A 117238-nucleotide genomic window follows, 5' to 3' on the forward strand; every position below is an offset into this window, starting at 1 on the left:
GAGTTTGAGAAGAGATCATTCTGGAGAAAATTTAGCATATTTTTGGAGTATAAGACGCACCTTGTTCCCTCAAAAAAGTGGCTGAAACTCTGGGTGTATCTTATACACTGAATACAGCATTTTTTTGCCTCCTGAAACCCCGCCCCCTTCACCAAAATGGCTGTGCAGAGCTTTTAGGAGGCTTTCAGAGAGCTCCTGGGGGCTGGGGAGGGAAGAAATGAGTAAAAAATGGGCTGTTTTTTGCTCAGTTTTGCCCCCCTAAGCCCCCAGGAATACTCTATAAGCATCCTAAAGGCTATGCATGCAATTCCTTTGACAAAAAATGGGCCTATTTTTGTGAAAAATGGGCCATTTTTGCTTGTTTTGGGGGGGGTACCCCCCAGGAGCACTCTGCAAGTCCCCTAAAGGGTATTCATGCCTTTTTGGGGAGAAAACGGGCCCATTTTCATGAACAACGGCCCGTTTCTGGGAGGTTTGCAGAGTGCAAAAACTTTTTTTTATTTGCCTCTTCAAAACCTTGGTGCATCTTATACTACGGTGCATCTTATACTCCAAAAATATGATATGTAGTCACTAAAATTGGCACCAACTTGATAGCACATAATCGTCAGTGGCAGATTAAGGCTTACTGGTGCCCAAAGCACTGACAAATCTTGGTGCCCCCTCCTTTGTACATACTGTACAAATCTTCATTGGTTTTTTTTTTCTTTCTCAACTTTGTGGTGCCCTCTTTGGGCCTGGTGCCCTAAGCACATGCTTAGTCTGCTTCATGGTTAATGCACCACTGATAATTGTCAATCAGTAAATCAAAATAATAATACAAAGGTCTGCTTCAGATTTATCCAAGCCGCAATCTATACAAGTTATGGATTCCCCAACACAGCCAACAAATGGTACAGTCTAGTCTAGTGCCTCTGATCTTTCTCGCTCCCGTTATTTTCTCAATTTCTGTTTGCCTAATCGTTTGTTGTATTTCCCAAGATTTCATTTTTTCAGAAGTTTTCTTCAGTGCATCAAGCGTGGAGATTTGTTTGTTTGTTTCCCCCCTCCCCCAGCTTTGCCTTTATTGTCTCTTTCTACGTAATATTTGTCTATTTTTTCCCATACACGCAGCCACCTCTTATCTTCCTTTGCCAGTATTTGTTAGACATTGCAGTCTGTCGCTTGTTCAGCTGCTGTGCTTTCAAATTATTCCTCATCTCTCTTTGTGTTCATTGTAACATTTGTGACACTTCTTTACACCTTCTGATGACTCATACCTCATTTGGTTCCCGTGCATGGGCAAATAACTGCAGAATGTTTCCCTGTGGACTATTGTTAGCTTTGGGAAGAAATACACACTCCTCTCTTTAACAGGTTTTCCTTTTTTTAATTGGGAGGCACAAGGCAGCTGTTCAGTGCAATATACAATATTACTGACTCAATAATAATTTTTGATCCCACATATGGGAAACATTGCACATTGGATGTAGTGCATTTATTCTGACAACACCTGCCATGGACTCTATAAACCTGTATAAATTAATCTTGGGTAGAGAACATGTCTTGCAATTTTTCCCCTGCTAGTTCTCATTTAGTCAAAAACAATTTGCTTTTGATTTTTTTTTAAAGTGAAAAGAATTACAGGGAAATTGTACAAGTACGGTATAATCATTAGGTGGCCACCCTGGTTGTCTCTGTGACAGTCTTGCCTTTAATTACACACTAGGAGCCAGCAGCCCTCCTGACTTTTCCCATTTCAGTACATTCCCAGCCTAATCTTCATGAAGAAAATCCTTCTGTGGTGCTTTCTGAGTCCTTTGCCTGCAGATTTGGACGAGTTTTTCAAAAGGCCACTTGTGTTTATTTGAGCAGATCTCGAAAAGGGCATTTTGGTTCGACAAGCTTAGATTGAAGCAGTCATCTGAAGCAGCAGCAGAGGCTCCTTCCCCACTGGAGTAAAACAGCTGGCATTTGAGCCTCAGGTTGGAGCAAGTGAATTTCTGAGCTGAGGTACTGTCTTAAATTGCCTCCTGCAATGATCTACATTAAGAGAATGCCTCAGCATGGGAAAGCACTGCTTTGCACAGCTCTTGTATTTATATCCTTCCTAAACTATTCATTTTTTCACTCCATCAGCATTTTCCAATTCCACTGTTCAAAGGATGTTTCTCCATCCCACGATTCCTTGCCTGAAATTTCATAACTTGAAGCTCTGTGTTTTCTCCACTTATAATAATGGCTAGATCCTTCCATGAAACATAGGGAATATTTTTTTGCTTATCACAGATTTTATTTCACTCGGTGTTAGTTTACTCATTTGAAGTTTGTGTTGTTTTGCGTATCACTTGAGCAAAAATGTGACTGGTAAACCAGTGGTTATAAATCTGATTTAAATGAGGAAACTCTTAGGCAAACCGGGAGGGGGGACGGGGGACGGACTGGACAGGGAGATTGAAATGATTTGTGTAGCATTGTTCATTTCTACTTACCTAGCAACTGCAGCATTTCTACGTACACCAACATGCTAAAGAATACAGTCTTGATAATGTTGATGTTTGATATAGTTAATAGCCTTGATAAAATTTGTAGACTGTTTCTCTTCTTTGGGCATTCTCTTCTACTACACTTACTAATAGCCATAGAAGTTCGAGCATAACTTGTCAATAGTTTTTCCTTCTATATTCTAATTCAGGGTCATCAAGCTCAATTTCATTGCTCTCTACATGGGGCTTCCCTTGAGATGCACTCGGAGACTACAGTTGGTCCAGAACGCGGCCGCGTGGGTGATTATGGGGAGGACTAGATACTCCCCTGTAACACCTCTCCTGCGCGAGCTGCACTGGCTTCCTGTGGACTACCGAGTGCGTTTCAAGGTTTTGATTATGATCTTTAAAGCGCTTCATGGCACAGGACCTAGTTACATGCAGGATCGCATCCTGCCCCACACATCCCTACGACCAATTCGCTCACACAGAGAGGGACTTCTCCGGGTGCCGTCCGCCAAACAGTGTCGGGAGGCGACACCCAGGAGCAGAGCCTTCTCTGTGATGGGCCCAGCCCTGTGGAATGACCTCCCCCGTGACATCAGGATTACTTCCGATCTCCGCTCCTTCCGTGTACAGTTGAAGACCCACCTCTTTCAATTATCTGGTCTGGCTCAACCGTAATTTTTCTTACTCCTCCTGACTGTCTTTTTAAATTTTAAATTTTAATTGTACATTGGGTTTCTTACAATTGGGGTATTTTAATGGTGATTTTTAACTGTCTAAATGTTGTAATTTGTTACCTCCTCCGTGCATGTGTGTCTTTGTATATATGTATGTTTATGTGTTTGTACACATGTTTTATGTTCTATATGCTCCATTGTACGCCGCCCCGAGTCCTGTCTGGAAAGGGAGCGACTAATAAATTCAAATTATTATTATTATTATTGAAGGCCATATCAGGGTTGTGTTTGACCTCAGGGGGACCAGGGTGGTGTGGCCAGCTCGACCTTACTCATGTTGGGGGTGCCTGTGGTGGCCCAAGTAGTCTTCCAATGAAAACTGGCTCCTGGGCTCCTTTTTGGGATGTAACAGCTTCCTGCAACCCTCTGCCAGCAAAAATGGAGCTTGGGAGGCCTCCTGAGTTCCGTTTTTGCTGGCAGAGGCAGCACAGACAGGTCTTTTGCTGTTTCTATGATGGCCCCATGGACCAGATCTAAGTACCCCATGGGCCAGACCCGGCCCCGGGCCTTGAGTTTCACACCCCTGTTCTAACTCATCTGGAATACTCCTGGTCCTCAAAAGAGATTTGATGTTCCACTGATGTTGGGGTGTTCATTGTTTTGCTTACAGCTAGTCCTCTTCAAATCCTCCCTGCTATCTTTCTGTTTCCAAGACGGAAGTAAATGTTCAGGAACTTCTCATTTGCCTTGTTCTTTTTCTACCTGCTTCTGTTGATATCTATAGTTTCTTGAAGATTTCTGTTCTTGCAAGGCTGAAGGACAGGGCAACATGCTAGCACCAGAACAACTTGTAATGGCAGAATCTTTATCCTCACTTCTCCATAGCTGAGGTTACCCTGCCCAATCTATGAAAACATTTGGGAGTGGAATGCTATTTATATGTTCAAAAGTGCATATGGAAATGAGTTTGCATGAGTGTCTATGTTTGCAGGCACACTGTTTACTTATTGGTTTGCATCGCATAAACCAAAGATCAGGCATTCTTATTCTGGATAATCAGTAGTAGATTGAAATGACCCAAGACTTAATTTGGAGCACTTCATAGACAGCAATATGTTTTTGTTTCAAAATATGGTAATGCAGATTTTCTGCTTTGGGGCTTATTTTGTTGAATGAAACACCATACTTGTACTACATCTGTCCATCCCACCTCCACTCCTGGTCATATAAGGTCAAATGAAAGTAGAGAAGAAGGTTCATACATCCCACAGAAAAGACTGGAGGCCGAATTAATCCTGCAGAAACAGCCTCATCTCTGACTGTAGTCCTGACCGAGGGATTCACCTCTAAAAAAAGAACTCATGATGTTGCATTCCTCATAGAAGCTGCCAATTCTTTCTGACATCAGCACATTCAGTCCTGATTTTGCTAATGCTTCATACACCATTAACCTCCTATGTCTGTGCAGTGGGCTGTTCAGAGGCTTCATTTTGATAAACATAGTTAATTGTGAGAGGTTTTTTCAGGCTACAAGAGCCTGAAAAAGCTACAAGAGATCTTTCACTTCTTGTCCCAGATAAATAAACAAACAAGCTAAATACTGGGTTTTAATCTTGACCGCGTAAAGCAGTGTGAAACTAGTAGTGTTGTGGTTCAATTCTTATAGAAATGATATTTTATCTTCATTTCCATTCAAAAGTCTTGAATTCATATGTAGTTTGCAATTAGGGTCAAAGGGGCTTTGGGCAAGAATATGTGCAATTTTATGGAGAGATTGCAATCACAAAGGATTGTGATTTGTTTGAAAAGAGTTGATTTGTTAAAGTAAAGAAGGGACTTTTTAATCATCTATGGTCAATGGTGGGATACGACTGGTACGCCTCGATACGGGCATACCGGTGCCTGCTGGGAGCACCAGGTACCGTTCCGGTACAGTACTCCGGAGGGTCCACCCGCCCACCCTTCTTACCTGTATTTGAGCCGATCGGGGCTTCCATGCAAGCGCATGGAGCATACGGCGCCTGTGGGATGCTCGGCCAAGCAGCGGGAATGTCGTAGAGCGTCGCATGCATGTGGTGGGCGCCCAGCCCCGTTGCACCATACCGGTTGCAACAGGATCCGGAACCCACCACTGTCTATGGTGGACATGTTATAAAGCAAAAAAAAAGGAGTATTATTCATATTTTAAGAAATAAAATTTTGAAAATGAAGATAAAGATGAAACCAGAAATTTTCCTTTTGGCCTAATAGAAAAAGACTTGCAGGAAAAAAATGGAACTTTGTACTATATATGCCAGGGGTGCCCAAACTTGGGAACTTTAAGACTTGTGGACTTCAACTCCTAGAATTCCCCAGCCAGCATGGCTGGCTGGGGAATTCTGGGAGTTGAAGTCCACAAGTCTTAAAGTTCCCAAGTTTGGACACCCCTGATATATGCTGACAGAAACAAGACTATTGTATGTACAAAAATGGAAGGACACTTGGATGAATGGTTGCATGGATGAATGGTTGCAGAAGTTGATGGAGTTGGCAGAAACGGCAAAATTGACTACGTTGATTAAAGAAAAGACTATAAATGCTTTTGCTTCCACATGGAGACAGCTTCTGTGCTTTGTGCTTGAAATGGAAAAGAATGAAACTTTGGTTTTGAGTTTTACCGATTAGACTGATACATCCTTATAGAAATGGCTAGTTTGAATTATTATGAAAATACAAAAAGTGGTGATTTGATGTTAATTCCCTTGTTTTACTGCAATAGAGAGAGTCAAAAGTCAATGCTTCTTTTTCTTAATCCTTCCTCACTTTTCTCCCCCCCCCCACACACACACATACACTTCTTCCTCATTGTTTTCCTATTTACTTTTGTATTGTGTATCTTATTTTATTTTATAATTCAATAAAAATCTTAACAAGAAAAAAAGTTGATTTGTTAATTTAACTTTCTTTTGTATTTGTTATTAAACCTCTGCTTTACCTTGATTTTTAAGGCTGTTGTGATAAAGTAGTTAGACTAAAGGCAAATTAGCAATTGATTTTTTGGGTGTAAAAACCCAATAATAACCTCTCATTTAGTTCTCACTTTGATTCACATTATGTTGACACAGGAATGGTACACAGGAACTGTAAATTGATTTATTTAATTTCTTTTCAATTTTTTTTCACAGAATATGTCTATTATTTATTGATGTATCTGATTTGATTTCACTGTCTTTTTAATCCTCTTTGTTTATGGGCAATTATTTTAGAATGGGTTAGTTAAAAGATGGAATAGAGTTTTCATCAATATATAATTGAAGTCATTTGGAGCACAGTTAGAGTTACGGGGGAAAGAACAGAAAAAATAAACCAAAGAGGAATCCCATTCCCTACGCACAGGTCAATAGCCTCATTATCTCCAAACAATTAAACAATATGAATGTTTTCATTTGATTTGCCTATCTAGCACTTTATGTTAATTAAGATGTATCTCTTGGTGGTAGGTTCTGGTTTCAAGAAGCCATTTGACCACAGAGCAGGACAACAATCCAGATGTTGCTGCATCAAGGGAGCAATTCACTCTCTACACTGACTGATCTCTTTGTTTTATAAACCATGTCTCCAAAAAGACCACCCCCTGGAAAACCTGGCTTTGCTACCTCTGCACCGACATCTGCAACATCCAGTCCTGCCACACAGTCTTTGTGGCTTCCGGTCTTTGTCTCCGTGTCACCCAGAAGAATCTCTTGTGGATTGCTATTTCCTGAACCCTCTGGAGAGAAAATCTTTCTCTATTGCTAGACTGATTAAAGAAACTCCCACCTGCTTGGATCTTCTGCCTCCTGGACTCATCTGCCTGCTCTACTTCCCCAGCTGTCCAGTCTCTACACTGACTGATCTCTCTGTTTTATAAACTATGTCTCCAAAAAGACCACCACCCGGAAAACCTGGCTTTGCTACCTCTGCACCGACATCTGCAACATCCAGTCCTGCCACACAGTCAAAGATTACAGAACTGATGCAACCTAAGAGTACAGAGATGGATTTGCAACAAATGCTCCAGCAACTCATACAGGGCCAGGAAGAAATTAAGAAACAATTAAAAGAAATGAAGGAAGAAATTAAAGAGAATCAAGTCCAAATTTATAAGAACTCACAGAGACTGGACCTTGTGGAGGGTGGGGTGGCGGAGGCGAGAGGGGGGGTAGAGGCTTTACAGAAGGGAAACAAAGAACTTGATATCCAACAAATGAAAACAGAGTTTGAGAGAATGTCCTTTTATCTTAGATTTCAAAATGTAATAGAAGCAGATGGGGAAAATATAAGGGACATTATGACTAATATTTTAGCTGAATACATACACAAAGATAAACAGCAGATGGAATGGGAGATAGATCTGGTCTATAGAGTGAATTCAGCATATGCCAGAACACACAATGGACCCAGGGAGGTTCATATTAAATTCCTTAGGAAAAGCACAAGAGATGAAATTCTGGGTGTACAAAGGGGGCAAACATTGACATATCATGACAGGGAGATAACCATCTTGAAGCAGATCCCCCAAAAAATTAGGGAGAAAAGAAAAAACTATTCGCAATTGGCGAATAAACTATACCAGAAGGGGGTGTGGTTTAGATGGTTGATGCCTGAAGGTATGCTGATATTCTGGGAGGAGACAAGAATCAGAATCAATACACCCATAGAGGCACAGGCCTTTATGGAAAAAAATAAAGCGAACCTAGAAAAAACAGAAGACACCACAATGGTCACACAGGACACGGGAGGGGCCGGAGCTCTGCCAGCGGGGGGGTGAAGGGGCAACACCAAGAAAGCTCAGATCACAAAAATGAATAAGAAAACCACAATGTTATAAACAGACCGAAAGTAATAATGAAATTATATCTAGACTATATATCATATCTATATAAACTGATTGAAAACTATTTTTTCTAGAATTAATATGCTGATTTTTTACGATTATGTATTAATGTTTAATATTTAGATATATCCTATGAGTTTGGAGGGAGGGGGCGTCTGCCACACTTGCAACTGCCAAAATTTGTAACCATTCCACTTACCCTTTTCCTTATAAATGTTTTAAAAAAACCAATAAAACTTTTTGGGGAAAAAAAAGGGAGCAATTCACTCAATCTGGAGATTGGAATGAAGACTCATATGCCCTGACTTTCACATTTCTCTCTCAACTCTTTCTTTTCTTTACAAAATTAAAAGCACTGGAGAAACCGTCTTCTGGCCTTAAATGTTCAGTTACTTTTTCTCTTTAAAATAACAAAACAAATGCTGAGCATGCTAACTCAATCAGTTGTAAACCTCTTGGTTAAGTCCTGATGGCTCAAGCTGAAACATCTTTTGGCTTCAAGTCATTTGACAACTAAAACTTAGTATAACTGATTCTGCAATGGCTGCTTGGTTGCAGAATCTGCTTCCTTGAAAGCACAATTTCCTTATTATTTTTTTCATTCAAACCAGTGGTGGGTTCAGGATGGTACGCCCCAGTATGGTGGTAGCTGGGAGCAGTGGCCACCGTCCAGAATGGTGGCTTGTTGGGCCCGCCTGCCTGCTTGCGTTCCTTACCGCTTTTTGAGGAAAACGGGCCAATTGCGCACACACGCACAGCATGTGGCACCTGTGCAACCTCCGGCAAGCAGCTGAGTGTCACTGGGCGGTGGTGTGCACATGCGTGTGCAGTGTGAGTGCCCAATGAGCACACCTGGCCCCGTCGCAGCGTACCGGTTGTGACAGGATCCGGAGCCCACTACTGATTCAAAAACTTCCTTTACTTTGAGGAAATAGCAGTCTGCTTGCTAGATCCTATTTTATATACACTACTTTGTGCACCATGTTCTCTTCTATCAACACAATACAAAAGTTAAATTGCATCTTTTAGCTTCATCATTGGCAGAAAAAAATACATATATAACTTCATTACTTTCCCAGTCTTGCATATAGTGAGATGCATGTTTACAAACTGGCTATGTTCAGACATTTTTCACCTGCTTACTGAATTGTCTCATTTTCTTGGCTTGCACAAGGCATTGAACCAGAAACTAATTGAAGATGCTGGGCTAATACAAGTTACTAAGCACAACAACTAGCTAAGATTAACACTAAACAAACTTAATAGAGTGAATGTAGTTGTTAAGACTTTAACTGACCTGGCTTAATATGTTGTTTGAATACAGTCATTTGGATCTACAGGTCTAATTCCATTCCATTTTGTAGCATGCAAGGATTAAACAAGTTTATAAAAATTGGATCAGATAAGTTTTGTGTTATTAGTACAAAACCTATCATGTATGCTTAAGGCACAACTCTACAATTCAGGTCAGAATAACAGCTTGATCCTGAACTACAATAAAGTAAAAATATAATAAAATATATTCAAAAACAATAATACAGTGGTTCTCAACCTGTGGGTCGGGACCTCTTTGGGGGTCGAATGACCCTTTCACATGGGTCGCCTAAGACCATAGGAAAACACATATTTTCGATGCTCTTAGGAACTGAGACACCAATTTTATGGTTGGGGGTCACCACAACATGAGGAACTGTATTAAAGGGTCGCGGCATTGGGAAGGTTGAGAACCACTGCAATAGTAGATTTTAAATAGCTTTTCACAACCCAATGAACATACCCAGTCTAAATGCCAGACGGTCTCTCATGCACATTTCAAGGAGATCTGGCAGGATATAAAAGACTATAACAAAATATCAACCTTGAGCACTGAACCGAACAATGGATCTCACTGTGCACTTCTATGACATAATTTTCAATTTCAAGTTCAATATGAAGCTGACCCTTTGACTTATTAAGAAGAGAAAGAGAGGGAGATAAAAAATGCATTTTAACTGCAAGAGCTGAAGTGAGTCCTCTGAAATGTTGTGATTTATAAGTATGGCCTATGACTGATTTACCAATGCCTCATGCTGCATTATCTGTAAAGGGAGCATCTGTTCAAATTTGACTGGCTGCTTTTGCAGTCGCTGGAGTTTGTGAACAAATAATCCTTCTCTGTGGATTATTTATTTTTATGTAATGTTCAGCTTTTTCATGGAAAGAATTGCTACAAAGGCATTTTCAAATAATTATGGGAATACCTATAAATATTTCTGAACTTCATCAAAGGTCTGCTATTAAAATTACTGGGTTGCGCTGCTCATTTTCTTTGTTTTCCAAGTAACATCTCTTTTCTGCTATAAAACCAAGGGATTTTTTTATCCCAAAGGTCAAATGCTTCATTGCTGTAGTTATTAAAATATTTACTCATAGTAGGATGAAGTTCAACTACCATTTATTTTGCCAATTTATTAAGAATTGATGTCGGAAGCTAATTTAGACCAAGTCAACACATACATGGATATATAATATCTTACTAGTTTCTTTCTTTTGTAGTTTTCTTTACAGAAAGAGTTGATTCACTAATGCTTAATTAGGACTCTAAAACATTTGGAATTCAATTAGAAAAAGATGTTTTGGAACCTGGGAAAAGATGGAGCCACCTTAAAATGGTGCAGACAGGTATTTGCAGAGCACCTTTTGATGACTGATTCCAAAGCAGTGCAAGTACTACTCAACAAAGTAAGATACAGCAATAAAGCTTCCCTAAATGCTTTAAGATAGCCTTCCCCAAGGGTATTCATATTCCAAGGACATGTTGGCTTTTGGAGAATACCAGGTTGGGATGATATCCATACTAGCAATATAAAGAAAACAGTCATACATTGCCAAGAAATTCTCCTTTTGAGCCCATTGGGGAAGGGAAGGGATAGAAAGGAAGAACTTTTGCCCCAATTTCAATATGGACAAAGGTACTTAACCAAACCTTGTAGATTCTTCTAGAAGTGCAGGAGGTAACCCTACCGTTATGATTTTAAATATTTTTGTATTAAATTATCTTTTAAGAACAATGCAGCCAAATGCTCATTGGATTAAAAAAAACATTTTTGAGGGAGAAAGGATAGGAAGAAATAACTCCTGCCTCCTTTCTTGCTATGTTGCATGAACAGAATTCACTCTTCAGCAGATTTATACCAAGACTTACCATCCTGTAAAATCTGTATCCACATCAGAGGTGGTATACTGCCAGTTCAGACCGGTTTGCCCAAACTGGTAATGGAAATCCACCTACCCGCCCCAGCTTTATAGTATCCCATTTAGGCCTTTTTTTAGCCAAAAGTGCATGCACGGAAGGCTGAGCTTACTCACATTTGTGAACTGGTAGAGAAGGTAAGTGAATACCACCCCAGATCCACATAATTAGTCTAATATGACTTGATTGAAGTTCTAAGATTTCATGTGATATAATGAGACAACATAGTAATTTCAGAAATGGTGAAAGGCTCAGCATGAATATTGTTTTCATGCACTGCATACCTATCTGGTAGAATATATGCCATACAAGAAATAAATCTGCAATTCCCAACACATAATTATACTGTTTTTCCTACTTTACTGAAGACAGAAAAAAAACTAACAAATCTTTACGTTTTTATGTGTGATATTTTTGAGTCTCAGAGTCTGAATCTGTTATATAAATTAAACTAAAAATACTCTCCCTCTTGTTCTTTCCCTCATAACCAAAAATGTAATGCTGTAATAAATCACACAGACGACTTACACAAAGTTGCTCAGATGAATCTTATGTCAATAACTGTTGCTCATCTTTTGCCACACAGAACTTTATGCATATGTGATTGGAAGCAGAGAATAGAAGTGCCACCGGTTCACACTAAGGACAGTCCATTTTTACACAGTATCACCCATTTTCATTACCCCATATTCACAGTGGATGCGTAAAAATGCCAATGCATGTTTGGTGGACTTCAAGAAAAAAATCAGTTCTTTGAATTACTGCAGGGGTGTCAAACTCAAGGCCCGGCGGCCAGATCCGACCTGTGGGGTGCTTAGAGCTGGACTGCTGTGGAAACAGAAAAGGACCACAGTGCCTCTGTCAGTAAAAAACGGCACTAGGGAGAGTTGAGAGCCCTCTCAGGCTCCTGCAGCCCTCTGCCAGCAAAAATGCAGCCTGGGGAGGCCTCCTGGGCTCCATTTTTACTGGCACAAGGCTGCAGAAGGCCATCACAGCCAAAAACGGAGCCTCAATGAGTGACATCAAGCTGGCCAGGCCCATCCCGGCCACCCCCAACCCAGCCAAAGCCCCCCCATCCACTCGAGGTCAAACACAACCCTGATGCGGCCCTCAATGAAGTCGAATTTGACACCCCTGAATTACAAGGGTCACTCATAATCAGTTGCATAATCATCCAAAATAACACAGGGAAAACATCATTAGAAAATCCAAATTTTCTTTTTGTTTTCTGAATGGGTAAAACAGTTAAGAACAGAAGAGAAAGCAAAATTAAATTCTGGCCATTGTTTTAACCCCTATAATCCCTATAAACCAATAATGAATGACTGCAGCAGGAGGAAGAAAAGAAAAAAGTTTCTTTTGGGAGTCAACCTTGATTCCCGTTGCTGAAGGCATCTACTTCAAGATAGCATCTTGCAAAGAAAGGCCTTCTACTTTAACACTTTGTATCCCCCACCTTTGAGGTTGCCATCTTGCTGGTTCTTTTATTTCATGGAAATATTTTGCATCTTGGAGGCCAATGAAGAACTGATGCAGTGCAGTTCTCCAATGTGGTGCTGAATAGCAGGAGGCTGCTCTGCATCAGTGAACCAAATCAAAAGGCATTTTGTGGAAGCCTTGATTGACATTTTGCCCAGGCCTGCAAAACAGTCACAAGACCAAAGCAACTCTCTCAAAAAGCAGTTAAGGAAGTCTTAGGAAAAGGTGGACATATCCTCCACAATGATTCTGTGTGACTCTCCTCCTCACTGTTGCCAAACATAGGCACAAATTTTGGCACTGTCCCAAGGACTAAGATGACAAGTGAAACAAATGGCAAATTTGCCACAAAATAGACAGATTTTTATCAAATAATTTGAAATTATATTCTCCCCGCAGCCGGAAAAAAAAAACTTACATGATTCACAGTCATGATCTTTCCTGAATTAAGTCATCTTTGCTGCCCACCTCAAAGGGAACAATGAGTCCAGGGGTGAAATCAACTTGCCTTCACTACCGGCTCGCAAATGTGAATGTGTGCACGTGCCTGCTTCCTTCACACGTGCCACCTCTGCGCACGCGCAGGACTTTCCACACATGCACAGAGCATTAAAAATGGGAAGTTATGACGTCCGGGTGGGTGGGTGGAGCCTCCCAGCATGGTTCACCCAAACTGGATTGAACTGGCTGAATTGCACCACTGAATGAGCCTCCAGAGCAATGGGAGAGGCTGTTCTACCAGAACCTCCCTGTTTGAATCATTAGAAGTCTCTGTCCTGCCATGAGGAAATATGTTACCTTTTCTTTCGTATATTAAGATGAGTGTCAAGAAGTGCTTACACACAGGTATCAAAATTTCAGACCTCCCTGCAATATATGATCAGCAATGGGGTCTCTCATAAATAACTTGTGTCTCTCAGTGTGATTTGTAGGTGAAAAATCTTGGCAACACTAAAATGTTCTTCTTTACCAAGAAAGTGTGAACTCTTCAGCAAATCCAGAGAGGACAAATACATTTTTAAGAAGTCCTAGTCTCAAATAGTTAGGATTTAGAAATTCAGCCATCTTTTGCACTGTTCTAAGCATCACCTCAATTAACAAAAAAGGAGACTAAGAGATGTTATTGCATGATCTTTTGAGTGATGCGGTGGCCTTGAAGTGAAGCTCTCACCTCATAATCCAGAGGCTGTGAGTTTGATCCTAGGTAGAGGCAGATATTTCTCTCTGTGTGCATGATGAGAATATAGCTGCTGAATATAACTCTGCATTGGCGACAGGAAGGGCATCTGGCCAGTAATCACTCAGATCCAGTCAGGTGCCCAGACTCCACCCCGCAAGGGATAATGGGGTCATTAAAAGATGATGATCCTTTGTCAGTCTTTTGATTATTGTTCCTAATAATATAAGGTCCACTTCTTGGATTGGATCAAAGGCCTATCTAAATCAATATTATGTTCCCTGTCCTGAGCCACATTCCCATGGGAAATTTATAAAGCAGACATGGCCCCAATACCATCACAGTTGTTTTCCAGTGATTAACAGTGAATACTATTAATAAAGACAACATTAGAAATAATATGCAGCAATTATCTGATCCACCATGAATCTTTCAACTAAAAATTTTGAGACCTGGACTATCTTGCAAACAAAATTTCTAAATAAGTAAAATCGGCATTTTTAAAATCTCTATTGATTTCCTTCAATTTCTATTTTAATGTTTAGCAGCTAACTCACTTAGAAATTTGCAAGAATAACATAGTGAAACTAAAATGTAACAAACTTTCAATTAAGATTTACTTTAAAACTCATCAGCCAATACAATTAAAAGCTACAGAAGCAGATAAATTTAATAACAGAACTAATACGGTACAATCCACTCCACTATTCATTAATAAATCCATAGGCACTAAACTAGGCTATAATGGACATAAAATTATTTTTACTCCTTGCTAAAAACCTGCTAATTTGTTGCTTCCTGCTCTGTTTTGGAGTATGACTGCCATTAAAGAAAATATTTTATTCTAATGTTGTTAGCAAGATTTCTTTTTTTCCAGTGTTGAACAAGGTCTGTTCTTGCAACAGTCCACTTAGATCTTAGTAAATTGTGATACTTTTCATTTCTGTTTTCAGGGATTATAGTTAATAAAAGCATCTGTGCTCTCAGTCTGGACTGTATTTTTAGGATTTTTAAAAATACTATAATGTATTACTTTCCAGTATTTTGTGGGGGGGGGGGTTACATAACCAGCCATATAATAGAAAGTTTCTTCAGCATTTCCAACAAAGTTCCATCCATATTTGTTGTTAGATACTGTAGGAAGTTATCACCCAGCCCTCTCCCAGAGAAATGAAATATCCTAGGAAATATTGAAATGGCAGAATATTACATTTCCCTGGATGTGAAAAGGAAGAAACATGTTTAAAGAGAAAATAGCTTTCTGCCCCCACCCACTTTGTCAATGGGCCATTAAGATGGCCCTTTACATAATAAAGAGTTCTCCCCTTCAGGTCCAGGGGGATGGGATTAAGGCATGATAATATTGGCCCTTTACCCAACTCGCCACATGGCATCTGAGAACTCAACCAAACTTGGATTCAAAACGCAGCCTAGAGAGTTGCCCCTGCATGGCCCCATGGGAGTCTGACAACCAATCAGAATACAAGCTCAAGATCAAAGGCCAGAAAGGGCATAAAACCAGGGACTCAGCATCTCAGTCCTTCCTTCTCTTCTTCTCCACCAACATTGAAGCATGTGGTCACCTTTTCTGTTCAGGACTCAAGCCATGTGGTCCTGTCCACCAATAAACCATCTTTCCAAGCAGCCTCCATGTTTCCGGTGTCTTTTTCCCCACTTGGAGCTGAACCCAGAAGGACATTTCTTCCAACAATACTTTGTTGATCTTGGCAATCACTGCCAGAGTTATATAGCATCTGTAAAACAGCAATTTGCCCTTACAGTAAATGATAACTTGAAGTAAATTCATTGATTTTTTTTCCTTTAGTTTTCCAATTTATTCAGTATGATTGCATCTTTGAAGTTTTGTACAAAACATAAGGCTGACAGGGAAAGTCAGAAAACATGCCTTTAAGATATCAAAAATTAAGTATTCACTGAAGAATACAGATACATACAAAGTAATATTATAACAATTCAAAAAGAAAAAAGAAACAAAAAAGAACATTAGAAACCACCAAGGCTAATGGCTCAATATTACAAGAATGTAGAAGAAGGACTGGTGGAAACGCAAATGAAGACAGTAAATGAAATCAAGAAGAGAAGCAACTTATAATTTAGGAGAAATTTCCTGACAGTTAGAAAAATTAATTAGTGGAACAGCTTGCCTCCAGAAGTTGTGAATGCCCAACACTAGAAGTCTTTAAGAAGATGTTGGATAGCCATTGGTCTGGAACAGTATAGGGTTTCCTGCCTAGGCTGCCTTGGACTAGAAGACCTCCAAGATCTCTTCCAACTCTGCTATTGTATTGCATTGCATTGCATTGCATTGCATTGTATTTTAATTTATTTTAATTTATTTTAATTTATTTTAATTTATTTTAATTTATTTTATTTTATTTTATTTTATTGTAAATTCAAATAACAGTAAAAAAGATATGGGAAGCAATATTATCCTTAATGTACAAAGGGAGTGACCCAAAGCAATCTTAATCATAGAGACAAATTTTGTTGTCAGTAGAGCTGATCTCCTCCTCCTTATTGTTTGAGCAACCTGAATAACTCTTTTGAACTATTAAGAACATGGTATTTGAATATAATTATTATAAAAAAGTGAATTCTAATGATTAAATTCTGACTATTCTGTCAGACTGCATCAATCTATGTAGTCGCTGGGAATCAAAAATGACTTGATGTCACATATCTGAAGTGGTGTTCCATTGGATCTACACAAGTATTTTGCAGCACCCAAAAAATAAACTTCTGGCAAGTAGCTTCATGAACATTTTTCCAACAAAATCTGGCATTTCCAAAACATTTAATAAAATGGAACCTGAGAAGTGCTAGGTTTCACAAGCACTTGAATTGTTTTCAAAAGCCAAGATGGGACGAGAATTGCTTTAAACAGGGCCAATTTATTCTTAAAATGGTTACGAATAGAGATAAGACTAACTGAGAATTGTTTCATTCAAGTTCTCATTAATACAAGTGTCATTATAAATGAGAGATAATTCTCTCCTGTTTATTTTTAGAAGACCAGAGAACATGCTGCAATAGTGACATCAAGTGGCTAAACAGAGAGCCCAGCTGCAGTTCTCCAAAAGGTTGCCTATAAATACCCACATTTTATTGCATTTCAACTGTAATAGAATAGCATTCAGCTTTAATAAAAACGTTTTATACTCCTGTTTTAAATTTGGTTGTGCTTCGTGGAGGAAAAAAGTAAACGCATTAAACGTCTTAAAGGTTTAATCCACCTATTTTAGGGCATTGCTTACTCCACCAAATAAGAAGATGGACTTAATAATTCTAAAAATTGCCATTTTGCTATTGTAATTTGGCAAGGTGAGTGTGGGAAAGGCATCATTGGCTACTTCCAAAGTATGGGTTGTCCTCAACTTGCAACTGTTCATTTAGTGACAATGGCACAGGAGTTACATACAGGTGAAACTCGAAAAATTAAAATATCGTGCAAAAGTTCATTTATTTCACTAATGCAACTTAAATGGTGAAACTAATATACGAGACAGACTCATTACATGCAAAGCAAGATAGTTCAAGCCATGATTTGTCATAATTGTGATGATTATGGCTTACAGCTCATGAAAACCCCAAATCCACAATCTCAGAAAATTAGAATATTACATGCAATCAATAAAGCAAGGATGTACATAGAACAATATCGGACCTCTGAAAAGTATAAGCATGCATATGTACTCAGTACTTAGTTTGGGCCCCTTTTGCAGCAATTACTGCCTCAATGCGGCGTGGCATGGAAGCAATCAGCATGTGGCACTGCTGAGGTGTTATGGAAGACCAGGATGCTTCAATAGCAGCCTTCAGATCTTCTGCATTGTTCGGTCTCATGTCTCTCATCGTTCTCTTGGCAATTCTCTATGGGGTTCAGTCAGGCAAGTTTGCTGGCCAATCAAGCACAGTAATCCCATGGTCATTGAACCACGTTTTGGTGCTTTTGGCAGTATGGGCAAGTGCCAAGTCCTGCTGGAAAATAGTCAGCATCCCCATAAAGCTCATCTGCGGAAGGAAGCATGAAGTGTTCCAAAATCTCCTGGTAGACGGCTGCATCGACCCTGGACTTAATGAAGCACAGTGGACCAACACCAGCAGATGACATAGCTCCCCAAATCAACACAGACTGTGGAAACTTCACACTGGACTTCAAGCATCTTGCAGTGTGTGCCTCTCCATTCTTCCTCCATACTCTGGGTCCTTGGTTTCCAAATGAGATGCAAAAGAGGACTTTGGACTACTGAGCAACAGACCAGATCTGTTTTTCTTTAGCCCAGGTAAGACGCTTCTGACGTTTGTTGTTCAGGAGTGGCTTAACAAAAGGAATATGATATTTGAAGCCCATGTCCAGGATCCGTCTGTTTGCAGTGGCTCTTGATGCACTGACTCCAGCCTCAGTCCACTCCTTGTGAAAGTCCCAACACTTTTGAATGGCCTTTTCCTGACAATCCTCTCCATGCTATGGTCATCCCTGCTGCTTGTGCACCTTTTTCTTCCACACTTTTCCTTTCCACATAACTTTCTATTAATGTGCATTGTGCAATGCAAAGTGCATTGATACAGCACTTTGGGAATATCCAACTTCTTTTACAATTACCTTTTGAGGCTTTCCCTCCTTACAGAGGTTGTCAATGATGGTTTTCTGCACAACTGTCAGGTCAGCAGTCTTACCCATGATTGTGATTCCTGCTGAACCAGACTGAGAAACCATTTAAAGGCTCAGGAACCCTTTGCAGGTGTCATGGCTTAATTAGTTGATTAGAGTGGGATACTTTGAGCCTAGAATATTGCACCTTTTCACAGTATTCTAATTTTCTGAGATTGTGGATTTGGGCTTTTCATGAGCTGTACGCCATAATCATCACAATTATGACAAATCACGGCTTGAACTATAAATGAACTTTTGCAAGATATTCTAATTTTTCGAGTTTCACCTGTATGCCATTGTCACTAAATGACCTGTTACAACGTTGTAAGTCACAATGTAATAAAGTTATAACAGCACTGGAAAAAGTGACTTTTGCCTGTGTTTTATACTTACGACCGTTGCAGTATCCCCATTTTGGTCATGTGATCAAAATTCAGCTGCTTGGCAACTAATTCTTATTTATGACTCATGTTTATGGCTGCAGTGTCCGAGGTTAATGTGATCACCTTTACAATCTTCTGACAAGCAAAATCTATGGGGAAGTCAGATTCACTTAGTGCTCATGTCACTAACTTAACAACTGCAGTGATTCATTTAACAACAGTGGCAAGAAAGGTCGTAAAAGGGGACAAAACTCTCTGAACTCATTTAGCAGCAAAAATGTGGGGCTCAATTTTGGTTATAAGTCAAGGACTATCAGTACATACAAACTGCTCTGTGTGTAAACCTGCTAATTTCAACCTTAAATAAATGGAACGTGCTGTAAATGCCAATGAGAGAGACAGCACATAGATTTTGACAACCAAAAGGCTGAAAATAAAGCAAAATAATAAGAGGCTGAAGAAGAGGAAGAAGAGGTATTGGAAGCAGCAACTTTCATAATATTTTATTATATTTTTAGAGGTAGATGGGCAATTTTTATTATATAATCCACTTAATAATGGAAGAATGCAACCATATTCTTGACTGCAAACTTAAATGCAATTAATGAACTGGCTAAAAAAAGCATCACCTGGGACAAGAGTTGTTAGTTTCAGTTATTTTTTTAAAAAAACCTGAAATAACTATAGAACAAAAGTGTTGTATACAACACAAACAGAAGAACTGAGGAAGGAAAGCGACTTTATTAGATGTCTATGTTATACCAACATGTTCAGATCATGATAGATAAATAATACAAGTGAGAATTGGATATCCAATTATTCCGTAATACGAATGGAATCCAGAATGGATCTTACTAATTGTAACTTGCATCTGAGACAATTTATATTCATAGAATACAGTCTAGAAAACTGTCTTGATTGTTGAGGAATGTCAAGAAGAAATGTGCCAGTGAATGAAGAGGTTCTATGATGCAGCCTAGACTAGACTAATTTCTATTAAGCATATTTTGAGTCTGTTAGTAATATTCCTTTTAAAATGTTATTCCTGGTATTATCGGGGAAAGAAAGAGAAAGTATTAAACACATTTGTTAGCTTATCTCCTCCAAGTTTCTTAGGACACTTAAGCAAGTTATCATCTCCCCATTAATCATGTTTATGTTTCCTGTCTTTTAACGCATATGGCATTTTATACCATATTAATTTAGATACGTGTAGAGAGGATTGTCATCAATGAAAACAAATTATACTGCTATACTACCACAAGATGGCAGTCAAGATATGCAAAATATATTGCTATAAGGTTTCTCCAGTCTGGTATAACAATCTTCCATAATTCCATAACCAATGGAATTGGTATAATCAATCGATTGCTAACTGGCAGATTACAGAAACTGAAATTCAACATATCTCAAAGCCCCAGATTTTGGGAAGCCAAGGCCAGCAAAGTTCACCGGTAATCTTATCCCTGTAGTGAAAGACCCAGAAACAGATGTACTGTTTTTTCTGATAGCATGTAAATAGATTAGGCAGGTGTGTAAACTTTTGTTCATAAACTCAAGGTCCATTTTTATTTTTGTCTTCTTGCTATTAAATAAACTATTTCATTTGTTTAAGGTAGTTTTCTTCTTACTCCTCTTCTCTTGCATGTGCATCAAGCTATAAAAACTATCCACCACTAGAATATAAATTTCAAGTGCAAATTCTGGACTCAGAGCCTGGACTCATTGGATGAAATATTGGAGGAGGGATCCTCTCTTCCCAAAAGAGTGCTAACAGCAATACTACTCAGCTGAACTCCCCAGAGCAAAACTTAGTTTCTTATAAAGTCTTCTCTTCTTTCCAAGTCCAGCATTTTCTCCATTCACTCATTTTCCTGTGGATGCAATTAAGAGGTGGATTCCTACCTGTTCAAACCAGTTCAGCCAATAGGTAGTAACTGGTTCTATTGGCAGCACCATAGGTGGTGCCATATTGTTTTTTTGCTTCTGTGCATGCGCAGAAGCTTTTTTTTTTTTTTTACCTACTGCACCTGAAGCGCGTCCCTGAGCGAACCAGAAGAAGCAGAAGCCACCCCTGGTGCAGTGCTGTGCTTGTTTAGGGTTTTGAGGCTTTTCAAGAGACTATTTTTGGTCATAGGTGAGGAAAGAGGTTGTTACCCTTCTGCTCTCCATGCTTGCAGGAAGCAATTTTGCACACTCTGTCGGGTTAAATCATAATTTATTTATTTCTATAAGCTTCCTTTCTAATCTTCAAACCCACAAATCACAAGTTAATTTTTCTCATTTGTGGAAAGTCCATAAGAGATTTCCAGTCACTAGTAAAGGCACCTGTTAATCTTTCACTAATCGAGCAAGTTAATTTTGCCATTTCTGCTAGTTCTGTCATCTTCAACAACCATTTCTCCAGCAATCCTCACAACTTCTCAGTGATATTATGGATAATAATTGGCCAAAGATTATTCAGGAAGGTTGATACCTTAGAAAAGATTAATCTTAGATTATCATGGTTCTGAGTCTATGCTCTAAATAATTATAATACTTTACCTTCATGCATATTTAAAAGTGTGAACTTTGCAAAATCCTATCGGTTTTCGTGTTCAATGTATGGAAGCAATTTTAGAAACGAAGGGGAAAATGATATTTTTCACCGACTTTTTCCAAGCCGTGGGAAATACCCAACTGTGGACATTTTTGATGCTATTACTAGAAGCAGAGCATGGGAGCGAGGGAAAGCATATTTCACAGTCCTGTCATCACTTTGAATTGGTTCCGTGAGATGGCTATTGCAAAACTTCTACCTGAATACATGATATGTCCTCACTCAGATTACGATAGAAGTAGTCAATGAAGTATTTCTCAATGACGCTTTTCTCTTTGATCATATTTGCTGGTAAGGGATGATGGAAGCTAATCCAACAGGGCACCGCATTGGGGAAGGATTGATTCCTATGAAGCAATCCATTTGAGGGAAGTCACCCCTCCTAGAAGAATGAAATATTTGACGAAATATTTAAAAAGCCAGGATATTATACTTTCCCTAAAAGAGAAATGGAAATCTTAAGGGAGACAGAAACTCAGAGCTTCAGCTCCCTGCCCCCAGCAGATATTTGGTGTCCATTAAGAAAGACTGGGCCAGCCTATCTACAAGACAAAAGACCTTGAGCTCCAGGATGATAGGATTATCCTACAGGGAAAAGGCATTCATGCACAATAGGAACTGCTCAACAAGCCCATTCATTGCATCAGCCCAAGCTTCAACCAAACTTAGACTCAGAAAATCTGCAAGGTTAGCTATGACCCCTACATCAGCCAACAGCTTGCACAGGAACCTAGGAAGCTCAAGGGCAAGGCCCAAGAGAGGGCGTAAATAACCCTCACTCTCCAGGTAGTAAGCTACCCAGGATCACACGTGCTTAGCAGGCATGAAATCCTCTTACCTTCACCACTGGTTGAGAACTGGGAGTGCGCACAGGGCTTCTGTGCATGTACAGAGCGTCCGTGATGATGTCTGGGTGGGTGGGCAGAGCCTCCCACCAATGCCACTACCAGTTCGCCCAAGCCAGGGCAAACAGGCAGAATGCCCCCTCTGGTGCTTAGCGGTTCTGCTTCACCATTAAACCATCTTTCCAATCAGCCTCCATGGTTCCAGTGTCTTTCTCCCCACTAGGAACTGAGCCCAGATGGATATTTCTTCCAACACATTCAATAGTGGTGTTTGAAATAAATTTGGGGAATCATGATTTACTTTTAAACTTTTTTTCTCTTTTAAATTAGGCTGATATAATCTTGGTATTGGTAAATTATACATGCAAACATATACATTATTTATTTAGTTACTTGTCTATCAAACTTCTACCCTGCTGAAATTGAATGGTATGTACATCTCACGCTGGGCGAGGCCAGGCAGCTGGGGCCAATTGTTCCCATTATGTTGCAGTCATAGTCAACAACTTCACCACACCTAATTTTCGCCATTTGAGGTAGCACCTCAAATGAGTTTATGACCAAGATTTTTATACATTAGTTCCTCAACGACCGAATAAGAAACTATAGGTTTGAATATCTAATAAGAAGGTAAGGTTAGATTAGACATACAGATCTTTTAGAAGTACTTTCCTTTGCTGAATTAAGAGTGTGACGTGACCGCACAACTTTGTTGGGTATTTGCTGTTCGCATGCCAGAACCTCTGACATCAAGCAAAGTGTTTTGTCAGGGTGGATCAACTTTTTTCTGAATCTTTAACATAGACCTATTTTCCTTCATTAAGTATATGGCAGCACTGAGATACTGTAGTTTACCATACCTTTGCAACAACATAAAGCACAGGTGAATCCTGGCTGATTTACATGTATCCAACAGACAGCAATACAGATTCCACATTCCAAATATAAAGACATTCAAAAATACTGTAGCATGAAGGCTGTGAAATTCACCTTGGAGTCATACCACATGTCAATGTTATTATCTCAGGTTTATCCTGTTAAACATTATCCCATTAAGTTTAACATCTGGAAAGGAAAGGAGATGCTGGCTGTTGAAGAATGGATTTTAAAAATGACTGAATTAGCAAAATTAACTGCCTTGATTAGAGATAATAGAATAGACCCCTTTATAATAGACGGGAAGCTGTTTGTGGACTTTCTATATGTTAAATACAATAACAGACAGTTCATGGGGATTTGAAGGCTAGTATAATATTTGGGCTAACCTGTTGTTGTTTTTTTAACATATATTAAGTGTTGGGTTGATTCATTTATTAGATAGAGACCTCCTCATTTGAAATATTTGTTTATATTTTTTTCTTGTTAAATAAGGATGAGAAAATTTATAACTATTTACGGACGATTATGTGAGAGGAGGAGAATTTATTAGGGTTTTTTTAATTTTTCTTTTCAGCATCCAGCCAGGGTAGATTTTGTTATATGTTTAATGTTGAATGTTTGGGTCATTTTTCTTTTTATGTACACATTTTTGTTGTTGTTACTGTTGGACAGTATATTTTTACTGTACTGATTTTCTGTTCTGCGTTTTATTCAAATTGATAAAACATAATAAACATATATATTTATTTATTTAGGGAATTTATATTGCCGCTTATTCACATATGGCGACTCAAGGCAGCTTACAGAATAAAAAACCCATGTAAAAACAATAAAACTAATAAAAGAAGAGTCATATAATAAATTAATATGTTAAAATCACACACACACCACCCCACGCCCAGCGACAGCGCCTCACATGGGCCATTCAATGGGTTCCATCCCCCTCTGGGTTCCCCAGGCCTGCTGGCAGAACCAGGTCTTCGGCACCTTTCAGAACAGTGGAAGAGTGGGGGCCATTCTAATCTCTGTGGGGATGTTCCAGAGAGAGGGAGCCACCACGGAGAAGGCCCTTCTTCTGAGTCTCACCAGGTGTATCTCCCTCAGGATGGGACCTGCAGCATTCCCTGCCTCTCCGCTCTGGTGGGTTGGGTAGATGTGACCAGCAAGAGGCGGTCCTTCAGATAACCTGGTCCCAAGCCATGAAAAGCTTTAAAGGTGACAATCAGCACCTTGAATTTCACCCAGAAGCAAATCGGCAGCCAATGCAGCTCCTGAAGGAGAGGTGATATATGTGCACACTGGGGACTGCACAAAACCATGCAGACCGCTGCATTTTGCACCAACCAGAACTTCCGGATACTCTTCAAGGACAGCCCCATGTAGAGCGTGCTGTAATAGTCGAGACAGGAAGTGACTACTAGGGCATAAGTGACTGTAGTAGGGATTGGTGATCCAGAAAAGGGCGGAACTGATACACAACCCATAGTTGCGCAAAGGCCCTCCTGGCCACAACTGCCACCTGTTCTTTGTGAGTCCAGGACAACCCCCAGATGATGCATAGGGTCTGTTTGGGGTAGTGCCACCCCATCCAAGACCAGAGGTGGCAATTCTTCCTAAGCCAACAAATCCCAAACACAGAGCCACTCAGTCTTGTCAGGTTTAGTATATACATATATACATGAATAGTAGTAGAAATAAAGAAGGCCTTTACATAGCAAATAAAAATGGACATCTCAAAAGTTCAGCACACCCCTAGATCATATTCATGATTCAATGAGGTTTTTCTCATGCACCCCCTCCCTCCGGGCAGTTCATTTTCTTTATTTATTTATACCTCAACTTTCCAACCGTTCATGCTTGTGGCAACTAACATGAAATTGGAAAGCCTTCTTTTAAAATTATAAACACAGATCATGTATCATAAAGACAATATTGATAACCAAACCACCACTTCCCTCTCCCTAAAAGATAAAGGTAAAGATTCTCCTGCACATGCATGCTAGTTGTTCCCATCTCTAGGGGGCAGTGCTCATCTCTGTTTCAAAGCCGAAGAGCCAGCGCTGTCTGAAGATGTCTCTGTGATCACGTGGCCGCATGACTAAATGCCGAGGGTGAACGTTACCTTCCCACTAAAGTGGTCCCTATTTTTCTACTTGCATTTTATGTGCTTTCGAACTGCTAAATTGGCAGAAGCTGGGACAAGTAACGGGAGCTCACTCCGTTACGCGGCGTTAGGGATTCGAACTGCCTTCCACAAATCATTTTAAATACCAAAAGGTCTTCCAGAAACAAAGCATTCCTTACTGGAAAACGAAGATAACACGGGTTTCTAACAGTCATATAGGAGACCTCTCTTGTTTTTCTATCAAACATGTTTCCCATGTGGTAGCCAGGCTGATAAAGGCCTCTCATCTAATATTTGAGAACAAAGTCTGTTCTTATAGGTCAGTGATGGCAAACCTTTTTTGGCTCGCGTGCCACAAGTGGGGGGGAGCACAGGGGGGTCGAGTGCGGGCGTGCCGCACCCATAATGCAACGTGCGACACCCCCCAGTGTGCATGCACGCACAACGCGCGACACCCTCCCCCATTTTTCCATGTTTTTTTCGCCCTCCCCAGGCTCCAGAGACTTTATAGGAGCCTGGGGAGGGCGAAAAGAGCCTCCCCCGACCCCCCCCCGAGGCCTTCCGGAGGCTTCAGGGACTGTCTGGAGGCTTCCCTGAAGCCTTCAGAGCACTTAAAACCACCCTCCGAGCAAACCGGAAGTGACTTCCGGGTTGCTCAGAGGGTCGTTTTAAGCGCTCCGAAGGCATCAGGGAAGCCTCGGACGGTCCCTGAAGCCTTCGGAACGCTTAAAACCACCCTCCGAGCAAACCGGAAGTGACTTCCGGGTTGCTCGGAGGGTGGTTTTAAGTGCTCCGAAGGCATCAGGGAAGCCTCAGACGGTCCCTGGAGCTTTCGGAACGCTTAAAACGACCCTCCGAGCAAACCGGAAGTGACTTCCGGGTTGCTCGGAGTGTCGTTTTAAGCGCTCCGAGGGCATCAGGGAAGCCTCGGACGGTCCCTGAAGCCTTCGGAACGGTTAAAACCACCCTCCGAGCAAACTTCCGGGTTGCTCGGAGGGTCGTTTTAAGCGCTCCGAGGGCATCAGGGAAGCCTCGGACGGCCCCTGAAGCCTTCGGAACGCTTAAAACCACCCTCCGAGCAAACCGGAAGTGACTTCCGGGTTGCTCGGAGTGTCGTTTTAAGTACTCCGAAGGCATCAGGGAAGCCTCGGACGGTCCCTGAAGCCTTTGGAACGCTTAAAACCACCCTCCGAGCAAACCGGAAGTGACTTCCGGGTTGCTCGGAGTGTCGTTTTAAGTGCTCCGAAGGCATCAGGGAAGCCTCGGACGGTCCCTGAAGCCTTCGGAACGCTTAAAACCACCCTCCGAGCAAACTTCCGGGTTGCTCGGAGGGTCGTTTTAAGCGCTCCGAGGGCATCAGGGAAGCCTCGGATGGCCCCTGAAGCCTTCGGAACGCTTAAAACCACCCTCCGAGCAAACCGGAAGTGACTTCCGGGTTGCTCGGAGTGTCGTTTTAAGTACTCCGAAGGCATCAGGGAAGCCTCGGACGGTCCCTGAAGCCTTTGGAACGCTTAAAACCACCCTCCGAGCAAACCGGAAGTGACTTCCGGGTTGCTCGGAGTGTCGTTTTAAGTGCTCCGAAGGCATCAGGGAAGCCTCGGACGGTCCCTGAAGCCTTCGGAACGCTTAAAACGACCCTCCGAGCAAACCGGAAGTCACTTCCGGTTTGCTCGGAGGGTGGTTTTAAACGTTCCGAAGGCTTCAGGGACGGTCCCTGAAGCCTCCGGGGGGGCGGGGGAGGCTCTTTTTGCCCTCCCCAGGCTCCTATAAAGCCTCTGGAGCCTGGGGAAGGCGAAAAATAGCTTTTAAAAGGGTGAACTCAGCTGGCCAGCGCGCGCATGCACGCTGGCCAGCTGACAGGGCAGCGCCTCACGTGCCCTGGCAAATGGCTCCGCGTGCCACTTGTGGCACGCGTGCCATAGGTTCGCCATCACGGTTATAGGTCATAATCAGAATTTTTATTGTGCTAAAGAACAGCTAGAAGACCTTCATGGACATAATCCACAAGTCAACAACTAGTCACAGAATCCTGGAAACTTTCTGAATATTCAAGTTATCTAATACTGTTTGATGGATAATCTAGTGTCTGCACCCCATTTTTAATTTCCATTTCCAATCATATTACAATTTTAGTAGCTAAATTTGGTGGTTTTTCTTCAAAATGAATGGCAACATAGAGCCAAATGCTCCCAATTCAACCAATGATTCCCCTTATCCCTTAAGCCAGGGGGGGGGGGAACTTGCATTGTCACATTGTTGTCACGTGATGTTATAGTGACTTTTTCCCCTTCTCTAAATGGGAGGGGGCATGGCCAGTGCATGACACATTCGGTCTGCAGGCCGCGAGTTTGCCACCTCTGACTTAAGCCCATGGACATCAAATTTGTTTCTTGATTCAATTTTGTCAATCATTTTGCCTTCTGGGATGTGGGAACAGGAAGCCAGGGCAATCAAAACATTCTCACCTTACCCTTAAAAACTTTCCAAGTCAGCTCAAATTTTGCAATTTCAGACTTTATTTATCAATGTAATAAGGGTGGGATTGAGAATGGATTGCCTCCAATGAATTGCTCTCCCCTCCAATCTGTATCCCATCCACTCTACCAATACGGGCTCGGGTAAAAAAAAGTGGCTCTGCCCCTTTTAGTGATGTCATTATGTCACTAGATGGACTCCTCTCTCTCTCTCTCCAGGCCAGGCAGTTCATTTGCAGCCTCTTCTCTCCAAAGTTAACCAGGCTGGTTTCTGACATCTTAAAAGCAAATCATGTGAAATGCAAGACTGTGCCACCGAGCCAGATTTTACTTGTAAATTAATTGGCTTTAAGGGGGAAAGGTAAAGTGAGAAAATCATTCTTCCTAATGAGTAACTGGTTTCAAAACCAACAGCACATTTAATAATTTACATTCCACTTTCCGTCTTCAGGAAGGAAGGTTGGTGCATGGACAGACAAGCATAAGCAATAACTGCAAACAAGAGGGAGGTATTGAAAGGCGGAGGGGAAACCCAGAGATCTGAAGACATACAGAAGAAAAGGCTGTGGGGGAGGAGGGGAGGAAAGGTTGTGGGGGAAAGGGAGGAGAGAAGAAGAGAGTGGAGGGAAACCGGTTCAACAGCTCCAGGAGAATAAGGTGTGATCAGGAAGCCTGGAATGACAGCGAGCAGGAAAAAGAAGAAAACAAGAAAAGGAATCAATGAGGAGTTCCAATCGATATTCATTGGACCTTTAAAAAAAAGTCTACACTTTATTTATTTCAATTCAATTAGAGTACTCCCTAAACTTCCATTCTTTCAGGGTGGCTGACAAGTAATCAATTAAATAAAATGTTTATTTGTCCAATTGTTCAATCGCCAAATGTTATGACAAATAGTGTCGTAGTAGCTTTAACGTACAAATGGTAATAAAACACTACAAGAGGAAATCCAGTTCCTCAATGCATTTAATCCACCCTTCTCCATCCCTTCCCCAACTGCTGGTTTCATTTTCACTACATTCAGGATCCGTTCAATGGGAATTTCCATGAAGTACTCCGCGTGGTTCCAACTGACCACGTGCAAAGCAATGTGTATAAAAAGGATGCAATTAAATCGTAAAGATAAAGATAAAGGTTTGCAGTTTGCACAGAGCTCCTTCCACCCTCCTCTCCAAAGCAGCTGCAGGATCTCTGGTTGGTCTTGCAATCTTCTGTAGAGCGGCTGAACTATTTCCTCCTTCCTGTTGACAACTAACTTACCCAGAAAGGAAGGAGGGGAAGTAAGGGAATTTCCCAGCCTGACTTCTGATTTGGCCTGACTTGTGTGTCCAATCTGAGAGGAGTTTATTTTTTTGCTTTAAAGCTGACCCAAAGCTGTGGCCAACAAAGGACTTTCCTTTTTTCATAAGCACTGCTTGGTGCCCTCCTCCAGGGCATTTCCACATTTAGCTTTAATAGCACAATAGCCTTTCTCAAACACAGAATTTCACAAAGGGTTCAAATTTATATCTTTATTAGCTATTTATTCTATCTTTCCGTTGGAAGATTGTGCAGAATATTCCTTCCACTTAACTTATTTTAGAGGAGTAATCAGTCTGTGAGAAAATTTTGGTGGTTCGCAGAAAAATTATTTGCATTTTTTATATTGAACTAAATCGGGGTCCTCAAACTAGGGCCGGATACATGCAATGAACATTTGTGTTGCTGCAGAGAGTCTCCCCCTTTAGGGTATTTTTTGTAGGCAGCAGAGGGGAGGCAGAAATTCCAACTTGGGGTTTGCTTTGGCCTCCTGGTGTGGGGCTTTGGCGAAGGCTGGAGGGAAGCGCCTCTGGTGGTGAAGAGCTGGAGGACCTTGTTCCAGTGAGACTGCATCTTGACCTGGAACTGGCTGATCATCTGTCTGCTGAGCCTCTAGGTGCCGGTACCTGGCCTTGCACTGCCGGACGTCTTCCCTCTGCTTGGAAAGCCTATGCTCGTAGTCCTCAGTGAGGTATTTCTACTGAGCCTCCTCCTGAGTCAGATCCGAGCCAAGCGTGGTGCGGACAGGCAGGGGAGTGAGCTGGAACCGGTTCTAAACAGCACGGTAGATTTGTGGAACCTCTTCTATAGAAGAGGTTAGAACTGGCAGGACCTGGCCACACCCACCCAGTCACATGAATGCCTAGCCACCGCCCCGAGCTGGTCATCAGGCAGATCATATTACTGATCCTCAGGATTTAAAATTATGAATTTAGTGGTCCCTGAGGTCCGAAAAGTTGGTTTTAGAAGGTCAATTGGGCTGAAAGAGAATAACTGGTACAAAGCCACCACTGATTTTTTTTTCAAGGCTCGGGCCTACCTTAAATTTATTTCTAGTTTTTTTTCTTCCTAGTCTTTCTAGTTCTAATCCATTATCCTCACCCTTGGCTACTTTTTAAGTCCATAAAGTACAAAATTAGAAACCAAGTTCTAGAAAATAGAACATGGTTTTACAAAACAGCATAGATCAGACTGCTTATAAGATCTAAGGCTGTTGTAAATAGCTAGGAAAATGCCAAATTTGATAAGGACATGTTCTGTCCCAAGCCTCTAATATATATTGATGCAGACTTGGCTGTCTGCCACAACTAAGGAGGGAGATAAGCAACCCCTTGGCTAGGAGCCCAGAAAATTATCTCTATGAAAACAAGGCTTGAACTCACGAAATTCTCCCAATCTTTCACTATGCCTGGATTAGTACTCTTGTTTCCTGCAAAATTCCTCTCCCATCGCCCCACCTATAAGGGACCAATCAGTAGCCACCTGTTCCTATTTCCTTCTGTGAGCCTTTTTCCAAAGCTGCTCCCTCCTCCACTCATCCTTAAGCATACCTACATCAGGGACAGCCTGCCTCTGTTCCTCCTCACTGCTCCCTGATTCAGAAGCCATCTGGTGGCCAACAGGCCTCTCTAGTCCCTGCTCTGACTCCGAACACCCCCCAGAGTCTTCCTCAGCCTCCGGGGCAGTCCCATAGTGTTCATTGCTGTCAGATTCCAGCAACAGCTCAGCCGGCCGCTGTTGGGCCACAACAGGACCTCTGACAGGAATTTCCCAAATACACGAAAGCAAATAGTTTCCAATTTTCATATGTGAAGAATGCCGACCAGTTGCTCTTTCCTTGGGAATTCCGACTGGGAATTACTTTCAATATTCAACAACTTGTTTCTAGGGCAAGAATGTCATAATGTTCTGTTTTTATAAATTATAGTAACTAATTGCCATATTAAAAAAAAGATTATTAAGACAGAATAATGTTCTCATGAAGCCAGCAAAACCAACAAGGGAGAATCAGCAGATATTGGGAAAACTATGAAGCCAGCATAAAGGGCAAGGAGTAGGGAACAAGGTTAGGCAACTGTATGTCCAATTTTATAGAATCACAGGGAGAGAGGGAGGGAGATAAATCAATGAGAGAGAGAGAGAGAGAGAGAGAGAGAGAGAGAGAGAGAGAGAGAGAGAGAGAGAGAGAGAGAGATCTTTGAAGACCTTTTATTACCAAACTAGGTAACATCATCAGTGTTTTGACGAGACTTCTCACTCTCTCAAGACCTACGGAATTATAGAAGAATTGAAAGAGAATTGCTTCTCAATTTTGAAAGTAATTTTTGATCATTAATATTGGTTTCCTCTATTAGATTTTTGCACCAAGTTATAAAGTATAGCTTTTTATTTTTTTACAAAACTTCAGCTTTTTCTTAAAAAGCTCCCTATCTCGGCATGTTTTCCATAAATTACCCTTCTCTGCTGGCTTCCACATGAGTAAAATGAACCCGAGGGAAGGACCAAAAACTTCTCCCTCTGCTTATTTGGAAATTAGGTTAGATTCTTTGATCTCGGTAAATATGGAGAAGTTCCTCTTTTCCCCAGAAAGGAACCAGATTATATCCTGTGCAAACCGTCAAAAATAATGACATTTTATTTCTTCTGCATTAATTAAACTTTATGATCACTTCCATTAATTGAGGCTTATACACTGAGGTAGGATAGGCTTGAATCACTAACAACCTAAGACAACAATTCATTTGCTTGTTGAGAATTGTCTTAATGTTATGTAAACATAGATTAAAGATTTTGTGGTTAGCTGATACGAAAGCAACCTAAAGGGGTGATCCTTCTTAGATAAACTCAAAATATTTATGTACATACTGTAAAAATAGCCAGACTGCCACATGACTGCAGCATAAAGCCTGGCCTATCACCTTTAGCCCAAATAAATCAGTATTTGCGGAGTTCAGATATATTTCTTCTTGCTTGCCTACACCTACAGGTAGTCCTTGACTTTGATTTAGTGACCGTTCAAATTTAGAACAGTTCTGAAAAAAAAGAGGCTGATGACTGTTTTGCACACTTAACATTATCGCCATGGTCACATGATCAAAATTCAGACACTTAGCAATTAGTCCATACTTGTGACGGTTGCAGTGTCCCTGGATCCTGGGATCAGCTTTTGCGACCGTCTGACAAGCAGCGTCAATGGGGAAATCAAATTCATTTAACAACCGTGTTACTAACTTGACAACAACATGCCTACCGTCCCTGTCCTAACAACCCCATTTATTTGTATCCATTTCATGTATTCATAATCTTGCATGTACTTATATCGATTATCTTACAAAACAATAGATCTATTTGACCAAACAAACAAATAAATAAACTATGGCAAGAAAGGTGGTAAAATAGGGCAAAATTCACTTAACAAATGTCTCCCTTAGTGACATATATTATGGGCTCAAATGTGGCTGTAAATTGAGGACTAAATCGAGGACCAGCTTGTATTATGGGATCACTGCTTTGTCCGTCCCAAAGCCTGATGATGAGTTGCCAGCCAAGGGTCTACTACTATTTATTTATTATTTATTTCATCAAGCATGAATTCGATAACAGGTATAAGTATAAACATGATTATGTACCAGACGTGGGTTGCTCCCAGTTCGGCCCAGATTGGGTGAACCGGTAGTAGTGGCAGCGGGAGAATCCGCCCACCTGCTCGGATGCTTCTGTGCCTGCGCATAAACTTATGTGCATGCGCATCGTGCGAGCACACCCAATAGTAAAAAAATTGGCAACCCACTACTGTTATGTATACATGAAATGAATACAAATACAAGGGAATATTAGGACAGGGACCGTATGCACGCCCCTTAAAGACCTCTTAGGAATGGGGTGAGGTCGACAGTAGACAGTCTAAGGTTAAAGTTTTAGGTGAACGATTCCGCCTTAAGTAACTAAGGGGAGGAGAACCGCCAACCCGCAGCGACAACAAGGAGGCGACTGACGGGGGCGGGCATTAGCCAGACTTTCCAGTCTGAGTTTGTGCTCTTCCGGAATACTGGAAGGAGTCAGAGGTTTTGGGAACGGAGCCGAGACACCGCCTTCCTCCCCGAGCACGTCTCTCTCCTCAGAGCTCTCCCAGTTGGGAGGAGTATCCAGTTCCCCGCGAGAAGAAGGTTTTAGGGCGCCATTGACGCGGGCATCGCCAGTTGCAGCGAGCTGGCTTTCTTGGGCGTCCCTCGCCCTCCGTGTTTTACTGCTCCTGCCCGAAACAGAGCAGTCCCAAGGGACCCGATTCGGCTTCCGAATCTTTCGAAAACCGAGGCCCGCGGTGCCCCGAGGTTCTCCTCCGCCCTTTTCGAAGGCGACGCCGTCCTGCGAATTCGCAAGACCGAAAGCGCAACACTTGCCTTCTGGCGCGAGGTTGGGTCACCTGTTCCGGGCGAAGAGAGTGGGAGAAGAAGCGTCAAAGAGGTGGGCGGGGAGGAAAGTTTTCGGGAAAGGAAAGCTGAGCGGCTGCTAAAAAAGAAGAGGAGAAAAAGTTCGCCTCGATCAGCCGGATTCCGGAGAAGAAGAGATGGCGGCCGAGAAAGGCCGGGTCGGGAATGATATTAGGGGCGGCTGGTAGGAAGTAGTAGGTTGGAGTTCAGGACGATTCGGATAAGCCGCCGCTGAAGAGCCAGTTAGAGCGCAGGATGTGATGCGAAGAAAAGAAGTTGGAAGCCAGTCGCTGAAGAACCGGCGCTTCTTGGCCGAGATTATCGGGAGTCGGTGGAAAAGGAAGATTCCGCCACTTCGCCACGCCGGGCATCGTTTGGGGCGCCTGGCCTGAATTCCCTCGCCAGGGGCGCGTTTCGGAGAACTTGCCCTAGTTTGATGGCCTCTGGCTGCAGCATGAGGACGAACAACGGAGGCCCCGACGGCGGGAGCAGTGCCAGTTGGTCGCCTTGCGACATTAGCTACACCCTGCCCATCATCTCTTCCAACAAGCTCCCGGACCAGCGCTTCGTCAGTCGCGGGGCCTACGGGACGGTGTCCTCCGCGCGTCACGCAGACTGGCGGATCCCGGTGGCTGTCAAGTCCCTGCAGGGGAGCCTGTTAGAAAGGTAACTCCTAGAGCTAGGTGTGAATATCTGCTGGGTGTTGCTAAAATGCCACGGTCATCAACCTTTCGGACTACTAAATTCATAATTTTAAATTTCCACTATATTGCACCACTAATACGATTTTTTAAAAAGATAAATCGTATTTGGTGCAATATAAAAAATGCAAACAATTTTTCTGCCAACTACCAAAACTTTCTCGTGGACCACCAGTGGTGCAAGGACCACCAGTTGGTGACTGCTGCTTTAAGCTATCCTCCTTTTCCTGCAAGACAGGCCATTTCTCCATTGCTTTTCCGAAAAGTGTTTTTTTTTTAAGTCATTCTCCTTTCCCCCCCCCAAAAAAAACCCCAAAAAACCCAAGTCTTATAATTGTTCCATGTATGCATTTCTCGGGGTAGCCCTATTTGGTGTTGTTATATGTGGCTCATATGGGATTATATACAGGTAGTCCTGGATTTAACAACAGTACATTTGGTGACTGAAGTTACAGTGGCACTGAAAAAGGTTACCTATGATCACTTTTCACACTTATGACTGTTGCAGTGTCCTGGGGTCATGTGATCACCACCTGCAACCTTCCGACAAGCAGGCTCACTTAACATCTGTGTTACTAATTTAACAACTGCAGTGATTCACTTAACAAATGTGGTGAGAAAAGTTGTAAAATGGGCCAAGACTCACTTAACAAATGTCTCACTTAATAGCATAAATTTTGGGCTCAATTGTGGTCGTAAGTTGAGGCCTTCCTGTACTTAGCCACGATAAGGCCTGCTTTTCTCCCACCAGTTCTTGCCATAGGAGAATATTTGTAGCTCGGGGTTGATATGAGGGCTCCTTGGTGCTCTCTGATCTTGCTTGTTTTCTTGCAGACGTGTCATTACCGAAACTAGGTAACATCATCAGTGCGCATGATGTTACCTAGTTTTTCTAGGTATGCAACAAAACAAGCAAGTTCAAAGAGCACCAAGGATTCCCCAGACTGGTAAATTCTGGTAAAGTTTCTTTTACTTTCTGTTTAGAAAGGGGAAAAAAAGAAATACTGCAGAGTTTTGGGAGTTTTGCCGAGCTGGTGGAGCGCAGGCAGGCGTCGTTGCTTCGCCAGGGGCAGGGCAAGACTGTACTTCCGGTTTTAGCGCCGGAAGGGAGCGCGCGAGCCAGGTGGAGCGCTGAAAGGGAGCGCGCGAGCCAGGTGGAGCGCTGAAAGGGAGCGCGCGAGCCAGGTGGAGCGCTGAAAGGGAGCGCGCGTGATCCGGTGCGATCCAGCAGGAACCCACCACTGACCTGCATACATCTAGGACACTTATACAGGTGTGTCACAGGTAATATTATGTGTTGGAAGGAAACTCCAGAATTTCAGTTGGCAGTTCATCTAAGTGAGCAATATAGAGCAATTGGGCATTGCACAAAATGGTCATTTGTATTACCTATTATTTTGGGGTTGTTAAAGGAGGAGATCAAATTCAGTTTATCTTTTCAATAAATCTAATATTAGCTGGTTCTTTGAGAATACAAGTAGTACTGAAACTGTTAGAAGATCCTGCCATATTTTAAAGAGATGGACTCTAAGTGTTGTATCAGGATTCAACCCCAGATATCTTAAATAACTCATTGTTTCAATGTTGAAATTAAACATTTCAAGTTCTTAGGCCATTTTGGGACACCATTGTTTTCAGTTTGCAGCTATCCAGTCTGGAATGATAAGGATCCCTTCATCTTCTTGTCTGCATAAGATTTAGTTTTTAGTTTCCAGATCATCCTTGTTGCTTTTCTCCAAATCTATTCCAGATTTCTTGAACTCTTTATGCAATGCAATACCAAAACTGAACACAGCATTCCTGCTGAAATCTGACCAAATAGAACAAAATGAAACAATTGCAGCTCATTATTTGGAACAATGTTTCTGTTTTTGCAGTCTAAAATTACCTTTGACATTTTTGCCGTCCTATCATCTCTGATACATTCAGTTTTAACGCTTGTTCCAAGATTTCCAGATTTACTCTTGCCAAGCCAGATACCTCCATCCCGTTTACATTTTGATTGCCTAGTTCCGTGATGGAGAACCTATGGCACATATGCCACAGGTGACATGCAGAGCTCTCTCTGCGGGCGCGCAAGCCATTGTCCCAGCTCAGCTCCATCGCGCATGCACGCGCTTCCCACTGGCCAGCTGGTTTTCAGGTCTCTGCCACGCGTGTGTAGGCACATGGGTGGGGGTGAGGGTCAAACGCACTTGCAGGGTGGTGGTGTGCATACGGGAGAGTCTCACGTGTGTGCGCAGTGGAGAGGAGTGCAGTGGAGTTGTGCGCATGTGCAGGGGTTGCACATGCATGCATGGGATGGAACGCATGCATTGGGGTCATTCCTGGGGGTGAAAGGGTCACGGCGGTCATGCATGCGTGAGAGGTCAGGGTACGCGGGGGGTCACATGTGTATTGCATTATGGGTGGTTTTGATATGTGATAACTAAAATGTTAGCCTTGTTTTGAATTTTATATATGTATTAGTTACCCCAGGCAGTTATGTTTCAATCTCAATATTAATAAGCTTTTCTTTACTTGAGTAAGACTGAACTTTGTGGTATTTAAGTCAGTGATCATTGATGAGGAATGACCATTGAGATGTGGTGGAATCTGGCAGTGAGCTATCAGAGACTGATATAGAGAAAAACATAAAGCGCTTTGAATGGTTGCTATTCAGGAAGTGGCCCAGGAGGGACCCTCCCTAATTTCTTCTCAGCATTCATAGTTTATAGTTATGGAAAGCATGCTTTAGTCCAGTGATGGCCAGCTGAGTTCACCCTTTTTTAAAGCCATTTTTCGCCCTCCCCAGGCTCCAGAGGCTTTATAGGAGCCTGGGGAGGGCAAAAAGAGCCTCCCGCGCCCTTCTGGAGGCTTCATGAGCTTCCCTGAAGCTCCAGAGTGCAAAAAACTGGCCCTATGGGCAAACCAGAAGTTCGGAAACGGACTTCCGGCTTGCTCGGAGGCTTCAGGGAAGCTTCCTGAAGGTCTAGCTCAGCTCCACTGCGCATACGCACATGCCTCACACATGCATGCATGTGGGTGGGGTCACATGTGCATGTGCATGGGTGGGGGGAGTGTGGTAGGATGTGTGGCGCCCCCCCCCCCGCTCCCTGTTTCAGGAGGCTTCAGGAAGGCCTGCTAGGCCCAAAACAGGGTATGGGGATGGTGATGTGGCATCTCCCTGTGGCCCTCTTTTGGTCCCAGGAGGCTTCAGTGAGGCCTGCTAGGTCCAAAATGGGGTGAGGGGGGTCTCGCGTATATACGGGGGAGCACGGGGGAAGCGGGGGGGATTGTGCATGTATTGCATTATGGGTGTGGGCACGCCACACTTTGGCACCTCAGGAGAAAAAGGTTAGTCATCACTGTTCTAGGGCATGGTGCCCATCTTCGTTTTCTACCTGAGGGAGCAAATGTTCTCTGAAGATGTTTCCATGATCATGTTGGTGGTACGCTGAGGTGCATAGGATGCTGTTTCCTAACACCAAAGGGGTAGCTATTCATCTATTTGAATTTGTATGCTTATGAATTGCTAGGTTGGCAGGAGATGGGGCCAGAGTGGAAGCTCTCCCCATAACACGGAACTGCCAACTTTCCAGTTCATGACTCAGAGTTTTAACTGCTAGGCCTCCGCAACCTGTAATATGCTATGGCATGACAATTAGCTGGATACAGAGCTGGCTGAAAAAATCATACTAAAAGAGCGCTTATATCAGACATGGGAAAGAAAGAACAACATGTGTAAACATTCAATTCAGTTTCTTTATTGCATATTCAGGTACAGACAAAATATTAATAGACTAAAGCAGCGATGCCGAACCTTTTTTGGCTCGCGTGCCATAAGTGGGGGGAGCACGGGGGGGGGTCGTTTGCAGGTGTGCCGCACCCATAATGCAATGCACGACCCCCCAGTGCACATGCGCGCACTACAGGCGCAACACACACACACACACACCCATTTTTGCATGCTTTTTTCGCCCTCTCCAGGCTCCGGAAGGTTTATAGGAGCATGGGGAGGGCGAAAACAGCTTTCTCTAGTTGTGGCATACATTATTACCAAATGTGTATGTTTGTTTAAAACATTTATATAGTCACCTGTATAACTTCTGTGTGGCCCTCAATAAAATCGTTTTTAAATCAAACTCAATTAAAACAAAAGTAAAAACAAAAACTGACGCCAGTCCATGGAAACATATTATCTAATCTCCCCAATGTGTTTGGGGGAGGGGGCAGCGAAATCAGGTCTTTAAGGCTTTATGGAAAAGTAAAAGGATGGAGGCTCGCCAGACTTCAGTGGGCCATAGAACAGGGGCTGCCAAGGAAATGGCCCACTTCCTATTCCCATTGATGCTCCCATTAGGATTCTCTAGCAATTCATAAAAAATGTTTTGTGATACCATTCACCTGACTCTCAGTATCCTAGGATATGATTCATCTGACTAACTAAAAAAAGGAGTCCCTGTATTACCTGTGTTACCTACATAATGTTCTTCATTAAGTAACCTTTCCAGCTCTATGGACCAGCGGTGTTGGTGAGTTAGGAAAGAGCTTATAAAAATGGAGCTTTGCGCACTCGCCTGGCCTGGCTCCCAAGGGGCCGCAGAGGAGGGGTTGAGGACCCCTGAGCTAGTACATTGAAATTCTCCTCCTCATTCTTTTTATTTGATCATAATTTGGAAGTCTTTCTTTTGTTCATAGCATCCTCTGCCAGTCTTAACTCCTTCTGAGCTGGAGATTTCATGACACCACATTTATGCTTTCAGACTTTCTGTAAACACTATTCCTTGAGAAGATGGCTCTCTCTTAAATGTGTCCTCTTTTGCTTTGAAATCTCCATTAATGTTTTTGCATATTTACTGAATATCATTTTGTTATCCTCCATTTCTTTCCAATTTTCTTTTTAGTATTAGGCTTGTACAGTTGCTTGGAAGAATGTCCCCAGTAATACGTACATTTCCGGATTATACATCTAAAAGTTCAGCAAGATGTGTTCATTTATGTTAAACTAGCTTGTGAAGTGTCCATTTTGAATGCTTTGCATAGCCTTATTTTATTTCTCACCTATCGTGGGCAACTTTTCCTATTTGTCATGGAATTCTATACATTGTTATTCTCAAAATCTCTGCTTTCAAAGTTAGAGATGCATTTCATTCAGGTTTAGTTTTCCTTGACATCAAGAATGCCAGCATTTCTCCATGTGCTTTTGCTACTTTCACTTCCTCTATTACAATTTACTTCTTGGTTCATATAAAGTCAGGCACTCCTGATAATTTTTTGTTTTCCTATGTGGCAGAACATAACTATCCAAAGTGTAGCATACCTGATCAATTCTCTAGTCAGAACACTTTCTAAAATACTAGCACATAAGGCAGACTAATTGGGAATTACCCATTTTCAAGGCATCTGGTAAAAATGCTAATATGTTAACTCACTGTCTACATTTCGAAATTGAGATGTGGAAGACTTCTACAAATATTGTCAGAATAGAACTACAGTTTTGAGAAGTAATATAATGTGCCTGTATTTGTAAAACTACTTCTCGTTAGTACAAGCAAATACAAAAAGGAAAAATTGGTATTGCTCCCGATTATATTGTTCAATTGCTATATAGACTTGCAGGAATATAAAGTAAAAAATGTAAGCCAAAAAAGACAGAGGAGGTTAAACAATCCCAGGCAGAGTCAGTGGGCTGACTGTGATTAGCAGTAAAGTGGAAAAAAAGCATTATGTAAAACAACATAAGGTTAAGGTCTGGAATCTTGACAAGATTCATTATATAGTATGATATATGTTTAAAATTTTTATTGTGTTCCATATTTATTTATGTCGAATCAGTGTAATCAGGGATGTTTCCCGTTCATTTAATGAACATAAACTTTCATTTGACTTCTTTCTACTATAATTTCCTTAACAAAAAAATTGAGATTCCTTGGCTTGTTTCTAAGCTGGCAAGGATATACATTCAAAGGCTAGTGGACTACAATAACCAAAAGTTCTCTGTAGCTAACTAGCTTATGCATCTGGATGAAAAAAGAAATGGGGCAAGGCTGGACATTGTGCAATGTAGAAAGAGTAGTAGACAATAAAATTGAATACCTGTTCCTGTATAGTACTAATATTTTTCTAAGTTATGAAATAGGTAGAATAATTAAAAAATTGGAAGGAATAATTCTTGCTCAATGCAAAATGGTACATTGTAATTAATATACAGTTCACCTGAAAATCCAGCTCCACTTTCCAAAGTTTAGATCAAGATGTGTGTGTGTGTGTGTGTGTGTTTTGTGTGTGTGTGTGTTTAACTATACTACAAGTGTTCATTTTTAATTCTATCATCAGCTGGTCTTTGTTTGTTTAATAAATAGAAGTATCACCACTTTTATTTTCTGTATTTCCCCTTGTTCAATTAGTAATTAACTGGAGAGACAATTTGGTATAGTGGTTAGGGCACCAAGCTAGAAAATAGGAATCCATGAAAACATCCACTTTAGGCATGAAATAATCTGGGTAACCTTGAGCCTTTCACTCTTTCTCAGCCCTAGAAAGAAGGCAATGGCAAACCACTTATGAAATCTTGCAGGGACTTCTATCTATATATATATAGTTCATGAATATACCACAGACAGTTTACTGAAGACTTCCTCTTGGGTAACTTCTCTGATTTTTAGAGGAAAAGGCCATTCTGCATTATCATATAAGACAGAGTCATGTTTCTATTAATAAGAAACATGAATTCTGCCTCCACAACATGAATCAAAGCACTTGTGGTGGCCTAGAGTTTTCTCACACTAACAGCAAAATATTTTGATTTAAAGAGATGGGAATAGAGCCAAGATATAACCAGTGTATGTGTACCTGGTTGCTAAGCACCATCAGGAAACAAATGTCAGACTGCCAGGTGTTAGGGGCAAATCACAGGCTACATGTGTTATGAAATAACTTGGTAACAAAAGAAAAATCACCAATGCATACAGTTTATGTTTCTTTATTTTAGTAGGTATCCAACTCTTTACTTCAAATTTATTGAAGGTAGACAGTAACATAATGATATTTTCCACAATAAAAACAAAAGTGATAGAATAAGAATTGAGTAATAAAAAAGAATAAGCCGAGTAAGAAAAGAATAAGAATTGAAAAAGAATAAATTCATTTAAAATCAATCCAGCACAATTGAAAAGATAAATATTTTCTTGGCTCTAACTCTCTTGGCCATCAGAAGGCTGGCAAGGTCTGACTTTTTCCTTATGTTTTAGAGGTGAGATGTTATGCTTTCCCATTCGCAAATTGCATGGTTCTCTGTGGAGATTTTGTTCTATATTTGGATTGTTTTAATTTTGGGCTAATTGTGGGTTTCTTTTATACAGATTTTTTTTTTTACGTACACTTAAAATGAGCAGCTTTATACATTTTCTAAATAAATAAAGCAGGAAAGAGATCACATGAGCAAATTCTGTCCAATTTAGGTACTGGGCAGGTTTAAGCAGTCTTTAATATAGCAGTGCAAATCCCTATATTAAGAATTGCATAAAGTAATTGTGAAAGTTTGCAAGTTCTCTTAATGCAGCATGTGGGGCAAAAGGTGGAGTTTTTTTATTGCAAGGTGAGAATATTTAAGTCTATAAATTTTGAAAAATAAATAAAAAAATAAATAAGTATTAAAATAAATACTTATAAATATTATACACACCCATACATACATGTACACACACATACATACTGTATACGTATATGATTTAATTAAAAATACAGTATGTAGGATTATTCCCATTAACTTATTTTTATTTTCAAAATTGCACTTTAGTGATAACTTTCGGAGATAGTTTAGGTGGCTGCATCTAGGACCATGATGGCAAACCTATGGCAAACATGCCACAGGTGGCACGCAGAGCCCTCTCTCTGGGTATGTGAGCTGACGCACCAACTCAGCTCCACCACGCATGCGCACACATCTCCCACCGGCCAGATGGTTTTTGGAGTCTCTGGCGTGCATACGCAGGGGGCAGGGCACATGTGGGAGTAGCATGCACGTGTATGGGGGGAGGATGATTGCAATCGTGGAGCATGGGAGGAGGCAGCGCTCCCAGGAGGCTGCAAAGACGCCTACTAGACCCAAAACAGGGCAGGTCATGCACTTGTGCAGGAGTAGCTTAGGTTGCATGTACAGGGGGTAGGGCATGTGGAGGGGGTCCCACGCACATTGCATTATGGGTGCAGGTGCATGCTCTTTTGGCGCGTGACAAAAAGGTTAGCAATCACTGATCTAGGCGTTGGGTCTACTGGTTTTGCAGTTTTAGGAAGATTATTTGCCTTCTGATAAATTATTAACAGCAAAGCTGTATTCTGAGAAACCTTTGTGAAGAAATCAAGGTCAACCATGTGTGTGACTCATGCATGCTTTTGTACCAAGCCTGTTGCAAAATGTACAAAAGGGGAACTCTATAGACATTTTCCAAACAGTGAGATATGGTTTTTGGGAGAGCAGATAATATATCTCTCCCTAAAGGAGAACTATTGCCTCCCTCTTGAAATGTGATTAGAAACAAAAATGTGGAAAATTGACAGCAGTTTCCTATATTGATTGGTATGTCAGTTTCTCCTGGTGTTGCTTGTTACTTTCTAATAAATCATATCTTTGCAGTTCCTAGGATTATATCTTTTGCATTAAACAAAGCCCAATTCCAATCCAAATCATTGGCTGATTGTTTCTTAGTTTCTTGTCTATAATTTTACATAATTTACCTAATTTCTTTACCTAATTCGTTTGCTTGTCAGAAGAATACACTTGGGAATGTATTTATCATACTTATATTTTCTCTAAATATATATGTATAAAAATTCCATTCTCACCCTCTATGAATGATATGTATCTTCCTCAATCTTGGGTCCTCTATGAAAGGTCTAAGGGTAGACCTTTGTTCTGCTCAGGATCTTAGCTGTCCCTAGCATTGCACTCTTTGGAGCAGAGAACACTATTGCTGTTCATGGAATCAGTTGGAGAAACTCTCCTAGTTTAGGAGTTATAGTTTCGAGTGTTCCTGCCATCACTGGAACTACTTTCTCCTTTACTTTCCATTTTCCACTTTCTTTTGCTCTCTACTTCCACCTTCAGATTTTGGTACTTCTTCAGCTTCTCGTACTTCTTGATTTTGCTGTAATTTGGCACTGCTCTATCACCACAGCCATCTTCTGATGAGTGGCTAGATAATACAGCATACATTGAAGTGCCACCTTTTATGCAGGATTCTTGGATTCAACTCCTGGCTGCTACCCTATCTTACCAGTGGGGGGTCCTTGGGCAAAGGCTCTCTAACGCTTCACTTGCCTACCTCAAATGTGTGACATGAACAAGAAGTGTCATTCCAGCTCAGACGTCGATTGGATAAGAAGATCTTTGATAGACGTTGGGGAATCCTACAATCTGTTGATAAAATCTGGGACATTGTCCAGATTTTTTTTCACACATACACACACAAACACATACACAGAGAGAGGGTGAGGGAAGAAAATAAGTGTAGTTTATTTGAAAGTAATCAAAATATCTGCTCATAGTTTATGTTTCTCCCCAAAAATTATCCAAACAGACATAGCTAATATAAAGCAGCTGTAAGAGATGACCAGGCTGAGGGAAAGATCAAATGTCATTAGTTTCCAGTCCATTTGCGCCTACAGGAGATCTAAGTCCAGCTGGTCAGGGGAAAAATTTCCCCCTGAACTAATGAGGTCTGGAATCGACGGCTTTTCCAAACAGCATATGCTCAAGAAGCGAAAACCCCAAAAAAAACCGAGAACATGTTCTAATGAAAACAAAATTTAATATGAAAATAGAAATAAAACAAATCTATCTAATTGTTATATTTTGGCAAGAACAAATGTTGTCCACCTTCTTCGGCAGACGAACAAAGATCAAAAGGAAAGAAGTCTCTGGAATGTGTGATGAGCAGGCGCAATACATCACTTGCTGATAAAGGCCTATGACCTGCGCAATAACTCTTTCAGCTCGAGTAGCAAACCAATTAACGCAGCCCACCTTGAATTCCATTGACTCTGCCGCCAATTTGCATTGACTGTTAGTAGTTCAGATTTTTGTAAAGAGCTTAAGCTTGCAATAAAACTTTACAGTCATTTGAACTGCCTGGATTTCCTAATTTCTTGTGCTTGGCACTAGCTATATTTCAGACTTCAGTTGAAAATAATCAAAGTTTCAGCCAAACAAGTTAATTTCTGGCTTGCAACAGTGCTAACATTAATTCATATGATGAAGACTTTACTTTTACTCTCACAATTTGGCTTTGGTTGATGAAATGTATAAAAAGAGTATACTACCCCTGTCAGATTCCTTCTTTTTTCTTTAACTTTACACTATAGTCTTTGCTCTGGTTGATATGAACATAACATTACATTTTGTAATATGTTATACCAGTCAGTGCTGTGGTTGGTTTCTGGCTTGGTAGTACATGCAAATGGAGACAATGAATAGATCATACTTTGCTGTATTACTTGAACATTAATTTTCAACCATGATTTATGATTAGGTACTATTAATAATGCACGTTAACAAGTTTATATGATATTATATGTTTTGTTTATGGTTCATTGATTTATTTCTAGTTTGTTTCTGCGTACTTCCCAAAGTTAAAATGATTAATCTGCAGAAATACCAGGAATTAATCAATGCACCATACGTACATTGCTTATCTGCGCAACTAATGCTGGCTTGTTCAACAAACAATTGTTAAGATAAGCGAGCAATGTATGGCTGTGAAAGTTGGTCCATAAGAAGGACTGAGCACCAAAGAATTGAGGCCTTTGAACTACGCTGCTGGAGAAGACTCCTGCGAGTCCCTTGGACTGCAAGGCGATCAAACTGGTCAGTTCTAGAGAAGAGCAACTCTGACTGCTCTTTAGAAGGCCATATTCTGAAGATGAAACTCAAATACTTTGGCCATCTAATGAGAAGGAAGGACTCATCGAGAAGAGCCTAATGCTGGAAAAGATTGAGGGTAAAAGAAAAATGGGACAACAGAGAATGAGGTGGCTGGATGGAGTCACCAAAGCAGTAGGCATGAGCATAAATGGACTCCAGAAGATGGTAGAGGACAGGAAGGCCTGGAGGAACGTTGTCCATGGGGTCGCGATGGGTTGGACACAACTTCGCAAGTAACAACAACAAAGTATAATATTTAAACAAATCCTCAGATTTGGAGTTATGGCAAAAGATGTCAAGAAATTTAAAACCAATCATGGGCTAAGTACAGTTAATAGGATAGGTATTTAAGGACAACTCTGGGATTAGATGAAGCAGATTTCATGCTCATACTGGCAGTTCTTAGCCGATCACTTTCTGCCAGTCCAGCTTCCCTCAAGTGGATGTGAAGATTAAATAAGTGATACAAGAATGACCAATAATTCTCTAATGAGCATCCATATTTAAAGATTATCTTGTTGTATCAGTGGGATTTGAATGAATATAGTGATGCTTGTAGGTATGCATACATCTGGTCCTCAACTTAAAATAGTTCATTTTTTACAATAGTTCATTTAATGACCATTCAAAATTATAATGACACTGAAAAAATAACTTAAGGTCATTTTTCACACTTATGACCATTGCAGCATTTCCAGAGTCATGGGATTTACATTGGATGCTTTGCAACTGACTCACGTTTATGATGGTTGCAGTGTCCTGGAGTCATGTGACCCCATTCTGCCACCTTCTGAAAAACAAAACCAATGGGAAAGCTCCATTCACTTAACAACTGTGTGATTACCTTAACAACTGCAATGGTTCACTTAACAACTGTGGCAAGAAAACTCGTAAACTGGGGCAGAACTCACTTAACAAGTTTCTCACTTAGCAACATAAATTTGGGGCTCAATTGTGACCGTAACTCAAGGACTACCTGTAGAATTATTTTTGCTGGTTGTAGGTTTCTTTTACATGAGTGAACATGCTACTGCAAGTTTTGTGATCCGATATGTCCTTCCTCAGCATCTTAAACATGGAACTTGTCTCAATCCTGAAATGCTTCAGGAAAAAATGGCCAAGAGAAGCAATTGATTGATGGAATAGTGGAACAAGTGCCTGCCTTTGTTTTTGGTTCTCTGGAGGGATGGGAGGGTCCCTTGCTTCAAGATTGAAAAAAAAGTGGGGGGGGGGTATTGGTCCAGAGTGCTACAAGGAGATTCAGTTCGTTGTAATGCACAGCATCAAAAAGAGTTCATCATCTTTGTGGCAGGCATGAAGCTAAATGCATGGGGACATAGTCTAAAAGAAAAGGCTTTCTCTCCACAAGCTTTAGTTTTGTTGTTGTGGCCAACCAAAATTTATAGATTCCATCTGAAAATAAGATGGGCATGCAAAATTAAAAGGTGTGTCTCATAAACTGGCTTCTTAAAGCATTTCAGAAACATCACCCTCCATAGTCTAGTCTCATGATAGCGAACCTATGGCATGCGTGCCACAGGTGGTGTGCATGCATGCGTGATGGTTGTGCATGCATGTGCTGGGCATGGGCATATGTAGGGTCACATGCATGCCTGGAGTCAGGGGAGTGTGGGGGATCGCATGCAGATGCACGGGGGAGTGCAAGGGGAGTCGTGTGCTCATGCGGAGGTCGTGCATGCATGCGTGGGGGGCAGAGGGGGTCACGCATGCATTGCATTGTGGCTTTTGGCACACAATGACAAAAAGGTTAGCCATCACTGGCCTAGTCTCTACTTATGGATTTCCCTTTGGGGGAATTATTTTTGTAAAAGATGCACAGTGCCTTTACCATTTTTAAAAGACATGATATCTTAACTAAGAAGTGCCATTTTAATACTTCCTTAATTTCAGTGTAAAATTCCTTTTTCGTTTTCCACAACTCTTTATCATAGTAACTATTTCCTAGCCTAACGTTCTTGCACTGTTCCAAATGTGTCCAACAGCACAGCCTTAACCTCTGGGATCTTTCAACCTAATGCATATGGTAATGCATATTTGTTACTGTTTTCTGAATTACCAAGCTCTAATCTTGAGGATTGTACTCTGCTTCCCTATTACATAATGGCACAACCTCACCTGTTTTGCAGAAAGATTGGCACAATTATGCCTAGACTGGAAAAAATTCAAACAACCAGTAGAAAGCAGCAAAGGTTATTTTCTTTGCTATATCTATTCATCATCTGAATTTTGCAGCTCAAATATGGTCACCCCATCAGGTGAATTGGAGACGTGAAACGACTATCTCAAGATAATTAGAATTTGGATGCCTTTATTAGAAGCAAAATTCTAATTCCCACAAAGAAGAGACACTTAGTTTTCATCACAGAAATGTACTCTTGTGTGTACGCTTCAGCATTATGTCAAATAAAACTAGTTATACCTAACTGGTTTTATGAGCATTAACATTTAGTTTGCTTAAAATCAAGGAAAAGGAAGAAACTGAATACTTTTCAACATGGGATTCATTTTATCAATGGCTAGCCAATAAAAGCAGAAGTTAAAAATGTGGAAATATAAGAGATGTGTTAATTTTATAAGGAAGGTTTATTAAAATGGATAAGCAAACATTATTATTACCATTGTGATACCAATATGATGAATACTATTGCAAATATTATAATTATTATCTCTCAAAATTATTTATATGCAGACAACACTGTTTATTTAGAAATGGAATTTTTTATATGTAATAAAACTTTTTAAAACATAAAAAAGCATTTATTTGCAACCTGCAGATTTGCAGGTTTGTTTTAATAAAACATACAGAAGTTGAGTAATTTATGGAAATACAAAAAAGAAGCTAACATTTTCAAACGGCCCTTTTATTCATGCCTAAAGTAGAAGCAGAAATCCATGCTATGATTTGGTGCCGGTTTAAAACTCTAAATTATCTTAATGTCTGAACCAACTTGCTAGGACTGATTTTAAGGTAAAAATGTATAAAGCTGTATGAAATATAGTTTGCTACATTCCACAGAAGGACTAGCAAAAGAAAAACTAGCCTCAAAATGGAAATCCTGGGAATAGAACTGAAAACCACTGTATATTTTGACTTCAGCAACTGGTGAAAGATGCAAAGAGAAAGGACACCATTAACTAAATTAATATGTAAACAAGCCTTTTATTCTTTTCCTTCAACCATGTCTTTCCACTATGTACATTTGAAGTCTATTAGCTGGAAGATAAGTAAATTTGACTATTGTTTTGCCATTTATTCTTGTAGTGAGCGAGACAGTCTCTTAAAAGAAGCTGAAATTTTACATCAGGCAAGATTCAGTTACATTCTACCAATTTTGGGAATTTGCAACGAACCTCAGTTTCTGGGTATTGTGACTGAATATATGCCTAATGGATCACTGAACCAACTTTTATATGAGGTAAGTATGCACAATTGTAGCAAGAGTTTACAGCTACATTATTAATTTTAAAATAAGGAAACTCTAACTCATACTTGCTGGAGAATTTTGGGAATTGAAGTGCACATGTTTTTTTTTTAGTTACTGAAGTTGAGAAACACTGAGTTAATTTAATGCATCAGAAAGAAGAGGAGTACATGTTCTGACCAGTGTTGTGTCTTAGTCCAGAAAGGGGCAATTTGAGAACAAGTTCCCCATCTTCATGCATTGATATGGAATGACAAGTGCTTTGAGAGAGTCTTTAAAAAGCTACTGAATATAGCCATTCTCCAGAACGTATACATTTTTCCTTTATTATATTCAAAATGTTGTCATAGATTGGGAATAAATATGAAATAGTTTTAGTTGTGTAATTAATTTTATTAATTTTTAATTGTGTAGTTTTAATTATTGTGTACATAAATAAACTCTCAGTAGATGGTAAAAGATAACAAAATCGAGGTCAATTCTTGGTGACTTAAGGAAGACTTCTTCAGGTTATCTTGACAATAGCAATAGTAAAAGCACTTAGAGTTATATACCGCTCCACAGTGTTTTACAGCATTTTCTGGTGGGTTTGCAGTGTCAATATATGCCTCAAACAAGTTGAGTCCTCGTTTTACTGATCTCAGAAAGATAGAAGGCTGAGTCAACCTTGAGCTATTCAGGATCAAACTTCTGACTATGGGCAGAATTTGCCTGCAATACTACGTTCTATCCGTAGTATCCCATTACATAGCTCATCTCATCCTGTCAATCAGGAAGAAGTTATGTTGAGATCAACTAAAGAATTCTGACCACTAAGGTCCAAAAAAGAGCCTTCTCTTTGTTGGCCTCAGCCTTTGGAACATTCTCCTTCTTCTCCGCCCACCCACCCCCGCTCCCCAAGGTGAGATAGACCCCGACTCTCCTGGCCTTTTGCAAAGGTTTGAAAACATGGCCTCCCAACAGCTGTGTTTAGTTAACTTTTAACATTTTAATCATCCTTGCCTCTTTCATAATTTATATCCTGTTTTTAGGTTTTAATATTGTATTTGTACTGTGAGGGAGATGGATGGTTTTAAAATTTGATAAATAAATACATAAGCCGGTAGATCAGCTAATTTCAAGATGCTCTTTCAACCATTTCAGTCTGTCTCTCTGTATTGCCATGTGTTGTGTTCTTTCTCTTTTCTAAATAGAAAAACATCTATCCCGACATTGCTTGGTCACTCAGGTATCGCATTTTGTATGAAATTGCTTTGGGAGTAAATTATCTTCACAACCTGAGTCCTCCACTCATGCACCATGATTTGAAGACCCAGAATATTTTACTTGACAGTGAGTTCCATGTTAAGGTAAGGCTGGGCTCTTCTACAGTGCAGAAGTGGAAAAATCAGGGATAGAGACATTAAATTACAGTACAGGACCATGTGCAGCCCTCCCGAGCTCTGTTTTCACTGGCAAGGGTTGCAGGAGGCCGTCACAGCCAGAAATGGAATTCGGGAGCCTGTTTTCGAGGGCAGAGGCAAACTCAAGGCCCGCAGATCCGATTCGGCCAATCCGGGTCACCCCAGCGGACTAGATCTAAGAAACAGTGAGGGACCGGATGGTCCCTCACTGTTTCTTAGATCTAGCCTGCTGGGGTGACCCAGAGTGGCCGAATCGGATCTGCGGGCCTTGAGTTTGACACCCCTGTTCTAGCCTATTCTACTGTTTAACAGCTCTTATCAGGAAATTCCTCCTAATACTCAGTGTGGGTTTCCTTTCTTTTAATTTTAACCTGTTAATCCTAGTCCTGTTGAATTTCAACAGAGATCAGTTTCCATCTTCTTTTCTACATACCATATTTTTAGAAGTTTGCACATTATTCAATTCCCTTTCAATTTTCTTATTCATTTGTGTGATTGATATACAGAAAAGCAATATTGTAGCTTAGTAGACAATTGCATTGCTCTTATTTATGTCTTAGAAGGGGAAGTAAAAATCGCCACTTACTAAATGAGAACTTTAAGAAGGCTGGTGGTGACCATGACTGTAATTTTATAACGTAAACATTGCTGTTGATAAATTTGAACTCTGCTCAAGGTTATTCTAATGACTTAAGAGTATGTCTAGAAAAGCAAGTGGCATGTGTACATGAGCAGACACACGTGAGTTGACAATTACCATCTTATCTAGTTTAACAAATTCTCACAAAAACTATTTTATGGTTTCATTCTTTAATCAGCCAGTCCCTTTTGTTTTCTGATCTGTCTAACCTTTTTGAAATAATTGTTGCAATTTTAAAGTTTTGTGAAAAAGAATAAGCTTCACTTCTTTTCAAAGCCTTTCTTTGATCAAAGTAGATATTTTTAATGGGCCTAAAACTTTGTGTCTCCGAGCTGAACATGGTGACCTGAGCTTCTTTTCCATCTTTCAGATTGCAGATTTTGGTTTGTCAAAGTGGCGCATGATATCCATGTCACTTTCAAAAGGGGATAAATCAATATCTGAGGGAGGGACCATCATTTACATACCACCCGAATGTTATAATAGCAGCAAAAACAGTTCAAGTGTAAAGCATGATATATACAGGTATAATATTCTATTATGGATTTTTGGAACAACGTGTGTTTATTTTTTAAAATATAAAATATTAAAAAATCAGCCATATTGGGCATTACAGATGCCATAAGTAAAATGCAGTGAGATTAAAGGCCAAAAATGTTGTATACTTTGATGTCTCAGTCTCGATAGAAATACTTTATACTTCTTTGTGGAGGTTAAGGTCAGCACGGTTTTTTTTATTAGGAAGATTTGTTTTAGTGGTGTTCCTAATCAGCTATGTATTGTTTGGGGTATATTTCTTTTCAATAGCAGTCAACAAACCAATGCACTTTTGCATCTGGTATTTGTCAGTCAGCTTAATTAATTTTTTTAAGTGCCTCTGGAGTCAATGTAAGGAATTGGTTTCTGTATGCAATTATGATGTTGCTGTCCAGTTATGTCTTGCATAATGCAAGTTTTTTCATGCATACCTAAGTTTTGAATAACACATACACATATGAATCTTATTGTGAAATTTGGTCACATAAATGTTAATTCAAATTCATTAATACTACCTTCTTGAAAGGAACATTTTAATCCTTTTCAGGTTACTTAAAGCAAGTCAAGCATTTTTAATTTAGTGAAAAGCTACCCTTCATAGAATTTTTACAGGGGTATTAACTAACTAGCAATGTAAGTCAAGGTATAGAGTTTACAGATTTCATTAAGGACTTTGGCTGTTCTAGTGCTTCGTGTGTGCACATTACCAACAAACAATGATACATATCCAAAGACTGCATTCAGCTATCACAATAAATTCTGATTTGCTGAAAGAACTGGTTTGTGTTCTCTCTCAATACAGCTTCCTGCATATGTTCAAAAATATTGCTTCCATTTAAATTTTAAAAAAACTTAATCCTGTGCATTGGATATAGGCTCATCTTAATCATGAATAAAGTCAGCTTCTGACTTTAAGATGCCCTCTCTTGTATGGAAGGAAGTTTTGCTCAATTTATACAAATAGGGGATGTATTCAGTAAAAAATAGATGTGAAATCTTCCAAAGTTTCCTTTATGGCTACATAAGAATAGAATTAGCATGGAAACCTAAAATGTACTCTATTTAATTTCTAGTAGGTCAGGGATATACTGATACAAGAATGAAATTGATATAATTAATATTTAGTAACATTTGAGAAAGTATCCTTGTATTTGTGTTAGGTCTATTTTATGTATTTATTTATTTATATAGACAAATGTTGTATATATAAAGAAATTACTGTCTTTTTAAGATACCAAAGGTATTTGTCCAAACTAGTCACTGAGAATATTTTAAATACTAATATTGTTGCTTTGCTGTTAGTTTGGGAAGTAGATTTCCCACAAAACAACAGTAACTGGGATATTTTCATTTTAGAAATTGAGATTTATTTATTTATTTATTTATTTTATTTCTTGGATTTCTAGACCGCCCCCTCTCCCAAAAAGGGACTATTATTATTTTGCCTCGGGGGAGAAAGAATGAACTAATTTTTAAAATACATACTAACATGCATTTTTGTTTGTAACAGTTATGCCATTATTATGTGGGAAGTGATGTCCAGAAAAAAACCATTCGAAGGTCAGATTTTTGACTATCTAATTCTGTTAAAGAATAGCTGAGTTAGAATAACCTATTAAAATGTAGATTATTTTACAACAGTATTTTTAAAGCCCATTGTTTCCGTTTTGTCTTAAGCTTGTCTGGTAATAAAATATCATGTATTACAGAATATTGGTAGGAAGGGCAGGATAATTATTTTGCATTTAAAATTTCTAAATTAGGTTTAGATCACAATATTATTTAAAATATGAATTTACTACATGCGTTTCAATTTCTAAAATTGGAAGAAATGCATATATATTTCTAACGTGTGTGTATTGACTTTTGCAGACGTTGTACATTACTTGCAAATTATGTTTAGCATGTCACAAGGGAAGCGTCCAGATGTTGGGGAAGAGACTTTGCCCCTTGATATTCCTTACCGAGAATTGATGGTGTCTTTAATGGAATCTGCTTGGGCACACAATCCAGAGGAAAGACCATCTTTTTCAAGTGAGTTTCTCTGTATGATAGATAACTCAGCAGTTCTGGCTACACTCTGCTGTTGTATATTTGTTGCACCCTCTGAAGTGCTTCTTTTGCTTCCATATCAACTCTATTGAGTTGACACTACTTGAACACAATGTTCAAGACTGTTCAATGGCTGGAAGCATCTCAAGTATTACTTGGGATTGCTTTATTTTTATATTAAAGTTAGTATAATTTGCATTGGCCTTTAAGCTTTATTTTACCATTATAAAAATAGGGCTACCTACTAGGTGGGTCTTTCCCATCATCACCACTTGGCCGGATTTAATGAGCAAAGATGCTTTGGAGCAGATGTGGTGTAGCACTAGTCAACAAGTTGTTAAAGCAACTATACTTTTTCCTGTAACCATATGGGCAGACTTTCAATTCCAAACATGCAAAAATACATGTTAAAGAATTGTGGCCCATTGTTTGATCCATGGCCAATGAAATTCTGAAGCACTTTTTCCCCTTAAAAATTAATCCTGTCCACCTAATAGGTAACCCTATATTTATTTTGTGATTCAATTGCAGTGGGACGTTTTGAGATTATCTACTGAAGGTTGCTCAGTCAAGCAAGTCTTCCTTGTGCTTTTTAAAACCCTCAGTGAGGATATGGTTACTCTTTTTCCCATTTTACAGCTGAATTGCAAAACTGAGACAGTTGCTAGACATGGAGGAATAAAAACAGTAATTCTCCAAGCATGTTAGCATGAGTGAATGACCTCTTCTTGAATCATTAAAGCAACTACTTCTTAGCAAGTCCCACGTAACTGCGGTCTCTACACAGCCCTGCTATGCAGAACTGACATAGAAAGTCTGTGGATAATTTTGTGATGCATACATTACTCTTGTAATACATGATGCACATATTACGTTTGTAAAATTGTTTAGTGCTTTAGAACAATCCAGATAGGAACACAACCATTCAATAATATTGGATACATTTGTACTAATCAGATCTCTGGTATTTGAATTCAGGAAGGCATTGATGTCACAACTAATACTATCTTATTATAGTCAATTTAAATTTAAATTTGAATAGGGTGAATACATAGAAAATAGTCTGGTTGCTTTCTCGGGTAGAGATAGTCCTTAACATGCATAATGGAGGCTGCTGATTACAGTGATATATCATATTGGTCATTTAAAAAGTCATTCATGTGACTTTTTTGCAGTGGTCATTAAGGAAAGTTTCTCTATGGGTGCAGTTTTGCCAAAATCTGGAAGCAAGTTCCAGTTTTCAGCAAAACCACGGTAAAATACAACTGCAAATAACACTACAATAATGGCCATAAATGCAAGCATGTTGTTGAATGCTCAAAATTCAATCATGCGACTAACTTTTACTTCAGATCCAGATCGTAAGTCCCTTTTTTGGGGTCGGTCATAACTTCAACAGTTGCAAAGCAGCTGGTTGTAAATTTAGGACTACTTATATTCATGTATTTTATATTGGCATACAAATCAGAAAAATTCTAAAGTGTCAGTATTCTAGACTTAGAAAAGCTAGAATAATATTTATATGAGTACTCTGTTTTTCTCACTTTTTATTTTTTCGCTATTTATGGCTTGAAAGATTGGCTTTCTTTGACAATTAAAAAAAAGTGGCAGATAATAAACACATGTTTTCATTGTATTAGGAAGGTTCTCACGCCCTTCAAGCATTCATCTGCATATGTGTAGGACTTCCAAATAGATGAAGAATGGATCCTTGGTTTACTTCCCTTTCCATTTTTCATGTATTTAGCTGAAGCAGAGGCTTTCTGCAATTGTATGAATAGAAATAGAGCTGTCTGTAGGATCTGGGCCCTTAGTTTTTTACACCCAGTGTGTAAAAACCTGTGCTTGAATGTAAAAACCTATGCTTGAAATACCTGTGCTTGAATGGAAGGGTTGCTTCTGTATTGTAGCCTGATCTCTATCCAATTTCAATAGAATGACTGAAAAGAGTGAAGTCTCAAGATCATTCTTCCCATGCTCTTACTCTGCAGCATACTATTTTACCTAAATATGTTTGTTGCATGCAACTTCTTAACCCTGATATTTCCTGGTTCCTGTTCTGGCTATCAGACAGCGCTCAGCTGACTATACATGCCAGTTATTCTGTTTTGAAATGCACTCAAAGTCATATCAGATAACACGTAGATTGTGATTTCATTCAATATTTCTTGTCTTTTTTTATTAAGAGGGAAAACACTGAAAGTCATTTTTTAAAATTATAACTTCAGATGCCTGAAATCTTAATCTTATTTTTGTTCAGTTTTGGCAAAAGTAAATAATAATAATTTGGTGAAAGATACTAAGATTTGAGGGATTTAAATCTCTTGCCAACTTTTTCTTTGTTTGAATAATCAACTTTTGAAATATGGCACGTTGAGCTGTTTCTGGAAAGTTTCGAAATCAAAAACATTTGATTTCTTAATTTCTATGTTAAGAGTCATCTTACTCTGAATCAGATATAAGCAAGGTTCATGTAATAATTTCAGTTTAGTATCTGAAGTAATGCATTATTACATTATAATATAGGTTTATAGAAAATACTTAATTTTAACCAGGATTAAGTGCTCATCGAAATAATAATTATGTGAAATAATGTTATAGTTCCAAACATGCAGTGCAATATTCCTATTCTTCGAAGAATATCCAAACAGAGTAAGCTTGAAGAAATGAAGGAAGAGAAAACAAGCTATAGCTGCCACTGTGATCAGCCAGTGCATTGCCTATGGAATGCCTTCATGTTGCCTCTAGGACTCCTTATATGAGGGAGATTCATTTTACCATATTTGTGATGTTGGAAGAAATGTCCTTCTGGGTTCAGTTCCAAGTGGGGAAAAAGACACTGGATTCATGGAAGTTGCTTGGAAAGAAGGTTTATTGATGATGGACAAGACCACATGGTTTGAGTCCTGGGGGGGAAATGGGGATCACGTGTCTTGAAGATCTTGAAGAAAAAGGGAAGAGATGCTGAAAGAGCCTGAGTTTTATACCCTCTCTTGGGCTCCGCCTTGGAGCTTCCTGTTCCTGTGTAGGAAATGGATTCTGATTGGTGGTCAGACTCCCAGCGGGTGGGGGGTCTTAGCTAACATTGTAGGCTGTCTGTCTCCCAGGCTTGGTTGACCTCTTGCTGGGTGATAATGTAGTGAAAGGGCTTTGGGATTCCTATTATGGCTCTGCCTGAAGGAAGTAGATGTTTCTTATGAGGAATAGACTGGCTCAGGCCTTAATGGCTCATTGACAAAGGTGGGGGAGGAGCTGAGTTTCTGCCTCCCTTTTAGGAAGAAATATTCTGCCCTTTTAATATTTCCTAAAATATTTCATTTTCTAGGAGAGGGATGGGTGCTAACTTCCTACAGTGAAAATCTCAAGATGATAATACAGTCCATACAGGTGGGGTCTGGCAAGTTATAGGTTCATCCTGTTCAATTTGACTGAGCTACTGGAGAGAGAGAGAGAGAGAGAGGGAGGGAGGGAGGGAGGGAGGGAGAGACAGAGAGAGACAGAGAGAGACAGAGACAGAGACACCAGGGTCATAACAAGGCTGGGATAGTAATTCTGTTAATACCAAATTTGGGTAAAGTTTGGTGAACCTGAAAGCAATGTTTCAAGCAGAATACACACACTGTTTATTTATATAACCTGTCAGCTCACAATATAAGAACAAGCAATAAGGTAAGCAAAATAATAAGATAAATAATAACTAAATAAATAAACAAAGCATTCAGTAAGAAAAATAAGCAAAATGGCAAAACTGAGTCACTGTTTAACACAAGAATATGTAACATACGGCAAACATATCTAATAAGGAATTCAATTCATCCTACCCTAAGGCCTGGGAGAACATAAAGACTTTCTGGAATCCAATCTCTTAGGGTAATTGTGTTAAAATATCAAACAACTAATAAACATTAATTGTTCCCTATCTGTTGGATGTAGTACTATCTAGTTTTACCCAGGAATAGTTGGTTTTTGACATCCTTCAAATTTGCCTTAGGGAGTATGCTTTAAAATATTTTTCAGGAATGTAATTTCCATAATTTAAACTTTCTGTTAAGAGACCTAATAGTGAGTATCTTTGTTTAGGGTGCTTAATAGATCTTGAATCTGTGATGAGGACCTTTGAAGAGATACCTATGCTTGAAGCAGTAATAGATTTAAAGAGGGCCAAAGTAAGTGTTCATATTATAATCTATTATGAATAGAAATTATTCCCAAAAAGAAAGTGGATATCCATGTATCTGAAGCTAGAATTCTCATACTGTTAATCGTATGCAGTTGTTCACTTGCCCAGTCTGAATTATGCTATATGGGACCATAAGACCATTGAGATATTTGTAATCAGAAAACTGCCCTGATCACAGATAGAACTGTAAGCAAGAGGTAACTGGACTAAGATGTTTCGCTTATCATTCAAGAAGATTCTTCAGTCCAGTTGCCTCTTGAAAAAGCACCTTTGGGACAACTATGACCCAAATGACTTAGAATCTTCATAGACATCCTTCATAGACGTCCATTTATTTATGTATTGTTTATTTTTGTTATTATATTTTAATATATTTATATAATATAAAAATTATAAATTATAGTTTGTTTATGTATTGCTGTGTTAAACAATAATAATCTTTGCAAGCAGTTGGCTGTAGGTGAGCACATGTCCCAAATTCTGCTGTGCCACATAGCCTTACTCAAATGCAGGACTCTTGGCTATTTTGTCTCATAATTTTGCTTCAATTTCATAGCAACATTTTGTTTTATGCCAATGTCTCTTTCAGGCACACTATGAATGGAGTTGTGTTCATTTGTCTAAGAAGATCTCCAGTGATGAATCAATATCTTTAAATATACCACTGAACACTAGTACAAAAGAGGTAAAATATTTTTTCTATTATTATCATAAAGGCCTTAATATGGTTAAACTGTTTTTTGCCAAAGATCAGTGATCAGTTTTTTAGAGAGTCAGAGAGAATACCTAAGATATGATGAGCTAGACAAGGAGCCCTTTGCCAATGATTAACATTCAGCGTTTCAGACCTATGTTGAGGTTCTTTCAGGGGAGAGCTAACAACTTTATACTATGCTAATCAAAGGGACACCTATAAATTAGCATATTCATAGACCTCCTCAAGGCAGGAGATAAACGCTGATAAATGGCAAATGCCCAACATGGATAGTTACTGATCCCTGCTTACCATACTATGATGTAGAGGGATGTCTCCTCCCTGTTTGAATGCCACCGAATAGAATAGGTTCCAGAAAGTGAAACTGGGATAATGCACAGAGAGGTGTCTTCAGACCACTGTTGTCCTTGAAATAAATAGATCTTCGAGCCCTTACAATTCAATATCATTTCAGAAATCATATAATATTTGCATGACTAGTTCATTCCTCCATCGAAGACACTGAGAGATACCTAACACGGAGGGTCATTTCAATTATCCAGGAACTGATACTCTCTGGCTGTTTGGAAAAGTTTTGGAAAATGCCTGTGTGGAAATTTCTGAACTTTGGAAGGGCTCATCCTTGAAAGATCAGATAGTCAAAAACACTTCCCCCCCCCTTTTTTTTCTTCTTCAGGAATGGAATGGGGAGAGAAACTTTAGACCATATCAAGTGGTGTTAGGCTGCCTCCTGCTGTGTTACCCGTCTAATTTGGGACAGATTATACAATGTGAATTTGCACCACATTTAAGATATAGCATCCTTCCTAGAGGTTTTTAAAAGAGGAAAAATGGTTTCTCTCACTAGCATTCATTCCCAGAGAAACACCACAGACATTTGGAGAAGAACAAATAACCCTGTAAAAAGGAGATACAATTTCATCATAGTCTTTGTTCATTTCATACTAGTGGATCAATCTTTAATTTGACCCTGCATTTGGTAAATATCCCTGTAGAACCAGAGAATAGGAATAATGAATTGATTTAATGGCAACAACGGGGGTAGAGAATCTATATAGTTATTAATGTTGGATTAGACCTGGAAGCCTTGGGTTCAAGTGCAGCATCAGCCATGGTAGTTTCCAGGTGACTTTAGGCTTGTTACATTCTCTTTGTGGGATGTTTCTTACAGAGTTGTCATTTATTAAAAAATATAAACATTATTTATTATTAATAAAATGACAAACAATAAAATAGGGCAGAACAAAGAGCAATGGGTGGAAACTATTTAAGGAGAGAAGCAACTTAGAACTGAGGAAAAATTTCCTGACAGTTAGAACAATTAATCAGTGGAACAGCTTGCCTCCAGAAGTTGTGAATGTCCCAACACTGGAAGCCTTTAAGAAGATGTTGGATAGCCATTTGTCTGAAGTGGTGTAGAGTTTCCTGCCTAGGCAGGGAGTTGGACTAGAAGACCTCTAAAGTCGCTTCCAATTCTGCTATTGTATTGTATTGTATTGTATATCATTGGTAATTTTTATGTGGAAATTTGAAAGCGAGTGACAATGCTGTTTTATTATGGGTCTCTGTGTGTGTCTCCTTATTTAAGGCAGCAAAAATGTCCCTTGATGAAGAGCTGTATGCATGAATTGTACAATGAATTTAGCTTTTGTTTACCACAAAAATCTTTGCACTACTTTTGTTGCATTCTAAATCAACCACAATATGGTTGAGGCAATTACTGATTGTGTGTGGTATTTATAACCAACAATTTTGATATTAATGCAAGGTTTTGAAATAGCTTTCCTGACACCCTCAGACAGATTAGATTGATGATTGATCATCAATTCTGAAAACTTTAGCCTACACAAATTTGAAAGCCATAAGAATGAGTAAAATTATTCTAGATACCCTCAGACTTCAACATAAGGTAGAATTAATGGTATTAACGGTACTATTGGTAACTCTGCAGCCCTATTGGGTTCATATTGCATAAGACAAGTATGCAGAGGAAAAAAATCCAAGATGTTTCATAAATGTGGAGCACATGTACTCAAGCCCTTATTTCGTATATTTCAGGAGTGTCCAGCCGGTGGGCCATATGAGGCGCTGGGCAGCTAGTATTGCAGCCCCAATATAATTTTAAAGATTAAAATAATCGCATGACGCTATACAGAATTTTATAGTAGATTTTTCTTTGTGTGTGTTTATTTTCATTACTGATATGTAAGTAGGATTTTAAATATATCTAGCATAATCACTAGTACATTTTGTGGTCATTGTACTTGTTTGCTAAATTTTACCAGTTGAAAAAATTAAACCAAAAATCTTTGTTCCATGTGATTCTGTTCTTTCCAGAATTCCTGTTCATCCCAAGATGATCAATCTTATCCGTCAAGTGTTCCCCACAATATATCAAAACCCTGCAACCTCCTTTCAGATGGTATGTCCTCTGTACACAATTGCAGTCTGATAATTGGCAAATTACATAATCCTCTTATGGATACCAGTAAAGGAGAATATTTGCAGCTCAGGGTTGAAATGAGGGGTCCTTGTGCTTTCTGAACATGGTTGTTTCCTTAAAGACATTTCATTATCCAAAGTAGGCAACGTTATCAGTGCTAGAGTCTTCAGACTAGCATTGATCATGTTACTTAGTTTGGTAATGAAACATCTGCAAGAAAAAAAAAACCAAGTTCAGAGTTCACCAAGGACCCCTCATCTCTTACGAACGCAGCATAATTAGATAGTGTCTCTCTGGTTCACAGAATGTTAATAATGGATTGGACCAAAACAGAGTTGAACCAATAGCATCCTATCCAGCGTAAGATTTTAGATTGAAAACTGGTACAAGTGGTCCTTGGATTATAACAGTTCATTTGGTGAACTTCAAAGTTATAATGTCATTGGAAAAAGTGACTTATGTCCGTTTTTCACACTTAAAACCTTTGCAGCATCCTAATTACATTAATTACATGCAAGTCATGTAATTAAAATTCTGGCACTGGGCAACTGACTCATATTTATGATGGTTGCAGTGTCCTGGAGTCATGCGATAACTTTTTGCAACCTTCTGAGAAGCAAAGTCAATGGGGAAACTACATTCACGTAACAATGGTATTACTATTTTAACACCTGCAGTGATTCGCTTAACAACTGTGACAAGAAAGGTCGTAAAATGGGGTGAAATTCACTTAACAAATGCCTCACTTAGCATCAGAAATGTTGGGTTCAATTGTGGTCATAAGTTGAGGACTATCTGTATTCTACAATAATCAGTGTTCTTTCTAAAGTATTATGTGGGTAGATATATATATATATTTCTACTGTATTGTTTTAAATAAAAATAAATTGTGTAATAAACAATAGATATCGTATTTTTCAGAATAGAAGACACACCTTTTGCCTCCAAAAGAGAGGTTGAAAATCTGGGTGTGTCTTATACACTTAATACAGCATTTTTGGCCTCCAGAAACCCCACCCCCTTCCCAAAAATGGATGTGCAAAGGGTTTGGGAGGCCTGCAAAGTATTCCTGGGGAGGGCAAAAATGAGTGGTTTTTGCTCATTTTTGCCCCTCCCCCCATCCCCCAGGAGCACTCTAGAAGCCTCCCAAAGTCTTTGCATGCCCTGTTTTTTGCAAAAAATGGACCGGTTTTTGCCCCCCACCCAGGAGCACTTTGCAAGCCTCACAAACTCTCCGCATGCCCCGTTTTTCACAAAAAATGAGGCATGCAGATAGTTTGGGAGGCCTGCAGAGTGCAAAAACTTTTTTTAAAAATGTATCTCTTCCAAATCTTGGTGTGTCTTATACTCTGGTGCGTCTTATACTCTGAAAAATACGATGACTTCTGATGTTATCCGTTGGGATAATGAAAGAAACAAAAAGGAAAACCCATCTACTGGTTGTGTTGCAGCCATTTGGTGTAGTGCAGCATGGCTGGGATGGTAGGTAAATGATGGAGTAGTTCTGGGTTTATTTCATGCTTTGTTTTTGTTTTTACTCTTTTTTACATTAAATTGATGAGATACTTTTCTTTTGTGATAGTTAAGGATGAACCGCACTCGCTGATCAGTTATGTTCCACACTCCCAGAGTACTCAGTCTTGCATATCTCAACAAAGTTCTTCATCTAACACAGATAGTTCTAATTCATCAAATTCCATGCCAGGCTTGCTACAGATAGCAGGAGCCAATCCAGGTATGCAGCCGAGAGTTTTGAATCCTACTCGCGATCAATTTGTTTTATTATATAACTGGATCGGATCTCTAGAAATAACATCATAATATTCACCAATGTGCATGCATTATTCTCTTTTGCATATTTGCGAGAGTTATTTTATGGGGGCATTTATAAAAAGAAAACTATTTTTTTTCCTGATAGCAATGTACAGGCCGTATATCACCAGGATTGATTTTCAGAGAGTAGTATACTGTAACTATTAATTATTTTATGGTTTAGCTCATACACAGTTTAAGAATGTAGAAGAAAATGGAAATTATGTAGAAGGTGGAACTTTTGAACAGAAGCTACATGTCACTGCGGAATTTGTGATTGTTTTAAACAATCGGAGTTATACCCAAAGGTACTTTTTCAGGAGTCAACTGGACTTTCTGGTTTTTCTTTGAAGACATTTTGCTTCTCATCCAAGAAGCTTCTAAAGCTCTTGAAAAACCACCTTTGGAACAACCATTACCTGGATGAATGAAAAATCTACATAGACATTTAGTTATGCACTTTGGAATGAGGATTATAATTAATGTTCTGATAGCTTGGTTTACAACATTAAATAACATTTAAAATGTGTTCCTTAAAATGGTATTTAGAACCAAATGAGTACAATAAAAATAAAGTGAACATCTAAAGGAAACTTAACCCATCAGGAAAAAATAGCCTTTGTATAATCTATGTTAGACAAAACATTTGAGGTACATGTGCAGAAGGCAGTTGATTCTAAAACGTGTGGACATATTTCATGTTGGAGATAACCACAAAGTGGGACATACTGACTTTTGAAACACACTATCTGCTTAATAACATTGAATAACTGTTGTGTATTAAGCTCTCCTGCCATAGACTTGCCTGCTAACTTCTCCTGCCATAGACCTACATTGGTCGCTTCTGATTGGCCAAGACGCACCAGCCAGCCGGCGGGAGAATCCAGCCACCTGATTGGTCAATCGCCTGACAGCTCGACTATAAAAGAGCTGTCAGCTGTCATTTGCTTGCTGTTTGCCTATCTGAGATTTGCCGTACTTCTGAGCTGTTTGTCACTGTTTAATAAAGATTGTGTTAGCTTCAACCTGCCTTGCCCCAGTCCCTGTCTGCCTCGTTCTCCCTACAGAGCAATAACAGTCTGCAAATGCTTTGGGTGACTCTAATATTTAGATAAAACAATAAGATATAAATGTTAGTTTAAAGTTTGGGATTTCCACACTGCAACAATGTGTGTTGCATGCCTTACCATCTTTCACCTTCAGATAATCATAACTGCCCATCATGTTTATCTAACAAAAGCAAAATCTGTTATGTCCAGATATGACAAAAAGTTAGATAACACAATTAAGGATCTGCTGAAGGAAGAGCTAGTATTTAGGAAATAATTAGAGAATGCAGCTTTTATTTTAATAAAAGTGAAAGAACATAGTTATCATACTAAAAAATTAGGAAAATGTGCTCTGTTCTCTTAAATTGCTTTGTGTAGTTTGATATTATTTTTATTTTAGTACTGAGTTAGATTTTGTTGTTGTTGTTTCTTTTCCTTCTCTATATTAGACTTTATATTGAGGACTATGCAGTCACAAGATTTTGCTGTAGCTCATGCTTGGATCCAAACTAAAAGAGAGAATATTGTCCATCAGATGACGGATACTTGCATTAACCAGTGTTTAGATGCCCTTGTCGCCAGGGATTTAATCATGAAAGAAGATTATGAACTCATTAACACCAAACCTACAAGGACCTCAAGAGTCAGGCAACTGCTTGATACTACTGACAGTCAAGGAGAAGACGTCGCTAGAATCATAGTACAAAAATTGAAAGATAACAAACAGATGGGACTTCAGCCTTACCCAGATATACCTCCTGTATCCAGGAGCACTTCTTTGCATCTATAAATGTCAGGACTTGCAATCTGGACTTCTATTTCTGAAGTATCTCTTTTATATTTCTGCTGCATGGTTCCAAACTGAAGGTCTTAGTTTGCTGGCTGAGGGGGACAGCATCTGGCAAATGGAAGTATTACACAATGTTCTTACCATTTTTAAAAATAACAACACACTTGAACTTTCCTTACTGAATAAATCTGTGTTTTGTGGAATTATTAAAAAGAAAATATAAATTATACAAAGAATATAAAATATTATAGGCAACTTAAAGGGCATCCTGTCTTTTGAAGCATTCTGTCAATCAAGTGTATCTTTAAATAGGGAAGGATTACTGGGTTAGTGAATTAGTAGAAATGTTCTAAAACACTACCCTTTATAAAGTATTTTATATGAATATGAACCACTTCTACATGAATTTGCTTGTCTTTAACCATGAGAGTTGTAGCAAACTATACATGCCCTATTTGGCTGTGCCAAACATTGACCAGACTTAATGAGACAAACCCCAGATGCATTTTGGAATGCATTCACTATTGTTTTGCAGCGTTGTAAAATGGGGAAAAAAACCCTGTAAGTTCTTGTTGAAAGGAACATGTTCTCTGTTCATGATCTTTAAAGAACATTTCAAGCCGAGATTTGCCTGGCCCAGGGCATAAGAACACTAATTCTCCCAAAGAGCAGAACCTGATGCAAATGAATTGTGCTGGAATTTAGAAAATATATATATATTGTTTTCATAGAGGCCCCATTGTTTATAGCTCAAATTGTTCATGAATACTTTGCTAAGATGGAAAGCAATCCATGTTCAGTGTACCTTAACACAAAAGTAGGTGTGGTAAGGTGGATATAACAACCACTTCTGCGTCAAGAAGAAACACTTTTAAAAAAATATATTTTATTGTTTTATATCATTTATTTCCTTTCTCGGTAGACACCTGTGCTCTCTAAGAAGAAACACTTTAAAGATACTGAGGAACTGGGAGGTATGAACGAGGTTTTACCTCATAATCCCTCCTCTTTATAAAATGAAGTTGTGTTCCATACTCTAATTCTGTTTAAGTATGAGAGGGGTAGACAATGTCATATTCTGAAAAGGGGAAAGGATTCTTCCAAGTAATCCACTTATTTGGTAAATGGCACAAGGATGGGTTATAGTATAAAATAGGTACGAATCATATAGAATCAGTCTGGTGTAGTGATCTAGATGTCGGACTACAAAACAGGAGAGTGGCTCTCTAGTTGTAGTTGCGCCTTGGGCATGGAGCCAACTGAGTGACCTTGAGTCAGTAACTCTCAGCCCTGGGAAAGAGAGAGTGGCAATCCACTTCGGAATTCCTGCCAATAAAACTACAGGGATCTGTCCAGGCAGTGGCTAGGAATCAAGTCTGACTCAAAGGAATGCCAAAAAATTTCATACAATTAATTCCTGATTTACTATCTATCATCATTTATATGAACAAATGCCTTTGAAGCTCTTTTCTTATCCAGTTAAGCCACTGAGGATTCTGCTGAATATAGTTTGGTGGAATAGAGGAGCTATGGCAGAAGAGAGACTACATAATGTTCTTTAGTAACCAAATAAGGTTTTTTTTTTTAATTTATAGAATCTTAATTCACGCGTGACTGGTAGGATTCAAATGTGGTTCCTCATACAAATGCAAACTGTGGCTAAAGGATGAACTAAATGATTCCAGCTCCATAATTCTATTTCTAGAAGGTCCTTGGTTCAGATACTTGCTAAAGTTAAAGATTATTAAACGGTGTTAGGAAGAGAAAAACATCTCAATTTCATCTGATTGATTGATTATGCACCATCAAGTCATTATTGGCTTTTGGTGACCATATTGGTCATTTTTTTTCAAATTCTCCCTAACCTGGTCCTTTAGGTCTTCCAATGATATATTTATCTCCATTGTAATTTAGTCCATCCACCTTACTGCTGGTTGTCCTCTTTTTTCTTTCCACCTTTCCCAGTGTTAAGAGCCTTCTCTAGAGCAGTGTTTCTCAAACTTGGCGACTTTAAGTCCTGTGGACTTCAACTCCCAGAATCCCCCAGCCAGCTGGCTGGGGGATTCTGGGAGTTGAAGTCCACAGGACTTAAAGTCGCCAAGTTTGAGAAACACTGCTCTAGAGAGTCAGGTCCTTACTTAGTAAAGATTTGTGCCTTGAGTGAAAATTCTGGGCTGTTTTGCTTGATGATCCTCCCAACCCCCACCCTGCCTTGGTCGTCCATTGTATTCTCAGGAGTCGTTTCCTATATCAGAGTTCAAAAGCATCAATCAGTACCTTGTTTCTTCATTCCTTATTATCTACAAAATGGGAGACAATCCTGGTCCACTTGACAAGAATTTTGTAAGAATCCTTGAGAACACATATGGGATATTTTCCTAAATGCATCGCTGTACAACTTGAGGCTCTAAGGCAGTGATGGCGAACCTTTTCGGCACCAAAAAGAGAGTACATGTGCTCGCGTTTGTTGGGTCTGCCACACAGAAGAGGAGCTGCCCAGGGGGCGTGCCCGTGCCGGAAAACAAACTTCCGGTTTCCACCCTGTGCATGCGCACCGGCAGGCTAGACTTCCAGTTACTGGCACGCACAATGATCAGCTGGCTGGTGCGCATGCTCATGCTGGAAAATGGAAAACCAGCTTTTCCCATGTCCGGCGCTGTTGCACTCACGGTCAGCTGATCGTCGCATGTGCATGCGTGCCAGAAACCCAGAAGAGGAACGGGCAACGCTGTGTGCGCCAGGCAACATGTCTCTGCATGCCACTTTGGGCACGCATGCCATAGGTTCACCATCACGGCTCTAAGCTTTCATGTACTCCACTAAAGTCTAAGATGCAGCTCCCAGTATCCCTTCAAAATTAATGAATATACATGGAGTGATAAGCAGTATTTAATTTAATTTTATTACATTTATATTAAAAGATTTTTTCCCTAACTTCTGACAAATTTTCATGTACAGCCTTAAGTTTTACCCTTACGAATGTTGACTTTTGATGCATTATATTTGTACCTTATTTGACATCTCACATTTAACTTTCAGCTAATGCCTGCTTTCTGCTTATGAAGATAAGATTTTGTCATCTACTTGGTTACACCCTTCGTTTAACTAATCTATTCATTTCCCCCTAAATTGGGAAAAGCTCTTCAATTGTTTGGGCGTAGTTGCTGAAGGCACTGCTATTTGATTGAGCCTGGTATTTTCTGCATGTCAACCATATATGCTGGATTGCTGAGATATTCCTCCCTTGAATACTGTTATCATCTAAAAGTGGCCACAGTTATTTCTGCTACTTTCTTTACCAATTATTTCCCCCTGTTATTCACAGAGTACATAAGCTGTCATTGGCAAATGTGACTAGAGCATATGTTATTTGTCAGCCAATGAAACCCAGGCACTTGCCCTCTGAAAAACATTTGAGATAAAGGATCTGATCCAATAAGTCATTACTACCAATGGAGCTCTCTAGTTTCATATAACAAGGTGGAAACTAATCAAGGAGAAAACCAACCTAGACCTAAAGAGAAATTTCCTGAAAGTGAGAACAATTAATCAGTGGAACAACTTTCCTCCAGAACCTATGGGTGCTCCAACATTGGAGGTTTTTAAGAAGAGACTGGACAACCGTTTTCCTGAAATGGCATAAGGGTTCCTGCTTGAGTAGGCAAATGAACTAGAAGACCTCCAAAGGTACCTTCTAACTCTGTTATTCAGTTCTGTTATATAAGCATGTCAACAAATTCCTTGATACAAGGGTGTACCAAACCAGGCTGAAATTTTTTCAGTCGGGCAGGCCTACCGATATGAACTTTAGCACTAGTATTTTGTTACAGAATCAGAGCACAGAGAGGAGTCAAATAAGGTAATGGTAATAGGTGTAATGTCAGTGTCAAACGCTTTGTGTTAAGTGCCAAGAAGACGTCAAATACAAATATATTTACAGCTGGACATATTTGTGGCTTGTCAAAGTTTACAGTTTTAAAAATTTCTTAACTATTGGCCTATTTTGGAAGAAAGAAGCCAGCAATTATTTCTGAAGTATATTTTTAGCTTAGCTTAGGAGAGTAGAATAATCTTTACAAGCAGAGGACCAGCCAACTCCAGGTAATTCTTCACTTACAACAGTTCATTTAGGGACCATTCAAAGTTACGATGCTGAAAAAAGGGACTTATGACTATTTCTCACAGTTACAACCTTTGTAACATTTCCCAGGATCATGTGATCAAAATTCAGAGGCTTTGCAACTGGTTCCTATTTATGACCTTGACTGAGTCCAGGGTTGTGTGATCCCCTTTTGACAAGCAAAGTCAATGGGGAAGCCAAATGCAATTCACAACTGTTACTAATTTAGCAACTGCAGTGATTCACTTAACAAATGTGGCAAGTCGTATAAAATGGGGCAAAAGTCACTTAACAAATGTTTCTCATAATAACAAAAATAATGGCTTCAATTGAGTTATAAGTTGAGGAGTATCCGTACCGGGAGGCAGAAGCTGGTTCAAATACAGGTAGTTCTTGACTTACAAAAGTTCCTTTAGTGACTGTTACAAAGTTACAACGGCACTGAAAAAAGTTACTTATGACCATTTATGACACTTAAGGACTTATTGCAGTATCCCCATGATCATGTGATCCAATTTCAAACGCTTGACAACTGGATTATATTTATGAAGGTTGAAGTACTCCGGGATCATGTGATAATCTTTTGCAACCTCCTAACAAGAAAGTCAATGCGGGAGACAGATTCACTAACTTAACAACTGTAGTGATTTGCTTAACTGCAAGAGAAGTTGTAAAATGGAACAAAACGCACTTAACAAGTGTTTCACTTAGCACCATAAATTTTGGGTTCGATTGTGGTCTAAGCCGAGAATTACCTGTAATGCACTAAACAGTCTTGATGGTGAAGCTTTATTGTCCATTGTATGTCATAAGGGAAAGTCATCCTCTGATTGGGTAAAGAGTATAACGAGAAAATTACAAGCTAGGACTGAACCATTGTTCAAAGCAGAGAATTACAACAGCTAAAATGGGATCAGAAAGATCAAGCTTTGAAACCTGCATCCTGTATGGTATTTATCAAAGGAAGAAAGTGGTTACACTTTGAACCACCAGTTACAGTTATGCAGTTCTCTGGCTTGTTACTCTTGTTACAAGACTTTCATAGCTGAAGTTTTGCAGAAGAAGAAAGTCTTAATCTGGACTGAAACAATTTCCCCCAGAGGAAATAGCCAAAACCAAACACTGCCTTGGTTGCAGTGTTTTGATCCAGCATGTCACTTCATTGCTTATGTTAATTTCTATCCACATTAAAATGTGATTTTTTGTAAAAAAAATAAAGCATGTCTATGCTAAGTTTACAACCCCTGCTTGCTTTTGTATTTTTGATTACTCAGAAGCATTGCACATGTGACTATATGCACATATGCATGCACATTATAGTATGCACTGACTATACTGTAATACAGGAAGATTTAGAGGACTAGCAGTCTGTCATCTGCAGATTTTTGTGACCTAAACGGAAAGTAGGTGTTTTGTTTTTAGGAGAAAGTTGCTCTTTCTCCTTTTGCTCTACTCTAAAATGGAAAGTGGGAGCATCAAGATTTCTGCAACGTGGAAAATTCGGAGTACTGGAGTGTGGATAGAAAAGTGTCTGTGCACAGCTCTACTTAATCCTGCATTCACCAGGAGCTGAGGGAGTTTGTCCTCTTAAGTTGGTGGACATGAAGCCATCCTACTTTCAGAGTAAAAAGTTCTGCAAATTCTAGGATGCGTTATTGAATAACAGAATTGAAAGAATCTTGGAAATCATTATCCTGCAGAAAAAAAAGAAGCAATGCCTAATATCATCTGGCTTTTCATTCCCTCTTTCTTATTTATTGCTGTCTTAAAATAGCACAACCATTATAGAAGGAATAGAATTTCTCAGAACTGGAAATAGCTTCGCAGTAGTAAGCCCTCTCAAATTATAATTTTGCAATTGGTGGCAAAACAAAAAACTCACAGGTTTGTTTTTCGTGGATATAAACATTTTGTCATGACTTGTAATTTCCTGACAGAATTTTTGTAGCTAAGCAACCTGAATATTTAGTATAAAAAGCTGGAGACTGTAAAGAGCGCAATTACGTAAGCATTGGATAAACCTTGGAAATTCTGCTTTTCAATGTTGTTCAGAATTCACCCCTCTGATTAGTGTACCCTAGAATTATATGATAGGAAGGGACCTTGGAAATCTAGTCCAATCCCCTTTCCTGACTGCAATCCTCAGACCATTCAAAAACATGATTGCTTGAAACCTTCTGTGCTTCCAGGAGGTAGAGCCTCCACTGTTTAATAGCTCTCAATGTTACAAAAAGGATTCTTCCTTATTTCAAGCTTAGATCGACCTCTTTAAAGTGTCCACCTGTAGATATACTCACATCCAATGACGGCTGTTTCAGTATTGGAAGATGGCTATCATGCCTGCTCATAGCCTTCTCATCTTTAGGCTAAGCATGCCTGGTTCTTTTGCAGTTCAATTTACAACCACAATAGATTCATAGTTTAGTGGTGCGGTTGTTAAACGAGACATCGAGTGATCCCAACTTGTGACCTTCCTTGCCGGCTTCCCCACTGACTTTGCTTGTTGAAAGCTGGCTGGGAAGATTTCAAATGGCAATTAGTAAACCAGGAGTGGGTTCTGGCTTCTTCTACTGCCAGTTCACTCAGGGATGCGCTTCGGACACGCATGTGACTCAGGGATGCGCAGTAGTAGCATGCGCAGAAGCAAAAACCAAGATGGTGGCGCCTATATAATATAACTGATTCAGGGGCATGACCGGCCAAGGGCTTGAGGTTGACTCAGCTTCTATCCTTCTGAGGTTGGGGAAATGAGGACAGAGATTGTTGGAGGCAATATGCTGACATTGCAAATTTCTCAGAGAGTGCTGTAAAAGCACTATGGAGCAGTATATAAGTATAAGTGCTATTGCTATTGCTTTTGTGCTGACCAAAAATGGATGTAGTAGGTGCAGTCTAACCATTGAAACAATGTTCTTGGCATTATATCTCTGCTGATCCTGCTCAAGATCATGCTGGCTCTTTTGGTAGCTGAAGCACACTATTGACTTATGCTTAATATTTGATCTACCAGGGCATCCAGATTCTTCTCATCAGTGTTAGTCCTAAGCCACATACTTCCTGTACCTGTGCATCTGTGTTTTGGCTGGTTTTTCCTACCTAGAACATAATCTTATATTTCTTGCCATTCAACTGTGCATATTGTGGAATAGACGCCAATATTCAGGTCTATGAAAAGTCTTTTGAACCTTGAACCTTTGTGGGAAACAGAAGCACCAAAGCTTCTTACATCCAAATATTTACTTTTCAAATGCATTCTTCTAGGGCTAGTAACTATTTAAAAATCCCAAGCAATTAGGGTATATATGGAAGGAGTGGGAAGGGAGGGAGAAGAACTGGAGAAAGCAAGAGCTAGGAATATAACTAGCAGATGCTGGGAATAAAAACAAGGGAGGGCCTGACTGACTTAGGTCATATCCCCATGGCTACCCTGCTTCCAGTTGCTCTTTGACTTTAGGGACACAAATGCATTCCTTGACTCTGGCTGGTTTGTTTTGACTGTCTCACAGTTTTCCAGCATTCATTAACTTCTTAAACTGCAGCTCACAAGACACTCCACAGGGACTGTTTTTCTACTCAGCTTCTTTGGCTGTCGTGTACTTTGCTTCATTCCGGCCTCTGGATGCCAACAAGCACGCTCTAAATAAAGAGACTATATGACTGTGAAGAACATCAAGTCAGTGGATGTGCGGTAAGTCTTTTCCTTACATGATGGGGTTGTTTTGAATTAATTTGAAAGCATCTTCAAATGGCGTTTAAAGGGTGATCTCTACACACACCTGGGGACATTGGGATGAAGCTAGGAAGAATTAATTCCATGAGAAATGAAGACAGGTGATCAATATTTGGATACCAGCAAGACTAATATTAATCAGCTATGGGTACCAGATACAAAAGGAGACCCACTCCATAATCTTGCACATTACTCCTCCTAACCTTATGTAAAATTGCTGACTGCATTTTTCACCAAAAAAAAAGAGAGCAGGAATAGGTAATCTGGTACACTCAAAATATTCTGGATTGCAACTCACACAGTTCCTTCTCACTGGGTACAGTACTGGAGGGCATTTTAGTCCCAAAAATACCAGGCTGCTTCCTCTTCAATAAGGCACGTTCGTTGGGAAAATGAAACAGCGACTACTCCATCATCACTACAACAGCTAGAATCTTTCCGACCTTCAAATCATGGTTGAAGCAATTTAACGTGTTCCTAATTTTCCCTTCTCCCTTGTTTGGACTCAGCACTGTTTAGATCAGGGGTGTCCAAATTTGGGAACTTTAAGACTTGTGGACTTCAACTCCCAGAATTCCCCAGCCAGCCATGCTGGAGTTGAAGTCCACAAGTCTTAAAGTTCCCAAGTTTGGACACCCCTGGTTTAGATATATGAACTGGGTGGTAGAAATGAAGCAAGAGTTAACAAGTAGGGGAGGGGAAATAACCAGTAAGTACAATCAAACGCCTGTTATAAGGTGGGAATTATGGAACAGGATGAAGGAAACCTGGGTATATAATCTTTGATGTGAAATGCTTCAGTGGCATTGTGAATGAGAATACAGGTCCACATGCTAGTCATTCTGATCAGTCACCTCAGTGCTTTGTCAGCTACTCTCCTGCTGTGCAAATAAATAGTCCTGGAAAATGGGGCCAAGGGACTAAATGGAAAGGAATATGCCAACAATGGCCCAAATTTGCCAATGGTGCTGGGCAGATTCCAGCCACTGATCAAATAATCAACCACATTATTGACAAAACATTCCATGTCATACTCACAGCCTAAAGAAGGAATCAACTAAAGTTAAATTTAAGTTGCTTCCACTGTTAACTGGTGTTGAAATAGAATCATTATAGGAACCTAGTGGAGCATTTTTGCACTATAGTTAGGAGCATGGGAGGAAAAACCCTAATAATTCTACAAAAATGCTGTTTCAGACCCTGGCTGTATAAATGGATCACAACCATAACATCCCAGGAATCTCACTAACCAACAAATCCTCTGTGCCTTTTTATACATCCAGTACTAATAGAGCTAAATGCCTTTATTATCCAAACTAAATAACATCCTCAATGCTAGATATAACTCTTTCTATCTGCTTCTCTCTATTTTTTTCATTTCCATAGAGTATTAAAAGAAAACCATTACCTGCACAATTCTAAAAGAACCTGATGTCCTATGTCTAAAAAAACATCTAGGTATATTTTTCTAAGGCTTCATTTCTGTTTTATCAAAAGCTAGTGTGTAATATATATTTCTTGACTACTGGGTTTTACTGTTGATTGTCAATCCTAAAAAGTAAAAAGCTATTCACCACTTCAGTACCTTAATTGTCAATTCTAAAGTGATTGTTTTACCTGTTGGTATTAAAAAGAGTTAACATTCCACTATATTCTATGTTTGTTTGGAATAAACTGCACATTTGTGTCCAGTTCTGGTAAATGTATTTAAGAAAGATTCAAAGAAAGACAATGAAGATCATGAATCTAGGAACCGGAAACTTAGTTTTACAAGGAGCAATGAGGAAATTAGATGTTTGGTCCTGAGAAAAGAGGCAGGATATGATATCATTTTTGAAATATCTAAACAAAGAAGATTAATAATCAGTCTTTATAACAGAGTTCAAGACAGAGTTAATAGACTGCTTGGGAAAAAAATCCTAAAAATAAATATAGTTGAACAGAGTAGTAAAATCAAGTACTGGGTACATAACAGTTTTCATAATAGGTATAATATGTAGAGATCACAAACCAGATGTCTATCACAGCCTCAAACTATAAAGCTGCCAACAAACTGGGATGAACTTAGGATGAACTTTTATTTTTCTCTTTGGATTCAGAAAATTAGACATTCAGGTAAACTCTTTGAAGTTGTATGAAGATTTCTTTACACAGGTACGTTTCCCTGAAATTAGCACAGAAATGAAGAAGGCAAACAGAACCTTTACTCATTGCCAATTCCACTTCTATTTTAAAGGGGTTTATCTATGTAAATACAGAGATACAGCTGACCAAAAATAGCCATTCTTTGAGTTAAAAATGCTGTAAATTACATCTTTGTGGATTCCCACTGAAATCAATAGAGATATTCCAACTGCACTGGAATGTACTCACTTTGATTGTGGCATTATACCGAGAATACAGCAGCAACCTTCCTATTACGCATTTTATTTATTTTATTTATTCAATTTCTAAAGCTTCCTACCTAAAGTTCAATGACTCTGGGTGGCTGACATTTAAAACAACAATATCTAAAAAACCAAAACTTGAAGCAATCATACAAAACAGGGGTCTCCAATCCCAGTCTGTGGACTGGCATCGGCACATAGCATGCCAGAAACCAGGCAGCGCAAAAAAGTGAAGCCCCAGTCCACAGATGCAGGCAGCACATGACACCATGTCCCCTCCAGTCAATGGAAAAACCTCTCTCTGTGAAACCAGTTCCTGGTGCCCCAAAAGTTGGAGGCCACTGATTTAAAACATTAAAACCATTACAAATAATCCAGCTCAGTCAGCAGGAGTGCACAGTATTTCAAGAACAGTGCAATTCTTGAATGGGCTCCACAACACTCACTGATCCCTAGGCCAAATAACAAAACCAGAACTTCAAGTCCTTCCAGAAAGCCAACAAGGTCAGGGCCAGCCTGATCTCAGGGGGAATTATATTCCATAGGACAAGTGCAGCAGCAGAACCTCCCCTCCCCCGGTCTCATCAGATGATACTTTCTAATGGATGGAACCCACAATAAAGACCTGGTAGAATAGGTGGATGTCACTGAGGAGAGGCAGTCACTCAAATAACCCAGTCCTTGTTTCAGTTATTACTTACTTGCCTGAATTTTATCCCTATTTTCTGTGTGTTTCTGCTTCTATGCTTATGCATTCTCCTGTATCTGTGTCCAACACCTGCTATTAAGCATTAAGCAATGAGTCTGGGAGTCATTTTAGGCTGTTTTGTCCTGTCTGGGTAATCACTACGCTCAGGAATGTTTTTAGTAAATTTAAATCCTATAGACACAGTGTAAACACCTGTGTCTCAGTAAAGCACATAGAACATTTGCCTAGATTTCATTTGTTTTGCATAATGATCAGTTAGTCATGGAACTAACCCAGAATGATTTTTTTGGAATCAGAATGTTATACATCCATTGTAATATCTTCCACTGTGATCCCTGACTTATTATGTCATGAGATTGGTTTACTGTTGATTTTTTCTTCTGGCTTGGCTGATTTTGACTCTGAATTAGTGACTCATGATTGAATTCCTTTCTGCTCATACTTCCATCTAGACTTCGTTCTACTCCTTGCTCGTAAAACAAGTTAGTTTATGTTTACACCGTCTTTAACATTTATTTTCAAACCTGAGTAAATTACCCAAAATTGGATAAAAGTGATTTTTCTTTGGGTAATGATACATGAACCCATCAGCCAATCACAGCAGGGATATTTAAATAAGGGATTTCTGATAAGTGGTAAAAAGGACTTTCTGATAAGTAGTTTAGGGGTATGAAGGAAAAAGCTTTAGGAAGCACTGTTGTATAAAATATTTAAAATCACCCATTTTATACTGCAAGGAACAACTAAAAATCCTACGAATGTGGAGCCGATTCCTGATTACAAAAACCAGTCTCTGGTCTCTGTTAAAATGAGCTCACATCCTGTTGAATTCTTTTATGTTTAGCAAGTACAGTACATTTGTGAGATATTCTGATCATAACAGGAGTCTAGTAGCCCCCTTTCAGCATTTTTTCACGAGCCTTATGACTTATAATGAAATTTAGTAGTCTGAAAAGGGGCTACCAGACTCCATTTGTTGTGTTCTACATTCCTAGGATTCTTTTTTGGCTACCACAGATGGACACAGCTCTCCTGCGATATCTACAGCACACTAAAGCTTGGCTGTAACATCAACAGTTACGGCTCATTAGTACACTTGAGCTGTTTAGTGGAAGAGAGTTTATTTTATCGGTTGTTGTTGCAGCGACTCATTGTGGATTTCCTGCTCAAATAGCCGCACAGAGAAGGGGGAAGAGAAAGAGCGAAGAGGCTATTCATATTCATATCAGTTTCCACTCTGCATCGGGCAGCTGTTTGCTCTGTTGCTTATTTAGAGTGAGATCACCATTCCATTTCTGAAGTTACAGCAGCTTTCCCTCTAAAGTAAGGAAGATATCGTTCATGGGTGAGATTACTCCTTTTTACCCTTACTGACTAATTTCAGGTAGGAATGACTTTTCCTTATGATATTTTCATTCGTTAGAAAGGGGCCATTGAGAGGGTAAAGCAAGGGGAGAGGATCTTGTTGTCCAAATTACATTTTAAAAAAAAGTTCATTGGGAAATATACTTTCTTAACTAGCCCTTTCGAGATACTTGGGACTACAGCTTCCATCATACCCTGTCAGTATGTGTTGTAGTCCTATGGATCTGGTAAGTGCCAAGTTAGAGAAAGTGAAACAGAGGAACTTTGAAACTTTGTACATAGGCAGAAGCATGGTGTGTGACACTAGGAAACATTAGGACACTGCATTTGAAATTGCATCATCCATTCAAACACTTCCCTTACAGCTTATTTTTCATCAAACTCGACATATTGTATATTGTATACTGAGGTCTGCTTCAGCTGATTTTTCAGTACTATATTTGATCTCATACATGGTTTAGCATAGCTATTTTTTCTACCCATTAATTATTCACCAACTATGGTAGTAAAGGCATTTCCATTATATGATACATTATTTAAGTATTTTATTTCATTTGTATACATAGGCATCTCGTCTAAGTGAAATGTCAAAAGTAACAAACCCCTAACTGATGATTTACCTCTATTTATTTCTGAAGATATTGCTTTAAGTAGGCAAGAGGGGGTAAACTCAAATGAACTTTGCATAGGTTTCATTGCCAATTTATAATAGACACAATGAGCAAGCTAAAAAATATTTATAGATACACTGCTGTGAATTCGAACAAGTGCTTTGTTTTAGATGAAAAATCTTAGGGCAATATATGCTATCTCTTAGGAAAGTTTTCCTAAGGTTAATATTTGTTTTGAAAGTAATGTTTTGATGAAAACCATAACAGCCAGGCGGTTTAGAATTGTAAATCTATTTAACTGTCCCATGAGCTCATCCAGTACTGTAAAAGTAGATAAACAAATGCTCCTCTGATGTAATTCTCACAGTTCGTTGCCACTGGACATACTGTTCAAGGCTTAGAGGAGTTGAACTCCAAAATGGATAAAGATCTACTTCTAGTCTACATATTCTCTTTCTGTACACCAACAGTAAGCAATATCAACTTCACCAGACCAGAGGCAGAGAAGAGAAAGGAGTCTCTGGCCAGGGGAATGAAAGAAGAAAAAGAACCAAAGAGATAAGAGAAGACAGAATTTAAACTGAGTTCTCGTTCACTATCATTACTGAAGTAGTAACGATAGTGAAAAGTGGAAGATCAAGGTAGAGTCACAGACATGTGATACCCTAAATATGAACAAAATTATTATATTGTTTTTTGTGGACTGCAGTCCCTTCACAAGAAAGGATTCTTTTCTTTATTCAACAAAAAATCTATATAGATGCTGTTATGAAGAATAAGATTATTAATATTATGTAACTTCATCCACAACATAAATCCATTTCCCTTGGTCTTACTTTTTTCAATTTTTCTTCTACCACAATTATTTTTAAAATAATTTCTTTTGCAATTTAGAACAGTGACATGCAGCCCAGGGAGGCAGGGGAGGCAGAGCCTCAACGCTCTCATCATGAAAAAAAAATCTCCCCTTTTCTCTTTCGTCTCTTTCTTGCGCATGCAAGCAAAATACCCCAGGATCACGGTGGCGGGGACAGCAACTCCTTCCACTGTGCTGCGGAGAAGAGCCACAGGAAGGAGGGGAATGGGACCACGTGTGCAGGAGGCATCCTTCATGTTGGCTCAGGAAGGAAGGGAATGGGACCATGTGTGCAGGAGGCTCCTCAGCGCCAGCCTCAGATCAGCGCAGCCGCGGTCCCCTTCATGTTGACTCAGGAAGGAGGGGAATGGGACCACGTGTGCAGGGGAAGGGGACCACGGCTCGCACTGATTTGAGGCTGGCACTGAGGACGCTCCTCAGTACCAGCCTCAGATCAGCGCAGCCGCAGTCCCCTTCATGTTGGCTCAGGAAGGAGGAGAATGGGGCCACATGTGCAGGGGAAGGGGACCGCGGCTCGCGCTGATCTGAGGCTGGCGCTGAGGAGCCTCCTGCACATGTGGTCCCATTCTCCTCCTTCCTGAGCCAACATGAAGGGCTGCCTCCTGCACACATGGTCCCATTACCCTCCTTCCTGTGGCTCTTCTCCGCAGCGCAGCGGAAGGAGTTGCTGTCCCCGCCACCGTGATCCTGGGGTATTTTGCTTGCACGCTTGCAAAGATCAAAGTTGTCACAGTCGTCCCTTCATGATGATAATTTTATGACATCACCAGCCTACCAGCTCTAAACCTCACCGCACGTCACTGATTTAGAATCATGCTGTATATTTACTGAGGTAATAATTACAGAATGCAAAGTAATACTAAAGGGAGGTTTAACTGTAATACAGTTACACCAAATGATATTGCTAGTTCACATTATAAACATTTTGTGAATGAAAAAAATTGCTATTGGTTTAAGCTTTTAATGTTCATTTAGAAAAGACTCTTCACAATTTTGGACAGATCATTCTGCCCCAGTTTATTCTCATCATCTCTCTTCATCAAGCTACCCATCAAATTAGCACAGTACATCATCACCATCACTAAATAATTTGATTTTCTTACTTTTCTCCTATGCGCCCCCCCCCCGTCTCCCCAAGACTGAAGAATATAATCTAATGGGCTCAAGAACTATACATCTGATTTTTATTGTGCTGCTTAATTTTGGGGGATGTTTGTCATGAAAAAATGAACAAAGTAATAGGCCTACAAAAGATCGATTCATACATTTCAATAGGCTTTTTGGCTGTTTTTGTAGTAATAAGGTAATAATTCTGATAAACAATAACCTGACTTGAAAGAAAGTATCCCACCACATTTTTTAACACTAGATTTTAAAGAATTATCTGAATTTTCTTTGAATCCAAATGTATGGAAAATGACATGCAAACAAGGGAAAGGAAAAGTTTTGTGCAGACTTTTCCCCTAATATATACTTTCCCTAAGCAGAGAGCAAATCCTATACTCACTCACATTGATGATGTTACCTAGTTGGTTAATGAAATGTCTGCAAGCTTCAGTTGAACCCTGAGCAATATATATTCTCTTCTATTGATTTACCCTAATTGCATTTTTTTTTAAAAAAATGGTAGATGCATTGCAAAATTTGGAATCAGGAGAAATGTGGGGAATAATTAGAATGTTATTAGTTTTAAAATGTGTTATGTTTATGTTCAAATATGAATTGAACAAATTTATCCCCCATCCCTGCCGACAGTCAACCTGGATTGACATCTCTATGCATAACTTTAGCTTCATTCTTCCAGGATCTTTAATATCTTGGTTTCTTCATTTTAGAGGAAATCTGAGAAGGTCTATGTTGATTCTTAGCTATTTTTTTTTGTCATTAAGGCATTCAAGAGTAGAGTTATTGCTGCCAATCAAATTTAGAGTTAATCTCTGTATTGTGGAGCTTGTTTGTTGTAATACACTAATATCAAAATAAATAAAGAGATTACAGTTTCATACCATGGGTTACTTGTGGCAGGCTAGAAATTTTGGCTATTAATTTGAGATAACATAGCTGAGCTCACATTTTAAGTCACATTAGTCACTTATTTTAATCATGATTTCTCAACAAGCTTCATTGACTTTATTCACAAAAGATGCTAAACCAAGTCACATTGTGGGTTATTATAAGAATCCAATTATAATCTCTTGGGTCAAAGGAAAGCTGGAATGCATAAAGTACGACATGCATGAATTAGAAAATGTTTATGGGCCAGCAATATTCATGCTCAATATGAAAAAAAAAGCTGGGACAACTGAGGTTATTCAGTGTTTTCATTGGCTGAAAGAAGATACTTTATGTTGTGCACTAGGAAGAGAAGTGGAGGAAGTGGAGATTAACTCCAAGGCCATGCTTATTAGTTCAGTTATTTCATTTATTTATCTCATTTAGAAACCACCCATATCCCTCACACAACAACTCTAATTGGTGTACAAATAGACATTAAAATTATATATAAATATTATAATAAAAGTTCAGGTTTCCCCCGCATATGCATGCTAGTCGTTTCCAGCTCTGGGGAGGGACTAGATATAGGTCTAGGGATGTGGTGGCTCAGTGGCTAAGACACTGAGCTTGTCAATCAGAAAGGTCAGCAATTTGGTGGTTCGAATCCCTAGCATAACAGAGTGAGCTCCATTACTTGTCCCAGCTTCTGCCAACCTAGCAATTCAAACGCATGTAAAAATGCAACTAGAAAAATAGGAACCACCTTTGGTGGGAAGGTAACAGTATTATGTGCACCTTGAGCATTTAGTCATGCTGGCCACATGACCACAGAGATGTCTTCGTATAGCATTGGCTCTTCAGCTTTGAAACGGAGATGAGCACTGCCCCTAGAGTTGGGAACAACTAGCACATATGTGCAAAGGCCACCTTTATTTTTACCTATTGTAATAAAAACAATAATAAGAATAAAATAATATTATATGGCTGCCTCAAGTGGCTGAAACTGGGAAGTTGGAAGACAGATTTGAGGAGATAATTTTTGATGCTCTAGAACCGGGATGGCGAACCTATGGCATGTGTGCCACAGGTAGCATGAGGAACTATTTGCCAGGGGACGTGAGGCGTTGCCCTGTCAGCTGGCCAGTGCGCATGTGCGTGCTGGCCAGCTGAGTTCAGCCTTTTTTAAAGCCATTTTTCACCTTCCCCAGGCTCCAGAGGCTTTACAGACACTTGGGGAGGGTGAAAAGAGCCTCCCCCCCCCGGAGGCCACCTGGAGGCTTCAGGAGCTTCCCTGAAGCCTCCATAGCGCAAAAAACCTATGGGCAATCTGGAAGTTCAGGAATGGACTTTCGGTTTGCTCGTAGGGTCGGTTTAAGCCTTCCGGAGGCTTCAGGGACCTTCAGGAGGCTTCCCTGAAGCCTCCGGAGGACTAAAAATGACCCTACGAGCAAACTGGAAGTCACTTCTGGTTTGCTCGTAGGGTAGGTTTAAGCCCTCCAGAGGCTTCAGGGAAGCCTCCTGAAGATCTCTGAAGCCTCCCGAGGGCCTCCAGGGGGCGGGGAAGGCTGTTTTTGCCTCCTCAGGCTTCTATAAGGCTTCTGGAGCCTGGAGAGGGCGAAAAAAGCATGCAAAAAGGGGGGGGATGCCTCTCATGCATGCATGCGCACTGGGGGGGTCACACATTGCATTATGGGTGCGACACACCTGTGCACGATACCCTGCGCTCCCCCCCCCTTATGGCACGTGAGTGAAAAAAGGTTCGCCATCACTGCTCTAGAATCTGATCAGGTTTACTCAGATGTTATAACAAAAAGAAACACAATTTTTTCTTCTTAGTGTTTTACTACAAGTGCAGGGTATGTTTTTTTTTCCAGATTAACCAAGTGTTGATCCATCGGATGCATAGGAATTGACTGACTGACCTATTACTCAAGCCTGGCATTGTGAGCTAAGAAAAAGTGACTTCCAATTGCACTGACATTCTATATTTTGTTTGACGGCTTTAAGTGGCTTCTATGTCTCATATCTCCTAATTCCAAATCATGTGGGTTGCCTGAAAGACAGTGACTGGTCAAAATTTTCCAGGGATTGTCCCTGATCCATTTTACCAACACTGAAACAAATCAATTATCCCACTAGTACTATTCTGCATGTAGTAATGCAAGGAATACTATATTAGCCTTCAAAAAATATTGAGTCAAATCTTGGATAGTTCCTTTTATGGTTTCAACATACAATGGTCTCAAAAGAAAGTTCTTCAAATTAAGTTTCCATGTGCATTATACAAAGTACAGATAGTTCTCAACTTTCAACAGTTCATTTAATGCCTGTTCAAAATTACAACAGAACTGACTTATGAGCATTTTTCACACTTATGACCATTGCAGCATCCCAATGGTCACAGGATTTATATTTGGATGCTTGACAACTGGTTCATATTTATGACGATTGCAATGTCTTGGGTCATGTGATCACCTTTTGCAACCTTCTGACAAGCAAAGTCAATGGGGAATCCGGATTCACTTAACAACATCTGTTATTAAATTAACAACTGCAGTGATTCACTTAACAAATCTGGCAAGAAAAATTGTAAAATGGGACAAAACTCACTTAACAAATTTCTCACTTAGCAACATAAATTCTGGGCTCAATTGTGGTCGTAAGTCAAAGACTACCTATAATAGCTAAACTTTATGTGGTGCCTATCACTGCTTAAGCTTCTAGTAATAATTAATCCCAGTAATACTATATACTATGTATTTACTAGTATTTTATATTTCCAACCAAAGCCATTAAATGTTTGTTTTTACCTAGAAAAGGTAAAATCAGTGTTTCAAAGTATACATCATAATTTTATTATGAAGTCCTATCTGCAAACCAAGTTCTGTAGCTTCTCTAATCATGAATTTTAGATTTAATGTTTTCTTTCTTCTCCTGTCCTTCTATCCAAGCAAAGCACTCTTACTTTATAAACTAAGTGTATTGCAGGTGTACCAGCAATGAGGGGCAGTTATGTGTAGGAAAAATCCTAGAGTACCAGAAGTTTTAGCCTTAGACTTGAGTGAAAACGTGATGGCGTTCTGTGAAAGCCTATGGAAATGAACAAATAATTCACTTGAACGCAGCCATTTTTTAATTACAAAAGTTTTGAATAGGTTTCTGGATGATGGTGGTGATTATTACGGTATTACTCAACTAACATATTCAATGCCTTGAACATATTTGAAAACTCGTGGCCTACAGACATCAGAAATGAACCTCCATGGAATTAAAGTGTTATAGTATAACTATTCCTTGTTTCCGCATTTTTCTCCCCAGACAAAACATTCTCTCGTTCTTATTTCCAGGTAATGATTTACTGAAGATGACGAGTCCGTGGAAAACGTGTTGCAATAAAAAACATAAACCCAAGAATGAATTACACGAGTTGGACTCAGTGGCAGAGAACAAGAAGGAAAAAATGCAAATGAAACAAGAAATCACCTTGCTTAACGGCATTTCTCTAATTGTAGGGAACATGATTGGATCAGGAATATTTGTATCACCCAAGGGTGTGCTGATGTACAGTGGCTCATATGGACTTGCACTTCTGCTCTGGGCCATTGGTGGGGTCTTCTCTTTGTTTGGAGCATTATGTTATGCTGAACTGGGGACATCCATACTTAAATCAGGAGCAAGCTATGCCTATATTCTAGAAGCTTTTGGAGGATTTATTGCATTTATCAGACTATGGTCTTCCTTGTTGATCATTGAACCTACCACTCAGGCAGTCATAGCGATTACTTTTGCTAATTATATTGTGCAGCCAATATTTCCATTTTGTGAACCACCCTATGGAGCAGTTAGGTTGATTGCAGCAGCCTGTATCTGTAAGTAAAATTTTACTTGGTCATTGCAATAATTTGTCATATAGTATCCTGTTTCCCTGAAAATAAGACCTCCCTGGATAATAAGCCAAATCAGGCTTTTGAGCGCATGTGCTCAAATAAGCCCTCCTCAAAAATATTGCAACACAGCAGCAGCCATCCATGAGGTGATCACGCTTGCCACCTCCTGCACCTCAAAAATAATAAAACCTCCCTGAAAATAAGGCCAAGTGCTTATTTCAGGGGTCAAAAGAAAATAAGACCCTGTCTTATTTTGGGGGAAACACAGTACAGTTTTAGAATGTAATACATTTTATTCATTTACTGGAACAACAGTGAGCCAAATAAATTCCAGACTCTGCCATTTTATCAGAAGAACTTTCTAAATTCTTATTAGCTCAGTAGTCTTGCTTTGAAGATTTCAAAGGCATTGGCTAATCTAGTAAATCGCCAATTACATGATTATTTAGAGTGGGCAAGATCCAAAATACATAGGCCAACTATTTAGCACCATGTGGGAGAGTTAAATTTGCTGCCCTGGAATATGAACCAATATTTCATGTTAGAAATTATCAAGTAGTATCATAATGGAGCAACTGTATCTAAAACTAATTTGAGTCTACCTCCTTTGTCCTTTAACCCAACATTATAACCTTGCACATGTGATCTAGCACATGCTGGCTGAGGAATTCTGGGAGTTGAAGTCCACAATTCATAAAGTTGTCAAGGTTGGAGACCCCTGATTTAGATGATGGCGATCTGGTGGCTTGCAGCTATTTTGAGTAGCAAATTCACAATTCACTATTATTGACCTTGCATCTAAAAATGGTCATTCGAATACAACAAAACCAGCATACCTACACCCGTGAAAATCTACGAAAACATATATATATATATATATATATATATATATATATATATATATATATATATATATATATATATATATATATATATATATATATATATATATATATATATATATATATATTCAGCACATAACTGAATATATATATATTCAGCACATAACTGAAACTGAACATCTTTTCACTTTCTCAATACCCCTGTAATATCATTTACACTTCTGCTCTTTAAAAATGGGAACTTGAAATAAAACAGAAAGGTTTGCCAAGGCCATATAAGTTAAATATCTGAGGAAATAATTCAAAAAATTGTGCAATCATTCCAGGGTTTACTGACAATTGTAGCGCTGTGTGATTTATTTCTCTGAAAGTATGTGCAGTATTGTAACAAATCCTCACAATTTGTCGTAATCAGCCCGATGGCAAAATAAGAACATGTTTAGGATGGCATTTCTTCATAGTTTACTCATGTGATCTGATTGACAGATTCTTTCCATCCTAAAACCGGAGAATCTGGTTAAACTTGCTCAGAAATTATACCATTATCCATCAAATATACCGTAAATCATATTTCCTTTAAAGAATAGCTTATGTTGTTCCAGTTATTTTGGTTTCTGCCTGCCACTGAAGGGATATGGAGAAAAGAGATAAGACTCATTTTTATCTATATGCTGCTTGAAAATTTGTTTTTGGTCAGCATTGGGCGCTCACCTTTGCAGCTAGTCCTTGTTTAGCAACTGCCTCTTTAAGTGATTGTTCACAGTTATGATGGTGATGAAAAAGTAACTTTATGACCAATCCCTGCACTTACAATCTTCAAAGGTCTATAAAGCAAAAAAAAAAAAAAAAAGCTGAAATATGGTCATAGATACAATTGTAATTTTATTTAGCAACACCTTCACTTAACAACTGAGTTACTGATCCCAAATATGGTCACTAAACAAGGACTACCTGTAGTTTTTTAATATATTCACTTACACTTTCAAAAAACAAAACAGCCAGGCTGTTCAAAGAGATATCTCAAATAGCTTTTGTATTCTAATTAATTTCTAACAAATTTGTCAGAATTTTGTATTCTAACAAAGTTTATTTATTACGTTTGTTTCCTATTTTTTTATAAGGTTCCTTGACTTTTATTAATTGTGTCAATGTGAAGTGGGGAACCCGGGTACAGGATCTTTTCACATATGCAAAAGTGATGGCTCTTATCATGGTCATAGCTGTGGGCCTTTATAAAGTTAGTCAAGGTAAGAATGAACTTACTGTTATAAATATGGCAAAGTAAATAGCAGATAGAGGTAAACATTGATTTTAAATCAAATTTTACTTTTTGGCTCTATGGTGTGTGTCTGTTTGACATGATCTATTCCTCTGATGCAGGAAAAAAAACATTGTGATCCATCTGTAGCAATTTGTAGGGTCATGAACGTCTGGGCACCTTGTTTCCATACAACTCTTGTTTTCCAATATATACAATTTTCTGAATAACTTCCTATTGGACATGCAGATCTGTGGTGGCAGCTGAATAAATTATATTATATAATTATTCCGATGGCTGTAGACCAGGAAACACCAAAATAATTCCATTTTTAAGGCTGGATAAAACAACCTTTATTGGCATGCCATTCTTCTGGAAATCCACTTTTTTAAGTTATTCAAAATCTTAGTCATTATACACCTTTAACCATATTCTGCCAGAAGATAATTACTAGAGCAGATAATTACTGAGCAATCCAGATGCAAGTTTTATTTTATATTTTATAACAGGGAGCTGCTCTGAGTTCATTTTTCTTTTTAAATGTAATGGGAGCAAACTAAAGAAAATTCTTGGGAGGACATGTCATCTAGCGGTGGGTTGCTCCAGTTTGGCCTGGTTAAGCTTGAACCGGTAGTAGTGGTGGCGGAAGGCCCCGCCCACCTGCCCGGACGTTTCTGCGCATGCATGAGCGCGTGGACGAGTGCACCCAAACCGGTAGTAAAAATATTTGGAACCCAACACTGATTTCATCATATAGAACTTGCTTCCAAGCGGTGTATCTTTGCTCACATAACTAAATAATGATCTTTTGTGATTTTTCTCCTCTGATGCCAGAAAGCTGGTATGAACAGACTTGCTTCCCAGAAGGGTAAAAAGAACATACCATCAATATAACCTGCTACAAATTAAGTTATGGAAAGGGAAAATGTTACCATGATTTTTGTGCAGTGAATATTTCAGTTCTGCTCCATTTTTACCCGAATACGTGCAAAGTACCTATATGCCTAAATGTAAACAAAACCTGAAACTTCTGGTGTTTCCACAGGAAAAACTGACAACCTCAAGGAACCATTTGAAGGTTCCACAACAAATGCAGGCTTTGTTGCCCTTGCTCTTTATTCTGCCCTCTTTTCCTACTCTGGATGGGATACATTGAATTTTGTCACTGAAGAAATGAAAAACCCAGAAAGGTACATGTTTGTTCTGGATAAATATAGCTCCTCCTCCTCTTTTTGCACCTGACATGATTTTTTACATATCCGTATATGTAAGGTCAGTAATATAGCAAGATACTTTTCTATACAAATCGCTGTATTAGTATTTGCTTTATTCCTTTGAATTCATCTTTAATTCAGGTGCATTTAACGTATTCTGTTTGCTTGTTTGTTTTTCTTTCTTTCTTCAGAAACCTTCCACTTTCCATTGCAATATCAATGCCTGTAGTGACTATTATTTACTTGCTGACCAATGTGGCCTACTATGTCGTGTTGGACATGACTGCTCTCTTAGCAAGTGATGCCGTGGCTGTGGTATGTTGTGCATTATAGATTGTTGGGTGCATCTGATGGGCAGCCTTCCCCAAGCTCAGGAAATCTAGATGTATTGAATTGCAATAGTGGTGGGTTCCAGATCCCCTTCCAACCGGTACGGTTGGAACGGGTCCGGCATCTCACGTACACGCAAGCAGCGTGCACGTGCATCTTACCACTTCCGCGAGCCTCCGCAATGCTCCAGCTGCTCAGCGGAGCGTTGCGCAGGTGCTGTATGTGCCATGCGTGTGCGCAGAAGTGCTGAAGACGTAAAAGACTGGTAAGGAGCCTGGGAGGGCGGGTGGGACCTCCTGGGTACCGTACCATACTGCTACCCGGTGCTCTTGGCAAGGTCCGGTATGCCCGTACTGGAGCATACCACCTGCAACCCACCACTGAATTGCAACTCGTAGAGTTTCAGTGCATCTGGAGAACGGCAGGTTGAAGAAGGCTGACCTGAGTTATAAACACATTCTTACCACTTGCCTTTTATGCAGTCCAAACGCAAGGTGTCTTTCATCAAAATAACAAAAATAGTGCTGTGATATTGTACCACAATGCCATCCCTTTGGGACCTGTGCCTGATGTCACAAGGCACATACAAAAGCGCAGGATGAAATGGCACAGCATTGTTTTCATCAGATGTTACAGGTGCTTCTGATCCAAACTTCTCATGTGTTCAAATTCCCTTGTAGAATTTCCCACTGCAATGTGAAATCTATGTTGGGTAGGGACAGCATGTGACAAAATTAACTCTTTGCTTATTTTAAATCTTAGTAGTCTTTTAGATTTTTAGCATCAGAAATATACATCAGGCTTAGTATTACCTCATTTTCTTAGATGTTTTTTCACAAGAAGCAATGTTTGAAGTAGAAAACCTCGAACTCTGGGAAAGCCAGATAATTTAATTTTTCAGTACCACTAGAACAAGATGATTAAATAGATAGATAGATGATAGATAGATAGATAGATAGATAGATAGATAGATAGATAGATAGATAGATAGATAGATAGATAGATGATATAGATATAGATATAGGTCCTTGGAGACAGGAGAGGTATTGCAATTTTTAAGGGTGCAAAATGCAAGCAAAAATCACTCGGTACACAAACCATTATTTTCATGTAAACTCAACACACACACACACACACACCCCATGGTCTAAAATATTACAAGCAAAATGCAATCATTTTGCTAATGTATTTTAGGTTGTGTTGGATGATCAGAGCTGCATGAAATTCATTGGTTGCCTGCTTTTTAAAGATTTATGAGATGGCAATTTATGGATATAGCAATGCCTCCTTGTTTTCAAGTGATGGAATTTATTATGAGTATAATTCTAAACTAAAATTGTAGATTGTATATATGGAAATGAGACATATTTGCATATATTTTGCAATCTTTGAAGCTTGAGAGTTTAGAAACAAAATTAGACATTTTTATCAGTGATTAAGGGACAAAAATAGAGATAGATAAATTAGAACATGTAGAAGAGCAATAGTTAAGAACTAAGGATCTGGGAATGAGATAGGAAGCTGTTAGAAATTATTATTAAGCAACATTATCACTGCATTTCGAATATAACCTTTTGATTATGAATGACCAAGGGTGAGTCTTACTTTTAGAGTTATTATTCTGAAGGAACAACCCATGTTTTGGAAGCTATCAAATGATCTTCTTTGGGAATACTTTGACCCTTGTGTTACTTTACTTAGAGCAGTAAGTTCCATGGACCTTAAACAGAGGACATAAATAGAAGGAGACACAGGACTCCTTTCCCATGAATTGTTGTTTCTCATCCAACACTCGAATCCAATGTTGATTCAAAAACATCTCTTTCGAATCACAGCATGGTCAACCTGACCTGCGAACAGTGGAATACTGGTAGAAAGCAGAATAAAAATATTAACTCTATATCAAGAATCATCATTAGTTGTTGCCAATAGATTCCCACTGGGTTCCATAAGCTTGGTTCATTTTTATGTATATTATTACAGAGATATTAAATAATAAATTATCTTATTTACAAAATAATTAAAATTTAGAGCTGACGTGTTGCAAAAAAAAAAATCAATAGTATCATTGTCATCCTAAGAATGATTCTGGCTTCCACATAAGACCCATAAGTATACTTATAAAATGATTGGTGTGCTGTATAGAAGTTTGACTATCCATCTGTCCAGGACAACCATAACAGCAGTAGAACGATAGTAATCTTCCTCAAGGGTTGGAGGAACTGCACTCTCTCTGATTTGTGTTTTGTCAATGGATGTTTTATTATTGGTCACAATCACACTTGAAGACAACTTTCTATTTAACAGGTATGACTAGTTTGTCAGAATACCTAATTATTATTCAGGGAAAGCTTTTATTTAACGAGGTAGAACCATATTATGTTTTCTACAATATACATAATGCACATAAGTACTCAGTATTGTTGATTTTCTCCTTCCTTTGTTTTCACTCACAGTAAGTTGATTATTGAGGGCTCCTTGGTGCTCTCTGAGCTTGGTTGTTTTCTTGCAGATGTTTCAATACCCAAACTAAGTAAAATCATCAGTGCACTGATTACATTATGTAGTTTAGGTAATGAAACATCTATAAGAAAACAATCAAGCTCTGAGATCAGCAAGGACCCTTCATTTCAACCCTGAGCTACAAATATTCTCCTTTATAAGTTGATCAGTCTTTCCTGTACCATATACAGTAAACACATATTTTATGGAACTGTTAGAAACGCATCTTTAACCTTGTCACCTCTAGACACTACAATTCCCAGGCAATATAAAGAGAAGACTTTATTTCAGAGGTGGGTTCCTGCCAGTTCTAACCTCTTCTATAGAAGAGGTTCCACAAATCTACCATGCCATTTAGAACAGGTTCCAACTCTCTCCCCCCGTCTGCACCATGTGAGCACCTGCCGCTCAGTGATTGGCTGGCTCCCCAATCACCCCACCCGCCTCTAAGAGTCCTATCTAAACCTTAAAGTCTTAAAGCTGTCAAGTTTGAACATCCTTGGGGGTTTTTTTCTAAAGGGCTAGGGGTGCAAGGGTCTTGTAACTTGACAGCTTTAAGACTTGCATGCTTCAAATGCCAGAGTTTCTGAGTCAACATTTTGGTTGCTAAGCAAGAGCGCTCTTAAGTGAGTTTCACAACATTTTACAAGTTGGCCATGCCCACCCAGTCACATGGCTGCAAAGCCACTCCCACTTGGTCACATGGCTGGCAAGCCACTCCCACTCCAGTCACATGGCCAGCAAGCCACTCTCACAAAGCAGGCCACACCTACAGAAGAGGTTCTAAAAAAATTTGAAACCCACCACTGTTTTATTTACAATGTAGTTTGGAATTCTTGACCATGTAGTTTCAACACTTCAGGAGAGCACCATGTTAGGAAAGTTTGCTGTGAAACAAATAAGGGTAAAGATCATCCTGTCATGGATGGCATCATCCAGGCAAGGTGCTCATCTCTGTTTCTTGGCCGAGGTAGCCAGTGTTATCCAAAGACATCTTCCATGGTCACGTGGCCAATATGGCTATATGTCAAAGGTTCATAGAATGCTATTACTTTCCCACCAAAGTGGTACCTATTAATCTACTCGCATTGGTATGCTTTCAGACTGCTAGTAGGTAGGAGCAAATAAGATAGATGATTCTTTCTCTACCTACAGGAATTTTGGGACTTTACAAAATTCTCATATGATTATAAAAAAAATCTTATCAAATCACGATAATTCTTTTCTGGCTTATTGTCTTTTATTACTTCATCACTACAAATCTAGTTATCCATGTTAGATACCAAAATTCAGAAGCTATGTCAAGCTGTTGGTATTGTCAGAATTCACTGAGTATAATTTTATGCTAGAAATTAAATTTTCATGCAGTCAATTTCCCTGACACAGGAAAACTAGATGAATGAATCTTTTCTTCTTTGTTTTTCTATTGCAGACATTTGGTAATGAAGCTCTTAGCCACGCTAAATGGATCATCCCTATTGCAGTGGCAATGTCTTGTTATGGAGGATTAAACTCATCAATTATTGCAGCTTCAAGGTATGAGACACTAGGAAATGGGTACTGGGTTGATAAGTCAGTAGCCAATTCTTAATAAACAGCATAAAGAGCTTTTTAAAATTCTCCCTCAGACTTTTTAGGAAAAGAAACTGGGGGGATCTTTTCTTGAATTTTCCCAGGAGAAAGAGTTTTCCAGCAACCTATAAAGGGTAGCACATGCACTCAAAAGCCTGATTGGGCTTATTATCTGGGGAGGTTTTATTTTTGGAGAAACAGGATATTAAGTGAAATTTATTTTGTTATCACTCTTTTTCTCTTAAGAGACTCTTAAGAGACTACTCTTCCTCATTCCTTGTCCTCAAACCATCAGACACCAATATGGTAGCAAAATTCAATCTCATTTTAGGAAAGGCCTGTTACAAGGATCAGGTGTCATCTCTTTAATAATTCCATCATCCCCAACTTTGTATGCAACAGCCATGCTAGCTAAGATTTGTGGAAGTTGAAGACCAATATATTTGTTGGGGAATATTGGGTTGAGGAGTCGTAATTTCAGGATACCACAGAAATTTACTGTCAGCCCAGAAGTTTATGGTGATGTGTGCCTTTAATGTGCTTTCTGCTCATTTATTAATTCCTGAAAATGGCTCAAGAAGCAACCATGTGTTTTCTTTGAACAAGACAGCTAAAAGCTGTTCCTTTTTAAAATATATCTATGAACTAAAACTGTTTTTTCTTTCTTTTGGTTCCCTCTAGTGTCCAACTTTTAAAGTCCCTTTGAAATCCTGTCTTTAAAAAGACAATAACAAGGATACTTCTAATTAATTCCAAAATCTTATTTCAAATCCACCAGACCCTTAGTAGATTTGTAACTTTCCAAAATCAAGGTTCTAATCATCCTTTCGCTATTTATTCCAAAAGGGAAAAATGGTTTTTAAATTTACATTGAAAATTTATTTTGCTAAGAATTGAATGGAATTTGCCTGGTGCTATAAAACTTGTCATCCAACTGTTCCTAATAGCTGAAAAGCAATTAACAAGCAATTTCTGAAAATGACTAGAAAAGGGAGTATCCAAACCCAGTGCCCTTTTGAAGGCACCAACCATGGTTTGAGCAAGTCCTTTGTATCCTGATCAGATAGTGCTGTCTTACAAATTCTTCACAATCAGCAATTGTCCGGAGCACTTGTGGAAAATCTCAAGTCCTCTCCTCTTTCAGAGAGCAATTACAAAGAGCCAGTCTTTTTGCTGGTTCTTCATTCCAGCATGGAGGTCAGCTCCACTTTTAACAGAGCTGTGCCACTTCTTTCTTAGAAGTCCCAAACTGTTTTCTGAAGAGTAGAGGAGCTGTTCAGAAACTTGTATTATGCACCAATTTTATATTACGTGATTAAGAGAAATGTTTCCTGAAGGATTTCACTCTTCTACATAATGTAGATGTTAGGGTTCTAAATACCATGCAGAAATAAATCATTGTCCAAGGCAAAACATCCTTAATGGTGCAATTTATTCCACAGGCATGTTAGTACAGCTATGGAAATTTCAACTCTGGAAGTACATTCTCTAAGTTCAACCAGTTGAAAGTTCATGATCTCTCCCCACACCCACAAATCCATCACATGTTCCAATCATCATCTTCCACGCTGGCATGTACACCCATCTTCTTCCGGCCAGGTGTCGAGATGCGAAGACAAAAGATGACCTTGGCTTCTACAAAAGAATGTCAACAATCCATTCTACAATCCTACTCCTTTCTATTCCCCCCTCCCAACTACTACACTAATGAAACAGCATAGAAAATTATAAGAAAGTGTGGCAGGCCAAAGATCCTAAAAAGAATATAATTACAGGCCTGACAGGCGGCCTCTCCTCAAAAGAAAAACGTTTCCTGCAAAGAGAATAACATAAAAGTTAACATAACAAAATTAACCACCTCTTCTCCACCCAGGGGAACCCCTTGACTTCTCGGAAAACTTCCCATTGAATTGCTTTACTAACTTCTCTACTTTTAGGTTCCCACTGTTCACCCAATTAGCTTCAGACCAAGGGTAACCCTTCCAATGCACTAAGTACTGTAAGCAACCCCTATTCAGCCTGAAATCTACAATTTTTTCCACCTCAGATTGTGTTTCCCCTTCCATCACTAAAGGAGGAGATTGAGCTTGGGTGGATGCTCTTCTGTTAGACCCAATTACTGGTTTCAACAAACTACAATGAAATTATGGGTCAATTTCCCCTAGACTTCTGGGTAGACTGAGTTGAACTGTAACTGAGTTAACTATCTTCACTATTGGGAATGGACCTAGAAATTTTGGACCCAATTCCTTGCTAAGCATTTCTAATCTTATGTATTTGGTAGATACAAAAACATTGTCCCCCACACGGTAGGGGTTTAGGAATGAGCGACGTTGATCATCTTGCTTCTGGTAGGCTTCTGCCGCAACTGCTAGAGCCTTCTTCGTATTCTCCCATCCTTTCTTTAGCACGTCCATCCATTCACTCAAAGACATGAAAGAAGGAGGTTCTCTAGGCAACTCAGGCATGGCAACAACTCCCATGCCACTGGTAATCTGGAAACCCGCTAATCCTCTGCTGCTGTGGACCGCATCGTTGTACGCCACTTCGGCGAAGGGTAGCAAGTCCGACCAATTGTCGTGCTGATAGTCCACAAAACACCTGATGTATTGTTCCACCACCGCATTGGCTCCCTCTGCTGCACCGTTCATGCTGGGATGAACCTCTGAGCTCAGTTCTTGTGTGGACCCAATAGATCTCAGGACCTCTCTCCAGAACTTGGCTATGAACTGGACTCCGCGGTCTGAAATGATCTTCTTGGGTACTCCATGCAGGCGATAAATGTGTTTCACAACCATTTTCGCTAATTCATTTGCGGATGGCAATCCTGAGCAAGCAATGAAGTGTGCCTGCTTAGAAACCAAATCAATAACCGTCCAAATTACTTTATGCCCACTGCTGTCTGGGAGTTCCATGATGAAGTCCATTGCGACCTCTTCCCAAGGCCGTTTCGGGCTCTCTGCTGCAGGTGCTGTAGGTTCTGGGCTCTTGGATTCAATCATCCACGGCTGGCCTTGTTCCTCCTCCGAGGCCTCCCCCTTGGTAGGACTCTTCATCACCTGAAGTTGGGGGTTCTCTTCCAGAGGTTGGTTGGGCATTTCCCCCTCCGAGGCCTCCCCCTTAGTTGGACTCTTTGTCACCTTCAGTTGGGGATCCTCCTCCGGAGATTGTTTGGCCTTTTCCTCTTCCAAGGCCTCCCTCTTGGTAGGACACTTTGTCACTTTAAGTTGGGGATCCTCTTCCAGAGGTTGTTGGCCCAGATGACTTTTCTGTGCAGGCATCTGGGGCCCTCTCTTAACCACCGTGGCAATTGGTACACACATTTGTTCTTCGGCAATTCCCCCCTCCGAGGCCTCCCCCTTAGTTGGACTCTTTGTCACCTTAAGTTGGGGATCCTCCTCCGGAGATTGTCTGCCCTTTTCCTCTTCCGAGGCCTCCCCCTTGGTAGGACACTTCCTCACCTTAAGTTGGGGATCCTCTTCCAGAGGTTGTTGGCCCAGATGACTCTTCTGTGGTGGCATCTGGGACCCTCTCTTTACCGCCGTGGTGGTTGGTGCGCACGTTTGTGGCATTGGGGCTGGAGCCAAACACTCTGACGCTCTGTGGCCAAGTTGACAACAATGGTGGCATTTAATTGGCCCCCACGAGGAATGGAACCTAGTTACATCTCTAAACTCAGGAACCGTTTCATCACACTGCCTTGCTCTCCAACTTGCAGCTGCCCCCTTGGTAAACCCTTCTTCCATGGTGGAGATTGCTTCTCTGTAGGAAGGGGGAGTAAGAATCTTTTGGGGCATTGCAGATGCACCTTGTTCCGCTTCCCATCTTGCAGGCCTGGCTTTGGTAATCCCTTCTTCCATGTTGGTGATTGCTACTCTGTAGGAAGGTGGGGTAAGAACCACTTGGGGCCTTACAGGCGCACAATTTCCCGCCATCCATCCCGCAGGCCTCCCTTTGATAATACCTTCTTCCATGGAGATTTCTTCTCTGTAGGAAGGTCTGGTAAGAACCTTTTGGGGCCTTGCAGGGGAGACTGGAACCGGTGGGGAGGTCAATCCCTCGGTTGGCCACTGCCCAGCTTTCTGCCATGGTGCCATCTGCTGAGGGAGGGCAGGTGCCCACTGGCATCCCTCCCATCCATGACCTGGGGTTAAGACCCATCCCGGGGTTGCCTGCTTCACAGGTTGCAGCTCAACCAATGATGGCTGGCTAGGGGGTTTTACGTGCCAAGGACCCTCCTGCTGGCTTGGAGGAGTTATGGGCCAAGTAGGTGCCCTTTGCTGGCTTGGATGAGTTATGGGCCAAGTAGGTGCCCTCTGCTGGCTTGGAGCATTTCCCCATGCTGATGGCAAAGGAGTTTGTAAGTAGCATCTTTTCCATCCAAGTCCTGGGAGGAAAGCCCAATTTACTGCCCAATTTGCTTCATTTACTGGTTGCAGCCCCATTTGTGGTGGCTTGCAAGTGACAGATGCTGGAAAAATTCCTTCTTCCTGCCTCCTTTGAAATTCCCATTTTGAAAGGGAATCTCTCTCCCATCTAGTTGCAGGGTGATATGCCATTTCATTTATTGCCGTCTGGAAGGAGCCCAAACCTCCGTTCTAAGGGTGTTTTTTTTTCCAATCTTGCTTCTAAGCTGGGGGGGAAGGAGGGGGAGCATGCACTCACAATTTTGCTGAAGAAGTCCGTCTGAGATTTCCTTCGTCTTGTCGCGTCTCCTCCTGCATTCCTCCAGATGCAATTAAACTGGAAACAGCATTCCATTGCCTTTGAAGTTCCGTACTCCTCTTCTTATCACCAAAAGCTTCTCATTAATTCTTCGCTGATATTTACGCTGTCTCGGTCAGCATTGAGAATGCCGAGACCTCATCACCAGATCTTTCATCACCAGCCCTTCCCCCTTGATAGGGGGAGGGAGCTAGTGAAAAAATTTTAAAGTAGAGAGTTGAAATAATGTTAGGGTTCTAAATACCATGCAGAAATAAATCATTGTCCAAGGCAAAACATCCTTAATGGTGCAATTTATTCCACAGGCATGTTAGTACAGCTATGGAAATTTCAACTCTGGAAGTACATTCTCTAAGTTCAACCAGTTGAAAGTTCATGATCTCTCCCCACACCCACAAATCCATCACATGTTCCAATCATCATCTTCCACGCTGGCATGTACACCCATCTTCTTCCGGCCAGGTGTCGAGATGCGAAGACAAAAGATGACCTTGGCTTCTACAAAAGAATGTCAACAATCCATTCTACAATCCTACTCCTTTCTATTCCCCCCTCCCAACTACTACACTAATGAAACAGCATAGAAAATTATAAGAAAGTGTGGCAGGCCAAAGATCCTAAAAAGAATATAATTACAGGCCTGACAGTAGAACTATCTTGACTATAAGAATGGGGTCTTGAGACATTTATCCTGAGATTCAATAGATGGTTACAAGATTTTTTTTAGCAATGGCACTGCAGGTCAGCTTCCCAAAGAAGTTCCAATTTACTAGTTTTGATAGTGGCAATTTCATAGTTTATTTACATAAATAATATCTTATTCTCCACTGTGTCTTTGTCTAATTCTGGGAATATGCCTTATTGGTAATGTATACATAATGTTAACAAACATTTATACATGATTAATTTCATAATGGAATTACAAAGGGCAGTTCCCTATGGATGGTGTGGAGACTGCATTGCTTTGCACTTCACCACAAGGAGCACAGCAGGGGATAAAATGTTGGACATAATCCACGAAAATCCAGTTTCAAAACTCTGTAGTCAATTAAAAAAATAGATAACTTTGCATCAATCATTTGTACTCAGTCTAGTTCATTTTGCAAACAAATGTAAAGATGTTCTACTCTGAATTATCTGAAGAACAAAATTAAAATTATAAATTATTATAAATGGGGAGGGTGAGGAAGTATCTATGTTATGTTATGATTTAAATCAATATTATTGCGAATGTATAGAATTACACACTAATACTTTTTTTCTACTTCTGATAGACTTTTTTATGTTGGCGCTAGAGAAGGACATCTCCCTGATAGCCTGAGCTTAATTCATATAAAATGTTTCACCCCTGTTCCTGCTCTTGTTTTTAATGTAAGTAATGATAAAGCAGAAAAAAAGAAAGCTTTCCTTATTTTGAAACCTAGATTGGTATATTTATTTCTTGTGAACTGAGGCAAACAATTGATTTTCACAAACTGAACAAATAGGCCTTGTTCAAGCAGTCACAATGGTACCCAGTTCATGTATGTTTTGAAAACTGATTGGATTTAGTAGTATATTTTTGAGGTTACAAGACTTTTAGTCAAATTATTCTGATACTATTTTGTAAGAAATAACCATCAGTAACAACAAAAATAAAGAAACTTCCCAAATGTAACTCTATAGCAGTTGGTTGGGAATTGGGACAACATATTTTCCTTCCTTGGCAAGTTTAAGGGCAACTAGCACAAAAATAAGCCTCCAATTGCTACACTTTATTTGGTTAAAGTTGCTAGTAATGGAGAGACTAAATTGAGGAACTGTAACGCATCAGTTGACACAAACCAGTGCTTAAGTATCATTTAGAGCAGGCTGGGAAATTCTGGAAGTTGAAGTCTACACATCTTAAAGTTGTGAACTTGGTTGTTGAAAGTTGAAAACACTGATTTAGAGCATACATTTATTTTTCCCTCTATCTTTACACTTCATTCTTTCTCTTTTATCTCCTGATAGGGTTTGATGACTTTGGTTTATCTTCTTGTGGAAGATGTCTTTCTCCTGATAAATTACTACTGTTTCAGCTATTGGTTCTTTGTCGGACTATCCATTGCAGGATTAATATATTTAAGGCTTATTCAGCCAGATAGACCAAGGCCCATTAAAGTAAGTACATAAGAGAATTAAAGCTTAAAATTGTAACCATTAGTATATAGTTCTAGTTTTTATATTAAGCCTTTGTGGAGAATTCCATTTATGAAACCACTTACTTTTTGCTTATGGGGCTGCAAACAGGTGGCAAAAATGCATACATTCACTGGGTGGCAACAAAGAACTAGCGTTTTCTGAATGTTTTAAGTGTCAGGTAGTCGTGCCTAGATTTTTGAAGTTCTGATGTGGTAACCCAATTAGGAGTCCTTTAATTTGAGACGCAAACAAAATATTTCTGATATCTAATTTTTATCTGTTAAATTGGCTTCTGGATTAAAGTGAAGATCAATGTCCTTGTTACTGTTGTTTCCGAGAATTTCAAACCATGCACTAAGAAATATTATTTGTCACGGGTATAATTTTATTCTGGGATATGAAACACAATCATAGAAAAGCTTATTTGAAATTGTGAGAGTTATGGTAATGGGAACATTTCTAAGAAGCACTTACTTTAACTTGGAATTATCTTTTTTTTTTGCAGCTCAGTCTCTTCTTTCCCATTGTATATTGCATATGCACAATTTTCCTTGTTATAGTGCCTCTTTATAGTGATACAATCAATTCTGTTATTGGAATTGGCATTGCACTCTCTGGGATTCCCGCTTACTTTTTGGGAGTTTATTTACCAGTAGAAAAGAGACCTCGGTATCTTCATTGGCTTTCTGGTAAGAAACTATGTAGTTTATTTGCAATTTTGCAAATTTATATCATCCATACGCTATATTAAAGATTAAAAGGGATGGAGTAATTTTAACATGGATCAAACGACAAGCGATTAGCTTGCATTTATTTTAACTCTTATCCATCTAATGATAGTGGTATCTCTTTTAGAGAGCAAAATAGTCAGAATGGTGACTTCAACCATGCAGTTGGAAGTCCACGTGCTTTGACTGACTATCACAATAGCTTTATGTCTATGAAGATTCTCAATCATCCAGATCATGGTTCTCCCAAAAGTGCTTTTCAAAAGGCAATTGAAGTTCTTAGTTTTTTCCTTAAAAACATTTGGCTTCTCATCCAAGAATTTTCTTCAGTTTGGGACACAATAGCTTTACGTTTTGACACCTCCAGCCAGATATCCCTGCATGACGGAGTCAACCATCCAAGGTCCTAGAACCACATACATCCTTCCGCACAAAACTTTGCACATAATTCCTCAGAATAGTTCCATTAATTTATAACTTCTAATAAGACGGAAGAAAAAAAATGAAATCTGGGAATAATTTTTTCAACTGTATTTGGTTAATTTAACTGTAGCTAAAATTTAATGTGAATAAAATTAAATTTGGGTCTTCATCTTTTGTCTTCACCTTGCCCTGTTTTTTAAAAAATTTAAATTAATGCAGTCCTCCTCATTCTATTTCTCCTTTAGCGTCCCAAAATTCTTGTATCCCTATCTCATATCTAATGTCAATTGGTTGATCACCAATTCATTATAAAAAGCAGGGTTACCATGCCAATGAAGACTTTTACATCATAAGAAATTCTGGTAATGCTGACGTAATTATTAGTTTTATAATATGGTGGCTTTATTTTTTATCTTGCAGCTACCACTACACAGTATGTTCAGAAGTTATTCTGTTGCTGTCTGACAGACATAGACCTTGAAACAGAGAAACCGGATATCAAAGCAAAGTAGATTATTTTGGACAATCCCTACACTTTGCACATCCAAACAGCTGGAAATACTCCTTTCTATTGTAGAACAAACCAAGAAATGTATGACTGTATTGTGTAACATTTTGCTGTATTTTCCCCCCAGACTATTTTACTTTATCCACCTTTTCTTTGTTATCGATTTAAGGGATTTCTTAATATTCCCATATAATATGTATAACATGGATTGTTATTTTTAAAAATAAGCAGTCTGCAGACTGCCAAAACAAGCAGTCAAAGCAAGTGCTAGGGATTTAGAATTTCCCAGAAAAATGACATAGATACCAACCTAATAGGAAGGAAAATTCAAAATAATGGCAGGAAGACAAAACTAAAGATATCAAATTTCAGGTTCATCCTTGAAAATTCTAAGGCATTTTCTTTTAAGGATAGAAGGTGTCCAATTTATTTGGTGGATGAATATAATTAGTCTGTATCGGTGGAGTTCATCTTGTGTCACTGAGTCAAATCCATGAAGGGTATAGACATTGTATATCTTTCTACTGGTGCCTAATGTTTAGGCTCAATATTGAAACATCAAATGTTACTGTCACTGTTATATCATAGTCTGTCTTTTCTCCTGGGAAATTAATGTATTATGGAAAAAATACTGGATAATTAGTAAAGAACCTTGCTGTTAGCAGCATCTTTAGAAGAGGAATGAGAGCTGTTGACGCATCAGGAATTCTATTAGTGATTCTGTAAATAACAGTTATGACACCAGTACCAGACTGTCAGTGAGAACTATGTATGCCACACTATCACATTTTCTTCTACATCTTCAATTTTCTGTAATATTGTAAAATACTGTTTGCATTAATCAACATTTTTATTTTCACTCAGTCCAAATGTTTTATATATATTTTTTTAAAATGCATGCTGTATTGATAGGTGACTGTCAAACTTACTTCAGTTTTGAATAAACCTGAGTTTTAAATAACTGCTTTGTGTGCCAGTGTATACATAACTGAAGAATCATAATTCTCATAATTTATGAGTGTATAAAGCTTTTCTGGAACAGAACTAAAATGAATTTAATGCCAAAGATCCCCTATAAAATTGTGCATCTAAAATTTATACAGGATTTTTTGTTCAACATATGCTAATTTATAAAATATCGCATTCTGCTGGACTTAAAATATGTTTTATTCTTACCTTCTCCAGACCACTAAAATAGGGAAATTGTATCTTAATTCACTTTTTAGATAAACTAATGAAAATGGTGCTGTGAGATTGACTCAGGATCATTGGTTCTAAATCCTCAAACATAGAATATTGTATGGTGTATCTAGATAAATAAATGTGTTCTTTATCAAACATCAAATATTGTACAATGGGAGATCTCTTAGTATTAGTAATATTGCTGAAAAGTTCATTTGTTGCAAGATTCATATTAAGGTTATGGGAACACTGAGTAATTTTTGAGAAATGGGTGTAATGTTTTCTTTGTAATAAAGGAAAAGTAGCCTTCTGGGAAGAAATGATAGACCAAATTTGGCAGATAAAACCATATACAGAATGGTCCTATGATAACAAATTTGCCACACATTATATGATGGAACAGAAAAGTTATTTTATTTGCAATAAAGGGATTTCAGAAAAGGCTTATGTGCAAATGTCTATATATATTTGCACAGTAATAGAATTCTGATTGCATATTGCTACTCTGATAGATCATTGTTTTTGTCCATAGGTATATCTGTATAAATCTGATTTCTGATTCCTGTTTAGTAGTAACAGTGATTCATGTGTTATATTCAAAAATGGAAATGTATCCCCTTGGGTTTGTTCTGTGTTAGTGTTAGATACGACCATGAAGACCCAAATTAAAATTTACAATTGGTAATAGTGAGCTACGTCAACCGAGAATATTGCGTAAGGGTAAAATTAGGAATACCTTGAATGTTGTCTTTCCCCAGAACAGAAGCAACTATAGAGAAGATGCACTTCCTAGGTCCCACTAAATAGGAACGTTTAAGGGAAAGCATCAGGATTATGTCTACATCCAACCTGGTGGGACAGGTATATACCCTCAGGGCAGGTACTGTAGTATATGAGAGCAAACCCCACCCCTTTTAGCACTGATTATGTTATCTAGTTGTAATGAAATATCTGCAAGAAAACAGCTAAGCTCCGGGAGCATCATGGACCCCAAAAATGTGTAGGTATATTCCACCATGTTTACAGATTTTGATATAATGTCTTCTGACTAAAGACTTCCAGGTTTTGCAGAGAAAGAATGGGCTAAAATAACTACTCACCTAGAATTATTATATTAGATTTTTATTTTACATTTTATCTGTGTGTATGTTTGTATGTGTAGAGAGAGAGGCATAGCATGCGAAATTGGTACCTAGATTGCAACTGTGGTGTGCAGGAACCAGCTGGTTTGCAAGATTGGTAGTTTTTAGCTATATCCATAATTTTGCTTCTCAACAGGACATAAAGAGCTTTGCAGGGTTATATAGAGTGAACAGTTAATCAGAGATCAATTGTCAGGGAACTGGAACAATGTCAGTGTTAAAACCTTCTTGCCCAACTGCTCCAATCCAAATAATACCAACAATTGTTTGATCTTTCTATTGTTATTGAATGAAGGCAGCCATGGATGAAGCGAGAAAATGTGGTGGAAGGAATTTGTTTATAGAATGAGGATGCTCAATTCTACTTTCAGCCCAGACTGTTTCATGTAAAGGGCGATTTGTTCAGCTGCTTTTTAAACAATAATAACAGTTCAATAAAACAATTTCACCATAAGACAAATATGCCATTATCTGACCCACCTTCCCATCGATACATTTGTGTTGCTGAGATTTTATTGTTGAAAAAATTGTCCAAATGTAATCTTTAGCCTGAAGGCTCATCTGTACAATTCAAAATGGTAAATTAGAGAAGTCTGTCAAAATATCATTATATAGTAATTATTCTAGCCATGAATTAGTGCAGGATATACATGGAAGCACCTAGAAAAGCAGAGATACCAGGCCACAAAAAGGGGGTATGATATGTAGGAATAAATATTGTACAATATAAACATTTAATATATCTTATCAAAATAGGGAAGATAAATCAATGTACTTGCTGTTCAGCGGTTCACTACTGATAAGCAACTTCACCCTCTTTTCCTTTCCCTTATAGTCTTATTTCCTTCAATAAAATGTAGAGTGGAAAAGAGAAGAAGCTTCTGAAGAAGACACTTTTCTAACAGAGGAATGTCCTTTGACAGACTCCAAGTAAGGGGCAAGGCCGTAAAAAAAAAAAAAATGGCCGCACTATCGCAAACACCTGAATCAAAACAAGCTTTTTTAGGTTATTCAGATATTCATTTGATTAAACTCCAAATACAAACAATCTCATAGAGGCAGTGATGTTATTAGAGCATTCCTTCTTGGGCACCTCTCTGCTCAGAGAGAACTTACTCTCCAAATGCCAAAAGAACCCCATTCACATATATGAAAGGTATTACTAGTAGATTTGCAAGGAAAAGGGTATTTTAAAATCATCATCTTCACCACCACCACCACCACCTTGATGGCATTCACAGACAAAAAAATCTTTGATTCGTGTCCTTGGCTGTAAAATAACATAATAATCAAGAGAGTATCTTCTAAAAGAGCTCTGCCAACTGGATATGAGTATTCTATATTGCAGTTTTCTGTTGCAGTAGAAGATACAGCAAGTGGCATATGCAATTTAAAATATTTTTTTAAAGGAAATACAATTTACTTTATATTGCAATAGGAAACCACAGAAAAATAAGCATTTTTTAATGGTATCTTCATTTGAAATTCTGTTCTTTTAAAACAAATGAAACAAGTTGTGGATTGAAATGAATCCCTTTAATTAAATAATAATAATTTCAAGTGCAATGAATTTTTGTGTTTTTATTTTTTTAAGTTATTAGATTTGTATGGCACCCATTTCACAAGAGCATGATTCTGGGCGGCTTACAGTTAATAGATTCAGTTTTTAAAGAACATTATGCTACCATGAATTATAAAGAATGGACTGTATATTTAATTCAACACTAACAGTAGATCAGATTCAAGTTTTTTATATACTTTTGAAATGTTTCCACAAACATTAATACTTTAACTCCTATTGCTTTGTCTTTTGCATTCATTGCGATATAAACATTAACACAGAGGAATTTACTGAACACAGCATAACTGACAGGAATTTGCATGGCAAACTAAAATGTTGCTGCTTGTTTAAAGCATTAGGAAAGACACAATCAGATTCTAAAGCTAATAATCCTTTTGCACATGTGCCAGGAAATTAAACACAGAAGAGATTTTTAGAAGAAAAGATAAACCGTATTATAATGTATAGTGGAACATTTTGTCACTAGACGAGGACTTAAATTCGCATGACTTATTTTATCATTCTAAATATAGTCTGATAAAAGTAGACACATAGGCACAACATATTAGATATTGGATACTTAATTTTCCAAAATCGCATAGAGGATGAATTTTTTGAAATGTCCACTCAGTAAAAACCATAACAATTTAAAATTTTAATTCCAACACTTCTCAGAATACAGTATAGCATAATCCAAATAGAACGGAAAAATATACCAGCAGATCCAAACTACTATAATCATAGTGTGTGTTAAATTGAATTACAATTTAATAACATCTGGAAGGACCACAACCTGAAGGACAGCTAGAAGCTCTATCATTTCTTATATTAGTTTAAATAAACCTAGGACCCAACAATCTTTGTTAATGAAATGTTGAATACTGTAATTTTTGCAGTAAGCACAACCTATTTTGATTTGTGCTAAGATAAGCAATGTCAAAACTCCTAAGGTCACCCAAAGTTTCAGTATTTAAAATGATTAGCTTTTATTCAATGAAATATAATATATAGTCTCAAGTATAAGGTATGCAAAACATTAGGTTTTGAACCATTTCAAGTGTATAATTTGAAACAATGTCCTGCCTTGAGCATGAAATTAAAATGTACTGTAGTGTGGGTTGATTCAAGCATTTTGGAATTGTCTAGACTTTGAATTGCCCACAAACCAATTGTATTTCCTGCAGTAGAAGTTGCCATTCATGTTTGATAATGGAAAGGAAAATTTATTCCCATTTCCTTAAGAAAATAATACATTTGGGATATCCCCATTTTGAGAAATGCAGAAAAAGCTTTTTTTTTAAAAAAAAACTATGCGATTTGGATCAGAAATATTAAATATATTAATAAAGATTAAATATGAAAAATACTTAAAGATTCTTAAATGAAGAATCTAAGATTCTTAAATTATTATTGGAGGAAGTTTTGAATACTTTGAGAGACAACTGAAAAATATTATGATGGAGACAGGCACAGCGGGTCATTTGCAAGGAAAGTGGAATGAAGAGTTGGAATATCTTGTTTTAACTGAAACAACTTTACCAAATTTCCTTTTAAGTAGGAGATCAACACATAAACCCAACCAAAAAGGCCAAAATATAGTATGGTATTTTCCTAACTGTTTTATCAAGTGTTTTGGTGTTTCTAAATTCTGATTCAAAAACTGCGCTGCAAGGGAGAAAAACGAAGCTCCTCCATTGCATTGGTTGTTTGATCAAGCCCGCGTTTGTTTGGAGGGCTGGGTAGAGGAAACAGGCATAATGGTGCAGCTTCGTTTCCCTACTTCCATTTCTTTTTCTTTCGCCATCGGGCGCAGTATAGTAGAGAGAAGCATCCGAGGGAGGATGGGGGGGAGGATGCTGCGGCTGACGCTATTTTTAAAGGCACATTTGGTAAAGGACGGGGAGACTCAGACCTGCGGCTCACTCCCAAGAAGAAGCCCTGCAATAATTCTGAGGCACTTTGCTTAAAGGGAGGGAGGGAGGGAGGGAGAGGCGACGCCCGGCTGATCCCCCTAAGCGTCGTCTTACGTCCCCCCCCCATCCGACACTTTCTCTCCGCTCCCCCCCCTCCCGCCGCCGCCGCCGCCTGCCTGGTCCAAACGAGGCTCCGCCCCCGTCCTCAGGCACAGCGCCGCTCGCGAGGCGAAATGCGAGGGGGAGGAGGCAGCGGCAACCAACAGCGGCCCCCAGCGAGGCGGCAGAAGAAAGGAAGGAGGCGGAGGCGGCGGCAACCGCAGCGGCTGCCGCCGCATCTCCATCTCTCGACGTCCTCTTCCTTCAGTCCCTCATGACGGTGTGGTGCTGCCGCTGCTCCTTAACCAGCCGCTTCAGGTAAGCTACTCGAGCCTCGTTTGCCGAGCGTAACGCCCGGCTACATACCGGCTTCCACGCTCTCTTCCTCTCCCGCAACTGAGGGGCATCCAGCACCCGGCCCGTTAGGCCGGCATTAGGAAACCCTAACGAAATTAAACACTTGCCGCCGCCGCCGCCAGATGTGAGGCGAGAGAAGGCGAGAGAGCATCCCGGCGGAGGCCGGCCGCGCACGAGGTGGTGGGGATGGGGGAGGTATGGCCGGCTGAGGCGGAGAGGCGCGGGCCTCGGCTGCACGCGCTCGGAAACGCCGCCTTTCCGACTAGCGGAAATGTACATCGGTGTGCGTGTTGTGTGTGTTGTCTATCGATTGAAAATGTATAAGACTAAATCGTGTGAATCGTGTTTCATTCTGTCACTTCCCTCTTCTCGGCCCGCGTAGGAGTGTAAGGTATATGTTTAGAAATTTATGGTTCGAAGCTAAATACTCGAATGCCTTTTTTAAAAAAAATAGTTCTCCCTCAAATGGGTTTGGGGGGGGGAGTAAGAAAAGAGCCAGAGTCAATTAGTGAAATTGCACCCCCTCCCTTCTCTTTGTTGTGGATCCAGGCGCAAGGTGTATTGTTTATTTAAAAGACCCCAAAAAATCCTGTAGGGATTACTTCGATAGTTGTTGAGAAGTACAGTTTGGTATTTACTAATTTTAAAAATGACCATCAACCAACCTGTTTCAAGATTAAAATCTCAACAATCTGTCACCCCTACTGTTGTTATGTTTCTTGGGAGGGGGGGGGGATAACTTGCATATGCATGTGGCTAAAATACTATATTTACAAATCAGCATGAGTTAAAGAAGTATATACAGGGAAGGATGTTTTATAATACTGATTTGTTTCATTTTCTTTTAAATAGAAATTACAGTAGTCCAGAAACTGAAGGATGCTTTTTGAATTCCTTAGTGCAGTATTTTGGTGACAATCTTGGGACCAATGCTAAAACTATGCCATTACTACAAGAAAGTACACTACCCGTGGACCCAACGTTGACTTTGCCTATAGTAATAATCGGTGAGTTATTCCCAAATACATTTCATGCTTATAGCTCATAGTGGATTTCCATTATTAAATTATATAGTCAATCAATATAGTTAATCAATTTGATTTATGTGTATCCTTGTTAGCTCATAAACCTAATCTGACATATAATTATCAAGTGGCATTGAAAAAGATTTTGTAACTGAAATAATTTTTTGCCAGCATATATACTTTGTCTGCAAAGTATATTGCGTATAATTCTGGCGATCATAATACAAAAAAGTTGCTGAGGCCCTAGAAAGAATACAGAGAAGTGTAACAAAGATGATAAAGAATCTGAAAGCTAAATCTTACGATGCACAATTGAGGAAACTCAATTGAGAGAAAAGGATTGCTGGAATATGATGATTATCTTCCAGCTGTCACAGAGAAGAGGAGATTGACTTCTTGTCCAAAGCACCAGAGGTCAGGACAAGAAGTAATGGATGGAAGCTTGTTAAGGAGAGATCCAACCTAGAACTCAAAGCTACTTTTTCAAAGGCAAGAACTGTTGAGAAATTGAAAAAGGAAATTTTCAAGGAAAAACAAAGAAAGTCCATTTGCCTTTGAAAAACACCTTTGGGGAAATCATGTCCTGGATGATTAAGAATCTCGATAGACATCCAACCTAGAAGAAAGGAGAAATTTTCTGATAATGAGAATAATTAATCAACGGAATAGCTTGGGTTGGGGATGCTCCGTCATTGAGGTTTGTGAAAAAAGACGGATGGTATAAATTCTTCTGCCTTGAGCAGGGGGGTTGTGCTAGAAGACCTTTGAAGTCCTTTCCAGCCCTATGATTCTATATCCTACCCCTTAGCCTCATTACCTTTTGAATTGTATCTGTAAAATAGTAAGATTATGGGCAATATTGATATGTAATACTTTTTTAAACATCTACAAAGATTCCAAAGCAGATTTTAAGAATTTTAAAAACAAAAATATTTTTATCCATGTAGTTGAACTCAGCCAATTAATTCCCTTTTTAGATTTTAAAAATCTGCTTTATAGTGCAGAATTTGGAATGAATGTGAGACAAATGTGTAAGTATTTTTTCCATTCAACACTTCTTCATTTCAGATCATCCCTCCATATCCACTTTCTGCCCTGCTGGCTTTAGGTACAAATAATCCTCATTTAGTGACCAGTGTTGGGACCAGTTATTTATTTTTAAGTAAAACAGTTAAAACAGTTGCTAAGGGGAAAGTCACAAGATTGTGACTGTGTTTACAGTTTACTTCCGTTTCCTTTTCCCAGCCACTCCCCTGCCCTTTGAAATGTTCACCTCATCTTTGGGGTAATTAGCAGAAAGGGAATTAATGTTTGCATTTACATTCATTCAAGAGGAAGGGATTACTAGAGAGTAAGTAGGCACACAATGAAGAATACAGAAAGGAATGTAGTAGTGCCAGCTGTGTCCCTCTTTGGTCTCTTGTCATCTCTTCCTCTCCAATCTCTCCATTCTGCGAGGAGAGAAGGAGAAAAAGGGTCAGGAATAAAAGGGATTGCCTGAAGAGATTGCTTATTTAAATCTCTCCACTCTGAAAGGGGGGAAATTAAAAAAGAAATGGGTCAGACATGTACTGACTGATTGTAATGGTGAACTCTTTGGATTTTTGTATTTGTTTTTAGTTGCCTTCTTTCATGAGAAGTTGTATATCTGAACAATACTTCCAAGATCCTTCTTGCAAATGATGCTTAAGAAAATTTAGTATATCTCCATTAATATGGAACAAAAGTTTTTTGAATTGTCAATAATTTGATGAATGTCAAATATCATTATTAATTAGTAAAGTTAAAACTGTTATAAAACTTGATACCGGGTGGGACTTCTAGGGGAGTCATAGTGAACTGAAGACACCTCCATGAAAGCAGAGCTGACAATTGTGGCAAAGACCAAAGTACTGGTAAGTAAATGGATTCTTCAGAACCTCTCTGAAGGAGAAGACGGAAGATTGCCTATATGTGCTATTAATAGGTGTGAGAAGACTAATGGTAGATATCTCCTGTGAATTTAAGCACCAAAAGACTAAGAGATTAGCCATCTTGCTTGCAATCACTGTAGAGCTTTTTAAAGGATACTAAATTCACAAGCCTCACTTTCTAATCACTTTTTGAAATTGCTTATTAACCCATCTTAAAGAGACCTTCATAATAACTAGTTTGAAATACCTCTTTATAGGTAGCTGTTGACATTTAGTGGTTGGTCAAAGTTACAACAAACCTATCTGGATAATAGTTTCAACCCAGACTTGAAGTTTTATCCCCCCTCCCCCCGGTCATGTAACTGAACTTCAGGCACTCAACAACTGGGCCACATTTTTGCAGTGTCCTCAGTCATGTGGCCATATTTTATGACAACTTTTCAGAAAACCAACATTTACTTGTTTTCAGAAAAAATACAGTATAGCGAACCATTGATTTCCTTAAGGCATTCACTTAACGATCATCAAAAAGTTGCCAAATTGGGTGTATCACATGAATGACCCCGTTTTACAACTGTCATAACTTAGGACCATGATGGACAGGCTTCACTAGGGTCATAAGTCAAGAAATACATCTAAGGGTAAAGAGTATTTACATTTGTCTATAGTATATACAGATAAAATTTGATTCCTGGTGTGACACAATGTAATTTTCTTGCCAACAAGATGGAAGCTGTTTTTCATTACCATCTTGGTTTTGTTTATGTTTTTTTAATTTCAATCGTTTACACTTTTTCTTTTTTGCTGATTCGAATTAAGCTGATCTGCTCTTTCTTACTTTTCAAGATCATCTAGGAAATGAGATTAGTTAGATTACTAATTAGTTCCAATTACTTATTAATTATTTAATACAAAATAATAAAAATAATTTGTTATATACTTCACTTGTATATTTTCCTAATAGCAGTTTAAAAATTATTAAAACAGTGTATAAAATGTGAAAGTTGAAAGTCTAGTGATAAATATGAGGTTTTGAAAAATCCAGGTTTTTATCCGAATTTCTATGGAAGAAATTGTAAATGAAAAGCATTTACTTCAAAATCAGTAGGTTTAAAAATGTTTAATTTTGATGTAATATGTACATTTCTTTTAATTTAATAAATAGATTGTTACTTTTTTTCCAAAAACAAACAGGTAATGGACCTTCCGGAATATGTCTCTCTTACATGTTATCTGGATATAGGCCATATTTATCCCCTGAAGCTGAACATCCAAATCTTATTTTACATAATAAGTTAAAAGAAGCTATTCAACTTTCTATTGTTGATCAGGTACAGTAAACGCTAAACTTACACTTATATGCTTATTAATCAAAAACATATATTTTAACTATGAAACATGTTTTTAATTTTATGTCATATTTGATTGCATATTATATATCCAGCCTCAAAAATATTGATTCTATTTGTGTTGTAAGCTGCTAGTAGTTTTTATTCTTTCTTACAATTGCAGTTAATATAAAGTACACTTTAAATGCAAGATACCAGACATGTACCATGCAATAAATGCATAAAATGTTCCCAAAGAGCAAACTAGGTTTTCACTGTACTACCACACTAGTACATCTAAGGCTTTTGGAAACTTCCTAAATTCTTATTTACAAAAGGGTATACATTTTAGATACCATTAGTGGCTATTAATAAACCTGTGACCTATTAATATAATGTGAACTAAATAGCGGGGCTCAGAAAACTATTTTATGGTGTGTCAGACATAAAAATGTCATTAAAATGAATATCAGCTTAAAAAAAAAAGATGGCCAAAGGAAATTGTTCAATTATAATACATTAATAACACATTCTCCATATTTAGCTATATATACAGCTAAATCTTAACTCTAATGCACTCCCAACACAAACTAGTCAATTGTATGCCAGTTAGGAGACATGTTTCCAATTTCATGCTGTCTAGATATTCTGGGGTTATCCCTCCCCAACTTCCAAGCTAATTAAAATCAAAGGACAAATCAATCTTGATAAGAAGTTGCAGACAGGAAGTAAATAAATTGTAGGATCAAATAATTTGTAAGAAGATTCATATAACTGATGTGCAAGGGAAACAAAGGGTTTTTTCCATTATGTTGTACTCTGAGGAAAAGTTGAAATGACCATTTAAATCTTATATTTTCAAATCAGGAATTAGAGTACTTGTCTGAAGGCCTGGAAGGACGCTCTTCAAATCCTGTTGCAGTTCTGTTTGACACTTTGCTTCATCCTGAAGCTGATTTTGGATTTAAGTACCCACCGGTTCTTCAGTGGAAATTTGAACCACATCACTACATTCCTCATATAGTGCTTGGCAAAGGACCACCTGGTGGTGCTTGGCATGTAAGAAGAACTTTAACTTTTTAAACACCTAAGTGCATTTACTATATAAGACTTCTGATTGGTTATGACTTCTATAGCAAATGCCCATTTATATTTTTTGAGCTCTATCATGTACAGCATTCCATTGTTGTTGTATTCATGTTGGAAGCCCTGAGGCACTTCTGGGTTAAAATTATTAACTGGTGACATCACTGTTGCCCAGGAGACATCCATTAGGGGCTTCTTTCATGTCCTTGTTAATGAGCCCACCAAAGTGGTAGCTATTTATCTACTCATATTACCATTTTCCAATTGCTAGGTCAGCAGGAGATAGAACAAATGACGGGAGTTCACTCTGCCACATAGCAGCACTCAGGTTCCGAACATGGGCTGGTAGATTGTTTTCAGCATGTAAACTACTATGCTCCCAGCATTCCATGAATAACCCAGTATTTTTAATCATCCATAAAAATAACATTAACTCTGATTGCTTAGCAGTTTGTTTAACAGATATTCTGTCCTAATTTTCACAGGCTTATAATATGGAAGATTCTTTATTTTTTAATCCTAATCCTAATTTTTGTTATTTGGATCAATTAGTTACTAGGCAACCAAAACCTGTTAGGTCCTGAAATCCTTCTTTTATTACAAACAATAATCACTGGATAGTATCAGCTTAAGACATTCATTATAAGACTAAGAAAGTAGCAAAATAAATCCTACCAAAATAAAAGCATGATGATGAAAGGCAGACTATTAACTTATGTCAAGAGGTGATATCTTTTTTTCTGTGATTACATTGTCGAACATAGCTTGTAATGTGATTAGAAACTTAAACTTCATTTTATTCTAAATACATCATAACAAACTGAATAAATATGCTTTCATTAAGAGTCACTCTGGAAACTTGCCAAACAAAAACTAAATTAATTGGTCTTGGTACATAATATATGATATATATTTCAGTTTGTTTTAAAATTGATCTTCAAAATGTAATGCTATTGTTATAGAAAAGTAAGATTATATTTTGAATAAAGTCTTGATTTTATTTTCCCATAGTCTATGGAAGGTTCTATGCTAACTATCAGCTTTGGAAACTGGATGGAATTACCTGGATACGCATTTAAAGATTGGGCTGCTACTAAACGAAGGTGAGCTTGGTAACGTTTTTATGCTGATTGTTGTAAAAAGAAAGAACTTGCCTGTATGTAGAGATATTGTAGATTTCCAACTCAATGGAATGGTAGAAACACTGTAGGTTTCTACCTAGTGGAAAATTTTAAGATAGTAAAAAATAAATGTATAAATGTAATAAATAAATAAAACAATTTCTCCCCCCTCCCTTTTTTTCTTTAAGGGATAGTATAATCATATTTAGAGTTGTGTGGTGTTTGTATGCTCCAAATATATCAAATGTACATAATTTTCTGATCTGATCTTCTTTCAGAAATATAAAGTGTGACAGAGTTCTGCCAGAGGAAGTTGCAAATTATTACAAGCACTATGTTAAAATCATGGGCTTACAGAAAAACTTCGGAGAAAATACTTATATAACATCTGTGTCAAAGTTTTATCGTGATCAGGACTGTGAAAGTGAAAGCCCTTTGCAGATAGAAGAACAAGATGGGCAGACTACACTGATCAAAAGAAACTGGGAAATTAGAGGTTATCAGAGATCAGCAGATGGCTCTCATATGCCATTCTGTTTGTTTGCTGAGAACGTGGCTCTCGCCACTGGAACGTTTGATGCTCCTGGCCGATTGCAAGTTGAAGGAGAAGACTTTCCTTTTGTGCTCCATACCATATCTGATTTTGGAGCTGCCATAGATAAAGGAATATTGCATGGGAAAACAGATCCAGTTTTAATTATAGGTGGTGGACTCACAGCAGCAGATGCAGTTCTGTATGCCTATAATAACAGTGTACCTATTATTCATGCATTCCGTAGGAGGGTCACTGATCCAAGTTTAATTTTCAAACAGCTACCAAAAAAACTTTATCCAGAATATCATAAAGTCTACCATATGATGTGTACTCAGTCAGTTACTCTGGATTACAATGTGCATCCTGCTTATACCAGTTTACCTGAACATCAAGTTCTTTCTTTTCAGCCTGATATGAAGTGTATCCTACAGAGTTCTATGGGATTAAAGAAGATCTTAAAATTGTCTTTAGCAGTAGTCTTAATAGGTTCACATCCTAACTTATGCTTCCTAAAGGATCAAGGCCAGAGCATATGCCATAATCCAAATGAACCGGTTACTTGCAAGGGCAACCCTATTGAAATTGATCCATACTCATATGAGTGTATAAAGGAACCCAATCTTTTTGCACTTGGTCCATTGGTTGGAGACAATTTTGTACGCTTTTTAAAAGGAGGAGCATTGGGAATTACACGGCATTTAGTTGCAAAACAGAAGAAACATCAATTTATAGTTGAAAGAGGTGCAGATGGAGTCCCCTAAAGCAAATAGATATAACCTGAGGAGCTGCAGGCATATGGTAATAACTGATCTGACCATTAATAACTAAGTGATTAGTCTTGGTTTTGTTATACATACCAGTTTTTTTGTGCTTGCATTGCCTCATAGAGGAAGATGCTACAACAGTATTGCAGCCTTGCAAAATGCAAAAGAAATGACAGTTTTTCTGGAATTGCTTCTAATTAAGGCAAATGTAATGGATAACAATGCATGCTAATTTGCTTTGGTTTCAAAGCTTAGAATGAATATATATATAGAGAGAGAGAGAGCTGCCGTCTTTCTATAAATCTTGGGGAGGTGGGGTGGAGTGCTGGCTTTGTTTCAGTAAGTGGAATGATTGGTTGTGTGGTTGTATCATGATTGGTAGATTGGTGCTGGCTGTGTGTCTATTGTTGTAACTGCCTGGGTGGTGGGTCGGGCTCGTTTGTTGACTAGGGCTGGTTTCCAGATGTCTGGTAGGCGGGAGGTATCATCATGTTTATTCATGTTGTGGGAGTGTTTCTCTATTTCGATAGCTTCCATAATTATTCTCTTGTTGAAGTGTTCTGTTTTGGACATTAACCTGGTTCCTTCAAAATTAATTTCATGTCCTGTAGTTTTAAGGTGATGGAAAAAGGAGGAAGTTTTTTCTTTTTTTCTTACTGTGCTCTTGTGTTCTGCGATGCGTGCATTTATTCTCCTGTTCGTTTGTCCTATGTATGTTGCAGGGCAGATTTTGCATGGCATTTCGTAGACTCCGTGGTTTTCTAGCTGGATTTTGTCTTTGGGGTTTCTTAAGATGTTGGCTATTTTTTGGTCAGTGTTGAAGGCTGTCTTCCGCCTACCAGACATCTGGAAACCAGCCCTAGTCAACAAACGAGCCCCACCCACCACCCAGGCCGTTACAACACGAAACAACAGTAGACACACAGCCAGCACCAATCAGCACCAATCTACCAATCATGATACAACCACACAACCAATTATTCCACTTACTGAAACAAAGCCAGCACTCCACTCCCCACACCAAGATTTATAGAAAGACGGCAGCTCCAATCACACTTTAAGCCCAAAACCCAGCCTGGACATGGTGAGTGAGACCTTGCTGAAACGTTACCAAGACAATCTCAATCTTACATGGGAAAAGACCCGAATACAACAAGACCAGCATATATATATAACTCATCAGCTAATTGTTTTGCTATACAAAACTAGATGAGTATTCAAGAATAGAATTTTCTCCTTAACACAGCCAGTTAATTTTCAGCCAGTTACTTGCACCGAAGATTTTATAAAGGCAACCTGAGAATGTTGCATATTCTGAATCTCAATGAGTTACAAATTTGAGATGTGCCTAATCTCTTACATCTAAATCAGATCTAGTGCTTGAGTCTGATGAAGGCACCAATCATTAATCTAAAACATGCAGTACAATCCAGCTAAATCTGACATTTACACAGAAGACATGCTCAACAGAAGCATGTACAGATGGGAGAATTTGCCCATATTTTATGTAGTTTCCATTATAATACATCCACGATATATTTGAGGCAGAATAGCCTGTTAATTATGGGAATTATTGCTATAGAAACCACAAGGATAACTAGTGGTTCTCTTTGTATTTAATTTTTATAAATTATGAATGTTTTATTTTTTAGCCTCCTAAACTTTGATTATGTTCATTGGCAGCAATCCCTACAGGCATCAACATGCATGTATAGCAAATTAGTTTCCTAATCTCCAATTTTTTGTCAGTTATACCCTTGCCCATTTAAACCTGGGGTATTTACTATTTGGTAAGATAAGGAGGAAAAATGAAATGTAATTTATGCTAATATATAAAATATGTGGAACTGGAATTGGTAAGCAATTATACTCTAAATATAAAAGTTGGCAAGAATAAAAAGCATTTACTTTTAATTCACTTTACCCTTGTGTATATTATGGAGTATGTAACATAGTAATTCTGGATTAAATTGCGTGTGGGATTAAATGAATGTCCAACATTTAAAGACTGCCTATTTTTCATTGTAGGGATAAACTTCAGGGTTGCCAATAATTTTAAATAAAAGCATGGCATTCAAAAGATTTGTCTTTTCCCTCTATTACATAAACCTTTTTATCCTCTGTTTTTTTACATTTTGTCTCTATCAATTTGAATCAGAACTGTTGTAAACTCAAATTAGTAGCCTCAGTGTTGGAGATACACAAGTTAAATTCATTGTAAAACACCCAATAAAGAAACTGTCAAGGTTCGTTAAACTATTTTAATATTTTTAAAGAGGGCCCCTTCAAATCAGAAGTTTATCATTTACATGGTAGGTAAGGGTAACAAACTAATCTTTTAGTTTGTTACTCTGTTCCTTCAAAGACTTAAAGAACACTACCTGTCCAAATTTGACTATAAACTACTACATTCTTACAGTTTTCTAATTATTATTTCTAATTATTATCTTTCCTAAATAGTTTAGTGCAGAACCTTTCAGTATAATAGAAAATCAATTTGTTTGGAAGCAACAAATAAATTTGAATGTGGTTAGGTTACTTTGTTGGAATACCATTTACAATTCATTTTTTATATTTTCCTTAAGAGGAATCACCCTAAATTAATGGTTATTATTATATTATTATTAAATGATCATAAATCAGAACAGCACTTAACTCATAGGAGTGCTTGCATGCCAAAACTCTTCTTTCAATGTTTCATTCAATTTGACATAGGGGAAATATCCTTTTCATGGCCAAGATGGGATGGGGACAGTGGTGGGTTGCAGGTGGTACGCCCCGGTACGGGCATACCGGAGCCTGCCCGGAGCACCGGATACCGTTCCGGTACGATGCTCCGGAGGGCCCACCTGCCTGCCCGCGCTCCTTACCTGTCTCTTCGGCGCTTCCACGCACTGTGCCTACAGCACCTGCGCTACGCTACGCTGAACAGCTGGAGGCTCGCGGAGGCATTGCTGGATGGTAAGATGTGTGCATGTGCGCGCACGCTGCGTGCATG

At 39.0% G+C, this 117238-nt stretch overlaps 3 protein-coding genes across 5 annotated transcripts; all 3 read left to right on the forward strand.

Annotated features, from left to right (window-relative positions):
- Positions 1-33175: 33175 nt before the first annotated feature.
- RIPK2 (receptor interacting serine/threonine kinase 2) lies at positions 33176-65001 on the forward strand. Its single transcript, XM_081952450.1, has 11 exons — positions 33176-34266; positions 48488-48641; positions 49841-49996; positions 51061-51215; positions 52738-52787; positions 53100-53261; positions 57360-57445; positions 58049-58144; positions 60512-60596; positions 62200-62352; positions 63928-65001. Exons 1-11 carry the CDS (start codon positions 34037-34039, stop codon positions 64266-64268), a joined length of 1668 nt encoding a protein of 555 aa, XP_081808576.1. The 5' UTR covers positions 33176-34036; the 3' UTR covers positions 64269-65001.
- Positions 65002-71735: 6734 nt separating this feature from the next.
- Positions 71736-101169, forward strand: LOC309391308 (Y+L amino acid transporter 2-like). Of its 3 annotated transcripts, none has more exons than XM_081951620.1 (10): positions 71736-72076; positions 83410-83931; positions 85913-86038; positions 87095-87239; positions 87455-87578; positions 91528-91631; positions 97667-97763; positions 98385-98534; positions 99061-99244; positions 100127-101169. In XM_081951620.1, exons 1-10 carry the CDS (start codon positions 72070-72072, stop codon positions 100216-100218), a joined length of 1551 nt encoding a protein of 516 aa, XP_081807746.1. In that variant the 5' UTR covers positions 71736-72069; the 3' UTR covers positions 100219-101169. The 3 variants fall into 3 exon arrangements, with proteins under 3 accessions (XP_081807746.1, XP_081807748.1, XP_081807747.1); XM_081951622.1 differs by lacking the exon at positions 71736-72076 and adding an exon at positions 76414-76598; XM_081951621.1 differs by lacking the exon at positions 71736-72076 and adding an exon at positions 76414-76559.
- A 5135-nt stretch (positions 101170-106304) lies between these two features.
- Positions 106305-114886, forward strand: OSGIN2 (oxidative stress induced growth inhibitor family member 2). Its single transcript, XM_081952398.1, has 6 exons — positions 106305-106429; positions 107321-107475; positions 110601-110737; positions 111602-111793; positions 112832-112923; positions 113220-114886. The coding sequence occupies exons 1-6, from the start codon at positions 106386-106388 to the stop codon at positions 114235-114237; spliced, it is 1638 nt and encodes a 545-aa protein (XP_081808524.1). The 5' UTR covers positions 106305-106385; the 3' UTR covers positions 114238-114886.
- The last annotated feature ends 2352 nt before the right edge of the window (positions 114887-117238 follow it).

Source organism: Natrix helvetica (genome assembly GCF_964273705.1).
Source record: "Natrix helvetica genome assembly, chromosome: 4".
In the NCBI taxonomy this organism is placed as follows: domain Eukaryota; kingdom Metazoa; phylum Chordata; class Lepidosauria; order Squamata; family Natricidae; genus Natrix; species Natrix helvetica.

Excerpts from the sequence above, each read along its gene's own strand:
- RIPK2 (XM_081952450.1), top strand. The coding sequence starts at position 34,037 with ATGGCCTCTGGCTGCAGCATGAGGACGAACAACGGAGGCCCCGACGGC. Across the intron at positions 58,145-60,511 it reads TGAACACTAGTACAAAAGAG|AATTCCTGTTCATCCCAAGA; the intron begins GTAAAATATTTT and ends TGTTCTTTCCAG. Across the intron at positions 62,353-63,927 it reads GATAGCAGGAGCCAATCCAG|ACTTTATATTGAGGACTATG; the intron begins GTATGCAGCCGA and ends TCTCTATATTAG.
- LOC309391308 (XM_081951620.1), top strand. Across the intron at positions 87,240-87,454 it reads GAAATGAAAAACCCAGAAAG|AAACCTTCCACTTTCCATTG; the intron begins GTACATGTTTGT and ends TTCTTTCTTCAG. Across the intron at positions 87,579-91,527 it reads CAAGTGATGCCGTGGCTGTG|ACATTTGGTAATGAAGCTCT; the intron begins GTATGTTGTGCA and ends TTTCTATTGCAG.
- OSGIN2 (XM_081952398.1), top strand. The coding sequence starts at position 106,386 with ATGACGGTGTGGTGCTGCCGCTGCTCCTTAACCAGCCGCTTCAG. Across the intron at positions 111,794-112,831 it reads CACCTGGTGGTGCTTGGCAT|TCTATGGAAGGTTCTATGCT; the intron begins GTAAGAAGAACT and ends ATTTTCCCATAG. Across the intron at positions 112,924-113,219 it reads TGGGCTGCTACTAAACGAAG|AAATATAAAGTGTGACAGAG; the intron begins GTGAGCTTGGTA and ends ATCTTCTTTCAG.